The 144,179-nt window shown below is 41.6% G+C and overlaps 4 protein-coding genes across 9 annotated transcripts in view; 2 read left to right on the forward strand and 2 right to left on the reverse strand.

The window, feature by feature from the left end:
• LOC133138561 (E3 ubiquitin-protein ligase Itchy-like) overlaps positions 1-2,787 on the forward strand; it is a 26,648-nt gene extending 23,861 nt beyond the window's left edge. For both annotated transcript variants that reach the window (XM_061257427.1, XM_061257428.1), the window contains exon 24: positions 1-2,787. This exon is cut by the window's left edge and continues 308 nt beyond it. The gene's annotated coding sequence lies outside the window, so the exon portion shown is untranslated.
• Positions 2,788-4,300: 1,513 nt separating this feature from the next.
• On the reverse strand, positions 4,301-16,237 carry znf341 (zinc finger protein 341). 5 transcript variants are annotated; one of them, XM_061257798.1, is made up of 15 exons: positions 16,185-16,237; positions 14,444-14,554; positions 13,132-13,322; positions 12,633-12,782; positions 11,673-11,888; positions 11,344-11,521; positions 10,793-10,886; positions 10,121-10,326; positions 9,231-9,421; positions 8,840-9,048; positions 7,309-7,405; positions 7,082-7,214; positions 6,471-6,582; positions 5,880-5,950; positions 4,301-5,789 (listed from the first exon to the last, which is right to left on the reverse strand). In XM_061257798.1, the coding sequence occupies exons 1-15, from the start codon at positions 16,213-16,215 to the stop codon at positions 5,227-5,229; spliced, it is 2,553 nt and encodes an 850-aa protein (XP_061113782.1). In that variant the 5' UTR covers positions 16,216-16,237; the 3' UTR covers positions 4,301-5,226. The 5 variants fall into 5 exon arrangements, with proteins under 5 accessions (XP_061113782.1, XP_061113781.1, XP_061113779.1 ...); XM_061257797.1 differs by having other exon boundaries at positions 12,633-12,785; XM_061257795.1 differs by lacking the exon at positions 16,185-16,237 and adding an exon at positions 15,748-16,048 and having other exon boundaries at positions 12,633-12,785.
• Positions 16,238-43,762: 27,525 nt separating this feature from the next.
• Positions 43,763-109,434, forward strand: LOC133138709 (membrane-associated guanylate kinase, WW and PDZ domain-containing protein 1-like). The gene is made up of 21 exons (XM_061257679.1): positions 43,763-43,841; positions 52,450-52,593; positions 54,587-54,806; positions 56,375-56,457; positions 58,357-58,392; positions 63,448-63,505; positions 64,477-64,604; positions 66,123-66,239; positions 66,636-66,821; positions 68,013-68,639; positions 75,686-75,717; positions 77,869-78,130; positions 84,120-84,211; positions 87,670-87,862; positions 89,417-89,731; positions 92,250-92,453; positions 96,541-96,637; positions 98,886-98,973; positions 99,791-99,934; positions 100,563-100,701; positions 104,998-109,434. The coding sequence occupies exons 1-21, from the start codon at positions 43,763-43,765 to the stop codon at positions 105,981-105,983; spliced, it is 4,230 nt and encodes a 1,409-aa protein (XP_061113663.1). The 3' UTR covers positions 105,984-109,434.
• A 6,703-nt stretch (positions 109,435-116,137) lies between these two features.
• Positions 116,138-117,204, reverse strand: LOC133138285 (rhodopsin, freshwater form). Its single transcript, XM_061256910.1, has one exon. It carries the CDS (start codon positions 117,200-117,202, stop codon positions 116,138-116,140), a length of 1,065 nt encoding a protein of 354 aa, XP_061112894.1. The 5' UTR covers positions 117,203-117,204.
• Between the last annotated feature and the right edge of the window lie 26,975 nt (positions 117,205-144,179).

Raw genomic sequence — 144,179 nt, forward strand, 5'->3', positions numbered from 1 at the left:
GGGTGTCCTCAGCCCAGGTCAACACACACCGTGCAGTTTGCTCAACTTCGAGGCCCTGGCCATGATTTGAGCCAGCGCACACGACCGCGTCTCATCCGGGGCTTGTGTGTATTACATCATAAACCCCCATCCATAATCCGCCCCCGTTGTTCCTCTTCACACGGCCAGCGGGACATACTGTTCCGAATAACCAAAATTGTCCATGAGAAAGTTGTTAAAGCTCGTTCCAAAGCTGGCCTGGATTTCACTCTCACAGGGTGCGGCGTTGACGACGTCACTCTCTCCATCTGGAGCGGTGCCTGAAGCCTGCACATTTCTGCTCCTGGGGTGGGCTTTAGGGGGGGAAAAGCACTTTAAAAGGAAACCTTTCCGCTTGTGATTGTTGGGGTTTTTTTGGTTCTCACGCAAGCTTAAAAAAAAAAAAATAGAAAAAAAAGTACATTCTCATTCTGTCAGTTGGTCTCTTAACTACAACTCCGAACTGACCACAAAAACAAGTGTGTGTTTACAGTATGCGTTTTTCATACATTTTGGACTGCCCAGTTAGAGTGACTGGGATTTCCGATGCCTGTATACTTCCCCTGAAGTTTCGGCTTTCATCTGTTCGGGGTAGTGGGGGAATTTCATGGCTGCCTGTGACACATTCTGGAAATTTATGTAACTTTGTAAACAGGATTCAGGAATGGTTGGAAATCATGTATGGAGAGCTAGTGTGAGCTAGTGAGTTAATTTCATTCATCTCAGGTGACTAACACATTCACTGTCATAGCATTTGTAGTAAAGGGACAGGGCATCTTTGAATGGCCAATTTTAACGGCACAACCCTGGATAATTCCGCTGTTGATAAAGGAATGGAACCGATCTAGGTCTAGCTTTGTATCTATACGCGGCGTCGTTATAGTGCGCGTCCCGTTCCAGGTTGTTAATTAACGAGCCATTACAAACTAACACAGCATTAAAACCATGAAAGAGGCTTACGCCGCTGTATCTAATTAGCATTACCGTCAGAGTAAAAATGCCCAGCGGTCAGGGCCCTAGTTTTATAGGACCTTCCTGACTGATTATTTTAGTTGTCTGTGCTAATTTCCTGTGGAGGAAAAGGCGAGAGGGAGTGCGTGTTAGCTAAGTGAGAATAAGTTTTGTTTTGTTGTTGAAGTAACTAATGCCTGTCCCTGATAATGTGAGTGTGAACTGCTGTATTTAAACTGCCGATCCTGAGACCAGTCGAAGGTAAACGGAACTCTATATATACATTTTGAAATGTATTATTTTCCCCAAATTTGGAACTTTTTTTGGGTAGTACTGAAAATACATTGTCCTTCCTGTATTACAGTCCATATATGTTGCATTTAAGTACATTCAATGACTATAAGAAATGCATAAAAATAAAAAGGCCACAGATATATTCACTTTGCAGGCCTGGAGACATGACCGTGAAGGCTTGGCTGTCTGTCCAAGAAAAGCAGGAAAAAAATGTTGTTTAGTGTAATGGGGGATAGGCTGTTTAGGGGAATTTTCTGACCTCTAGTTTGTGATATTTCACATTGACATAAACATTACTGTATTTATTGAAAGCAGTGATATGTTAAATATATTTAAATTTAGCTCCTGGCCCAATAAAGGATGTTAAATCCCCTCTCTCACATTGGGGCTTTTGGGAACGTTTGGGAATGTTCAGTTAATTGAATTATTATTAATGCCAATTAATTGAATTATTAATGCCAATTAATTCAAACTCCAAACAGATTTAAGGAATATATTTATTTAAGAAACGACTGGCTTAGTGGCAATTGTGCTATTCAAGGCCCTATACGGATGTGAAATGCTTTGCTAAAGCAGTTTGAGTATCTAAAAACAGGCACATTCACACATTTCCCCTGTGACTTTGTTCAAACTCGGCAACTAAAACTTAATCTCAGACTATGTTAGTCTTGAACCTTTTAGTCCGTTTCCAGCCTTTCTGTCAACTGTTGCTACGGAGATTAGATGGGGTGCTAACGGCGCGGTCGTGTGAACATACTGGTATTTTCTACGCCTAATAAACTAATTTGCGTATGGTACTGTACACTCAGAGCGGTTTCGATTTACGACGTACAGCTAATTACAATGAACCTTTAGTCAGAACAAGATCGTACACAGGGCGAAGAGCAGGCTTTTATGGTGTTCATAATTCAGCCAGGTCGTTTAGACTGGTAGTCATGTTAAAACGACTGTTCTTTAGCTGCATTATTGTGCAGTTTTCAGAACATTGTATGGTACTACTGAATATGGATCCGACTACGTGTGTGCACATAGATGTTTTTGTAATATAATTCCGTGATTCTGATCTTGAAAACATGCAGTTTCCTGTGATTCCCACACACACACACCTGAAAATGGAACGGAATATAAATGCCATCCACGTGAGCAAAGCTGTGACATGGCCATTATCAGCTGTAGGGGGCGCCATTATGCCACTACTGATCAGAACGAAATGTTCTCATCTCTATGCGTACAAAAAGCATTCAACAGAATTGCGCATACATGGTGGACAATTGGACTTGGCATTTAGCTGATTTAAGACTCTAAACCTGTTTCAGTGGGATAAGAATGCAGGTGAAGTAGGCTATCATGTACATTTTAATTTATGCTCGCTGCAAATTGTGCTAACTTTCTGTTCCCACATTTATTTTTTAAGCCTACATACCAAACTACTCTGATCTTCCCTCCTGTAAATGAACTGCTGTAAATTATGTTAATACATTCATTTTAATCCTGTAAAAAAATAAAATAAAAAGGTAAAATGGGGCTAATGGTTTAAATACCGTTTAAGAAATGTTTGTTGAATTTTATTTGTAAAAGCAATTGTAAAAATGGTGAAACCTGATTTAGGAATACTAATCTAGTGCTGTAGAAAAGGTATTTGCCCCCTTCCTGATTTCTTCCATTATTGCAAATGTGACACACTGAATGGTTTTAGATCTTAATACAAAAATGTCATATTAAACAAAGGGAACCAGAGTAAACAATTTTTTAAATCACCTTTTCAGTAAATTGAATGACAATCACTCATCCCTGTGAAAAAGGAATTGACCCCTTGAACTTAACTGGTTGCTCCACATTAAGTAGAAATGTTCATGATTGCAGAGCTGATTCAGGTTGGTAGGTGTTTGAGCAAGAACTGCTCGTTTCAGGTCCTGCCACCGCAACTTGATTGGGTTTAAGTCGACTCCAAAACTTTCATTTTGTTTCTTTGCCTTTGTGTTTTGGATCATTGTCTCGCTGCATAATTCAATTACACTTCTGCTTTAACTCAGGCAGACGACCGGACATTCTCCTTAAGATTTTTATGGTAAACCGCAGAATTCGTGCTTCATGCAGCTATATTCTTACTGTGAAATGCTGCTTTTAGCCAGACATAATGGGACTCATGTTATCCAAAAAGTTCCACATCTGTCCATAGAACATTATCCCAAAAAGCTTGGGGACCATCCAAATGTTCTCCTGCAAATGTGAGTGGAGCAATGATGTTTATCTTTAACATTCATCAAATTACAGGAAGGTTATAGGTCTGGATGCAATTATTGCGGCTGAAGGTGGTGCAACCAGTAATTAAGTTGGACTTTTTCACAGGGGTGATTTGAGTGTTTAAACCATTCAGTCTGACCTAGGCAATAATGGAGGAAATCAGGAAGGTGGCAAACACTTTTCATGGCACTGTAATTGACTGACAATTTGTATACAGTGACACTATGTACACGACTAGCTAACCGCCACTACAATTTCCGTGGTCTACTCAAGCATACTGGATTTTAATTCATTACTATAAAGTTTAAGGGCAGACTTTGCTGAACCAGGACCTCCTATACTGTAGGTCCTCAGACCAGTCCCAGCTGGTTTCTGTCCTCCACTTACTGCAGTGCAGCACCCAGTTGCCCAGCACTCAACCCAGCAGCCGCCCAGCTTCACCACGGTCAACAAGGGCAGCTAGAACCACTACAGCACCGTGCTGCATTGGAAGAAGTGTGGCTCCATATGAAAAGAACATATTCCAAAGTCCCTTTGAGTTCATGGGTTTGCTAATCTGGGCACTTTTGATTTCACAAAGTTTTATAGACCAGAAAACATATAGGAAACTGACTACACAGTTGCCCAAAAATGACAAGTATACACACGCACACAGCTGTTCAGCTGTGAACAGATTCTGGTTAATCTCTGCACATCTGACTGGATTCTTGGGTTTGAAGAAACAAACGACTTCTCGCAGGACTTTCAGCGGAGCTTAGCAAACAAGTGTGAAAAAGCACTACTGAGACTAATCTTGGTCAATATCTTTATTGCAAACATTTTAAATGCATGCTGTTAATTTAGTTATATTGTACTATACAACATCATCTGGACAAAATGACATCTCAATGGCAGTTAAATCTGGAATGTTCTTCACAAAGGTTTTACATCAGTGGTGTAGCAGCGATGTAAATGGGAAGAAAATTGCAATTTCTATGTGAAGGAGGCTCGGGTAATTTCAGAAATAGTTTCCCAGAATAATCTCACTGGTGTCAACAGAAATTGTAACGTTTTAATATAAAACAGCTGAGGAGTTTAGTACCATTTGATCCCTTTGGCTCAAAATGCTTCTGATAACAGAAACCCACAGGAAACCATCATAGTCCAAGATGCCTCTCATTCCTTTGCCTATATGACTTGCCAGTACCGGCCTTCACGCCCAGCTAATGCCTAGAGCAGCAAATTTGGCCCCAAAGGAGTGCACGTAAGTAAACTTCAAGTACAATGGGCCCTCCCTACAAGACTTCAAGTGACTGCGAGTGCAGGAAGTGACGTCACAGCACTGCATTGGTTTTTGATGTCAAACCAGCTTCTTCCCTGTCATCGGTTCATTAACCAAATGATTTGCCAAGCTTTTGTTCCATCCACATTTCTTAACCTAAAAGGACAGTTGAAGCCTGTTGGGTGCCCTTACATAAAAGATTTTGCCTACTCAATGACAGGTCTGGCTTTGGTGTGCACAGCCAATTAGTCACCAGGGTGACTGGTGGAAAATAAAACCAGAAGCGGGTAGTAGCCCTCCAGGAACAGGACTGCCCCAGCCTTGGTGTAGCAGTTTGAGCCGGCTCAGGATATCCTGGGGTGGAAGCAGTCCAAGGGCAGCGCACCTTCACGGTAAGACCCTGGACCAGCGGGGAAACCCACCAAGCCTGAGCAGCACCAGCTTCCGATCAGCTGCGTTCAGTCTACGGTCTCTATGTACACCGGCACGGTCAGCAACTGCCCGCTCTGCCCCGGGTCCTCCGCACACTCCTGGTCTTCCTCATCACGTTCCTCCTCCTCATCCTCCTCCTCCTCTCCCCCCATGCCCTCCTTCTCCTCCCCGACGGCCGACAGCACCACCTGCGGGTCCCCGCTACTTTCTTCCACCTCATCTTCCTCCTCCTCCTCCTCCTCCTCCTCTTCCTCCTCCTCCTCCTCCTCTTCTTCTGCTTGCACCTCCTCCATCTCGGTCACCCTCCTGCCCTCTCCCGCCTCCTCCCGGATGGTCCCCACCCCCGCGACTGGCCCGCTCCTGCCCTGGCCCGGCCTCCTGCGGCCGGACCTCTTGTCGGCCGCGGTGGTATCGCCGCCCCGGGCCTGCGGGCACTTGTGGTCCCTGTAGTACTTCTGGCGGGTGAAGCCCTTGTTGCAGGCGGGGCAGCGGAAGCGGTAGTTGTCGGTGTGCGAGCGCTGGTGCTCCAGCATGTGGGCTCGACGGCTGAAGGCCTTCTGGCAGAACTGGCACTTATACGGCTTGATCCCTGCCGAGGAACACAACATCCTGTTTTTGCAAGCAGGGGTCTCTCTGCATAAACGAAGGTGAGCATTTCATAATTGGTTCCTTCACTTACCGGAATGGGACAGTATGTGGGCTTTGAGTTTATCTGGTCTGTTGAACTCTTTAGTGCATCCAACGTGAGTCCTGCAGAGGATGGTTTCGGTGAGAAAAACAGATCCCCAAGGCAAGATTCTGACCGTCAAGCATTCAGAAATCAGATACATTTGTTACTATTGTCAGTTCTATGAATGATTTCATACTTATTTTATTATTGAAAGCACATTTAGAGCTGCAGTCTATATATGAATGGTGCTTTACAATTGAAAAAGTATGTATATATTTTATTAAACAGTATAAGTTGGGTAAATTAATTACGGAAGAAATTGAGCCTTTCAACAAAGAGTAACTAACCCAAGGCATTAGTTGACTATAAAAATATTCTTATAAACTGATATTTTGTGATAAAACAGCATTAAACCAAAGTGCAGATTAACCAGTAATATCTTTATTGCCTTTTTAGCGATTTATTGCTCATTGGAGAAGGGCACATTCACATATAAAAGTGGCCCTGCAGTGTTATAAAGGGGATGTTCCTGCCTGGATGTCAACCCCGGTACATTCCCGCAGGAAGTGGGAGCTCACAGTGTGGGGTCAGGACACTGACCTGAAAGGGCACTTGTACTTCTTAAAGGGCTCGTGGATCAGCATGTGCCTCTTCACCTTGTCCTTGCGGTTGAAGGTGGCCTCGCACACGGTGCACTTGTAGGGTTTCTCGCCTGCGCGGCCAGAAACGGCAAGAAAGTGATTAAAGGCCACAGATCTGCCTTTAGTCAAGACGTCAAAACACCGTCCCGGCTCACTGTGGCTAGCACAGCACACATCCCGTGAGACATCGGGGAAGTGCAGGGATGTTGAACTGGGTGACGTGCTCAAATTCCCACAGAAAGCACCGCTGCTACCTAATGACCTCCAGTAACAGTGTTTAGACTTTAATAACAGTGTGGCACTGGACCCTTACTGATGTACATTAAGACTCTTAGTAACAGTGTGGCACAGGTCATTAAGACTGTACATTAAGTAGTAACTGAACACTTTCAGATGGTACTTCAGTTTGGACTGCAGCAGATAATTAATTATGTTAAAGATAAAACCTCATTTCACATGATCCTGTATTGTGGTTAAGAACATTTTCTGACAATTCTCTGGGATCTACCTCTGTGTGTGTGTGTGTGTGAGTGTGAGTATGAGTATGAGTGTCTGTTGTGGTTCTCTCACCTGAATGTATGCGAGTATGCAGTTTGAGGTAATGCTCTGTCTTGAAGAACTTCTTGCAGATCTGGCACTTAAACTTCCCGCCGATGCCATGGGTGGGGAGATGCCTTCTGAAGTACCTTTCACAGGGGAAGACCTGGAGGGAACAGGCAGGCAGCCAATCAGATCTGTCCACCAGCGGCGACCTGGCAAATGGCGTGCTTTTGTGTTTTGTGGTTTGCGAGGCCCACCTTTTGGCAGTGCGGACAGGGGAAGTTGTGTGAGGCAGTCTGGAGGTGTTGCTCCAGGGCTTCCTGTGTGGAGTACCTGCTCTGGCATTTAATGCACCTGTGTGAGATACAACATCCACTATCAGTTCAACACTATGATACACCAGTGTTACAACATCCGCTATCAGCCCAACACTGTGAAACACTGGTGTGTTACAACATCCACTATCAGCCCAACATTAATACACCTGTGTGAGATACAACATCCACTATCAGCCCAACACTGTAAAACACCAGTGTGTTACAACATCCACTATCAGCCCAAGACTAATACACCTGTGTAAGATACAACATCAACTATCGGTCCAACACTGTAAAACACCGGTGTGACAACATCCGCTATCAGCCCAACAATGTAATATGCCTGTATGAGATACATCATCCACTATCAGCCCAAGACTAATACACCTGTGTAAGATACAACATCAACTATCAGCCCAATACTGTAACACACCGGTGTGACAACATCCGCTATCAGCCCAACAATGTAATATGCCTGTATGAGATACATCATCCACTATCAGCCCAAGACTAATACACCTGTGTAAGATACAACATCAACTATCAGCCCAATACTGTAACACACCTGTGTGAGATACAACATCCACTATCAGCCCAACACTGTAAAATACCAATGTGTTACAACATCCACTATCAGCCCAAGACTAATACACCTGTGTGAGATACAACATCCACTATCAGCCCAACACTGTAAAACACCAGTGTGTTACAACATCCACTATCAGCCCAAGACTAATACACCTGTGTAAGATACAACATCAACTATCGGTCCAACACTGTAAAACACCGGTGTGACAACATCCGCTATCAGCCCAACAATGTAATATGCCTGTATGAGATACATCATCCACTATCAGCCCAAGACTAATACACCTGTGTAAGATACAACATCAACTATCAGCCCAATACTGTAACACACCGGTGTGACAACATCCGCTATCAGCCCAACAATGTAATATGCCTGTATGAGATACATCATCCACTATCAGCCCAAGACTAATACATCTGTGTAAGATACAACATCAACTATCAGCCCAATACTGTAACACACCTGTGTGAGATACAACATCCACTATCAGCCCAACACTGTAAAATACCAATGTGTTACAACATCCACTATCAGCCCAAGACTAATACACCTGTGTGAGATACAACATCCACTATCAGCCCAACACAGGCGAGATGAAAATAAACATGAGGGGTGGTAAGTTTAGGTGTGATGGTTAAGTTTTGTGGTGTTGTTCGTACTTGTGGAAGATGGACTCCTCGTGTGGACAGGGTTAGCATTAGGTTGGGGTTTGGATTTTGGGGAGTTGTGCCTGCCTGAGGAAAGTGGGCTCCTTGCGCAGGACAGGGTAAGGGGGTAGAAGTTAGGGGGTTAGATGACGAGTGTGGCACTGACCTAAACAGGTCCTTGTATGGGATAGGGTAAGGGTTAGGTTCTGGGTGAATTTTGGGGTGTGTTACTGACCTGTGGAAGGTGGGCTCCTTGCGGGGGCTCTGTTGGGGACAGAAGCTGTGGGAGTACTGGTGCACCCCCAGCTCAAAGAGAGAGGGGAACACCTTACTGCACAGGTGGCAGCGGTAGGTCAGCTGCTCCTGGTGCGTGCGGATGTGCTCCAGGAACAGGTCCAGCTTCTGGAAGGTGAGTGAGCAGGACTTCAGCACACACTTATACACCTGAGAGAGGAGAGAGGAGAGAACAGGACTTAAAGACATTAGAGAGGAGAGAGGAGAGGACACGACTTAAAAGACCTGAGAGAGGGGAGGGGAGAGGAGAGGACAGGACTTGTAGACCTGAGAGAGGAGCAGACAGGATAGAACAGGTGTACTGTAAGCCCCTCCCCAGCCCTCGGGGATACCTGCTCGTCCTTGTGCTGGGTCATGTGAGATTTTAGCTGGAAGTAGGTGCTGAACTTCCCGGCGCAGAACTGGCACTGGTATGAGCTGTCGATCAGGATGATCTGCTTGCTCTTTGCTTTCCCAGGTTGCTTTGCGTCGCCCTGCCCCTCCACCTCAGTGTGCGGCTCCCCCTCCCTCTCCACCAGCTCCCCTGAAACAACCGCCAGTCAAACAGGCCAATAAGAGAACAGCTATTCAAAATAATTTACAATTATATGTACAGCACATATTTGTACAATGAATTTGGGCCCCAAATACTTTAGAGTAAAATAAATACATGATAGAACATAAAAAGGCAATTTAAACAAAACATAATGGAGCAGTATTAAAATGAGCTATATACAAACACAAATGAGAACAAAGTCAAAAATAATAGTAAAAGAAGAGTACTGAACACTAAAAAACATAAAAACTAGATAAGAACAACCATAAAACCATGTGAGCAACAAAATGTTTTTTTAAAGGGCTCTTTGTTAAAGTATATTCAAAGTCACATTGGCTCCAAATCGAAGAATGTGCCACAGTAATACATCATAACCGACCAATAAAGCAGTGTGGAAATGGCCTTCATCATCCTTCTCCGCTATCGCAGGATCGGCTCTGTAAACTCCAATCTAAACTGCCTCCACATTTCGAGTAGAATGTGGATTCTGATTTCAAAGGTAAACGCTTGTCTGAACCTTTCTGTCAGAACCTCTGTTGTTTTCTAAAATGGAGGACCTGAGGTGCTTGGGAGACCACTGTGAAGTGTGTGTATGTGCGTGTCTCTGTCTCTGTCTCTGTCTCTGTCTCTGTCTCTGTCTCTGTCTCTGTCTCTGTCTCTGTCTCTGTGCACGCGTGTGTGGGTTACCTGGGTCATCCTCCTCCTCGCCGGGCTGCTCGGAGTCTTCCTCGGCACACAGCGGTACCACTTTGACGGTGATTGGCAGGCGGGACACGGTCCTGACGGTGCCCGACGGCCAAACCTTGTGCGTCTGCATGTGCTTTTTCACATTGGACTTCTGCGCAAACGCTCGGCCGCACACGATGCACTGGAAGGGCTTCTCCCCGGTGTGGCTGCAGGAAGAGCGCCCTCAGGTCATGTGACCACGCCGCAGGCTCTCAGGTCATGTGACTACGCCGAGGGCCCTTGGGTCATGCGACTATGTTAGAGGGCCCTCAGGTCATGCGACTATGTTAGAGGGCCCTCAGGTCATGCGACTATGTTAGAGGGCCCTCAGGTCATGCGACTATGTTAGAGGGCCCTCAGGTCATGCGACTATGTTAGAGGGCCCTCAGGTCGTGTGACTATGCAGAGGACCCTCACTACGCCAAGGGCTCTCGGGTCATGTGACTAGGCCGAGGGTTCTCAGGTTATGCTTCGGTGTGAAGCTTGGACTCAAAGCCCCTCCATTGAAGCTCTGGAACTGAAGCCTGTGGAGAAACCTCACGCTTTGGCAAACACTGGGAATGCAGCTAAAAGCTTCAGCACTGCCATAAATAAAGACTTTTGTAAGAGCACTTGGAAAAGTTGAGCCGTTACCTGCGGATGTGCTGCTGGAGATCAAAGTTCTTGGTGAAGGTTTTTTCGCAGAAGTTGCACTTTAGCTTTTGGGCTTTCCCCTTCACCTGTCCCACTGGAAGATAAGGACAGGAAGAGCCAAGATTTCCACATACCCTTATGAGATTTAAAATGCAAATCTAAAGGGTAATTAACTGGAAACACAACGCCACCAACTAGAAACTCATTAATATATTAAATATTCCTCACTGCACACAAAAACTGTATTACCCGTGTGTGAAAAAACACACTGAAATTAAAGTGAACTAAACCCAAAATTCTCACAGTTTAAACACTGTTTTTTAAGGAGATTAGCATCACAGAGGGCTAAAGGAAAACAATGTGCTAACAGAAAAGGTCTAAATAGGAGGAGAAAAAAAAAAAAAGACTTCTGGGGGAGAAAATGTGCCTGTTAAAATATAAAAGCGTGGCTAGTGAGCGAGTCTCCCACCAACCATGTTGACTTGAGCCGGAAAATAAATAAATAAATAAAAGGAAAGATAAGGGGAAAACTCCGTCCTCTCTGACCATACCCTCCTGTCCGTTTCCGCTGTCGTTTTTGGCGCGCCTCTGGGGGCCCGTCTTGTGGAAGTCCCCGAGTTCAGCCAGGTTGGCCGTGATGCTGCACGTCTTCGTTTTGGAGCCCTGCTTTCCCGGGCTGTACACGGGTGGGGTGGTGAAGGGCGGACTGTCCACACACTGACTTGGGATCTGTAACCAAGGGTAAACCACACAGGGGTTAACACCAAACTGTGAGTGAGCTCCCTCTACTAAAGATGCCATCCATCCATCGAGTCTCCCACACAACTGCAATGCTAGAGTCCTGAGTATTCTTAAAATGGCCTTGCTTGAGGAACCCTACCTGCACCTGCTGGAATGGCTGCAGCCCCAGAGTTTGAACCTCTGTACTTCCACCCCCGGCCATAGGGGGCAGTGTGCTGTAGACCTGAACGACGGAGTTGCTGTTGCTGGACTGCACCTGGGAGGACAGCGGCTGTGTCTGGCCGGGCGGGAGCGGGTGGGAAGGGTGCTGATGGTGCTGAAGGTACGAGGACCCTGTGTGCATGCTCAGGTTGCTCTGTTTGGCAAAGGACGGTCAAATACATTAATAAGCACCCAGATCCTCACCTCTGCTTCCTGATCTGGTTCTACCGCTGTTGACCAATTTGTTATGAATATTTGCGAAAGGGATGTGGTGGAGACAAAAACGTCCATAGTTACCATAGCAACAACACCTACAATCAGGGCTATAGTAATGCAGTTGAAACACGACTGCCAATTCCAACCAGGAACGAAGCAACTACATTGATTTACACGGAACCAATAAGTTCTCACAATAGTGTGTGTCATTATTACTAGAATTGTGTTTTCTAGGATTGCCTTTTATTTGGCTATGTAAGCTGCTTGTTTTTGACGTTACGTGTGTATCATTCTTCCGCACTGTGTTGTATAAAAATTGTTTTATAGATATAATCCATTATAAAATTAATCTACAAGGCCCAAGTCCTTATCTTAGTCGTGTTCTTAACACTTGAAACTGAACTTCCCTCTAGGGTCTTTCAGCGCAACCTGGTTATGGTTAGCACTTTGTTGTACGTCGCTCTGGATAAGAGTGTCTGCCAAATGCCTATAATGTACTGTAATGTAAAAAGTGGATACTTTGCTGATACTCAGTCTTAATCCTGATTTAATAACTATGAACATGGAAGAACAGAAGCATGGACAAAATGCAGGCGCCAAAAGTCCGGGTCATGAAAACAGACCACAAAAGGAGCTGACCGTAGTGGAGGACACCGTGGTTCTCCTCCTTGGTCACGCTCACCTGAATGGGGGGCTGCATGGCGGCCATAGGCTGGTCCATGGAGGTGAACGCCGAGATGGCGGACATCAGGACGTCATCGCTGACCAGAACGTTCCCCTGCACCAGGGTGTGGGTGAGTGGGGACTGCGGCACTGTGATGTAGGTAGACACCTGCTACGGGGAGGGCGGAGGATATGGGTACAGGCCATCAGAAGTGTCCCAGCTATAACAGCAGCATGTCACACTCGGTCCACAGTAACTTCAGCTACTTCAGAACTTCAACCTCCCTCCTGCCTTTCAGGACAGGCAAGGTACCAGCAACCATTAGCCTAAATGAAGCTAAAAAACCCACACTCCCTAGAACCCACACTTCCTTCATGAAAATGAATCCGATTATTTTTCTTGACTGGAAGGGCAACCCTGACAAGCAACCCTGATAGGCTTCAACACTCAGATCGTACCCTCACAGGGGCCAGTGACAGCAGGTCAGCACAGGGTGACGCTGGCCGGCTGGGCCTACCTGTCGGTTGGCGGGGGTCTGTGGCACGGAGCTGATGGAGGGCACGGGGGTGTAGGCGTTGCTGGAGGCCAGGGAAACGGTGGCGAGGGAGGGTCCGTTAGACTGGCACTGCTCCCTCTTGTGGGTCATGAAGGCGGGCAGGGAGTTAAACTGCTTCTTGCACTTTCCGCACAGGAACACATCCTCGTCGTCTGCACGAGTCAATCGAAGCGGTTTAGAGGAACGCTCTCAAAAACACACCGCCGATTATTCACACCACCCAGGCATTAAAAAAATTATGATTATTAATTTTGCATCTCCAATTCCACACAAATTTTAAATATCGAGGACGCCGTAGAGTAAGGCATTACTCTACCTTTAAAAGCTTTTTATAATTTAATCAATGGAAACATGAACATTACTTAATTTCATCAATGAAAAAGGCAAGAATATCATTATGAAACACTATCTCTGTCCAGGCACTAAGGAACTGTCAACAGCCAAAATCACTCCATCTAACCTCAACAAACATTTGGAGAAGGTACAAACTAACATTAAGCTAGAAGATAAAATCACTGTTGCTAGGTCCAAGAGACCTAGACATGCTAGTGAGCATGAACATGGAGCAGGCCAGTCAAAACAACAAAAGTTGAACTTGCATTTTGCCTTTATAATGATAACCTACTCAGACCAACGTGTATACCCAATAAGTCTATAATGAATTTGGCTACATTATTATGGTATTTTCCATTCTACTGTAGTCTATGTGAGATGAGGTTTAATGCATCGTTGGCTACAAAAAAAAAAAGGCTTACATCTTAGAATGCTGGATTAGCCAAAGCGTTATCAATCAACTCAGAAGCTACGGGGTCTGTGTTTCCGGTCCATTAGGACATTGAAATAATAGCCTGCGTGATCATAAAATAACATCACTCCAAGGCTGTGCATCTCCTGTGAATTATAACAGCAGTGCCATTGATGTGGCGCAGATTTGGCAGTGCACTGCTGCTGCACAAGCAGTACTGGCAGTACATGCACAACTATTTTCTCTTAGTGTCTGACAAAGTAAAAATCAAGCTTAAGGCAGATAAGTTCCCGTTACTGATGTGCAGTGCCTATGCTATGCAATTGTGACAATCTTCTCTAATCCATTTAGCCTAGCATGCCTAGTCCCTTTGCTATTCATCTGATGCGTTTCCATTTAAAGTAATGCAACACATTATTTGGCACATAAATAATTATTGTAGCACAACTCATTTTTAATTGAAGGTAATAAGTAATAGTTCTTGGATATGGTATTGTCAGGTATTATTAGTCATGTAAGCACACCCACCCATAGGTTGTATGGTGGCATTTCCTGTCCCGTTCTGGTTGCTGGGATCTGGAACTCCTCCCTGCCCGTCCAGCAGAGACTGTACAGCCAGAACAGTCTGATTGTCCATCCCTGCAAAGGAACCATGATTAATACCCAATAATACTGGGGGTGGGGGGGGCAGCTTACACTACATGGACACCGTTGAGCTGGATCAATACAATGTAAAGGTAGCTTGCTGTACATACGCTCACTGAGCACATCATTTGGAACACCTGTACAGTGCACCTACGTATTCATGCGATTATCTAATCAGCCAATCGTGTGGCAGTAGTGCAATGCATAAAATCATGCAGCTACAGGTCAGGAGCTTCAGTAAATGTCACATCAACCATCAGAATGGGGGAAAAAATTTTATCTGAGTGACTTTGACCATGGAATGATTGTTGGTGCCAGGCAGGGTGGTTTGAGTATCTCAGAAACTGCTGATTTCCAGGGATTTTCACACACAACAGTTTCTAGAGTTTGCAGAAAATGGAGTGAAAAACGAAAAAACATCCATTGAGTAGCAGTTCTGTGGCCAGAAATGCCTTGTTAATGAGAGGCCAGAGAAGGGCCAGACTGGTCAAAGCTGACAGGAAGGTGGTATGTAGTCGTGGTAAAAGAGTATCTCTGAACACACAACGTGTCAAAACTCTAAGTGGGTAGGCTACAGCAGCAGAAGACTTAAGTGTAAAAAATAAGTAATAAATACCTAATAAAGTGCTCACTGAGTGTATATGTGGCAATTGTACGGTGCAAAGGGTTGATGCCTCGCTCGCTCGTCAAATTAGGCACCCATCATTTTAGGGTTTCTGAAATAGCATCTACCCTTACAGTTAACTCACCTTAAATGTCCAACAAATAATGTTATAAAACTTGCAGTCGTGGATGCAAACTTGTGTAAAAGAATTTCCAAGGTTATCGTTAATGTGTTCTCTTAATATCACGGAACTGAAACATTACTTTCGATGCCAGTTAGCTAGCTAGCTATAAAGTTAGTGAATCGACACCGTATAACTTACACGAATAAATGTGTTGGTTGGTTGCTCCACAGATGCCCAGCTTGCCAAGCTGACTGGCTTGTAGTACTAACAGATGCAGTTCGCATTCTAGCAACTTCTGCGTAAGGCGATGAACTGAGCTTCTAGAACGTTAATACTGTCGAAATATTAACAGATTGCTACAGAATATCAGCAACTCAATTAGCCTAATTTATATTTGTCTTTTCGAATTCAGTGAGAAATGCAGAAAGAATGGTTGTTGCAGCGAGCAGTTATTCTAACCCTTGGGAATGGAGGACCCGATCGGCTGCAGCTTTTCCAACAACATGCCTGTCTCCTTCCTGCCATTTTTCCCGGTGCAGTTCCAGCGGCTGTTGTTTCAGTAGATCTTACCCCCTCTTCTCTTACAGAAGAGGCAAGGTACCAGCAGCCCTTGATAAACCGTTACAATGGAACCAAAGCACCCACACTTGCTAGAACTCAATCGCAGCTGATGAACTGTCGAGTATTTCTGAAGAAAACGCCCTTATTTTCCTTGTCATTGCACTGACAGCGCAAAACTGTACTTTATCCACTTTTTTATAAACATGCTAAATCTGCGCGCTTCTGCGCACCCTGGAAACGCTTGCATTGAATAAAAGGGGAATGGATGCAAACAACAATGCAACTGCACCACTGGAAAACAATTGAAAATACGAGAAAATGTGTTTTTAAATTACCTTCAAGCGCTTCGAATATAGCCTGCGCCATCTTGTAGTTCTCTGTGTACAGATCTAGCATGCTGGGAAATTCATAAAAGTAGTTTGTATCTCTGAACAGTAGGGGGCGTACAAACACAGCTCGACAAAGCTTTGCGCCCACCGTTAGTGTTGAACGCTCTCCAGCTTGACCATTGACACACTACAAATGTTATTAGGTGTTATGGCTTACTATGTTGTATTGATTATGTCGTGATACTTCCTAATTTATTTTTTGATATTTATTTTTCGAAAAGTAATTGTGGTTTGATGCACTTAGCATTTAGTTGTAATTGGCAGGGCAGGCTGTGTTACAACGTTCCACACTGGGTGCTAGTAGTATGCCTTCTCTTGCATGGCTCACTGTTTCTGCTTGCAAATGTCATGCGTCAAGACTATATCTTATAATCCACAATTGTATGTAATGTATGTTTGGAGCCTGTAGTGTTCACATATAGTTAATTAAAAAACAACGGTGAAAGAAAAGACTTGCATGGTGCAGAACTCGTATTTGTTAATAACCCTTGGTAATGTTTTGAAATTATCCTGCCTATAGACAGAGAGCCCATTGTTATAATACAATACATAAGTGAAAACAAACAAATTCCATGTGTTTGTTTGACACCACAAACCCATTGGAACAATTTAGGCTTTGCCCCAGAATACTGGTGTGTTTTGACAGAAACTTTGGCTTGCATGTACACTGTTAGTGAGTCCTGGTAATGAAAGAAAAAGTTCTGGCTTAAAGTCCGTTTTTTTATTATTTACATTTCTCCTGTGACGATGGTGGCCGCTTTTACTATGAAATTTATAGTTTAGGTTAATTGTCACCTTCGAAGTGGTCATGCCTTGCGGGTTCCCATTCTGTTAGTAGCCTTACGTAAATGTTTTTATTTGTGTTAAATAAGTGTTGTGCTCTGCCATGGTCAATTACATTTGTTATTTAAGGGGAGGTACCACTGATGAATAGGGAAAAAAATCCTTTCCTCCAATGAAAATTACATTTTATATTTTGAATGTGTGCACAAATACAAACATTATATTGAATTATCACCTTTATTAGTTTTTTTAGGGGCATATGCAAATTAACTTTTATTTCTCAGTGAATTAAGTTTCAGAGTCCATTTTTTTGATGTCATTGAGATTAATGTCTAAATAGCTGGGGAATTGTGGAGCAATTTGTAAAGTCTTTGTTTTATTGATGGATTAATTGTTATGTTTTTTTGTACAGGAAATATTGTAATTTAGAAAATGCCCATAATTGTTTTGTTTACATGACACAGTTGGTATAAAAACATGTCAATGAAAGTTTAGGCCTTGGTTGAAATGTTTCCCAAAATAGGCTATAAATGTGAAAATGTGGTGCTCCTTCATATAAAAAATTAAAATGGTTATTGAATGTCACATTTGGACTCGGAAATAATACATTTCAAATGACTGAAAAGCATTGACAAGCTATTCAAAATAAACTCCGCTCTTCTCCGTAGCCTATGTCTTTAAATAAGGGAGGGGTCAGCGGGTCGTGTTGGTGCTTCTGAACCCTAGAAAGTGTTCTGGGCAGAAAATTCATTGGGAGCCCCTGCACTTTAGGCTACTGAATAAAAGATAGCAGGCCTAATTTTGATTCCAATTAGAAAAGATGCAAAAGTGAGTTTCATTAGTCAAAACGGTTGAATTGTATAATTTTTTCACACACTTGTGACTTAGTGATCCAGAAGGTTTTTACCTGTTTGTGACTCTCATTGCAAGATCAACTTATTTTTTATTTTCTCCTACATTGATTTGTATTTGTAGGCTTTTACTTTCACAAATTAGTTATAAATAAACAAAATTAAGTTAGCATCATATATGGTACAAGTGTATTACTTCGTTTAAGCCATTTTCAAGTGTAGATGTCATGATCTTTGAACATGCCTGTAAGGTGTATTACGACCATAGCAGTGAATGAAATCATATAAAAAAGAACATTTTTAACATTACTTCTAAGTGTTCCAGCCTCTTAAGTCACCAGTAGAGGGTAGCACACACAACAATCTGAGAGAGCTGAGTTTCTAAGCTGCCAGTCCTGGGTTGCTATGGCAACAGGGCATGTGACACAGTCCTGTGCTAAAGAAGATGAAAACAGAGGGCAGTGCTGAGCTACGTAGGAGCAGTCTGGAACTGAGCGTCTGATGCTAATTTCTTATGTACAGCAATAGAGATGGTCTGATTATGCACGACAGTGACATTACTGTGCCTGAGAAACACACACAGAGACACACACACCCACACAATAGCCAAAGAGAGAGGGTCTTCTGCCTGATTCTACACTGCCATTACAATGCCATCTCTCAGACCCAAATGCACACACACAATAATATACAAAAAAATACTAATTTATACGACTAGTCTTTATTCTCATGTACAACAATCACAAGCCTGTTCAGCACTGATCAGTAAAGTGTGTAAATTTCTGATTTTTATATTTTATTTTATACAACAATATATCGGATTGGAATGTACTTTATCTGTGGATTTATTCTGATGTGACAGATTCTTGCTTTCAAGAAGTGCTTTCATATTTATAATACATTTGCTGTGATTAATTCTTCAAGAAAAATCAATGTGTCATGCCGTACAAAGAGAACCAAGGAAGTTGATTGGTTTTTAGTTCCTGTGAGTGCGCTTTTTAAAATTCAGTTACTATTTTAATCACTTCTCCTCTTCTGAATTACTTTGCATTCATTAATTCATTTTTGCTTTTGAGTGAACACCAGACCATGTGCAGGTTCTTCTAAACATAGTATGTGATGGTCTCATTGACAAATCAGTTGGTGTGCATGCTATTTCCTTTCATTTGCATTTTGCTCTTGCCATCACTTCTTTTGGCCTTTTTCCAGAACACCACAGGCTCATTTAGGGACTTCTTGGTAAACTGTAACCTGCCATTATGTTCTTGCAGTGGTTCGTACCTTGCAGTTTAGCCTCTGTATTTGTATTTGTAGAGTGCTCTGTGAATCTTAGTCACTGACTGACTAAATTACTAATATCTTAGCCTGCCTTTCAAAGAGTGTTTTTGATCCGTTGGAAAGGTGTTTGGGGGTTATTATATTGGTCATTATCCTTGTTCATCAACTGTAGTGGTCTTTCTTGGTCTACCAGGCCCTTTCTGATTACTGAACTGTTCTTTTTTATTTTAATCGAGCTATGTATAAAAGGTGCTGCAATTACTACATAGTAAGATCAGGTGACCAGATATTTCCCTGCATTTCAGCTCATTTTCACATGCCAGACTTCTTCTGTGGAAATGCAGATATACTGTATTTAGTTTTTTTTATGAATAGCATATTTTAATAGGTTTCTACTTCTACTTGCCAATATTGTAGAATTACATTGTATGCAAGGTCCTCAAGGTTAATCTGGTCATCCTATAGTGAAACTAAAGTATAGAAAATTACCCTTAAATGAAAGATGATGACTTTTTTTATTACAAATCGGAAATTGTGGAGTACAGACAAGAAAATGTCACAAACGTTATGGAGTTCACTGTATATTGTAATTAAGTTTTCCTTTGTGGTGAGCTAGAGGTAGCTATGCGATTCTTTTTAACCCCTCTGCTCTGAACAATCAAATGTCCTAGTTCCCCAAGCTGAGTCCTGCTTTCTTGATTGTTTAGTATTTATGATACAATATTATGTTTCCTTACTATGATTTGTGTCCTGTGTGTTTTGCATCTCTGTGTTCATTTGGTGATGTCGTTGTCCAATTTTTCTGCATTGGAAAAATACCGACTTACAAAATTTGTAGAGACAGTCTCTGACAGCCAGGCAGGCTGTGAGTCATCTACCCATTCTGTTTTCATGTTAAGCCACACATTTTAAACCACAGTAGGCAAAAGGGTTGTTATTGATAAACATGTTAGCTATAATGTTTGCATGTTGTATCTTCCAGTAAATGCATACAGCGTTCTGCAATTTATGTTTTTCATACATGAGCAAAGCTCAGGTAATTGTTACCTAGCAACCACCCAGTGCTGACAGCTGTCGTTAGAGTCTGTGCTGGGCAAGCAATCATATTTAAATACAATATTTTGGCTATCTTAAATAATATCTTGAGTTAAAGGCATGTCCCATATAAAACACAGGCACATTCAAAACAGTAATAATAATAATTATAATAATGATAATAATTGCCATCCTTATCATCATCCCCACCACCAAAACTTTTTGAACATAATCAATATAATACCCTAATTTTATTTTTCTAATTACTCACCATTCAAAACTAGTGTAAGTTTATTTCAATGGTGTACTCCAATAAGAGTAAAATGGTCTCTTGGGCATCGATGGAGGAACATTTGATACGATAGCTATACAGTTTAAAAGACCTCCAATCTTAAACACAAATTCTATTCCATATGCATGGGCTCTATTCAAAACGACCTAGACCGCCATTCTAAAGTTTATTTGATGAAATTCAGCATTCCACAGTAAGTTCCCTATATGGAGGAACCTCCAACTTCCTGGGCACAATATTCTCACAGTGGGCCATATTGGTAACATTTTACTTGAATCCCGTGCCATTAGGCAACAAAAACTATAAACTCCACAGTAAAATGGGGGAAAGGGTCTACATAGTCTTAGTAGTTCTCAAGATTGGGAAGCTACATATATGGGGTAATATCTTCACATCTTCAAGGAACTTGGCACACCAGCACTTTCAATCTAAACTGGCCCACTTAGTTTCTCCCTCTGTTCTGGATCAGTGGGACACAATTGTGGAGAGAATGTTGCATCAGTGTGAGAGACCATGTAATGTTTAAGTGTCATTAATTGGTAAGGAGGGTGCAATTATTCTTTTCTGATTGTTGGTTCTGGGAAAAAAAAATATTTCACAGGCACTAATGATGTCCTAGGTCTCCCTGTTCTGTATTTGAAATAAATAGCTCTGATGGAAACACATAGCACTCTATGCTGCACTTTCCCACTGATTCTGACCACCACTGGGCATGTCAGTCTCCTCCCTGAGATATGAAAAAAGCATGAGGCCAGGTGCCAATGTAAATCAATGAAGAAGTCATCAAATATTAAATATCTCTGAAGATTATTGCCTTGCTTGTGGCATGTTTAGCCTTTGTTGTGCTCCTAAAGAAACACACCATTCTGTTTCATACACACAAACATGGGCTCATGCAAACACATGCACACACACTTGCAAGAACAAACACACACCCATGTATGCACACTAGCAAGAACACATGCAAGGTCGGTGGTTCGATCCCCGGTGTAGCCTGACAGGCCCTTAACCCTGCATTGCTCCAGGGGAGGATTGTCTCCTGCTTAGTCTAATCAACTGTACATCACTCTGGATAAAAGCATCTGCCAAATGCCATTAATTTAATGTAATGTCTATATCTGTCAAGAGAGGAAAAAGTGTTTTTTCAAAGCAAAACAGACATATAGTAACATTTTCTTCAAGTTCATTGTTCATGTTATTTACTGTGATTTCACTCTAATGTGAAGTGGGGACCTTAATGTCATCTACCTAACAAACTGAGGACTTAACCAGCTTGGAAGACTGTATCAGTGAAGGAATTCAAGAAGGAATATTTCAATTTCTTGTTAAAAAGTTCAAGGTTTTCCCAGGATGAAAATCTTGAAAATGAATATGTAAAATGACAGTACTTTTTTTTGCACACTACTGTACATCTAGTTAAAGTCTTTTCCTCTTTGTCAGTTTATAAATGTATCCCAGGATACATAACCATTTGAAGAACACCTAAAGCAATATGATCTAACCTTTCAAATGTCTTTGCGAATGCACAACTTATAAAAATATTATCTAAATGTGCAACTAAGACTTACAGAATGATTAACATGTGGTTTAAAGAAGATGAAGCTATCTATTTAGGTAGTTCCAGTTTTATTGAGATTTTATGAAATAGTGCTTGTGATTCAAAATGCTCGACTAAAGTTAAACCGTTATACTGGAAATACCAAGTAAAGTCAGTGTTAATTCAACACTGAACAAAATTTGACTGTGTGTGAAGATAAAAACTGGGAACAGGCTCATAAGACCTGTGTTTAGCATTTCTTTCCCCCTCTCTCTTTCTCTTTTCTATATCCTTACGTTTCCTATCCTCATGAAACTCTTTCTTTGCTAGATTTCACCCTGGTTTGTCAGTATATGGGTTGTTAACCCTTTGTTTCTGGCAGATGCCACCCAAGCAAACAGGTGCCTGTTGCTTGTTCGGGAACGCATCACCCCCCCTCCTCCCCACCGCCACCCCCACCCCACGGCTGCTCAAAATGGCTGTCCTCACATACTGCAAATGTCACAGAAAAGGAGTTGGTTTCCTGCGTTCGCATCCGGCAGCTGCACCGACCAGCGTACCGTGAGCCTCCATCCAACGCTTACTCCAGCTTACTAAAGCCCATCTCCTCCCATCATCCTCAGCTTCCTCTCTTTCTCTCTCTCTCCCTCCCTCTACCTCTCCTCCCTTTTTGCTTTAGATCTCCTGGTGTGGAGAGACCCCTGTAGCGTGTCCCTCCCTCTCACACACATGCGCGCGCACACACACACACACACACACACACACACACACACGTCCAGCACCGCTGCCTCTGTGGCTGCTCCACTGCAGACCTCGGGATCGTTGTCAGAGACTAATTTCTGTTTGCCGCGCACACAAAGAGAGGATTACCGCTTCATTCAAGAGTCTCGCCGTCTCTGCATCCAGGCAAGTGGGAGCTCTTCTTTTCCTTTTTTTCCCCTACACCCGTCCCCCCCCATCCCTCTGCCCCCACCCAGACGTGACATCGGTTTTTTTTTGCAAGTGAGGAGTTCATGCAGGCGGGGGGTCGGGGGGGTGGGGGGGGGGCTGGGGGCAAGCTTGGCTGATAGTATGCTTTGTATACAGGCTAAAGGGATGGAAGTGGGGGAAGGGATGTGTGTGTGTGTGTGTGTGTGTGTGCATTTCAGAGAGAAAGAGGTACTGAGGGGTGGGAATCATGGGGAAGGAGGGAGACACATCCAGCTCTGAACGACAGATGGCTAGTAGCCGCCCTTTTTTTTTTTTTTCTTTCTCCAATTCATCCTGCAGGCTTTGTGCGTAGGGCCACTGATACACAGACCTCCTTTCACTGAGGAAGGAGACGGGTGCTCTCTGTAGCCTGGGGCAGGGTGTGTGTGTGTGTGTGTGTGTGTGTGTGTGTGCGTGTCGGTGAGATTCATCTGCCTCGAATGCAGCCAGATCACGTCCAGATGCCATCCGAACAAAAGGGCTTTCTTAAGGGAACTGCAGGGGGAAGCGTGGCACTGGCTATTGTGCTCCGCCCGGCATTCTGTGCAGCAGTCTGGACCCAGAGAGCCACGTTTTAATGAGCAGAGTTTCTCCCAAACCCAGCGGACAGCTGGACTCTGCGGTTTGCGGTTCGGAAAGGGGGGGGGTGGGGGGGTGGGTAAAAAACGGAGACTTTTGTCCTTCGCACGGAACTGGTCTTGCGCTCCGACGCCGTGCGCTGCGAGGAGAGGAGGAAAATGAAGCGCTATGCTAATGCGGGAGGCAGGAAGAAGAATGGGGAGAGAATGGGGTCTGTGGTGCATAGTAATTCTGGAAGGGCAGGTGCTGAGCGGAGTCTGTGTGTAAACGTGTGTGCGTTTGTTTGCCTGTGTGTGTTTGCCTGTGCGTGCATGTGTGTGTGTGTTTTCACACGTGCGTGCACAATTGGTTTGAGTGTGTGTACACTAGTGTTGGTGTATACTGTATGTGGTTGTGTGTTTCTTCGCTCATGTGTATGCGTATGTCTGCCCGTGTTTGTATGTGTGAGAGTATGTTTTCCCGTTTGTGTGAGTGATTGCGTGTTAAAGTGAACGCGTGCCATATTCAGCTCAAGCGCCAATCACAATCATAAATAACTACAAGCATGATCACATGAAATGAGTGTCTAATTCAGCCGTGATCCAGTATCGCTTGCCAGCACTGACCAGACCAAATGAAATACACGCCCTGTGATGTGACGTTACGATAGCGCTGTCCTTTAATGGCCTGTATACAGACGGAATCCACTTGGGTTATTATTAATGTGCTATCCAGTTGATTAGCACCAAAATCAAATGCGGGTGGTGTCAAAAAATGTAAGGGTTATTAACCTTGTCGTCAGTGAAACAAATATTTACACAACCACATATCCAAAAATATCTATTACACCCCTAGATATCACCAGACACACGTAGATAGCCCCCCTCAATCTCAGAACAAAGAATAATTACAATGATGTTCTTGTTTATATCATTTCATCATTCTTCATTTATAAATAACTGCTGTTTTTTACCAATTCTTTCCCACTAGCTATTTCCTTTCTATGTTTTATGTCACTATATTTTATGTCACTATACCACAAGTATTACATTTTCATATCGTATGTATTTTATAGCTACTTTTACTGTTACTATTATAATTGCACTGTATGTTAATAAGCATGAAACATTTTCACATTGTGCTTTCTTGGGTATATGGTCTTCTTATATTCAATATAATTTAGTGACAGATATCGCACAGTGAGAAATTTTAATCAACAGAATAGGCAGTGGAATATCAAAGTCATGCTCTACCTTTGTAGAGTCTGGACTTGTGGTTAGGGTATGTGACTTGAACGTTGTAGTTCTCATCTCAGGTGACACAGCTGTCATGAGATCAAAGTGTATTCCTTCCTGTTCTCAGAAACCAGGTGTGCTGAATGGGAGGACTGTGTGCTTGCTTTTAAGCAGAATAATTCATCCCTTAAGGTGTAACATCTTAAATACAGTATGTCATAATGCTGACATAACAAACGCTACTGGTGAATGAAAGCAATTTGGATTCGAGAACATGGACTTTTGTAAAAAATAATCCAAAAAACCTACTTGAAGTTGAAATGGTGCTGCCTAAACTGATGCAAGGCATGTAAGGTTATGTAAGGTTACTGTGTCATTGGCTCTGACTGTCTGCAATGATCTCATTCATTCTTCCTGGCAGTCTTTAGCTCAGTGGCTAACTCTGGACCAATGTCTCCAGACAAGAATCTGCACAGCATAACCAAATTAAGTAACCTGAAAAGAGATGTTACAGGGAATGCTAGCAGACTGTAGTGTGATTGTGATTACCATATTATGGAATTCTTCTTTTAGCTGTCAGCTATGGCAACATATGCCAAACCTGCATCAGCAAAGAAGCTGATGCTGATAATCAAAGAAGCAGTGGTTTCAAGTTAACCTCCTAAGACCTGGCGTACACATGCGTGGACAATAAGCCCAAATAGCAAAGAGAAATTAAAAATGCATAGCAAAAAAGAGTGCGGGTCTTAGGAGGTTAAAGCTTGCCAACAGGGACAGACAGGAACTTAACCGGATAGCTGCTAAACCCCACAGAATTATGGCCGAAAACATAACCACAGAATTTCATCAAACCTCTGTGTCTTAAGAATGTGAGCTTCACATTTGGCATTTGGAAAACATTTGCAAGGCTACTGCACAAAGATGCTTAACCTGTTGGTCACATTTTGGACCCATACACCAGCTTATGCATCTACGTGTATATAGAGACCTTGCCATAAATATTGTAAATACCTTTGTGATGCTCTAGAGGTGTTTTGTTGAGACTGAGTCACACAGGTGTCCATGTAATTGAAGCCATAGTTTTGGGGTGTTTAGCGACTATCTCGCTAAGTGTCCATCTGTCCCTGTTGGCGAGCAACAACCGTTCCTCTTTGCCAATGCAGTTTGTTTGTGTTTGGCACATGCTGTCATCATTCTCGACACTCTTCCCCTTGCCAAATTAAAGAATTTTGCGCTTTGTGCGACTGAGTCCATAAGAGCACTCATCCCTGAGTGGAGAGGTGGTCACACATCCACAGTTGGACGTTTTCATGCCATGAAAGCATGGTCAGCTTATGCTCCACCACTGCTATAGGGAACCTAAATCACATCGGGCCTCGTGCAAGAACCACTCATACGAACAGATTTGTTTTCAAGTTGCTAAAATGATTTAAGAGAACTTAAATCACATTCAACAATTTTTTCTTAGGTAAAAACAATATTTACGAGTGGTACCGACCTGTCATACCAGTCATGTAAGCAAGAGCCTTGCAGTGCGAGTCAGCTGATCAAACTTTCAAACTAGGCATTGCAGATCAAATATGAATCAACACTTGGCAACTGCATTGCTTATTTCTCGCCTTAAATGTTTTCAGAAACATATTTTAGTGGAGTGTTCAGGATAAAAAAAAAAGAGAAAATGTATCAATGGTCCGCCATTTTATTATGTTTTGCCAAAAACAATTGACCACAGTCTACCCAATCAGGTATCAGTTGTCCCTTGTTTTTGTTAATCCTATTGGCTATCTATCCGATGGAACCCACCTACAGTGCCATATATACTGTATTATAACAGACATATTCATTTAGGACAGCTGGCAGAAGTCTGTTGAAGCACACTCGTATAAGCTCTTCGTGCTATAATGGTCAAATAAATGTATGATAAGAATAAGAAGCCCATTGTGAGTTAAAAAAAAACAAAACAGTCAAGGCATTCTGGAATTTCACTTCAGTAGGCTAGCTAACATAAAGGATGAGATGTACAAATACACTTGAATACAAAGGTTGGGATTCAATCAACAGTATTCATCACTGACTAATTTAAAGCGAGTTTTATTTTCTCATTTAATGCAATCACTCAAACTAATTTGACAAGCTGACCAGCAGATGACAGCTGCAAAATTAATGCCAAAGTATACAGAAACATATTGTCTGTTCAGATCCAAGTAGATGCATTAAAACAACGCTTCATCTTGCAGCAGAACAATGATCCAAAACATACGGCCAAAGCAAACAACAAAGTTTTTAGGGCCAAAAACTTCAATGTTCTTGACTGGCCAAGTCAATCACCTGACCTCAATCCAATTGAGCATGCATTTCAGTTGCTGAAGACAATTGGTGATGTGTATGGGACATTCAGCCAGTCATTGATCGCAAAGGATTTGTAGCGAAATGTTGAATATAATGGCTTTATTTCAGTTTCTGTTAATTTGTCCAATTACTTTTGGTCCCCTGAACTTGAAGGGTGGGGGGGGGGGGTCTATGTGTATAAAAGGCTGTAATTCTTACATGGTTCGCCCAATAGTGATTTATGATGTTTTATTCCAACTGTTTGTTTGCTGGAGTACAGAATGAAAACAAGAAAAAAATTGTGCTCTGTGCCCATCTGTGTTGCGCTCACAGTAGCACTCAAAGCAACCGATAACAAGCCGTGTTATTGTTTTGTCTGGAGTCTATACCATTTGGTAGCCTAGCAGTAAAGTTCATGTGTGGGTCATGCTATCCACATACCATGTAGGCTAAAAATGGTGGAACCAAGAAAAAATATAAACCCTCCACACATCAGGAGTGCCATCTGGAAATATTATGGATTCTATGCCAGTGGAGTCCAAAATAACTTTGTTATTTTGTTTGTCTGAAAGGAATGCAAGCAGCAACTCCCCTATTAATTTGTTCATCTGAACTCCTTTGAACTTTGAATTGAACAATTTGGTCAAATACATATTATAGCTAGATGCCAACAATATCAGCATGATTACCTGTTTTTCTTATTTGAGTCTGGCCAATATTTTTGGCAGCAGAAACTGCCAGAAACGCTGTGTTCAGCTATTAGAGGGATGGGATGTTGGCAAAATGTGTTAGCCCAAACTATACTGTAATCTGTGACACATTTGGTCATTGGGCATACGCATGTCAATAAATCAATAAAATAAAATACAATCTATAGTACAATTATATAGTATCTACAATTGTGATTTCACAAAAAGGACCTGACACCATACTACTACACTATAACCTGCCCTTTTTCATTTATTATCTTCCAACCAAACATTTATTCTTTACATAACTTTAATCCCTAAAGTGCTTTTGTCAGCTTGTAGCTGTATAAAACTGGCTAATGTATTTTTTCAAGATGAAGAAAAAATAACATGTTACACAGAGACAGGGGTAATGGCATTTCAGCCCACTTGCCCAGGCACAACTATGAATTATTTGCACTCTATGTATACTGGATATGTTGTTCTGGACAAGAGTGTCTGACTTGAAAAAATATAAAACCAAATATTGTTAATAACTGTAAGTTAACAATAGACTGCATAGCAACTGGCTAACCATATCTGAAAAGATAATATAATCATAAGATAATAGCTCATAAAGTTATATTACCGCACCATAGATATCAATTAATGTAGGAGACTGATAATCACAGAGATGGGCTGAAGGCAGGGTTTATATTCGCAAATGAGTATACTGTATATGGCATTATCTTCTGGCTCTGATTGGGTAACTTAAACTCACCATGTTCAGTGCAACTTTCATGACGAATAACTAAAAACTTACTTCCAGATCACCTTTGGTTTTTGTGCGTGTGTGTAAAATATAATTCCTTCCGTTTTCATAAAAACTTGGTATGAGTCACATACGTGATCCATTTCAGCATTGTGGTGGGGAAGCTGTTGCTAACGATAAACTACAAACCAGGCAGGCTTATACAGCAGTGTTCAGACCATCGTGAGCTAACACGGTCTTCCGAACACAGGGATGTTGTGCTGTTATTTGTCATTTTCTCAATAGTTATTGGTACCAATTCCTATCAATCAAAGTGTTTTAGTGTCTGAGATAGTCAGTACGCAACCATAATCATGAACCACCTTGCTCAGGAGAAAAGCTACCTTTGAATGGATGTTAACTTCTTGTGGAAGTGAATGTTCAGAACACATTGAGTCTACGTTACAGAGGGAATACAATTTTGATTGATGAAGAAGGGCCAGCACTCACAAATGTGAGTGTTTTTTTCCTTTAATCTTTGACATTTTTGTCCTAGATGCTCTGGTCTGCCAATTGTCCAATATGGTTTCTGCAGTCAACTTATCTTGGGTGTCAGAGGTATTTTAGAACTGCAACTGATAACTCATTATCAGTGTACATCAATTAGCCTTGGAGCTAACTAGCAAAGTTCACATGAGGTGCTCAGCAGTTCACGGTTCAAGAAACTGTACTACGTGGTTCTGAAAACAAAGAAAACAACAAAAACAAACAAAGATGTTAATTCTCACACCTGGTCTTGCTTCCATGGAAACACTAATAATAGTATACTGAATGAAGCGGCCCATTCAATCATTGATAAATGATCTCATTTAGGGCTGGGCGATAATGACTGGCGGTTGTTAGCGGGGAGCTCTGGGGAAGGGCCAGTCGTGCCCCTAGTGTCGCTACGCGCGGTCGCTCTCAGGGTTGAGCGAACGCCATGTAAGCGCATGCGTGTGTGTAGGGCCAGACCTGAAGGCTTTATCTCTAAATCTCATTCAGCCCCTAATCCTGCCCCAGTCCCTCCTTTTAAGAGTGTTGATTGCCTTGGGTCACATGACCTGCGACGGGTGACTCGTCCTGGCTTGTTTATCACGGGAGAGAGAGAGAGAGTGTGCATGGATTTATGTAGGCATGAGAGAGAGAGAGGAGGGAGGGAGAAGGGGGCAGAGGGAGAGAAGAAGAGGGGGGTAGGGAGAGACAGAGGGAGAGAGAGGGAAAGAGAGCTAGCAAGCGAGCATCTGATTTGAGGTGGGCGGGTGCCTGTGGGAGGCTGTGTAGATGCTCGTTCAGACAGGAGATTGAGTGAGAATAGCTCACATTGGCTTAGCTTCTAAGCTGGGCAGGACCACTAATTTGCTGTGCTTGTGGGCTTTGTGTGGAAAAAAGAAGAAAAAAAAGAAGGATACTGCCTGGACAAACGATTGCTGAAATGCAAGCGGATGAACCAAAATACTACCTGCTTGGATCTCTCTGTCTCTGATTTGCCTGGTGGAATTACAGCTTGGATACGGTGGTACCAACAACAGCAAGGTATTCATATTCAATCTTAAATGTACCTGTCCGTTCACAAACAATGCCATGGCTTTGGAGGTGGGGGGTAAAGCAAAAAAATGAGAAGTTAGAGCATCAGTGTGTTGCGATGGTGATGAGATGCTTGATGTGTCTGTGCATGATGGCGCGCATGTGTACGAGTGTGCGTGTCCGTGTGTACGTGTGTGTGTGTGTTTGTGTGTGTGACTGCGCGCGCGTGAGTGTGTGTATGTGTGTGTGTGTGTGTGTGTGTGTGTGTGCGAGTGTGCGTGTGAAAGACAGAACAGCGGTGGAGATAGCGGTTGAAACGGGGGATCTGTTAACATGATCGCCTGCTGCTGCCCTCCTGCCATGGCTGCCGGAGGAAGGATCCACGAGATGCCGGCCGTCTCCTCCCCCCCCCCCCCCCCCCCCTTTCTCCTTCTGTGTCTGTCTGCTGCCTCCCTCTAGCTCTCCCTTTAAATGGATTTCAAGCTTTTTCCCTTCTCTCCCTCTCATCGCGCTTGCTGTTAGTAAATGGAGCTTTTACTAAAGAGAGAAAAAGGACAAACCTTTGCAATTTCAGGCCGTTTTTTGTCAGGTTTTCCGAGCAATTAAGCCTTCAGTATTTTTGTAGCCTATAGCTTTATCCTTTTCTTTTCTGTCTCCTTCCTCTGCACCCCCCATGCCCCCCCCCCCCCCACACACACCTCCACCACCCCCCAGCCTGGCCACCGCTCACACACCAGAACATTACTGTTTATGAACACAGAGGCTCAGCCGTAGAAAATGGAAAATGGGGGAGAATAGATTGGGAGAAAGGCCTGTTGTGCTGAGCCCGGCTTGTCTCAGACTGGGTTCTTTCAGGATAGGAAAGTAGCCTGAATAATTCCACCAAAGCCAGCCTGACTTCCCAAAATAATAACCTATTACAGCCGTCTCATGTGCAAAATAAGGGACTGTTCATACTGAATATGGAGGGGTGCTAACCGAAACAGAGCGTTTGATGATAACAAGGTTGAAAATTGAGTATTTATTCTAGGTTGTTTGTCGACAAGCCCTTTCTCAGAGCAGGTGTATTTTCACTGCAGATTACCCTGAAAGAACCCTCATAGAGGATTCATTTTTCTGTTTCTAGTTTGTTTCATGGAAATTTAAGTCCTGGAATTCTTCACCAAGCACGTTTGTTGACTAATAAATCAAATAGGACTATATTTTGTATGTTCAGTGTACAGTGTGCTGTGGCTATTTTCAAATATGGCTGATGCATTTAATGCATCAAACTGCAAATTATTAGAATGGCAAGGGTGTTTGAGATATTTAGCAACACGACAATGTTTTTTTTATCCAACTCTTCAATTTGTTTTACAATTTGTATGGTCATACTTGCAACAGACAATGCAGCTGCACCTGCAGGAAATATTAATTAAAATAAATTACTTTGAAACGGGTTGAAATGGCATATGTGCATGTGTGCAGGTACACAAATGTATTCCGATTGAGTAAAACGCTCAGATTTTTATTTTTAGATGATATCATTGGGTTTCTTGTATTTATTGTTTTGTTTAGTTTTTTGGTTAAAAGAGATGGTCGCGGTTTTAGATGAAAGGAGGAGAAAGGAGAGAGAAAGAGCCTGATCTGTCCCCTTCAGCAAAGAGATGGTTAAAAGTTGACAGGTAAAAAGAGCTTCCAGTGGATGTTTGCATGAGCTCTTTTATCAGACAATGTTTAGCAGGCGACAGCTGGAAGGCAAGACAGTGGGTTTCAGATGTCACGGCACTGAGTTCATGCTATTGTGCACCGCATGAAATGTGTGTGTGTGTGTGTGTGTGTATGTGACATAGTGAGATATGAGATAAAGATGATAGTGTGCATGCACTCATCTATAAAAAACAATTCACTGGGGCAGCTAGATGGGTGAGCAATCTGATGCTGTTAAGGCCTGGTTGGTCATGTGACCTGGAGTCTGCAGCCATGCTCCTGGAAAGGCGTAACATTTTTTATTTTGTTTTCAGCAACCAATTTACCAAGTTAGGATGAGTTATCTGTGAAGCCAGATGTTTAAATTGATCAATTCGACAATGCATAATAACAAAAACCTGTCCATCCTGGTCTCTCAGGAACAGGACTCTCTAGGACTTGTTTGAGATACAAACAAAGTGGTCAAATTCAGGAAAGATAAACAATTGTGCTTGGACTCATACATTCATAAATTAAAATGGAATGTATAAACTGTTCAACCCTTGTTTTTGTATTGGGTCAAATTGACCTGTTTTAAACTTTTTCTTGTGTCCTTTTAGCATTAGCTAGTTGATTAGTTCAGACCAGCTCCCAGCTTGACATGGTTTGACCAGCTCTAGCTATGTTTTGAAACAGCTCAGCTCAGACAAGCTACCAGCACTAGCTGGTTGACCAGCTCATTCCCAGCTAGACCAGCTTTATCACCAGCTTGGCCATGCTGGTTGACCAGCTCATACCCAGCTCAACCAGTTTATTACCAGCTTCACCAGCTCAATTTCAAGCTGGTCAAGCTGGCATAGCTGGATTTTACAGCTAGGATGAGAAAGAAGAAGTACGGCCAAAACTACCATAAAGAAGCCAAATGTACCATAAACAATATTAGGACTAATTTTCTTTGGGATAAATAATTAAATTATGTATTTCTTGAATACATTAGCATACAATTATCATTGTGTGGCAATACTTTGCTGCATTGTATGCCTGACAATAACTGCAATTCAGTGCAATGAACCACCAACATTTTGCGAATGCACCACTTCTCATATCTTTTCAGTGTCTATAGTTGGAAGTGGTGATACATACCAGAAAGTTAAGGAGGTCTACGTTACAGAATGAAATGCATGCCGTTCCATTTTAACATTTTATACTCAACACTGTAGCAGTGTTGGCTCATGAGGGGACATAAGCTGGAAGACACAGGGAAGTGGCTGAATAGCAAGAGGAGGCGTGTGTGAAAAATATCACACTTCTGCAAACTGCTCTCTGAGAATCTGTCTACTACCACATAGCACGATAATCCCTTCCTACAGAAGTGCTGTTCTGAGACCGTAAAATGAGAGACTCCTGAGATCTGCCCACTGGGGAAGGAGAGTAGTGTCAAATACCGAAATGTACTGATATCTCTCCTGATCATCAAGGTCTGATTTCATTGAAAATCAATGCTGCGTTTGTCATTCTAATGGATTTGCATTCCACAAAATCCTTTCAGCCGATATCTAGACAGCAAAAATAAAATGCCCACTAGAACCATGCCATGAACAGCTGGCCCACCAACACTGTAGTGCTGATTTGCCTTGTTTATAATTGGCACATCAAAGGTCCGCTAGCAGAAAGTTACATTACATTAGACCACACTACTCTGTAATCATGAGTGACTTGCAGTACACAAGCACACAGATAAGGGCTGGAGCAGTAATTCCCTTTAGGGGAGGGGTGGGGATGTGCGGTCCCAGAAGAGACAAGTTGAGGTGCAGCAGTTGAAATGAGGTCACCTAAGGTCAAATGGTGAGCTGTTATAAGAATACAAAAGAGTCAAACAATTGCAGATTGGGAGCTTGCCATCAATGGTGGTCAAGTGGATTCTCTTGGCTTATCAGTAAAGAATGTTTGTGATGCCGAGTTCTCACGTCTCACTAGCATGGTTATTCTGAAGTCCTTGTCCAAAGTGTGGCTACTGTTGCACATCCTCCCATCGGAGTAGCCAGAGCCCAAAGTGTGTGGACATAGCCTCACTCTCTTGAGATTTCCCATTCTATGGGTTTCTCAGATGACCACAGGACCTCAATGTACAATACCCCACCTCCACAATCCAGTCTTAGTCATTTTAAAGACCCTGTGCACTCCCTTCTATTCTTGCATTTGAAATTAAGAGAACTATGTGTAGTTACATTTTCTCAACAGTAAACAGCGTGAAGTGTGTTATTTCTCAACATTGGAGGCCTGACGTGGCATAGATGTGGCTGTCCTGTATGGATGTTCAGTTCTAGTTCACTTCTGATTGATAACCAACTCAATTATTGCATTGCATGGTTAACACTTGTCAGTTATGTGAGAAATCATACTGTTGTAAAGTCATGCTGTTGTACACAGTACAAGAACTTTGTTGCTGCCAGGATAAGAATGTGAGATGATACAATGTTGAGAACAGTCTACTCCTTGGTATCAGTTCCTGACCGATACAGCATTTAAATATTCGGTATCGCTATCATAATTACAGTTTTTCAAGTATGAGTACTGTACGTATGTACATAGGCCTTTTGTGTGTTGTCTGCATACAGTATCAACAAAGTGAACACAACAGCAGATGTGTATAGCGCCATCATGTTGGTAGTGTGGCAGTTTTCTACAATTGGCCAAGACGCCAAAACAGCGGATTGCAAAGTGTGCATCCTAAGCATATCAAGGGGTGGTACAAGTCCCAAAGACATGGGCACAAGTATCTTAATTTAGTATCTGAAGAGAATATAATACATTTTGTTATTCTAGTGCATTAGGTAAACAGAGCAAGCCAGTAGCTAAATAACTGAGTAGTCTACTTTTGCTATTCTACGCTACTCTTCTTGTAAAAACACTATTATAAGAATTTGTTTAGCAGACAGTTTTATCCAAAACCACTTAGTTGATTAGACTAAGCAGGGGCCAATCCTGCCTCTCTTTCATGCTCAGATATGGAATTGTACCAGTGCCAAACGTGACCAGCAGTTCCACAGGATGGCTCTAATGTAACCCAGAGATGGCAGGCTTCAGTCAATTAGGATGACAGCACTCGTTAATCTTGTTATGCTTCACTTGAAGTGTCTTCCTCCAACTTACGTCTGTGCGAGGCTGATTTGCGAATTGTTTTGTGATAAAAAGGGAGGGGTGATATCCTGTGCCTCTGAGAAGAGCAGAGGTTGTGTGCATTCTCTTGATTCAGCAATGAGGTTGTGATGATCACTGCTGTGAAAGTATGGTTGGACATTGAATGTGTCAATGTTTGAGAAATAGGCAAAAAAAAACTGTAATCATTATTCAAATGTAATATTTCCGACTTTCAGAATGAAACTGTACCTCAGCACTATTTTATAGTATGTTATTAATTCATTTATCGAGGGCATGAATAATTTTAGAGGGCTGTGTACTACCTCGTGTTTACTTGTGTAGGGGAGACACGGGCACAAACGAACATGGGGCATGTTGAAACATGGGGATTTTGCATAGTTGCATTTGCACAAGAATGATGTTTGTTTTCACTAATGTATTAAAGCAACGTGTGAGTGGCTCGATGATTTGAAAATTTTATCAAGAGTTATTAACTAATCTGTGTTTTGGCACCATGAAAGTAATGTTTTTTAACCAAAGTATTTTTGGAATAACTGATGATATCTGACTGCCACAGACTAGTAATTTTACTCACTGTCTTGTGGTTTCAAGACTGTATAGATTCAACACATGTCACAAGCAAGCAGAGCCTTGTTGGAGTACAACTGGCTCAGCAGGGGCACGTTGGAATGTCGTGTTCCAATGTGCCCCTGCCTGTTATAAATGCATCAGCCACAGTAACTTTTAATGTAATGTTGTATATTCCATGTAGACCATGCATTTATTCAGTCCAATTTAATGTTTACTCTTATCAATTTCTTCCAAGACATCAATTTCATATAAATGGTGTCATATGTAGTTAGTCGCGACAACATTATAGACAATTTCTGCAAGACAATTTTCAGATGAAAAATGTAAACGGAACAGAGGTTTGTTGATGTCAATGTCCCCTAAAGACACAGTCACTAAAACAGCTTGTTCTTTGTAAAGCTCATGAGAGGCGCTGGAGAATGGAAATTTAAAATGGGAAGAGATCGTTTTTTGACATCTAAAACCACCAAAAAAACACATTTATGGATATCAGGACCTAAATTCAAACACTGGAAAATATACAACATGGGACTTTTAATTGTAGTTGATAGTTATCTTCTTATCTTATAGTTGAAGGACAGCATCCTTAGCAAAATGGATGGGTCTACAAGCAGATCTGTTTTGGTCGCTTGGATGTATAAGGCATTTATATTTAATCTAAATTGAGTGGTATTTGAGTTTCACATTAAACCACGTTTATGTAAAAATCATTTTTGGTTGTTTTTAGGCTTTCATCTTCATTTTGGAGAACAATGTCTTTGCTTTCGTAATCTGCATGTCTTAATGCCAAATTTAAGCATCTAAACGCAAGACGTCAAAGTGAAAGTAACACCTGAGTTGTGCATTGTTTGGAGGCTATCCAGCTTTTCACCAGTCACACAAAACCACATCAGCTGCATTCTTGGCTACAGGTTAAAGTATTTGCTTGCCTGGTCTCTATGTCTTAATTTCAAGAGTAAATGTTCAGAGTAAAAATATAGTTTTAAAGGGTTTATACATAAGAGGACAAGTTATAGCCCCAGAGTTTCATTTTCTCAGTGTATCCTTCACATAACTCGCGCAGCAAAACAGTGAAGCTGTTTTTCTCAAAAACATGGTTTGGTGGCACTGAAGATGCAATGGTATATAACTCCCTTGATATCTAGAGTAGACAGATCACTTTGGTACCATTACAATGCTTACATTCTCCTCTTTCAGGTCATTCCTAGCATTCAAAATACATTTGGGGGTCAACTGATTTTGATAGAGCAGGTCTCATTTGTAGTCTGATATTACCATACTGTTAATTTAACTGCCCAACCACGCCAATAACCATATATCCCCTGGCTTGTGTCACAACAGTATGTACAGAACCAGACCTCATCACATCCTGCCTGATAATCGCATCTAGGGATGTTAAAAGTCATTGTTTGGGGATGCCGGTCTTCATTACCTAATGGTAGTAAAGTCCTAGCCTGAAAATACAGTAGGTAAACAGGGAACAGTTTTCACAAGTCGTGTATTACCTTGCTGTTTCCTCCCTTTCAGTATTCAGCCCCTTCCCTGCGCCTCATGCATTGTTTCAACTGTCGTTTTTGAATTTTCACCTTCACTGATGTGATGCAATTAGTAATGGTAATAATGAAAATATTGCTGAAATCTCACAAAGCGGGCTTGTCACTCCGAGCTGCATGTTTTTTTCTCGAGGCTGACAGCGGAGAAGTGCAAGCCTGGAGCATTCTTGTGAACAGCTGAGCTAGACCAGTCAAAACATGCCTGTTGTGTGCGGGGTTCATACTTAATGACAGATCATTTTTCAGGGAATTGTCCAAGAACAAAAAATCCACTGAAGTTTACTTAATTCCCTATTTTCTGTTAGAATATTCATATCAACAATAAGGCAGAAATTACTTGCGGAGTATCCAATTATCCAAGCGGAGTGGTGTAAGCAAATCCTCCACTATGAGGACACATGACTACACCTTGCTGGTCCAAGTCCAGCAGTGCACTTATTGTAAGCATGTTAATTTATGGCATTGTTAGTTATTATAACCAAGGCAACAATAATTCTTTGAAGGGTTTTCCTCATAGGTTAGGTCAGACATTAACATTTTTCAGTCCTTGGGCCATATTTTCCGGAATCAACATCGCACGTCACCCGGCGAGCACCGTGGCCCACTGGGCGTGGCATCAAATGTTGCCATTTTCATAGTCAAGCTACAGGCGCACAGATGAAGGTGTGTGGCACAGGTGGAAAATGGGCTGGATTATGTTCACAGAATTATCAGTGGGTGTGGTGCACCTTGATTCATTCATATCCAATCAAATGACCAATTTTCATTACCATTAATATCCATGCATGCAGGTTGTATTGGCAATTTTCGTAGTGTCTATATAGCTCTGTTATATAGCTTTATATGTAGCATTATAAAGCATTATTAGCCTTCTGGGTCTAAAAAGCTAGAAGCCTATCACTTGTGTGCATTGTATTTTTTCCTGTTTTTTCATTCTTCCTCATTGTGATGGTTTGGATTAAACTCGACATGGAGAATGAGAGGGCTGCCCAGCTGTTGAACGATTACCACTATATTACCACCCTCTGTTTTGTTCACTATTTCACATATGCAATTTATAGATGGGGTGACATTGGCTCTGTTGGTAAGAGCAGTCGGAGGGTTGCCGGTTCGATCCCGCCCTGGGTGTGTCAAAGTGTCTCTTGAGGAAGACACCTAACTCCTGAATGCTCCTGACGAGCTGGTCGGTGCCTTGCATGGCAGCCAATCACCATTTGTCTATGAGTGTGTGTATGTCTATGAGTATGAATGGGTGAATGAGCATCAATTGGACAGCACTTTGGATAAAGGCGCTATATAAATACAAACCAGTTGATTATTACCTTAAATGATTTTACTGCATTAGCATAGCTGATACTTCCTTGGTGCTTTTGTAACATTATGCAATGGAAGATTTATGTCTATATTAAATCTTTGTCAACTGAAAGTTTATTTTTTGTAGGATCTGTTAAATACGCAATTTGTGTTGGTAATTCTGCATCGCCACTGTTCAAAAGCAGTAGAAAGTTAGAAACACATTAGTTTCACTAACTCTCGATAAAAAAATGTACAGTTATGTCAAATGCGAATGCATTTATTTTTTGTGGGATACATAAAAAATGCGTAGGAATGTATTTATTAAAACAGATCAGTAAATGAAAAAGGTCAGTGACTTTCTATCTGCGATGTCATCTACTGTCCTGCTGCTACCTGCAGGATCCATTTGCTTAATAAGCCAGTATTTCTATCTGTCCCCTTCAGTCCCCCTCTCTCTGTTCCCCCCTTTTTTTGTCTCAACGTATTGTACTGGAGTATGACATTTTCCTGGGTATTACACATAAGGTGTGTGGACTATTTAACTAACCAGTGACTTAAATTATGGACTGAAATGCTGGAAATCACCAAAAACCAGCAGAAATGGTTGCACTCCAGGACTGGATATTGCAGTAGATGGGAATATAACCATGGTTTACATGTGACATTTCGTAGTCCAGGAGGGAGAGGCTGAACATTGAGAGCACAGAACAGTGATTTTGCTGAGGGTTTCCTCTTGATAATCTCACCACCCAGTATCACATGTAAGTCAACAGCTCCACAGAAAGGGGAGTTGTGACAGTTCGCGTCTCACTGTGCAGAGTGGAGGACAGCCGGCAGCATTTTCCAGGAACACACTGGATGTCTTGTGTTGTTGTCATCCAAAGAGAAAACCGCAGTCATCTTGTCTAAAGACACAGAGGCTGTGCACGTGCTTTCAAAGGCAGCGAGTTTAACCCTGCCCTCAATCCAAAACTGTGGCTTTGCCATTTGCCCTTAAGTCTCTCGGCTTCAAGCCAAGGGATATTTATTCCCTCGTATTCAAGCCTCCTTGATGTTTAGTTCAGTGGGACTACCTCCAGGACATGCATGCCAGCTTGCAAATTCAATTTCTGTGATTGTATTTTTCTAATAATTCTTTCAGAATTTCACAATTTTTCTGATGTATAGTTCTGAGTAAATCTTGCATTGTTGTCCATTGCAACAAGAATAGAATATCAAGCAATGATTTCTGCTCATGTCAGTACCATTATTCTGTGTGCTATACATGTTCACTCCGTCTACATGCATTGAGCAATATACAGCACACAGTTAAATTATTAGTGTTGAATCAACTCTTTTTGGACTGTTTGGACCTTTCACTGTGTATGTGCCTATGCATTTCTTATAGGCTGGTGGATATGAACAACATAACTGTATGATAAGTTGAACTTTTGCTGTGAGAACTAACATAATATGTACAGTATGGTGCATCATTGGATGCTATTTCCTTCTCTATTCCAAGAGATCCGTTGAGAAACACAAAATTATTAAGAAGAAGTGTTCTATTTTTGAGAATTATGGCTGAGGGTGACTAAGCTGACCATATATTTGGTTAGAATATGAGTCTTTTTTATGTGTTGAGAGATAGTTCTGTATTTGCTGAAAAACAGATGTATTTTTCTAATGTCGGGAAGAAACAACAGGGTTGCAACAATGAAAATATACGGTGTGAATACTGCCATACTCACCAGCTACTTTCACAAGCAAAGGTGTCAAATGTGGGATTTATTTTTGGAATATTCCAGAATGAATGTACAGCATTGTATACAAAGATCTATTAGCATGAGTCAGGACTGAGTTCTTGTGATCGAGTTGTGTTTTGGTGGTGTATTCCACCTGTAGAAGTGTATCCAGGGTGTGTCACCTTGTTTTTAAGTGCCGTTGTATTTACAGTCTACACTCAAAAATAAAGGTGTAGTGGAGGTACAAATTTCCCAAATGCACCCAGGAGGTACAGTAATGTTATACAGTATTTGGAAATTAAGTACATTTTACAATGCAAATGCAATATGTATTGCTGAACGATTGATGTATAATTTTTTGTGCCTGTTGTATAGGGTACCACCACCGTGACAAACGTTTGTACCTTTTTAGACACTTTTTTTGCTGAGAGTGTACACGTGTTTCCCACCAGTAAGGCACACATGAATACCTTAAGTCAGATCAGGGAAATCTGGATTCTAGTTCAGACATGAATTTGGCAAATACTTAAAAGTCAGGGAGTACATGTACTCTGTTATTATTAATTATTTTTCCACAGACCAAATCACTGCTATTTTGCACAGAAGGATTTAATTCAGGGAAAGAAACATAATCTGTTCACCATTTTACCTGGCATACTAAAGAAAGCTAATGACTAAAGCTCAAGCCAGACCAGCTGATGCTTGCAGTTGCCAAGTCAAGCAGACAGCTGACTGAATGCACACCCTATGATGGATGGCTGCACAGTATAGCTGCCTACAGTAATCAATCTCTTATAAAGGGTGAATTACGCTCGGTTTAATATTCCAAATACAGATCCATATTATTTTCTTACACAGCATGTATGTAAACACCTTGATTCAATTCCACCAGCATTTGAAATGGTATCACCTTGTTCCTTATGTCAAAGGGACAAAGGTGAGTGGAAAAAACAAATGATCTGCAACTTATACAGTAAATATACAGCAGGTCTATTAGTCCTCCCAAAATTCAGATGGCAATTTGTTTGTGGCCAGACAAAACAGACAGCAGACAGCCATTTTCCATAAAAGACTTGCGGTATAGCTGCCTGGTCAGAAGTAAGTGCTATGAGGGCTATCAAGATTTTGGGACAGTAAGTTTTATTTCAGTAGTGAGAGTAATGATTTGAAGTTACATTTTGATGGGGGAGTCATGACAAAATTATTAGGAAAGTGGAAGAATGAAAGGCAATAAGGTTTTAGAGCTAAATCAGAGGTTAAACATATTTCAGGAATTGCTATCAATAATATCATAATCACACCTATTCAAAATCATAACATATCTCCAAACTCCATTTCCCTCACTCTGTACCCCAGGCTTTTCCTGTTTCCATTTTTTCTATCTGGTATTCTTGTATGTTTTCTGTTGGATCCTGCTGTTTTTATCCTTTACTCTGTAAACTGTCCTTGGGCTTGAGAAAGGTGCTATATAAATAAAATGTATATTATTATTATAAGTCATGTCCCCTGGAATATTTACTTAATCTCATGAAATGACACCTAATTTGTAGTTCTGATTCACAAATGGTGAGAAATGTGAAAACCAAAGCTTGACTGTAGTCTAGTGAACTAGTTTGGGAAAATACAATAGGATTACACAATAACGATATGGACAGCTTAGCAAAATAACAAGACCACAATGAGGCGTATCAATAATAAATGTAACAATGAAATATATGAAATACAGTGTGGTGAAAAAATATTTGCCCCCTTCCTGATTTCCTCTATTATTGCATATTTGTCACACTGAATGGCTTCAGAACTTTTGGCAAAATGTAATATTAGATAAAGGGAACCTGAGTAAACACAAAACACATTTTTGAAATTATTGTTTTATTGATTTAATGGAAAAAGGTTATCAAGCATCCATGTCATCTCTGTGAAAAATTAATCACCCCCTTACATTTAATAACTGTTTTCACCATCTTTAGCAGCAATAATTGCAAACAAACACTTCCTCTAATTTGATATCACTCTTCATTCTTCATATCACATTGCTGCAAAGGAATTATGACCTATTATTCTGCTTTTTTTTTTTTTTTGAGCATGAACTGCTCTTTTCAGGTTCTTCCACAGCATCAATATTCTAGTCAAGTCACGACTTTGACAAGATCACTCCAAAACTTAAACAGTTATTATTTTCAGTCAATTAGAAGTGGACTGTTTTGGAGTATTGTCTTGTTACATAATCCAACTGTTCTTCTACTTCAGCTCATGGGCAGATGACCCAACTTTCCTTTAAAGAATTTTCTGGTACAGAGCAGAATTCAGGCTTCCTTTAATAATGGCCCCAAGGAAGCAAAGCATCCACATAGCATCATATTGACATCACCATGTTTGACTGTTGTTATGGTGTTCTTACTGTGAAATTCTGTATTGCTTTACCCTAGACATAATGGGACCTGTATAGTTCAAAAAGTTCTACTCATCTGTCCAGAGAACATCATTCCAAATGGCTTGGGGATCATCCAGGTGCCTTTTTGCAATTGTGAGATGAGCATTGATGCTTGTCTTGGTTTGAATCCCTTCTTTGCTCAGTCTCTTTCTTATTGTCATGAACACTGGTATACAGTAGCTGAGGCTACAGAGGCCTGCAGGTCTTTGGAAGTTCTATTGGGATTGTGTGTGACTTCCAGTATTAATTGTCATTGTGCCCTTGGAAGAATTTTGGTAGGCCAGCCACTCCTATGGATATTCACCACCGTTCAAATTGTTCCAATTTTGAGATAATGGCTCTCACTGTGGTTCAGTGGAGTCCCAGACAAATGACTTAGTTAACGTGACTGATATTCAAGAACTCTTATGGGGATTCCTTTGATCATGGCATAGCAAACCTGTGAATTTGCCTGATTTAAAGCAGTTCTGCAAAGAATATTCTAAAATACCTCCACAGCGATGTGAAAGACTAATATCAACTGATAGGAAATGTTCAATAGCAAGCAAACAAGTGTGCAACAAGTCTTTAAGATTAAGGAGGCAAATGCTTTTTCACAGAGGGGGTTTTGGGTATTTTTTCATTTAAGAAATCAGGAAAATGTGTTTTGTGTTTACTGTGGTTCCCCTCTTGTCTAAAGCTCGGAAACCATTCAGTGTGAAAAATAAAAAAAGATACTATAAAGGAAATCAGTATCAAATCAAATACTTGTTCAGGGCAGAGTACAAGTAATGAATCACAGTTGGAGTAGCCCGCTGTTGGCAGAAGAAGTACGAGAGAACATCAGGGGAAGGGGGAAGCGAGGCATGATTTAAAGGTACAATAGGTAAGATTTGTGTATTAAAACATTGTTACAAGGCCACTGTAAATCCCTTCCTATCATTGAAAAAGGCTCACTGACATGTTGACTCACCCTCCCTAAATTTGCATATTTCAAAATATGCAGTTGACTGACCGACACTGTACCAAAACATTGTATAGCCGTACAACAATTCAAGCTCATTGGTTGAAAATTGGTCCTAATTGCCACAGCCAATGACGTGGGGTGGGGGGGTTTCAACATTAGTGTGCTGAGGTTGCAAAACTAAGGGGTCTAACTGGTCTATAAGGTGTGATGATCTCCTGAAGCTAGGCCGCTTAGCAAACCGATAGGATAGGACCACGGTTTCAAATGTGATGTGGGCTGCAACAGAACAGAACAGTGGAGGGAGGTGAGAAGGAGGTGGCATGAGGATGCTTTGGGAGGTTGCGGATCAAGTGAGCGGTGGCATTCTGGATGAGCAGGAGGGGCCTACTGGTGGAAACAGGACAGGTGGGAACACCCTAACAAAAAAAAATCACATGTTCAAAAACACCCAACATGTGAAGAGTACACATGAGCTACAAAAATAATCCCACTTAGAAGATGAGAGCAAGTAATTTCAAGGCACATGCAAATTGTACCTCACTATTGAAAAAGTCAGTCGTGTGTGGAATTTCATCTCACATGTTTTGTTTTTGCATGTGGAAATTTTCATCCATATGTGAAAATGTCGAATTGAAAATCTAGAGCGTACATTACAATACTGCCACCACTTTTGGGATTTCAAAACGTTTTATTTTGTCTGTGAGCTGCCTGTAGTCTAGTGGTTAAGGTATGTGACTGGTACCAGCAGGGTTGACGGTTCAATCCTTGGTGTAGCCACGATAAGATTGACGCTGCTGTTGGGCCATTGACCAAGGCCCATAACACCACATTGCTCCAGGGGGGGTTGTCCCCTGCTTAGTCTAATCAATTGTACATAGCTTTGGATAAAAGTGTCAACTAAATAACAAAGTGTTTTTATTATCGACAGCAGTTGTTCAGCTCACCTCTTTCAAACATGATTTTTGAATATTTGCAGACGGGAGAGTGTCGCAGTTTGACAGGTAGCTGGCATTTATTTCATATGCTAATCTTCCCCTTGTGGCCAGGGGTTCAGTTGTGTTCACAGTGCCCAGTTCTGTTCTGGGATCTCATCTCTATCTGTAGCTCTCTCTGCTTTCCCCTGTCTGGGTAAAGTGGAAAAATCCACAAGGAGGGTGCACTGTCTGCTGACCTCACAGATCTCCTTTTGAGGTGTGTTAGAAATGAGTCACAGTTCTGATGTTCTTGGAAAGCAGACAAGAGTAATTATTTTGGGGAGCAGCTGCAATGACAAAATAATGCAGTTTGCAGGAAAGCACCACGCAAAAAACGGTATCTCCAGCTTGGTGGAGTAACTGAAATAGTATGTACAGACTCCATGGCTCAAAATATCCTTTCTGAGTCCTTTGTCCTTTGAAAACAAACGAGCAGAATATTCTGAATAATGCATATTCACCATTTTGTATGGACACCTTTGTGTCTGACTACTCTAATCAGTGCTTCCTACATTCGCTACCTGCTGTCTGTTAGTCAGGGAGAGATCTGAGCCTCAGCCATCTGCCAGAGCCCAAGCCAGGTAGCAGTCTATTGTAGTCTTTGTTCTGATACTGTTCAGTGTGTGTGTGTGTGTGTGTGTGTGCGTGTGAGAATGAGTTGAGCTGAAACAGGGTGGGACCGTGTGTGTGTCTGTCAGGTGTTCAAGGATCAGATACATGGCCACCTGCCCCTACCCCTCCCTCTTTAGCTGGTGTGGACAGTGCTGTTATTCCTGTCTGACACAAGGAAATAGGTTATCTTGTTGCAAATGAACTGCGCAAAAATCATTGAGCCTAGTCTTTTATTTTTATTCTATTGGATCCAGTTTAAGCAGTTTTAACCCTTGAAGAATAGGTTGGAATGATTTGTCCAGCTTCTGTGTTCTAGTCAGTGTTCTAGAACTTCATCTGCATTATAACATTCAGTTAAGAACATTGTAATGACATATTTATGATCTTACACCTTAAAGGGTTAATACACCAGTATGTGTGTATATGTTATGTATATTGTGCAATGCCATTGTGATATGTAAGGGTTATCAATTAAAGATGATCAATTAAATGTATTAGAAGTATTTTTAGCATGTACACACTCCCATATGTTCATTTTCTATCATTACTTAAAGGTACAATAGGTATGATTTTTTGTTACGAGATCATTGTAAATCCCTTCCTATCATTGAAAAAGGCTCACTAACATGTTGACTCACCCTCTGCCTGTGTTTATAGTCCTTAAATTGGGGTTTGAAAATATACAGCTGACAGCCCGACACTCTGTACCAAAATATTGTATAACTGTACAGTAATTCAAGGTCATTGGTTGCAAATTGGTTCTAATTGCCACAGCCAATGGGGTTTCAACATCAGCGTGTTTACAGAAAAGGGGGAGGGATAAACAGTATTGTGGTTTGAAAGTGTTTGTTGCTGCTATTCCTCTCTTGACCGTTAGAAGTACAAAATGACCTATTGTGCCTTTAAGTAATAATCTTTAAGGAAGGCCATGCACACTGAAGGAACACACACAGTGATTGTGAACACAGGTGTCTGCTTATGGACACATTGGTGAAGCCTGCTTGCGATGAGCCATTGCTTCGACAGGAAAATGATCTCCTCCATGTCCTGGTTTCCCCAGGCACTGCCTGTGCCCTTCCAGATGGTGAAGTTCTGGGAATAGACGACAACTTCCTGTCTGGAACGAACTTCCAGTTCATTGATGTAGGCTGCAGCTCTTCTTGAAACAGTAACGTATGAAGGTAAGCTATTTTACACACTGCTCTCTTTTCTTCACCACCTGTCTATTAACCATTGAGAAACATATTCAATCATATTCCCAGATCTGTTTCTAAACAGATGTTCAGAAAATAACCTTTTAAATTTTGTCGGTGATTTCAGCCGAAGTAGCTCACAACTCAAGAGTGAATTTACCAACGTTAGCAAACAGCAACATAAAACATGCATGCAGACAAGAGAAATTAGAAAATAATGTGGCACTGAAGTGCATTACTATGTGCTCAAGCTGCCAATAACCTTCCCGTTATCCAACATGACCATATCCTGAATTAAACAGCATTGGAAACCCCGGAAATGTAATTCTTTTCAGCATGAAATTTAATTACTTTTCCTGGAGTGACCCAACCATGAGAAAAAGTATTTTTACATAAACAGTATACCAACAGGGTATAAAGATGGTCTTTTTTTAACCATGCAGTTATGAAGTCGGAAGTCATAATTGAGGTTAAGCTCTGCACATCTATTCCAGCACAAAACCAATTTTGAGTGTTTTGTAGTAAAAACGAGCGGTGTAATACAGTCTCTCCGGAGTGTAGTCGGAAAACAGGTCAAATCTCCAATTTATTGATGAGTGAAAAATATTGATTCAATGTAACGTTTCATATAGACGCTTTATCACAGGAGGTCCAAAGAGGTTGGGATAATTTTTGACCCTGTGGGGATGGGACACATACTAACAATGCAGGCAATAAGAGGGTTAAACGAATAGCCAACTCTTCTGTCCTGATGCTACCTCTGACTTGCCCCTGTGTCTGTGTTTATTTACAGGCACGGCTTTAAGCTGCTTGCTACCTCACTCCACAGGCCATTGGCATCTTCCCCTCTCCCCTGCAGACCATGTTAAACACCCCAGTTAGACTATTATCCTCTCCACTAACAAGCTAACACAGCCCAGACAGCACGCATGCAGGTGGTGTGGCAGCCTGTAGCATTGTGGTTAAGATACAGGACTGGGACCCTCAGGGCTGGTGGTTCTGTCCCCGGTGTAGCCAAGAAAGGTCTGCTTAGCTGTTGGGCCCTTGGGTCTTTAACCCATTGCTCCAAGGGGACTGTTCTCTGTTTGTGTTAATCAACTGTAAGTTGCTTTGGATAATAGCATCAGCTAAATGACATGTCATGTTACACTGGGTCAAACTGATTTTCTTTGGATTCAAATACTTTTCTGTGCTCAAATGATCTTGCCTGGTGCAACTGAGTCAACCAAGAAGATCAGAAGGTCACACTTTTTGAGAATATTTCATGAGTTCCGATGCACCAGACAAGCTCAGTAAAACTTTGAAAAGTGTAATGAATCCAAAACAATTACAATGCGTATTTGACCCAGGTCTGGGACGCACGATAGCACTGCTGTCATTTGCGAAATGGGCAGGACACCCAAACAATAAATGCGCAAACGCAAACATTAACAATCAATCTTGAATATTATCCAATACTAATCTCTGCTGCTTAGAGGTCTCTGCACTCAAGTTTTAGCTTCGCTCCTCTTGTCTGCACGTTACCTCATACTGTATCGCAGTTGGATTGGTCATAAATTAACTCGGTCTTCTTTTGTCAAAAAATATCAGCAAGGTACATAGTGAAATGAGCCACAAATATCTCAAGATGGGTATTATAAAAGAACATGCCATTATGACCAAGAATGGAAAATGGCACATGCCTGCATGGGGCCAGTCCCAGGTGATGCTCAGAGAGCCTTGTGCATCTTTTGGTACATTTGTTTTCAGTTCTGCGTGGAGGAGAATAGGCTATGAACATGAGAGTCTCACCGGAAGGTTTCATTGCAAAAGCAAACGTCCAGGGGCCTGTATCTTGAAGCAGCATTACCGAGTTAGCTGAGTAACTGCATTGACTAAATCCCAGGACTGCTGGATTTGTTTTCAGTCTGTGTTCCAGATTTAGGAAGATTCTAAGATTTACTCAGTGCAGTTGTCCAGCTAACTCAGTAATCTTGCTTTGTGATACTGTCCCCTGGTCTATGGATGCATTTCTATTTAAACCCAAAGATAATAGCCAGACAGACAAAGTCACTGCAGCTGAGATAACAAGCGTGTATCACACTGTGCACCAATCCCATTCATGCACTTCAGCTGACTGTGACTCCGAGATTGCAAGGAAAATTTGTGGTTGTACTAAAGCAGATTTTACTTTTCAAACCTCCTAACCATCTAATTCATGTCCAGGTGAGAAGATATTTTATTTTATTTTATGCCTAATTATAAAGTCAGGTCAGGATTTGGATAGCTGTGATTGCTGACTGTTCCTTCATTATTATTTTTCATTATTATCTAAATTATGTATCAATAAAGACTGAACTTGGCCATGCCTATAACATTAACAATTTATTTTGAAGTCTGTCAGTTATTCAAGCTCTGTGTGTGTGCTGACTAGTTGACAAGAGTGTAACTGCAGGTGGGATATGCATTTTATCAAAGTTCATATTGCATTGGTAGCCTAAAAATAATGGACGTTATCTATCTCTCCTGCATTGTCCTGCAAAATCTTACTGTTTGTCCTGCATTTTGACTGTTTACTTCTGGTCACCCAACTGGTATGGGGGCATTTGGCTGCAAGTGTTCACTGCACTTCAAGTACTGTAACTATAAAGCTACTGATTCCTTGTATATAACAAAATATATGTATGAAGAAAGACTCAAGATACTTAAACTCAAGCTACTGATTCCTTGTATATAACAAAATATATGTATGAGAACGACTGCAGATACTCAAGCTTAGTGACTTAAGGGTGATTTGACTGAGGCTTGTAAATTAATTAAAGGGATTAACAAAGTCAACTACAGGGGTTTGTCTTCAGGGTGAGCTTGTTTAGCAGAACGAGGGGGCATATTTTGGCAAAATCAGCAGTAGGTACATCTTGCTGGTTGGAAAAGGCGAGCATTGCTGGGCTGAATGGCCTGTTCTGGTCCATATGTTATTAGTATTTGACCATTCAACTGTCCTGATACCAGCCATTGTAAAGACAGCAGGGCATCAGAAACTTCTGTAACCCTCAAAAAATATGTAATTGCACAAACAAACTGTACCAACTGTACTGGGCCAATCCAAAAACACACACTGAAACTGAAATAATATCAAAACTATCCCTTTAAACTTAATTGACTGGATCAAGCAGCAGGCTTTTCCAAAGTGGTCTGACAGTTGATAACCTCTCTTACAGGCCAAATGGCTTTGCCTACATTTGGTGACAACAGCACTCTCCGCTGAGATAATGTGAGCCAAATGCAGCCAAAAGCAAGAGGGGGTGAGATACACTAATATGGGTTAGCTTTGCTCCTGCCTGCATTTAGTAGAGCTCAGCTCAAACCTGTACTTATCTCAGTGAAGTACACACTTGCATGTTCCAGCAGGTCAGTTGGACAGAACGGTTTACTTTATTCCTGTTCCAATAACGTCCTGTCCCCACTGAGCGCTGAAACCAAAGTTCACCCGTAACATCTATTTTAAGGAAGCTTCAATTTATGCCAATATTTGAATCCAGGCAGACAAATATTTCTGGGGCAGATCGGTAGGGAAGGCTGCTGATGGTCTGATCCGTTCCAGAGGACATGCAGAGTAACAGCGAGCAGTCGAGCAGAGAGAGCACCATGTGGCGACAGGGTGGAAGACACAATTCACTCTAATAGAATGCAGCTTATTTTGAAATGCTACTACTGCTCAAAGGAATGAACTGCCCGTCTGCCTGAACAACCTCTGCAGAGGATAGTTTTAAGATTGCCCTGAAGAGATGGGTATCAAACGGTCTGTGTGTCTAGACAAGATAATGATGAAGTACTCCACTGTTTTGTTCATCTCTTCTTCTCCCCTATTTAATGAGGCTATCTGGATTTTTTTTATTATTGCTGTTATTGAGTGTTCAGCTGTCAGTCCTGTCTGTGCTCCATGCTCACTGAATGGGATCGGAGATCTGAGTTTTGTTTTGTGGAGACTAAAGAAAGGACAGAGGACACATCTAGGCCAGCATAGGTTCAGACTCATGCTATACCAGCATCATGGGGCCCCGGAGAATGTGTGCAGAAGTCTCTCTGTGGTTTCTTCTGAGCATTCAGTTTACATACATTACATTAATGGCATTTGGCAGATGCTGTCATCCAGAGCGACCTACAGTTGATTAGACTAAGCAGGACACAATCCTCTCCTAGAGCAATGCAGGGTTAAGGGCCTTGCTCAAGGGCCCAACGGCTGTGCAGATCTTATTGTGGCTACACCAGGGATCGAACCATCGACCTTGCAGGTCCCAGTTATGTACCTTAACCACTATGCAGCCCTAATGAATTTAATGAATGGTACAATGATTAAGTGAGCATGATACGTGTGTGTGTGGACCTTTGTCTTCTTGGCTTGGGTAATGGTGCAATCCTCCATTGTTGCTGTTCCCCTTTGGTCATCCATGATGGATTATTGGCATTCCTGGATCTTTCTGATGCGCTTTGGTTAGTGCATTTTGCTCTGTTGTGCAAAATCATCTGTGTTCCCACGGAAGCTATGGTGCAGTAATAAAAATAACATTAGCTAGCAGGTAGCTGTGACATGGGTCAGCAGCACATTTAACATAATGGGAAAGCTGACATCTAAGTCTCAGCAGAGGCAGTCTGATTTTTGCTCTGGAGTAGAAACAATGGACAAATCACTTAAATGATAATTAATAATAATAATTTAACCCCTTCTACATTGCCAGAAGTGTCAATTTCTCAAAAACTATTTACTGCACACACGGTTGAAGGCTTACATTGAAGAAGAGGCTTGTACCATTCAGAAATTTGTGACAGAACAAATTTATGTAAGAACATGTACATAGTGTAATACTAATACTAAGACATTACAAAACGTCTTTTTTTTATAGTTTTTATAGGTAAGCACTGAATCTCTCAATTTCAATCAAGGACCAACCCAGAACTACTTCATATTTGTGCACAAACTTGTGTACAAAATTTGGTAAAGATACTCTCCAAGTACAACACATCTGCATATCCTCTTGTCCAGACACATGAATGATCAGAATTTTTCTATGAAAACATATTTTTTGTTACAAAATGTAACATATATATTCACATATATGAGAGATTGTTTTTAGAAAGCATGTCCAAAGTGTCCAAAAAGCTCTCCAAAAAGATTACTTTACCTGCATCACATTTAAATGGAACTTAAATGAAACTATTTCTAAATTAGGTTAACCAGAGCCCCTTTAGCCCTGTTAGGCCAGTAGAATTACAGGCTTACCTGTATCCAAATCCTGTAATTACACACGACTGTATATTCATTCTGCTATGCGAACACAGCAATAGTTCTAAACTGTCCATCACCTGCATTTGACACATGATACCTTGTTGCTGAGTTCGGTACTGAAATGACCTAGCAATGCATTTACACAACAACAAGAAACAGTTCAAGACGACATTCGTTTAGGTATAATCTCAGCAAATAGAGTTTTCTCGAAAATGGTTGAACAGATTATGAAATAAAGTTCAACGTTAGTCAGAAAACAGTCGTAGCTTCATAACCAGGTGGGATATTTGGTTTCATAAATATGTCTTTTTCAAATAATTTGCTAAACAAACTTATATTTCTACCAAACTGGAAATATGTTGGCCGAATGTGCAATAAAAGTTAGCTGTGAAGTGTGTTTATTCATGCAACTACTGAATTGTATATGCTTGTTCTTATATTGGAACATGATTTTTTGATGTAGAGAAATGGTATTAAGGATTGTTAGAATATGCCTTTTATTGTCTGAGTCTGTTGCGAGGTCAGGGTTGTAAACTGTGAGTGTAGCCAGGGGTAGGCTGGAGTTTTATTGCCCTATTTTGGGAATCTAAAGCATGTAAACCACTGTTCTTGTTAGCGAAGAGTTTTGTTTAACAATCAGACATCACCATTTTAGCCGTTTTATTACGGTTTATATTGTTATAGAAATACGAATGCAACAATAATTTGGGACTTCGATGACTCACAAGGGGGCAGCATGCATAGGGTTCATTCTAATTTTGCATATACAAGTGAAATATTTTCATGACGCATATTGAAACGTGTGGTGTATTTCAGGAAATAATTAGCCTTTGTTTTCTTTGTTTGCCATATGGAAAATACGAAATGGCCACCTTTCTTTTGAGAATATGTCTTTGTCTTTCTGGTGCCTAGGTGTCTGTAATGGAGTGGAGCTTCCAAACCACCAAGCCTTGCCCCTCGTGGGGCAGTGATCTCCAGTGATGCTGCTGTGACAGACAGCCCCCCCAGGTTTCAAGCACACCAGCCCCGCAATGACTCACAAAATGCTGGGGTAGTGCCTGCAGACGATGACTACGCCGACAACGCTCCTGAAATGAACAATAGCTTTTCAGGTGAAACCGCACGCCACGTGTGTGTATGTGTCTATGTGTGTGTGCGTGTGCGTGTGCCTGCATGCGCACATAGGTGCTCGCTTGTCTGTTGTGTGTCGGTGTGTGCCTGTGTGTGTGCGTCTGCAAGTCTGTGTTAGTATGTCTCACGGTTACATCATTTTTCCCTTCTTACAATTTCTTTTTCTTTCTTTTTTTTACAATTTCTTGCAAATAACTTCTAGCTCTGTGGGGGCGTATATGCCTGTGCAGTTCTTATTCTGAGTGCATGTACCCGATTGTCAGTTGTCCCTCAACACATTGTACTGTAAATAATTTCATATATGTACACTCAGTGAGCACTTTATTAGGTATTTATTAGACTTATTTTTTAGACTTTATGCTGCTGTATCCTATCCATTTAGAAATGCTCTTCTGCATGCCACTGTTGTAAAGTGTGGTTATGTGCGTTACTGTCACCTTCCTGTAAGCTTTCATCAGTCTAGCCCTTCTCCACTAAGCTCTCTCATTAACAAGGTGTTTCTGTCTGCAGAACTGCTGCTCACTGGATGTTTTTTTTGTTTTTCGCACCATTCTCTGCAAACTCTAGAGACTCTTGTGCATTAAAATCCCAGGAGATCAGCAGTTTCTGAGATATTCAAACCACCCTGTCTGGCACCAACAATCAATCTGCAGTCAAAGTCATTTTAGATCACATTTCTGCCCCATTCTGACATTTGGTCTGAAAAACAGCCGAACCTCTTGACCATGTCTGCATGCTTGTTTGCGTTTAGTTGCTGCCACATAATTAGGTGATTAAATATTTGCATGAACAAGCTGGTATACAGGTCTGCCTAATAAAGTGCTCAGTGTATGTATGTACATGTGTACATCCAGTCCAATGTTGGCTGTTTATAATTATAGTGCACTGTAAGCTACTTGAATGAGAAATACTAGGAAGGTGGGTGACCTGCTCTATGCCTGTTAAATAGCGTATGACACAAATTTGTTAAAAGGTTACTCCAGAACTCTTACTCCATACCCTTGAGCCCAGAACACGGAATTTTCTTTTGTAATCGTGCATTTGACTCAGCTAGGCCAATGAGCAAATCTAAATATCTTTGCAACTGAAAATGTCTCTCAGATGTTTGGACGCATCGGGTGGTACATCACAATAAAGCCCTCAGAAATCAGCATGTTCTTTGTGGCGTGCTACGTAGCCATATACCTTCAATGTGACATAGACCTCACAGAGGACACATTACAGGATTTTCATCAGAGAGAGGCAGTTGTGATTGGAGATTGCAGAAGCACAGAGCGCATTAGAGAGCCTGGGCTGGTTGACTGTTCCCATAGAGAGTGTACATTCATCTTATCAAGTGCTTGTCTGAAATGGCAAAATGTTTCGGTTCATTTTAAATATGGCATTAAATGAAGTGACAGCACAGAAACAAAAAAGCCGATATCGTAAATCCACACCGCCTTCCATTTTGAGGTTCTGGAGTGGCAGCAGCACAATGGAGAGGCTGACCAGAGGGTATCTCTGCAAGTGCCTCCCGCTCCTGGGCATTCTGGGAAAACTCATCCTGTGGAGTTGTGCTTGCTTTTTGGCTACCACAACATTAGCGGTTGTCTGTGGCGCTAATAAACTGGGGTTTAGCTTTCAACGAAACCAAACCCCCATCACACCCATGTTAATTTATTCTTCTCAAACCAGCCTCTGTATTACAACCGCGTTGCAGTGGCAATGCCTGGGCTCAAATTACTGAAATTAAATTGGACATGCCCTAATTTGGTAGCACCTTGAGTTACTGCAAGAGTTTGACAATTGCACCTTTACTGTGAAAAAGGGCTCTTGGGGGGTATTCTGCTCATTCAGGACGTTACACAATATCATACTCTGGGTGATTTAATTAATGTCATAATGAGAATGTTTTTGGGATTAATTATTTAGTATTGATGTTTTTCACCAGTTGTAAGCTAACTCTGTCCCCCAAACCCCTGCCGTCTCGCTCAGGAGACCCCAGCGAACGGGACGAGCGGTCTGTCGCCAGGCCGTACCCGCCGCGACCGAGAGTTCCCTCCTACGGTCTGAGTGGCACCTCGGCCTCCACCACGGAAAGCTCCCAGCAGACACACGGACACCCCCAGCCTCCCCAGGAAGAGGACCCCCTGGGGCCTCTGCCTGACAACTGGGAGATGGCTTACACTGAGAACGGAGAGGTCTACTTCATAGAGTATGCACTCGCTTATCGCCTTACTTACCTTAGCACGGGGTTCAGCAACTTACGCTCCTCCACTGCTGGTTTTCTACCCTCCTTTTATCTGGTAGTCAGGTGTGAATAAAGTCTGGCCAAATTAGTAGCACTAGTTACCTGGGAGAAAAGAAAACCAGGGCTAGATTTGGATTTGAGGGTCGGCAACTAAACCAAAAATTAAGAATATTCCATTCCAAAAAACAACAGGTATTCAAATGTATTTTAATATGTATTGCAAAATGTACATGAAAATGTTGAAATTGCATCATTAGTGCTTACCAGGAAATACTCTTGGGTGTCCACAAGGGGGAGCAATAAGTCGCCACTTGAAGGCCCTCACTAGATAGCCACTCTTAAAAGGAGAAGTCCCGCCAAAGTTTTGCCAACAACATCCACAGTTTGCCTCCCGTCAGTACGTTGTGATTGGTAAAATCCTCTAAACCATGTGCCAGTCCTGCAGAGCCGCAGCGTCTGCTGGTTTTCGGGTTGTTCTCAGCACCCGTGGTTCATTCAAATCATTGATTGGCTAAAGAATCCACATACCTTGTTCTCAAGGACTAAATCGACAGCTGATTGAAGGGAAACCACAAAAACCTGCAGACACTGCGGCCCCCTGGGAATTCAGTTTGACACCCCTACTCTAAATGACCCGTGTTCTATGTTTTGCTAGACTGGGGACATCTAGTGGATGTGTGACTTGATTTCCTGGTTTAAACTGAAATTAAAGAAAACTGCACGAAAATTAAGATTTGAGACCTCAACCTCAAATGGTTTATTTTTACCTTTTGCTGTCTGTCTCAATGCTTGGCAGAACTTCCACCCTTTCTAGGGTAGCATTTTAGTATCTTCTGGTTGGCTGCATTTCTACCAGAAAGTGACTCTACAAGTTTGCATAGGATCATAGGACAGAGGAATATTGTTTATTTTTTTATTTTTTTATTAAGATTTGGCAAAAATAAATGATACCACTGATTGTTTCAGTACACAAGTCATTTTGATAAATGTAAACAATCGGCCTGTTACCGTTGGTCTGAGAGGACACCTCATATGCTGTGAATGAAAAATGATCAGGGCGATGTTTTGGTCTTTCTGGAAGTAGTGCATGAATGAACAAGTGAGGCAAAGAAACAAATCTTTTGAGTAGTTCCGCAAAAGGAATGAATGTTCTCACCAGTATTTTCACGTTTTTGGCTATGTTGTTACCATATGTATGAGCGTGAGCTTTCCTGTGTTTGGCTAGTTAACCAGCTATACACAAGTGAAAAAATTGTTCATTCAGAAGCAAGAGGTAACATTTTCAAACAGGGAGCAAGTGCACATGTGATTATACATACATTTTTACAATTCAAAGGTTTAATTTTCTTTCCTATTCCAAATATAGTAAATGTAACTATGGAATCTGAATTTGACGGCCCAAAATTAGTAGGCAATGTAGGACGGAGCCATTTTTAATAACTGATACTATGACAGCACTACTTTTATTCATTAGTAATTGTATTTTTCCAGCTGCTATGAACTAAAACATAATTGTTTTCTTCTTATTTTAGCCACAACACAAAGACGACATCCTGGATTGACCCTCGGACCGTGGAGAAGCCCCAGAAGCCCCTGGAAGAATGCGAAGATGATGGTGAGCCATTTTTGCTTTTATCAAGATGAATCTCGATGCCCAGCCCCAACTGTGGGCCGCAGAGTGGATTATGCAGTGCTGAAAAATTGGCCAAAGAGGAAATTGTGCTTGTCATTCCCATCTCATTGTACAGTACGGACTGTGCATCAAATTCACCATTGTTTTGGATTAAAATACTTTTCTAAGCTCAACTGTGCTTGTCTTGTGTATTGGAACCTATTAAATGCTCTCAAAAACTGCAAACCACGCCTTCTGGTCCTCTTAGTTGGCTTATTTGCACCAGGCAAGATCAACTGAGCACAGAAAAGTATTTAAATCCAAAATAAGTGCATATTTGACCCAGGTCTGCTGTACATGTGCTGCAGTGACCACACCCTCAAATATAATCAAATTGGAAATAAATAGGCTTCAAAAACATTGCTACAATTGAGCAGGCATAGTGGTTGATGGGTTGCAGAAATCTGTATACACCCATAGGTGGTGCAATTGACCTTCAGCAGCCAAACCAGGCCTCTGTGGTGTGCACTCTGATTTCTGATTGAGTGACTAACTCTCTTGAATACCTGTACATAGTAGATCATAATGCTTCCTTTTTCCATAGTTGCACATAATAAAATGTATTGTTTAAGCATGCATGTGTGTGTGTGTGTGTGTGTGTGTGTGTTTATGAGAGACCAGATGAACAGTCACTTCATGTTTTGATTGGTACACCAATGATTAGTTAAAATAATGTATATATCTGCAGACTGTTTACATAAGAATGTTTCCAACTTTGTGGGTTTCTTAAACAATAGTAATGATGAAGGAGCACATGGATATGACTGACGGATAGTTTCACAGTTAAATGGTTGCCCTAGAATATCATATAAAGTAAGCAATGCCTACCTGATATTTGATATTGTACAACAGTTAGTTATGGCGTTGCATTGTGATTGACTGAGAGATATTCCAAGGAGTGCCATTATCTCCCGAAAAAGCACCGCTAACTCCTAACATTGTAGCCAATTCACTGTGTTTACGCTTGGTTGATTCATTGCATCGGAGATATCGTAAACTCGTAACCTAGCAACACTTCAGAAGAGCTCCATTCTGTCATTAAAACCGCATAATACAAGTTTGAAGAGTTACTGTATCGTACTTTAAATGTTTTACATTTTATTTATAAACGTCTTGGTAAAACTGTTATATGATTGCAATAATACACTCGATATTGTGCCGTACCATGCAATATTGGCACTGCTGAACTGATCTCTGCCGTGATCTCACGGTAAGGTACCCCTTCTCACGTATTATTGCATAATTCAAAAAGCACTCTTCCTTTAAAATGACATGATCATGTGCAGGTGTAGTTTTCTGCGTAAATAAATCACGTCAGACAGTTCATAAGGGGGAGGTTTGTGTCTTCAAATTTCTAACTGTGAAAACACTTTTTTTTAAACTCAATGAAGTGAGAAAAGTGATTCACTAATGAATACTCATTAGGGCTGGTGTGGTAATAACTGTGACAAATCAATTACGTTTGCTAAGATGATTACCGTGTGCAAAACAGTCTTCAATGGCTGCCTTAGTACACAACATCCAAGGCTTGATATAGTGCCACACAGTGGCAGCCAGGGAAACATTATCTCTAAAAGTATATTTTTACTGCTCTGTCAATTTCACTCCTCTCTGAGCAGTATTTCTCAATTTTCTGTTGATGAAGTCAATTCTTTAGAAACCTGCAGCTGAATCCATCTATTCCCTGACCTCGCTTTAAAATCAATTTCACTCTCTTTTTCTGTTTTCTTGAATTCCCCTCTTCTTTTTAAATCTGCCTCCCTGTCTCTTTGTTCATTCTCTGTCACTTTTTTTTTCCCTCCCCGCCTTTCTCATTCGTGTGCTGTCTTCCTCTTGGAGAAGAAGGCGTACACACAGAAGAGCCAGACTCTGAGCTAGGTAAGCATCAGTCTTAAACTAACAGGATGGGGACCATTTTCCTGTTACACCATCTGCATGAAATCATTCTGTTTCTCTCTCCTGGGGCAAGTTCAATCTGAAAACGTTTTGCTATGGTTTCTGTGTTGAAAGATGTGTTTTCTCACAACGGTATGCCACGTTTTGCAACAGGCTTTGAGGTATGTTTGTTCCTGTTTGGTGGGTGTGTAGGCTTACAATCAGTAATAATGTAGGTCTATGTTTTAAAGCCTGCAGAACGCCTTCTCAGATGCCATAGGAGCAGGCCGTACTATGTCAGTCAGTCCGCCTACGGTTTGCAACAGGATGTTCAACCCGCCACCATTTCTGTTTAAAAAACGTTTTGCTACATTTTGTCGGAGTGGCTATGCCTTTCTCACCTTCCTGCAGTAGTAGTGTCTGGGAAGATGGTGGAAGAACTCAAACAAATGTTTTGGGTTTGAGAACCTGAAAAATACTTTTCTAGTCACTGGAGATCTGACACTATTGTGTATTTTTTCACTTCCAGTCCACTTTTGATTGGCAGCCCACTAAACGGATTCACTGCTGATCAGTTATAATGTTAATTGCCAAATTGCTTTTGTAAACAACGCCAGATCTTCCTATAGTGCACAGTAAAGAAACTTTTTCATGTACTGCAATTATGTTGTCGCAATATAAATTTTGAACTCAAAACGCATTGATTTCTTATTTTAAATGAGTATCCACCATTCACCTCTACATCAGAATAAACACAAGGTTTTGGTAACATCTGTTGACGATACACTGAACACTTTTACCTTGAATGGAAGAGGAACCTGGCAGCTTGATTCTTCCTCTGAGAGTCTCTGTAACATAATAACACCTCACTGCACTCTCTCTTAACAAGGGTCTCAGTCTTGTATTTTTTTGCCCTCAAGTAGAAAATATTAGCTCGTTTTAAGGTTGACAAGTGAAGTTCTCTTCGTCCGTTGGCAAATCTTGAAATGAGCCAAAACTGTCTGACCTCATTGGCAATAGTTTTATTAGTAAGAAAAAAAGTATTCAAATAAGAGTTTAAGCATAAACATGACAGTAAAACTTGTTGTGATATTGACTTATTATTTTTTTATTTTGCAGTGCCCAGATGCTTTTTAAGCCTCATCAGGCAAGCAGTTAGTGTCTCTGACAGATCGAATGTACACAGTTATTGTCAGTGGTTAGTGGGTATTGATTAATCCAATGCCTTTTAGAAATGCAGTTGTTTTGGTTTTCTCTGAGGTTAGCACATGTCTCCTAACACAGCATTCACACACATGCAGAGTACCAAATATGATAGAAGATAAAAATGGGTTTCAAACAGTTTAATAGGCTGTATAGTTTAAAATACTTATTTATCCAAGGCTTTCAGTGTCTGGTTGGGAAAGAACTCGGTATGGATATTTTCAGCACTGTCACTGAACTCTGAAGCCTGCTCACATCTCTTTTAGAAGGAGATAAGATGTGTTTGAATTTTTGACTGGGAGGACATACTGCAGGGATCCTGAACTCTGGTCTCCTGGGAGAGAGGTGGCTGCAGTAACCACTGCACTAAAGAAGAATTCACCTTTTCAATCTCTAAGTGAAAAGACAGACAGAATTTATGTTCTTTTGGCTCTGTACACCAGCACATTGGATTTGAAATGAAGCAATGAATGAGGTTAAAGTGCAGATTGTCACCATTAATTTGATAGTATTCGCATCCATATTGCATGATCCCTGTAGGAATTATAATTATATTAATTTTCATATGTAGCCCCCCCCCCCCATTTTAGGGGACCTTTTCAGTGTTGTTCCAAACAGTTTGTTTTGATAATCCTATTGTTTGGCCTACGTCTCTGACTGTTTTTGCCAGACCCGTAGGGACTGGGCAAGACTCGTTGTAACAAGCTGTAACAAGAAGGCATAGCAAACACCAATTTGCTTGCCTTAGCTAGCTAGCTTGCTTGCTTATTAGGTTTTATCTGAGAAATCGTTTAAGTAGCTATAGCTTTCTCAGGTAAACTGGGTAGCATTCGCTTAGTAGGTTAGGCAGTAGCCAATACCCAGGCTAGCTACCTATGCATGTGGAAAAAAACAAAAATGCTGTTGTACCGATAAATATGGGCATTTTATATTTCATGGTAGGCCATGACCATGATTGGTCAGGATTGTACAATGCAGTGCAGGTTCTGATTTGATCAAATCAATAGGTAACAGGAGACTGCAACAAGACATGTACATTTTTTTATCCATAGAGTTCAGTGAATTAGAATCAATACATTCAAAACCATATGTAGCGGTAACCTGTTCTCTGTCTTGCCAATCTCAAAGCTGCAAGTGCCCTAGTGCAACCATAACCACAATGCACTGCTTTTGAAGCCACAAAACATATTTTCTAATGTTCTGTAATAATACAAGTAACATTAGAGATGGAAATGTCACAGTGTAGCCTATAAATGGGAGTTGTATTTAACATCACTTCTGGTTTCGTTGGAGAGCTCTTTTATCACCGATATAATATATTTTGTTATATATACTTTAATTACTTCTGGTCCCCTAAAATGAACGGACTGTAAAATGGTGTGTACAGTAATTCCTGCATGAAATTCCTGCATGAATATGGATGTAAATGCCTTCAAATCAAGTCTGAATATTCATTGTTTCATTTCAAATCCAATGTGCTGGAGTACAGAGCCAAAATAACAGAAATTTTACAACAGTTTATTTCAGTTAAAGATTCAAGAGAACACGCAATTTTGCATAGCATTGTACACTCAGTGATCACTTTATTAGGTAGAACTGTACACCAGGTTGTTAAGGAAAAAAATGTATCAACCAATCATGTAGCAGCAAATAAATGCATAAAAGCAAGGAGACGTATTCAACAGGTTCAGCTGTTTTTAGACCAAATGTCAGAATGGGGAAGAAATATGATTAAGTGACTTTGACCAAGGAATGATTGTTGGTGCCAGACAGGGTGATTTGGGTATCTCGGAAACGGCTAATCTCATGCAACAGTATCTAGAGTTTGCAGAGAATGGTACGAGAGAAAAAAGGCAGCAGCGGGCAAAAATGCCTTGTTAATGAGAGAGGTCAGAGGAGAAGGGCCAGACTATTTGACGCTGACAGGAAGGTGACAGTAACGCAAATAAACACACATTACAGTAGTGGTATGCAGGAGAGCATTTCTAAACACACAACGCATCAAACCTCTAAGTAGCAGCAGAAGACCAAAAAGTCTTAAAATTAAGTCCAATAAACACCTAATAATGCCACATCTGAGTTTCCATTGTGTAGCTTATCTTAATATGGATACATTGTCCTAACACTATTGAGATTATGAACCCTGAGATGAGCTGGGTCGAAAGTATGACAATACTGTATGTATGTTTTGGGAGGACTATCTGACTTTTGGCATGTACTTAAGACTTTACTGGAGCTGAACAAACAGTCTGAATGTCAGATGTAGCTATAGAGCCATTGGTGTAAATGAGTAATCTTGATTCAAAACACCAGACACGAGTCTGGGTGAAAACGTGGAGATGTGGACAACTCTCCTACTAACCAGTAACTGTTTATCTGGGAGCTTTACACATTAGCTTTAAACACCCAAAAACTTTGAATGCTACATACCGTACATAATTTACTTACTTTGTTTAGTATGTGCTGTTTGTGTTTGTGTATGTGTGTACATGGATGCTTCTGGCTGAGAGGGTGAGGGTTGGGGTGGCTCTTCCAAGTTGGAGGCACTTCCTCTGGGGGCCAGCACTTCTTTCGGCTTTAGGACCAGTTCACTTGTTTGTTCGCAAGCTGGCAAACGAGCTGAAAACCTCACGCTACAAGTGAGATACCATACCCCCATGATATCAATTCCCCAAATAAACAGTTTAGTTCGGTCCTCTGTCTTAATTAATTCTAAGATTAATAGCCACAATTAGCAGCTAATGTTAGCAGTTCTTTTAATTCACTTGAACTGATTTGTTTTATGCTTAGAAAATTACACTTTCCAGCCAGATCCGATTAATTTTGTGCAGAGAAGAACGGGTAGATTGACGCTTTCTAAAATACTGCACATAATGTATCCCATGGAGGAAGGAAGTGTTTAAAGCACCTTAAACTGCTTATCATAGAACTAGTAATAGAGGGTCGTCTGAGCCTTCTCCCCTCCCCCGACCCCCGGCACTTGTTCGTCACAAACAGACGCACGTGCTTACACCCGACATAATGTTACGGCAGCTAGGTGAATAATTTAGCTGCACGATAAAACGATGCTCTTGCCCCAGGCGAGCGGGAATGCCGAGGTCTGGGTAATCTTTCTATGGGTTTTCCTTAGTGTGCCAGGTAAGGATTAATGTGTGCAGTAATAAATAACTGTATATTTAAATTATGCAAATTAAAAGTGGAGAGCTTGTTACTGGAATGCCTCATTGACGTGCTGCGTTTCCGTGCAGACATCTTGCTGATCCGGCTGTTTCGTTTGTTCGTCAGCTGATCTGAATGATCTCTCATGAAATTGAAATATCCTGTTGTGCTAAATCAAAGTGCGGAGCCAGAAATCTCATCCCCCTGTTTACAGACTTTTTTTTTTTCTTCCTTTGAATAAATGCATTTCAATCACAGTTGATGAAGGAAGGCAGGGTTCACATGATTGGCTTTGAATCCCCTGATAGCTGTATATGTGTCTTGAGTAGCAAGTGAGAGATGGGTGTATCATTTATTTATTAGACACAGAAACACCAGTGATATCCTGGCCCCTGCTCTCAAGAGTCAACATTAACACAAAGTAAATATTGTATGTTTGAAGTAAAGTGCACACAGAATACTAGGAAACATGTAAAGTACCATTAATCCAGATGTTATTTTTTGGTAAACAAAACAAAAAATCCATATTTGTTTTTCATATCAATTACTCACATTTGCCTATTTTTTTTTATTTGTGTACTACGGCATTTGACCTCACCGAAGTTGAAGTTGCAGAATGCTTATTGCTTGAAAATCTTTTTTATTTTTTTATTTTTATTTTTTTACAAAATGCCCTCTGTGTATTCTGTCTTTCAGAACTACCAACAGGATGGGAAAAGATCGATGACCCAGTATATGGGGTGTACTACGTCGAGTAAGTTCCTCTCTTTAGAGCTGCTGCCCAGCTAATTGATCCTTTTTAAAATGTATTGCAGATAAGGCTACCCCTGTTGTCTAAGTGAAATCATGGCATTATGCAAAGCTGGGCCGTTATCAGACCGAATGCAAAACAACACAGCCTTTCTCACAGATTCTTGACAAAGATTCATGGTCTAAAGGCTTGTTTTACTTTTTCATAACGCACACTTACTAATTGTTTTTATTTTCATAAAGTCAATTTAGTATTTACAAATTAATTGTTGATATAGCAGAATTGGCTTATTTGAATTTTAAATTCTGCGACAATCTGATGTATTTTATTTCATTGGAGTGTTTATGAATAGAGGAAAAGCCTGATTTATTTTCTTTCATTAGAGTGTGTATGAATAGAGGAACAAGCTGATTTATTTTATTTCATTAGAGTGTGTATGAGTAGATGCTGTAGTAAGGGATGTGCCGTGACCTGAACACATGTATGCATGTCCACAATCACTTATCCTCACACATGCGCACAAACCTCACCGCATCCGTACACGCATGCATGCACATGTATGTGCGCTCACCCACAAACACACACACACACACACACAGGCACCTGGCCTCACATATATACGTGTTTCTCTCACACAAATGTGCATGCATGCACACGCACACACACACACGCACCCGGCCTCACACAGAGACCCACACACGCACACACACCCACACCCGCACACGCACACACACAAACACACACACCCCCCCCCACACACACACACAGTAATAAACACACACACCCACACATATTAATAAACACATATACCCACACCCGCACTCACGCACACTCACAGTAATAGACACACAAACACCCACACCCACACAAACACACCCACACACACACACACAGTAATAAACACACACACCCACACACACACACAGTAATAAACACACACACACGCACACGCTCACTCCCCTCTCCTGTGTCAGTCACATAAACAGGAAGACGCAGTATGAAAACCCCATTCTGGAGGCAAAGCGGAAGAAGCAGGTCCAGCCACAGCCACAGCCACAGCCACAGCCACAGCAGCCGCCTGAAGGTGAGCGGTACATTCGAGGTTCGTTCCTGCCAGACATGGCGTCATTTCTTTCTTTCTTCATGTTTGTCCAGGTCCTGTCCGTCATTACGTGTTGCATTATTATTATTAAGCATTATTATGAATCATTAAGCATTTTATTTTATCCTTCCAGAGCATTGACATACATTGTTTTGCTGCTTTCTAAGTTTCCTGAGTACTATTTTATGCTGGAAATGTGTAAAGATCATAAAAGATTCTTAAATAATTCAGAAGCAAAATGTACCTTTTTCTCAGTGCTTATCTCAGCATTTAGTTCCCTGCTACCTTAATACATTAATCTGCATTACAATGCATTATGCATTGACTTTTATAGATTTTTATGTTATACTGTATGTTGAATTTACCGTAGATTTGTATTAATCTGCATGCATAGTCAAGTTTTGAGGGAAAGTGTATGTCTGCATGCATAAGTGTATTTGTGTTGCTCTGTGTGTGTGTGTGTGTGTGTGTGTGTGTGCGTGTGTGCGTGTGTGTGTGCGTGTGTGTGTGCAGGCACTCGTCTACCTACCCAGCTGCGGACCATGACATTGTTAGATGTACATCAAAGGCAGATCCTAAGCAGGGTCACAGTTGGAAAACATCCAGTCTCATGCCATGTTCTGGTACAGGCCATTTTAGCAACAGTAACATGACAGGACAAATACTCAATGAAAACAATGAAAACAGGTTTCACTTCACATAAAAGCAGTGTACATTTTAGCTGTCATCTACAAGTGAAGGATTGATTTACCATTGCTGGCAGGCTTAATGAAAAATAACAATTTTATTTTGTCACAGTTTGATATTTCAATAGTCGTGTTACATTTGAGCAGAAACATCAAAACATCACAGAAATAAACAATTGAGCAAATGTTTAATGTTTTTGCACATTTTAAAGCTTTTGATTTTGTGTACACAGAAACAACTGGATTGTGTGAAATATACAGTATACAATGGCCTCCATAAGTCTTGGGACAAAAGCATGTTTTTCCTTGATTTGGCTCTGTGCACAATTTTAGATATGTAATCAAACATTTCACATGCTGTTCAAGTGTAGATTGTGTAGAGCAGCCTTCCTACTACTGCTGAGGTCCCAGCTTTGGTAGGTTGTAGTCAAGTCCCCTGGCTAAATGATCAGTTAATACTAATATTAATAATAATGTGAGCGTGCATGTATGTGTGTGTGTGTGTGTGTGTGTGCGTGTATGTGAGTGTGTGTGTGTGTGTGTGCGTGTGTGTGTGTGCGTGTATGTTAGTGTGTTGCGTGTGTGTGTGTGTGTTGCGTGTGTGTGAGTGTGTTGCGTGTGTGTGTGTGCGTGTGTGTGTGTGCGTGTGTGTGTGTGTGCGTGTATGTGAGTGTGTTGCGTGTGTGTGTGTGTGAGTGTGTTGCGTGTGTGTGTGTGTGTGCGTGTGTGCGTGTGTGTGTGTGTGTGTGTGTGTGCGTGTGTGTGTGTGCGTGTATGTGAGTGTGTGTGCATGTAAAGTATCAGACACAGTATTTCCCCTTCCTCTTTGCAGAATGGATAGAGGAGCACTCTGCTGGAGCCCCTATCTCCAGCTACACAATCAACCACCTGGAAACGTACCGAGACCCCCAGTCAGTGCCCCCACTACCGCCCCTGCCAGGGGTCAAACGTGAGTCACAGTACTGCTAGACCTGGGCCAAAGCAGAACCCAAACCTGATTCACAGTACTAGTTATAGACCTCAGCCAACTTATGGAATAATCAGGAGTGAGAGATCAAATGCAAGCCAAATCCTTAATCGTGTAGACTACCTTCAGAAAGAAGATACTGAATACTCTTGTCTCAATAATATCTTTCATATGATTGTTTTCATAAGAGAAGGAGATAAGGAGAATTCAATATAATGACCACACAAACACACACACACACACACACACACAAATACATACACAAATACCAACCAACTGTACACACGCACACGCATGTATTTGAAACACCATCCATCCCTGCCCACGAGGCCGAGGGTCTGCCGTGAATGAACAGGCAGGTGCGTTTATCTGCTCCAGGGGGGAAGCCGTTTTTCACCAGGAACCCGGCTGAGCTGAAGGGAACCTTCATCCACACCAAGCTGAAGAAGAGCAGGCGAGGGTTCGGATTCACTGTGGTGGGAGGCGATGAGCCAGACGAGTTCCTGCAGATCAAAAGCCTGGTTCTGGACGGGCCTGCGGCTCTGGATGGGAAGATGGAGACCGGTGGGTTCCTCTCACAGTGAAACCAAGCCCCTTCCTTTTACACCTTAAACCCCTTATGTTCCACCCTCTCACAATGAAACCAAACCCCTTAATTTTACACCTTAAACCCCTTATGTTCCACCCTCTCACAATGAAACCAAACCCCTTAATTTTACACCTTAAACCCCTTATGTTCCATTCTCTCACAGTGAAACCAAACTTAAACCCCTTCATTTTAGACCTTAAACCTCTTATGTTCCACCCTCTCACAATGAAACCAAACCCCTAAATTTTACACTTTAAACCCCTTCATTTTACACCTTAAACCCCTTTGGTTTGGGTTTTTCCTTACTTTTCATAATTAAGGGTTCTCACCCAGGGATGAAATTAAGGTGACATTAAGGGATCTAGTTAAAAACATTAATGGCTCCTTATTTTTATTTAAGGGGTATTGCATTGCTTTAAACTTCAAGTTCAACTTTGTTCTTATGCAGTTTCAAATGGACTCCCCCAATTGATTTTCCTTGTGTGCCAGACCTATTCCTCTCCACTGCATACTGAGAGAAAGCAGTGCAGTTCAGAGCAATAAAGCTGCTAAGGCATGCAACCAACATTTTCTGACCAGGCACAGCATCTCAGTGAAAGCAGGTGTAAAGTGAAGGTGGTGATTCAAAGATTAATGAGATATGAGACACAGGGACGTAGTTGAATAGCAAGAAGAAGCATGTGTCAATTGCACACTTCCACAAACCATACACTGGGAATCTGATCAATGTTTAAATAGCCATAGCTTTAGGAACTGTTCTCAGATGGCACCAGACCTGGGTCAAATATGTAATTGTTTTGGATTCAAATACTTGTATACTCTTTACTCAGCTTCCCACCTTCTGCTCCTCTTGGTTGGCTCAATTACAGCAGGCACAGACAAGTATTTGAATTAAAAACAATTAAGTATTTAACCCAGGTCTGGATGGCACTTGTCCCAGAAGAAGTGAAATGACCTCGGTTGTTCAAGAGAAAAATGGTTTGACATTAACGTTTATGGAAGAGACATTTTGAATGTGAGCTGTACTTGTGCATTTTAGCTTGCTAGCCTTCACCACGGGATGACAAAGTCCATCAAGCCCCAATTCAAGGAGTGAAGTCCTCTAGCCAGTTACCACTCAATTAGACCATCTATGAACTGAAACTCGGCCTGGTGTTTCCCCACAGGCGACGTGATCGTGAGCGTCAATGAGACCTGCGTTCTGGGCTACACGCACGCTCAGGTGGTGAAGATCTTCCAGTCCATCCCCATCGGGTCCATGGTGGACCTGGAGCTGTGCCGGGGTTACCCCCTCCCCTTCGACCCCGACGACCCCAACACCAGCCTGGTCACCTCGGTGGCCATCATGGACAAGGAGCCCATCATCGTCAACGGGCAGGAGAGCTTTGACTCGCCGTCCGGCCACGGCATGAGCGGCATGGCCCCCAACGACAGCTCCAACGGGGCCCGGGAGCCCTGCCCGTACAGCCCGTCGTCCTCCGCAGCCAAGGCGGGGACGGAGCCCAGCGACGTGGTGACGCTGGCCTCCTCCATCGTCACGCAGCCCGAGCTCATCACCGTCCACATGGAGAAGGGCGACAAGGGCTTCGGCTTCACCATCGCCGACAGCCCCGCGGGGGGCGGCCAGAGGGTCAAGCAGATCGTGGACTACCCCCGCTGCCGGGGGCTGAAGGAGGGGGACATCCTGGTGGAGGTCAACAAGAGGAACGTGCAGAGCATGAGCCACAACCAGGTGGTGGACCTGCTGAGCAAGTGCACCAAAGGAAGCGAGGTCACCATGCTGGTGCAGAGAGGTGAGTTCTGGAGCGAAAGTAATCCTCCTTTGATTCCACCCCGTGTGAGTTTGGCGATGGTTGCGGCAGGTGGCAGTGTTTTCGAAGGAAAGCCGTGAGTTTTCGCTGACGCCTGATACCTGTGTGTCCTGTTCAGTGGGGGTTGCTCCATGAACGCAGTTGGGGTTGATTGGACATTGGGCTTGAGAATTGGATATACAGCACCACGTTGGGTGCCAAATGAAGTTCCGATATGCTAAACAGGATGGGTCACAGGAAGTGACTTCACAACACTGGCCCCGACATCCCAGTTACGAACTGAGGTCACAGTGTTAGTGCGTAGAGGTGAGCACTGAGACAAAAACACAGATGGAATAAGACTCCAGAATCTCCAATCACTAAAGGCAACTTCTTTCACGGCCCATATCAAGTCTCCATCAATCCCTATACCCTTTACAAGAATTTGATTACTCTCTACATGAACATGCATGTGTTAGTGTTAATATGTAACAGAAATGAAATTTGAAGTGGAAGGTGATGTTTGGTATCTACGCATCTGTGCCGAGCAATGAGCTGGCAGAGGAGATGGGAGGCGGAGGAAGAGGAGGAGGAGAGGATGAGTGTCTTGGGGAGGAGAGAGCGGGGAGCAGAGTGAGGTGGAGGAAACCGATGAGGCGGGAGTTGGACTGAGCCAGAGCGAAACAGACCAGCTGTTGGCTGTTGGATTATGGCCGGATAAACTCTCTGACACTGATTGGGTAAACATTGCGGAATGGCCAAGAGAGCTCCTTTAAGCAGAAGGGCAAAACTGATTACTTTGGTTCGGTTGTTTTACGCACAGCAGTAGAGGCGGGCTGTGGAGAAATTGATAATTGTATGATTGTCTGTTTGTGCAAAGATTAATTTTCAGATGATGGAAAACAGTAATTAGCTTAATGATTATCTGTTGATAATTTGCTTGCGTGTTTACTGTATTTGCCACTATAAAAAGACGGAAGCTTGAACCTACAGTAATGTTTATGGAGCAGTAATTTGATGTGTTCTGTACTGCATGTGGGTGGCCCTGCTCTGGTTTGCCTTTCTCCTGGTTAATTAGTACTACCGTTTGGCCAGACTGTCTTCACACCTGATTCCCAGGTAAAGGGAGGGTGGAAAACCAGCAGTTCTCAAGGACTGTGAGTTGCTGAACGCCACTGTCTGAGTCTGTTTTGCTATCCGTTCTCTTATCATTCCCGTTGATCTTATCTTGCAGTTCATCAATGCTACAAACTAGATGCTCATATCTTTCCTGTTGACTTCATCTTATTGTTATTTGTATTGTCTTCTTGCCTCATTTCTGCAAACAGTCACCTTGTATGGTCCTGGTTCAAAGTCAGGGCCCTGTTGTATTTACATAAAATAATATCATTGTCCCACGTTTTCTTTTGTGCATACAGTATGAATAATTACCTGTATTGTTTATTTTATACAGCCATTGGTCATCTTGATCAAGGGTGTGAATCATTTTGGAGGTCACTGCAGTCCGAAGTTAGTAGTTAAAAATGTAAAAATGTTTTTTTTTTTACATTTAAAAAAAAAAGCCTTACAGATAAACATACTTTCACCTATTTATTTAGAATTATACAGAAAAAGCTATGACATAATGCCTGGGTCATAATGGGAAATATATAATGTCAAAAAGTTTAAGTCTCGTCGAGCTCCTCGGGTTACTACAGGTTTAAGTAGCCCCTAGAAACCTAGAACCTCAGCAAGCCAGCTTTTTGTTTCAGTGGCTCTGAGCCATACACAGCCAGCTTTTCGTTTGACAGGCTCCGAGCCGTACACAGACCACTGTATCTGTTGTGCAGGGGCTCTTAGAGGAAGAAAGACAGCCGTCTATTTCATTCACAATTCATCATACATCATACATGCTTCATACAATTGTTATACACGGCTGGTCATGTCCGATTCCTGAGAGCTTCGGTTTATATTTGGTTAGGTTAGAAAATGACCAGAATTCATATTCGAGAATGAACATTTTGTGGATATTACCTTGCATTCATTTCATATTTCATATTTGAACCAAGCCACTTGAGTATGGCTCCTCCAAGGCTCAGTCCAGTGTTATATGAATCGGTGAATCATACAGCATCATGTCTGTGGTGTCTTAGAATATGCCATTGGAATTTAATGTAGTCCTCTTTCTGTCCCCTTTATGAGTAATTTTTCTGTTTGCTTCTGTGTGTGTGTGTGTGTGTGTGTGTGTGTGTGTGTGTGTGTGCATATACTGCATGTGTTTGTGAGTACATGCATGAATATGTGTATGTGTGTGTGAAAGTAAATGTATAGACTTGAGTATGAAGGCTGGCTATTGATTCGGAGGACTTCAGAAAGCAGAGAGAAGTGAAGGAGTGAATGCAAGGATGTGTTTCAGTTCAGCAGAATTGCAAAGAATGTCAGCTTTCATCTCAAGGCTAGCTGCCTAGACCCTCAGATATGTCAATATGAGTGTGGCTGACTGAGCTGGCCGAGCTTTTACATGCATTGGGTGGTGTTTAATGATTATTTCAAACTATTCTGTCTCTGGTCTTCTGTGTGTAGTCTTTGTTGTTGTAGAATAAAATAAATTCACACCCAAAAATATGCTCAGTCTCCAATCCCATATTTTATTTATCTTCCAGAGAATACTAATGGCCAAGGCATGGTTTAGCTAAATGGCTTATACTGTCGCTAAGGCAGTGCTTATGCCATTATTTACACTTCTCTGTGGACAAAATACAGTCCTTTATTCGTTTTTTTTTTATTGATAAAATACTGCTGGTGAAGATACCCATATATTTGTTTGGTTGCCATGTACTTGCCAGATCTAGAATTGGTTGAAACCGGACAACATGACAACATGCATAGCTGGAAGCTTACTCGCAAACAAGGATGTGTGCTGTTGGAATGAGGGAGGGGGGTGGGGTATGGTGATGTGTGTGTGTGTGTGTGTGTGTGTGTGTGTGTCTGAGGTGCTCACAGTATCACAGACCAGGGATGATTGACATGTGAATTCCAGCTATTGCAAACTCATTTCTTCCATCTATTACTCACACTAGACATATTGTCTGCGCCACATTCCGGTCAAAAACAGACCATTTGGCAACCGCAGTACTTCTTATATTTTGATCCACATAAGTTTATTGTTTCACTTCACTGCGATATTCCATTTTACATCACAGCATTATTCCAAATACAAGTGCCAATAAAATAGACTTGCTTTCCGCTTTAATAATAACCGAGCGCACAAAGCAAAGTGCATCCTCGGACTTCATTGATCATGCCTGCTGGGAGGTTAGGAGTGAGGTCAGTGGATGTCTTTGCGTAGCGTGTCCACGTGTAAAAATTTGAACACGATCTGGTTCGTCCAAAAAGGTTATCACCTGGCTAAGCTGCGATTGCAAAAGCAAATATTAATTGTGTCGTCTACACAAAATTGCAGCCAAATGGCAAGTCTGAGTTATAGGGGGGTGGATTGTTCACAGGGAGAGCGATAAAAGCTCTTATCTTTGGCTCTGCGTCATCAATCAATGGTCACTGAGTCACGCCAAACACACCTCCTTTATTAAGCAAAGGAAAGAGAAGTGAAGGTCAACGTAGAACATGAAAACGGATTGACAGCAGCGGTAAGATATTCGCGTAGCCAATAAACCGCTCCTAAAACCGTTGCCGGTCTGTCACCAAGCCCTTATGAATATTTTTGTTGTCAAACTAAAATTTGATTCTTAAACTGCTGATAAGATGTCCCTTCTTACCAAAGCCACATTTAAAATCGCACCCTAGTCTTTATCAGAGAGGGTAAAGTCATTCCCTGAGCCTGTGCCAAATGCTGTTTATAATGCTAGCGGTGCTTAGCGGTCCCTCTTATCTATAAGAGTATTTTTTTGTGGTGGTTTGGTAAATGGCTTTTTTCTCTTGGAGCGAAAACAGAGCAGGCTTGGCACAAATAGCAAATAAGCCCAGAGAAAGATAAATGGGCATAGGGGTGGCGAGGATTGATTCGTCGTAAAGGACATAGTTTTGCTTGCTTTGCATTAAAGCTGGAATGAATGCAATTTTGTCTTGTGCGAGAGAAACACCTTGTAAAGAAAAGGACTTGGTCAATACTGCCTGCAAAGATGAAAGACACACAAACATGATACTATTATACACAACGGGGCGTCCTTTCGTATTGCAGAGTAAATCAGAGTATTTGTCGGAAGAAAACGAGCAGAACTTATCTGTTGTCCACTGGAAAATCGGGCTGCTTGTTTAAAAATTGAACGGTGTGTAGGCTAATGTTTGAGGGAGACCGGCAGGGGGGTGATAACCTGGATGAGAGGTAATGATGGATTTTGTGCTGTACCCATGTGTGCAGTGGCAGAGGGGCAATCCCAATGCCACTCGGATCACTCAAACCACGCACTTGTGAACTCAATCTGATTAGCTTGGATTGCCTCAACCACTGATTAAGTCAACAGTGGTTTAAAATCCCCAACAGCCTTATTTTACGTACACATGTTCAATTGTGAAGTCCGACCAATGACTGAGAGCCATATTTGACCTGGGTACTCTCAGTCAATGTTTGTCCCAATCGATATCTCACTGTTCAGAATTATAATTAAAGGTGGATCAGTGGACTCAAAGTGGTTGCATTTACAGTAGAGGTATTGTTTTTGTATAGTTTGTCAATTAATGAGAAGCAAAATCAGCAGGAGAGCAGTATTGTCAATGAAAGAGGCTTTTAATATTGAGTGTTAGAAAAATGCTGAAATGGTAGCTACTCTGAAAGAACAAAGCTTTCTCATTTGGTTTATAACACTTATGCATCCAGTTAATTGAGATGAATTGTCATTGCTACTCGGTTAGATACAGAAATAAAATGCTTTTGGACTGCTGACTCCTGAAAACATAATGGAAAAAAAGCTTCAACAATCATGCACGTGTGTGTATGTGTGCGTGTGTGCCGTGAAGTGTCCAGTGTCAATTAAGCTGTAACAGAGTATATACTGTATGTAGTGAATCGAATTGGGACCATTTTACTGTGGGCACAGGCAATTTGATGGTTGTCTCTCTATGTTAAGGAAATGAAATAACAGCATGGTTGAAGATACCAGTGCACATAAGATGATTGCTTGGACGGTGTTATTTACTTTGCTGTCGGAGGGCTTCTCTGCGACAGATGGCCAGGTTGCTAAATACGCCTCTATCAAGGCCAAAGAGAGCCGTGCCCCCTCCCCCAACACTGTCCATGATAATCTGACTATTAATAGTGTTCATTTAATTTCTGCTGGGTCTCACAGAGTTAAAGCTGACCTAAACAAGCCCCTCTCCACGGTGGCTGGCAGGACTCTAATGCCCTAGTGCGTCGGCCTGCTAGCTCCATTTACTCCCTGTTTGGATGTGAATGACAAAGGCACGCCGTTCCTGCTATCTGTTTCGGCTCAGCGCTCCTAAGCGCTGGTGGGTGGAGTCGCCTTCCATGTCTTCCACCATCCGTCCAGGCCATTCATGCAACAAGGAAATAGGGAGGTGTTTGTCTCTGGAATAGCGAGCCCTGTTATATGCAGTTTCACACAGCTAATCCAGCTATGCCAGCTTGACCAGTTTGGAAATTGAGCTGGTCAAGCTGGCCATAAGCTGGTCTAGCTGGATATGTGCCGGTCAACCAGCTAGTGCTGGTAGCTTGTCAGTGCTGATAGCTTAGCTGGTTTGAACCGGTCAACCAGCTGTGTCGAAACCTAGTTTGAGCCCATTTTATTCAGCAGGGCTGCCACACTCCACATGTAAATGAGTCATCTTCCTTTATAGGTAGCATTTATTAAACATTCCGACTAAATAACCCTAATCGTTGAAGTGAGGGACATGTTTGCCATCTATGTGGTGAGTTTGCAAAACTTTGGAAACGTGTAACTCAGCCGGTGCTGAGCACTGCTGCTACTGTACGCCTGTACTGTACGTCTGTCAGCGGTGCGGGGAGTGTAATGTATTTTGTTGTGTTGCTGGCTTCGGTCCCCTGATTTGAAAGATGGGAAATGAATTATGAATCGCTGAGCGAGGGCAGCGCTACGACAACAGGAAGTTTTAACATTTAATGGCGTGTGGAGAGAGGCAGGAGGCCGGGGCCTGGGCGGAAGAAGGGTGAGTGCGGTTTGGTCTTAATGTACACGGTTTCCATGCCGCAGAGCTCCAGCTCGCCCAATCAGCTATAGCATTTAATAGCCACATGAGCGGGAAAGGCTCTTGACATGAAGATGCTGAATAATTACATTTAAAGGGTTTCGATGGGGAAAAATTCATTTATTTCTGTAATATGAATGCGGTAGTTCATATCCGATCCTGTTCAGGGCCATCACGAGCATGTATTAACATGCCGTTAATATTTATACCCGTATTAAGCAAGGGCAAATGTATGCTCAGAAGTACATGGATAAATCATAAGCACAACCTCAGTCAAATTGTGCGGGTTGTGTGTGTGTGAGAGAGCAAGAGAGAGAGAGAGAGGGAGAGAGAGGTGGTGCTTACAAAGCAACGAAGACAGGGAGGGTGAAAGAAAATAGATTGAGAGGGAGGGACTGAGAAAGAGCGAGAGTGTGTGTGTGAGAGAGAGAGAGAGAGAGAGAGAGAGGGAGGGAGACGGATGGGAAGTGTCTCTCAGCAGCCGAGCTGTTAGGTGAACGGATGTTCGGAGGATGGTCTCAGTGAGGGGAGAGCTGACGGTCGCCTTTAATCTGATGTTCCGGCTCCTGGACTCCTTCTCGGCGGGTAAAGCTCCGGACTCTCTCTCCATCTCTCGGGGGTGCACCGAGGTCGGCTCGGCTCGGCTCCGATTGGGCCAGCGCCGCGGAACCGGTCAGCGCTGCTAATGCGGAGAAATCCCCCCTCCCTACATCCCCCCCCACTCCCCCCGCCACCCCCTGTCCATCTCCATCCCATGTGAGATAACTCTCCCACTCTGCGAGACGGCTGTAGCTCCACGCCAGCCTGCGATCGGTAACGGCCGTTCCACCGTTCCTGTTGGGAAAGGTAACATTTTTTTAATTAACACTCTTTCTTTTCTTGATTTTCAGGTGTGGTGTCGGCAAAGAAGAGTCCGAAATTGGTGAGTCTCCTCTCCCAGTGACCCCTTCCTTCCCCTACCACCTCTGTGGACTGTTGACCGTTTTCCAAATAGAAGAGAGAAATACTTTTTTCTGCCCTCTCTCTGCCTCCTCTGTGTCTTCTAGCTTATAGCTCAGACCTGGGTCAAATTCTTTTGGATTTTGGATTCAAATACTTTCCTGTGCTCGATTGATCTTGTCTGGTGCAGTTGAGCCAACCAAGAGGACCAGAAAGTGGGGTTTGCACTTTTTGAGAGCGTTTCATAGGTTCCAATACACCAGACAAGTTCAAGAAAGTATTTGTATCTAAAACAATGACATATTTGACCCAAGTCTGCTCGAGCTGCCGTATTGAGGGATTTAATCATGACCAGCTGGCCACAACAGGGCAGAGGGCCACCAGCCAACGACAGTCTGCTCCACTCTCAATGACTTTGTAACCGAGCAGGAAAAAGAAACAAACTGCTACGGGATAGCAAAATGCTAAATACGGAGGGAGATGGACTGTACTCTGCGACCAAATTGAGTTTAACTCGCCTCTGCGTCTGTTGCCCGTGAAGTTGGAGAACTACCTGCTTGCATAGGGACTAGCATTAGGGAGGAAGTTGCTTATTGTGAATGAAATGTCCCAAAGTCCCATAGAGTGAAGCTATGAGTATGTCTGTGCAGGCCCACCTCTGCTTTGTGACTTTAGCAGGAATGAGAAAGGGCCTTGAGAGGATTTTGCTCAAGCTATGCGGTTGTCACTTCACTGGCGGTAGCAATGTCTTCAAATGTCTGTCTAAATATATACTGTATCATATACATTATTAATTTAACCTCCTTTTTCTCAGACATGCTTGGAGAGAAGTGTTTCTCAAATGGTTTCTTCGAACTAACACTTGATTATACCATCGGGACTGTGTTCAGATTGTGTTCAGACTGTCATATTCCCCCTGTGCAGCACAGCCCTTTTAATCTACGTGGGGAGTAGTTATCAGTGGCGAAGGTGTGCTCGCATTGCGTACTGAACGCGTCGTGTACTGAACGCGTTGTGTACTGAACGCGTTGTGTACTGAACCGTAGGTGGCTCTGTGTGCCTGTGTGGAGGGGAGTCTGAAAGAGACTCGCACACCAAGTCCGCTGGCCTTGTGCATCTTCGGCTTCATTCTTCTGCTCCGCTTTCACTCCCTGCTCTCTGCCTCCTCCACTCTCTACCTCCTTCCCCCTCATTACTTTCTTTTTTACTTTCCTCTTCTCTCTACCATCCTCCTCTCTTATCCCCCTCACCTCCTCCCTCCCCTTTCTCCTCCCCCTCCCTTCTCTCTCCTCTCTTTCTCCCCCCCTCTCTCCCATCTCCTCTCCCCCGTCGCTCTCTCCCTCTCCTCTCTCTGTCTCCTCCCCCCCTCCCCCCCGCCAGGTTTTGAAGGGTTATGTTTCTGCCCGACTTAGGCTTGATTATGAGTATTTTAAAATGATGCATGATGTGGCAAAATTCAAGAGAATCTGGTGTATTGGGACAGCTGTTTGTGGAGTAAATAAAGAGGAGATTAAGCTAGGTTTGGGTTGACATGTTTGCGCAAAGTTTTTCTTTTGGTTCCTTTTTTGTTATAGGTAATTTAGAAGTTTTGTGTTTCAATAAAGGAGCATCAATCTCTCTCTCTCTCTCTCTCTTGCTCTCGCTCTCATTCTCCCCCTCCCTCTCTCTCTGTCTCTCTCGTTCTCCCCCTCTCTCTGTCCCTCCCCCCTCCTCTCTCTCTCCCTCCCCCCTCCTCTCCCTCTCTCTCCCCCTCTCAATCTCTTTCTCTCTCTCTGTCTCTCTCTCTCTTTGTCTCTCTCTCTCTTTGTCTCTCTGTCTCTCTGTCTCTGTCTCTCTCTCTTTGTATCTCTCTCTGTCTCTCTGTCTCTCTCTCTGTCTCTCTCTGTCTCTCTCTGTCTCTCTCATTCTCCCCCTCTCTGTCCCTCCCCCCTCCTCTCTCTCTCTCCTGTCTCTCTCTCTGTCTCTCTCTCTCTCTGTCCCTCTCTCTCTCTCTCCCTCTCTCTCTCTCTGTCCCTCACTCTCTCTCTCTCTCTCTCTGTCCCTCTCTCTCTCTCCCTCTCTCTCTCTCTCTCTCTCTCTCTCTCTCTCTCTCTCTCTCTCTCTCTCTCTCTCTCTCTCTCTCTCTCTCTCTCAGCAGCAGCAGCTGGAGAGGAGGGACAGTCAGAGCAGCTCTCAGCACAGTGGCTGCAGTCACCGGAGCGTCCACACCGACTCTCCCGGCCGCGCGGCCGTCGCCCCGCCCGGCGAGCTCTGCGCTCCCCCTCCCCCGCCCCCCACCCAGCCCCTCCCCGGCCTGCCCACCGCCGCCCCCCAGGAGCCGCCCGACGGCCCCGCCCAGAAGAAGCCAGACCCCTTCAAAATCTGGGCCCAGTCCAGGAGCATGTATGAGAGCAGACGTAAGTGCGTTTAATATCGAGTGTGAGTTTATACACAAGTGCGCTTAATACCAAGTGTGAGTTAATACATAAGTGCGCTTAATACCAAGTGTGAGTTAATACATAAGTGCGTTTAATACCAAGTGTGAGTTAATACATAAGTGCGTTTAATACCAAGTGTGAGTTAATACATAAGTGCGTTTAATACCAAGTGTGAGTTTATACATAAGTGCGTTTAATACCAAGTGTGAGTTAATACATAAGTGCGTTTAATACCAAGTGTGAGTTTATACATAACTGCGTTTAATACCAAGTGTGAGTTAATACATAAGTGCGTTTAATACCAAGTGCGAGTTAATACATAAGTGCGTTTAATACCAAGTGTGAGTTTATACATAAGTGCGTTTAATACCAAGTGTGAGTTAATACCATAAACCAGGGATGGGCAACTCCAGTCCTGGAGGGCTGGTGTGTATGCAGGTTTAACTCCAGTCCTGGACGGCTGGAGGGCTGGTGTGTATGCAGGTCTAACTCCAGTCCTGGAGGGCCGGTGTGTATGCAGGTCTAACTCCAGTCCTGGAGGGCCGGTGTGTGTGTGCAGGTTTAACTCCAGTCCTGGAGGGCCGGTGTGTGTGTGCAGGTCTAACTCCAGTCCTGGAGGGCCGGTGTGTGTGCAGGATTTTGCTGCCATCAGCCGCCCAGGCTCAATCAGCTAATTGGCCATATGCACCATGAACGATTCACTTGTAAAATTACAAATGGTACAAGACACAAACATGACTGGCTATAAATGACAGATGATATAAATGATTGGGCTAATTACATAATTAAGAGCAGAAGTTGGTCTGAAATCCAGAAACAGCTACGGCCCACTTTCCCATCCCTGCCATAGACTGTAGAAACAATATTGACCAAGTGTCACCCATTGACTACCCACAGGCTTGTGAAAAGTGTTTTGAAACCACAGAAGTGAAGTCTAAAGTCCATGGTGTACAATTTGGAGACTGAGCAGTCGGCAAACAGGAAGCTCTTATGAGGGCATGAAATGAGAGAGTGACTTGTCATCCACAAAGTATTACTCTATTGTCCTCATAACACAATAACTTCAAGAACCTGCGTGGCAACGTTAGCGGGGTGTGTCGAAGTATCCTTGAACAAGACACCTAACCCCCAATTGTTCCAGAATAGTCAAGTGCTTTGGATAAAATGTGCTATATGAAAGTCGTCTATTTAACAAAGAAAATCAGCCCATGGGAAAACTTACCAATGAGTTACACTGAAAGCACCTATACTGGAGCTAGCCGCAGTGGCGCTAGTGAGCAGTGCATCTCAACAAGACCAGGAAATGAGCCTCAGAAACAAAACCCGGTATTGTCTAGCTGTTAATACTCAGGACTTAAGGGTTCCCCTGCAGGTCATATTTATAGTGCACCATGGTGATCTTCTATAACTTCTGTAATGCTCAAGACTCATAAAAGTTGCTGTGGATTTTGTGGGATTTGATAGAACGAACAGGCATTGTCCTGCTAGAGCGGTTTCCGCCTCATAAATATTAGTTATTGGGGGTTTTTTTGTGTGTGTGTGTTACCATGACAACCGGAATTATTGTCAGTGCCACTTCCCTTTTATAATTGTATGTCATTAAGATGATTCATAAAGTCAAAAGCTTGACAGTGAAAATACCACCTGCTCCTCTTGTTGTGGGATATTAGAAGTATCACATGAATCGGTGTGAAAACTTGGACCTCATTTACACTTGTCCTTTCATGTGACATCTGTATGATTTACCAAATCCGATCTGAGCTCAAGACATCGACAAGTATTCTATATAATTTAGATTCTGCCTTTTTCAGATTTGAAAGTTTGTGTTCCAGCACGATTTCTCCTGTTGGTAATATCCTACTGACGAATAACCACCTATGATAAGTGTGCAGGAGATGTTTAGAATCGGATAGGATGTGATGTCAATGTCTGAGAAACGTGACCTAAACGCACATTGTCATATATTCAGCATTTTATGAATTGGCTGTAAGAGGACAGCCACATATTCTGGATACACACAAATCCAACTGTTGTAATGGTGTTGGCTTTAAGAGTGAAGAAGGCCTTGTGCTTCAGTGAAACTGAATTGTGGCCTGCTGTAACTGAGCCAACCGAGAGGACCAGAAGGCGGGGTTTGCCTTTTTTGAGAGTATTCTAAATGTACCAATACACCAGACAAAGCCAGTAAAGCGTAGACAAGGATAATCCAAAACAATTACGTATTTGACCCTGGTTTGATACAAACAAAGACATGAAATGCATGCATTTGAAATGTTGCCTATCCCTGTGTGAACCCTGGCCGCAGTCCGCTTTGGCACCGTCCCTCCATTTTGTGCCAAATCCTTCTGGAGCTGAATGCACTACCGGGAAGCTGAGTGGTCATTTTTCATTGGCTGTCTGCTGTCCTCTTTGGTTTGGCTCATAAACACTAAGACCTAATGCATTGCTGCGTTAGCATTTTGACACCCTGACTCCCAGGGCATAACTCATTAATGTTAAACTCATTAATTGCTATCAAAGCAACATCAGCCTTCTCTGTCTTTTGTGAGAGCTCAAACACAGTAGGCATGCGATTAAATTAATGTTTCCTGTTACTTATTTCAGGTTGTTCGCTTTGGTGCATTTGTGAAATGGCTACTACTTCGCAGCTCTGCAGCTTGTAGAGTGAATACAGGAGATCTTTGTGAATTTGGCAGTTGGTGTTCTGCCACACCAGTATCAGTGTGCTTTGATTCACATTTCAGCAAGCCTGGGTAAAATACGTAATTGGTTTGGATTCAAATACTTTTCTTTGCTCGATTGATCTTACCTGGTGCAATTGCAGTTGAGCCAACCAATGTGGGGCTTGCACTTTTTGAGAGTATTTCATAGGTTCTGATACACCATACAAGCTCAGTAAAGCATATAAAAGTATTTGACAATTATGTATTTAACCCAAGTCTGATGGTCAGAGACAGAGAATCTCATATTTTGCCCATTTGACAATGTTAACCCAAAAGGGTCGAAGGCTGTCCTCTACCTACAGATTTGTGTAAGGACACAGAGGCCCGTCAGTGACGCACAGCCGTGATTGGTAGAAATTATGACAAAATGTTGCCATGGCGAGGATACTAGTGTACAAGGCTACCTTTTATGAATGAAGATGGTTTGTTTACATAGCTAGCTAGCAAAATTGATGGCTTTGTGGAGCTGGCATGTATACTAACAATGTGCACTGTCGCTGAACTATAAAGGCAATACGTCATCGGACACAGTTTTGTCTGTAGACACTTTTGATGTACGACACTTTACCGAATGAATCAGCATGAATGAGCCTTTAGAGTGCTTCTGTTGACTGTTTTTGTATCCCCGTTTCTACTAGTCACATACAGTCATGGTGGAGATAATTATATAATGTCCGTCCCTGAATTAATATCCAAGTTTGCTCTGTCAGGGCATCAGGTCATTTTAAAAACTAGTGTGAGGGCATTTTTTGAGAGGATAAGACGGGGACGACAGGAGTCCACAGCAAATGTGCAGTTTAGCACCTCCTGCACGATGAGTCCATGCCAAGAGTGAAATGGGCCTGACGATTGGTGCAGAGATTAGCCATGCTGGGCCCCCCTTGGCAGACATTTTGTACATGGCAGGAGAATCATTTGTTCTGCCAGCTGGTCGTGATTTTGCCAATTATCTGCCATGTCCTCGCTGCGTGGAGGACCTAGCTGCTCCTGGAGCCCATGCTGCAGCCTGGCCCCTGGTCTCGGGGGAACGCCCTCGCTCCTGTGGAGCTGCAGGGTCTGCTGGTGTTCACCTTAAAACATCTACAATTTTGACTAAAGAAAACAGGTCTGATAGCTGTAATACATTGCTTTAATTGGAACAATGAAAACCACTGGTAATATTGGAATTCCATTCCATTCCATTCTGTTAAAATGCTGGCCGTCATAGATGTACCTTTGACCCTTTGATCATTAAGAAAACAAACATAAGCTATTTGGACTGTTTCCACCATAACTATTACCTGAATAATAATAGCTACACTCAGTGAAAACTTTATTTGGGAGGGTTGTACACCAGCTTGTTAATGCAAATATTTCATCAGCCAATCATGTGGCAGCAACTAAATGCATAAAAGCATGTAGACATGGTCAAGAGGTTCAGCTGTTTTTCAGACCAAATGTCAGAATGGGGGAGAAATGTGATCTAAGTGACTTTGACCGTGGAATGATTGTTGGTGCCAGACAGGGTGGTTTGAGTATCTCTGAACTGCTGATCTCCTGGGATTTTCACGCAGATAATGGTGCGAAAAATAAAAAACATCCAGTGAGGAAAAGTTGTAGGCAAAAATGCATTGTTATTGAGACTGGTCAAAGCTGACAGGAAGGTGACAATAACACAAATTAACTCACATTACAACAGTGCTATGCAGAAGAGCATCTTTGAACACACAACGCGTCAAAACTCTAAGCCAGGGGTGTCAAACTGAATTCCCAGGGGGCCGCAGTGTCTGCGGGTTTTTGTGGTTGCCTTTCAATCAGCTGTCAATTAAGGCCTTGGCAACAAGGTGTGTGGATTATTTAGCCAATTAATGACCACAGGTGCCGGGAACAACCCGAAAACCAGCAGGCACTGTGGCTCTCCAGGACTGGAGTTTGACACCTGTGCTCTAAGCGAACAGGCTACAGCAGCTGAAGACCAGCTAGCACTTCTTATCACACTACTTTTGTCAAGTCTGGCTTGCATAGATGTTAGCCTGAATAATTAATTTCATAAATGTATGGAGCTCAACCAGCATACTTGCCTCTTGACCAGTTGGGGTCTCTATTACATAATGAGATGCAGTCATTCCAGTCCTACTCATTAGCCAGACTGACTCCCAGGTAAAGGGAGGGTGGGAAACCAGCAGTTCACAGCTCTCGGGCACCATGAGTTGCTGATCCCTGCTCTACAGGGCTGCTAGCCACAATCAGTACTGGCTCCATCGGGATTCAATACCAGACTGTGGGGCCCACCCGTGCACTTGAGCAGTGCTTTAACAAGATGGCTGCTCAGCAGCCCAATTATTGCGATTTTATCCAGCCGCTGATTTGACTCTGCCCGGACATGCAGCTTTTCACTGCTTACCCCAGAATACCTGGCGCCACCACAGACTGCACCCGTACCACCATTACTGTTTACATAACATAATTATGGTTTCGCTCTAAGTTTATAATGCTGTGGTTTCTAATGCTGTGGTCTGCAGAGAAGTGTTGCTAGCTAGCTATCTTACCAAAATGTAATAGATAAAAAGTGATTTTGGGGTCAATTTCTCATAAGTGATACAGTTTTCATGAAATATTTATGTGTGTATGGAGTCAATTATCATATTCCATCACATTGCATTTATTGTGCCAGAGAACAGATGTGTTGATTGAGGTGTTTTACCCGTTTATCGTGTCAGAGAGCAGATGTGTTGATTGAGGTGTTTTACCCGTTTATCGTGTCAGAGAGCAGATGTGTTGATTGAGGTGTTTTACTTGTTTATAGTGCCAGAGAACAGATGTGTTGATTGAGGTGTTTTCCCCGTTTATATTGTCAGAGAGCAGATGTGTTGATTGAGGTGTTTTACCCGTTTATCGTGTCAGAGAGCAGATGTGTTGATTGAGGTGTTTTACTTGTTTATAGTGCCAGAGAACAGATGTGTTGATTGAGGTGTTTTACTTGTTTATAGTGTCAGAGAACAGATGTGTTGATTGTGGTGTTTTACCTGTTTATCGTGTCAGAGAGCAGATGTGTTGATTGAGGTGTTTCACCCGTTTATAGTGCTAGAGAGCAGATGTGTTGATTGAGGTGTTTCACCCGTTTATAGTGTCAGAGAGCAGATGTGTTGATTAAGGTGTTTTACCCGTTTATAGTGCTAGAGAGCAGATGTGTTGATTGAGGTGTTTTACCCGTTTATAGTGTCAGAGAGCAGATGTGTTGATTGAGGTGTTTCCCTCTTTTATAGTGCCCGATTCCCAGGAGCAGGACATCTTCCTGTGGCGGAAGGATACAGGGTTTGGATTCCGAATTCTTGGAGGAAATGAGGCAGGAGAGCCGGTGAGTCACAGCTATGATCCCTCCACAAGCACACGTATGCTCTTACATATGTGCTGTATTTGTCACTTCCTGTGTATATTCTGTCATGTTGTATTTGACACCGGTGCACCCCTGTCATTTTGTATTTGACACTGGTGCACCCCTGTCATTTTGTATTTGACACTGGTACACCCCTGTCATTTTGTATTTGACACAACAACCCCTGGCGGAGATGACAACCCTGGGTATTGTCCTATAATTTGTGTCTTCATGCCACCCTACGCAAGAGTTTTCTGGTATGTAGGTGCCATTTTTTGGTGGACTTGGTGACCCCAAGACACAACAAATCTCTGTGATTCTTAAACTCTTGGGTTACTTCTGGTCTCCCTCACTATCTCCCTTGCTGTCCGTGGGGATAATATGCACTTGCATCCTCTTCCTGGCAAGTTTACAACCATTCCAACCATTCCACGCCTTTTTATTACTTCCCTTACAGTGCTAAATGGTATGTTTAAGCGTTTATGTATGTATTTTTTTGTACCCATAACCCAACTTCTGATGGTCAGTTACCATCTGTGTCTTCTGAATAGACAGTTCTTGGGCTGTTCCAATTCTGATGATTCAAAGCATTTTCTATAGGAAGTTTTTAATTCAAGTTATTTAATGAAGTGCAACCTAATGGGTAGGGAACTATAGCTTGCAGCTCTAAAGGGTTGTCGGCTCTCAAGTGGAGCACTGCTGTTCAGCACCCGAAAGCGAGATACTTAACCCCTGTGTTATCCTCAGGGTCAAAAATGACCGTATCCTGAGTTTAACAGCAGTGAAAACTCCAACATTTTCAGTATGACATTTTGTGTTTTTTATGGCCATAGTGACTACATTGCAAAAAGGTAAACCTTGCCCTTTTTTTTGTGCAAAGACTCTTGTGAGTCTTTTTTGACTCTGCAGTTATAAAATCGAAGTCAAAATCAAAGTTAAAAGCAAAAAATCAATTATAATGTGTATGATAGACGGGAGAAATACAGTCTCTCTGGACTGTGAGAGAGGAAAACGGTTATTCAACGATTTATTGATGAGTGACAGGCTGTTCCTACAAGAAAAATATTGATTTAGGGTTTAAAATTCAATGAAGATGCTTTATCCCAGGGGGTAAGGTGAGGGTGGCTCAATTTTGACCCTGTGGACACGATGAGCATGCGTTATATGAAGACAGCACAAGGCTTAGTAATTGCTTTAGTAAATATCCTGCTGTATTGCTGGATTGTATTTAATGTCTGCTGCTTAAATGTAATACCTAAAATGTAAATGTAAAAAGTAAGTAATTAATTTAAATGAATTTGCTGAATCGACTGAATTTAAATGGAATTGCATGCAGTCATGCCACTTCCTGTCTGTTGAAATTCTCTAGTAACGGTACAGAGCTTTGTGAGTCATGCAGGCTGCGTTGAAAGCTCTCCCATCATGACCGTAAATCAGTAGAGCCAGACTGCTTCCTGTTTTGTATCACACATACATTATCCCTCACATTTCTCACTCTACCCTAACCATCTCTGAACATTTTTCAGAGAACAGCAATTCACCCTGTTTCACCCGATACATGTCGCGCTGAACACCTTCCTACAGCCATGTGGAATGTGTTGCAGTAGGTATAAATGTGTAAGATAGGCTGTCTAATAATACCTTCTTTTGTTATGATTCAAATCGTTCTTTGCTAGGTTAATATTACACTTAGTGATTATAACCTAAAAGGGCCTCTGTGCCGCCATGGTGATTTCACATTTTTGTATTCCTGAGTAACACTGGTATTTGTCACTCTGGATACAGTCTAGCAAATTATCTTAATGTAATGCTGTACTGTAATGTGTAGAACATATTCTGTATTAATACCTCAGTGTGGTCAGGGGCTGTATGTATTAAACATCTTAAGAATTACACTTCATGAACCTCTTAAGAGCTTACTTAGGAGTGTAATCACTAAAGTGGTCTGTTAAACAGATTTATCAAGCAGCTCACACTTTCTCTTTGCATATATTATTATAAATGTTCTCAAGAGTAATTCTAATGTGTGTTTTTGCATCAGCCTCTGAAATCAATGTTCAGGGAGATCAGGCCTTTTTGAGATGAAACAGCTGTTTTCTTGACAGTCTCTTTGCACAGAATCAAGACTCTTACAAGCGAACAATGGCAAATCTATGAAGGTTATATCAATAATTTTGCTTTGTGGTGCAGTTAAGTTTTTCTATATTTTTGCAAATCAGACACAAAACAGTAGCAACTGACTGGCTTCAGGAAATATAACAAAGGCACAAAAAATTTAATTAGGCAGATACACTGTATCTCTAGTATCTGTCTCTAGTTTGATGCCTAAATATCAAGCACTGCTCCAACATTTTTGTTTTGTCCTGTTATTTTGAATATACTATATTAGATGAGTTTCTGTTCCAGGAATCTTGGCGAGAGTAGTGTGGTTGTAGCCAGTGCGGTTTGCAGAAAACAAAAACAGCATTTATCCCAATAATGGTCTTAATTTGGCCGATGAAGGCGGTACGATGAGGAAAATGCTTCTTGAAGAAAATCAAATGTGTTTTCCACATAAATCTGCCAGTGCGTTTTTAAGCAAATGAAGGTAGCTTTTTAGTATCACATCAGTAAGACCTAGGAGCGTGTTCCTAGTACTGGTTCTTGGACTGCTCCTATTCCTGATTCTAGTACTGTTCATAGTATTCAATCTAGTACTGCTGATCTTAGTGCTGACCATGCACATTCAGCTAAAATGCAGGCTGGCATTTTCTTCGACCTGCTTCAACTATTCTCCAAACTAAGACAAATGATGACCAGCACCCTGTGCCCCCACCAAAGCTGTCCTCTCTGGATCTAATTTAGACAGCTATTAAAAACAAGCTTTCACAAAAAACAAAACTATCTATCTTTTTAAAGAAGATTTTGACATACAGTAAGTCTAGGGACCATTTTTGGGGCATTTTTTATTAGGCTCTACAACTTTAGTTTCAGAAACCAAAATCAAACTAAAGTGCAGATTTTCAACTTTTAGTAAAGAGTATTTTTTTTGGTTTGATTTTTTATTTTAGTTTCACTGTGTGGAATTGACAGCATTTTTATACATAGTCCCCCCATTTCAGAGGACCATAATCTGTGTATGTTTTTGGGTTGTAATCACAATAACTCTCCTGAGGTTGGGTTGCAGATATATAAAAGCCATATTGTGTGTATGTTTGTTGTTGCAGCCACTGACTTCTCATGTGGTTTCAGATTTTCATGTACCATATCATGTCAATGTTTTTGTGTTGTTAGCACTGCCTGCTCCCTGTGTTGTATCAGATTTGACATTGACCATATTGTGTTTATGTTCTTGTGTTTTAATCATTGAATCTCCTGAAGTTTGGTTTCAGAGTTACATGGACCGTAATGTGTGTATGTCTCCGTGCTGTGACCGCTGACTCTCCTGCCGTTTGGTTCAGATTTACATCGGCCACATTGTGAAGTACGGAGCAGCCGATGAAGACGGGCGTCTTCGGTCGGGGGACGAGCTGATCTGCGTGGACGGCACGGCCGTGGTGGGGAAGTCACACCAGCTGGTGGTCCAGCTGATGCAGCAGGCTGCCAAACAGGGCCATGTCAACCTCACCGTGCGCCGCAAGACCGGATATGGAGGTGAGCTCAACTGCACAGTTAAAGCGCACAGCCTACACTAGAGAGGATATGGACGTAAGCTCAGCTGCACAGTTAAAGCGCACAGCCTACACTAGAGAGGATATGGACGTAAGCTCAGCTGCACAGTTAAAGCGCACAGTCTATACTAGAGAGGATAAGACAGCTGCACAGTTAAAGCACACAGCCTACACTAGAGAGGATATGACTGAGCTGCACAGTTAAAGCACACAGCCTACACTAGAGAGGATATGACTGAGCTGCACAGTTAAAGCACACAGTCTATACTAGAGAGGATATGGCAGTACGCTCAGCTGCACAGTTAAAGCACACAGCCTACACTAGAGAGGATATGACTCAGCTGCACAGTTAAAGCACACAGTCTACACTAGAGAGGATATGGCAGTAAGCTCAGCTGCACAGTTAAAACATTAGCATTTCACAACTGTCAAAAAAAGTTTAAAAAAGACACATTAAGTTGGTTGTATCTTCATACAGTTTTTAAATCTTTGACCGTAACCATCAACAGCATGTTCACATATTTTCAAACGCAAATACATAACCGCTAAAAATAATTTAATTAGCTGGATTAGCTTGGTCTGATATATGTATAAGCACCGACTGCACCCACAGGCTGCAAGGGTATCCTAAGTACCTATGTGTTCTCTGAATTGTAGTTTATAGAGCTGTCAGAAAGCTGAATCCAAGTTAGGTGGTTTGAACAAAAACCAGCACACAGATGGACTGGGGTTATGGTCCCCTGCCTTTGTGGATTGCACTAAATTCATCAACTGAAGATAAGGCTGACTGTTCTGTCTGACTGAAAAACACTACCTGACAATGCAATTGCCTTAAAAGCTCTTCTATCAGGAATAATACCACATAATCTTCCCCTTGGGATTGTGTAGAAAGTAGCATGTGTTTTGTAACAATAATGTTTAGAATGAATAAACCAGAACCCCATGGGGTTTTAGCTGTATTGCTTGTCAGAGGCCTTTCTTGTGATTTTTAATGTAGCAGAGAAGTATTACGTGTGTGGCAGTACTGTTCTCATCTGTTGTCATTGCTGTTTCACTATCGAACTGAAAGGTTGCCAAATTTTTTGTCACATTTGGCTGCTTGGGCACGTTTGACACATAATGCATAGTGCAATTTCAGATGCTAAAAATGTGTTTATTCAACTTATGGTATGACTGCTTTATAACTCTTACATGGCTGTAAGATAATCAATTTGCTAGTAGCTATAGTATTCTCTCATTGTCTGTTATCTATCAGTTATCTATTGGGTAGGCTATGTTGCAGCAACATAATGAGTGCATTTGTTACAATATATCATGTTACAATGTATTGATATTTGAACCAGACCAGTTTCCGATGAAGGATAATTAATTCTATTTTGTGTAATTTGAGTATTTACTGCATTTAGGGCCAAGGGTAACGGTTGGTTCTGTGCTCCCCCTCTTCCTCAGTGTCGAAGGGTAACGGTTGGTTCTGTGCTCCTCCTCTTCCTCAGTGTCGAAGGGTAACGGTTGGTTCTGTGCTCCTCCTCTTCCTCAGTGTCGAAGGGTAATGGGGACGTGCCTCCCTCCCCGGCCTCGTCGCACCACAGCAGCACCCAGGCGCCGTCTCTGACGGAGGAGAAGCGCACGCCGCAGGGCAGCCAGAACTCGCTCAACACCGTCAGCTCGGGCAGCGGCAGCACCAGCGGCATCGGCAGCGGGGGCGGGGGGGGCGGGGGGAGCGGGGGCGCCGTGGCGACCGCCGTCCCGCCCATCCAGCCCTACGACGTGGAGATCCGCCGCGGAGAAAACGAGGGCTTCGGCTTCGTCATCGTCTCCTCCGTCTCCCGGCCCGAAGCGGGGACCAACTTCGGTGAGCTCGGCCTTCCGGAACGCTCCGCACCGGTACTGGGTGCAGACCTGGGTCAGATACGCAATTGCTTTGTACTCAACTGCTTTTCTGCGCTCGGTTGATCTTGCCTGGTGTAATTGAGCCGACTAAGTTGAGCAGAATGTAGGGTTTGCACATTTTCGTGGGTTCCAATGCACGAGACTCGCTCAGTAAAGCGTAGAAAGGTATTTGAATCCAATTACGTGTTTGACCCGGGTCTAATTGGGAAGTGTTGTTCATCCACGCAGAATGTGGTCAGTCTTTTCTTGTCAGCAGGTTCTTGTCTTTTCCTTTCAGTCAGCAGTCCGAGTAGATCTTGGAAAATCGCCCTGAAGACTCTTTACCCAACCAGTGGCTTTAATAATTTATGTTTCGGTAGAGTGGACATTTACAAGCGCAAGATTGTATGTGAAATAATTATCATAGAAAATATGAGATAATGTTGTTCATAATCAGTATCATCTTTTTTTATTATCATCCTCTGATGTAAATTATCACATTTTCAGTCTTGGCTAATGGCTGCTAAGCTGTTGTCTGGGAGGGAATTAGGTTGCTACTGGAGATAGTGTTGGTGCACCAGTAGGGGGTACCCTTTCCTACGGACCAAGCTGAAAATCAGTTCCCCTGTGCAGTGCCTGGGACACTGCTGTAGGGGACGTGGGCTAAGTTTGAAATTGCATACTATCTCACTATTTAGGATGTCAAAATAGTATTAGTATGCCCAAAACCATAGCTGTATAAAAGAGTGTCCGGATGAGACACTACATTCGATGAAATATCAAAGTGTGCTAACACTGGATGCTATTCTGGCACAAGTATCCACAGTGCACTGCATTGGGTCATGACCCAAGCAAACAGTAGGGTGGTGTTCAAACCAAAGTGGTGAAAGAGTTGAATAATTTAAACACAAGTATTACCTTTAACTTTGCTTAGTGGAACTTAGTTAAAATCAATGGATATATTTACATTTAAAATCTTTTTTTCTGTTTTCATTACACAAAGTCACATCAACTAGCTTCCGTCATCAATGTGTTTAAAGTGTAGGCGTTCTATGACCAAAAAAATCCATCTTACTTTTTGCTCAGATACTAAAACCACCTTATGTGCACCACATGATAGCATAATGCTTGTATACATGTATAGTGTGTAGTGTTTAAGCCATGTACTTAAACCGAGGCCCTGACTCACGGTAGTCATTGTGAATATGTGATGCTTACAACAGTTACCCAGCTTTTTCAGTCTGAGCACATGGTCTTCCCCAGTTTAATTAGCTTAATAATCCGACCTCGTCTGATGTGTGTTGAGCTTTAATAGTGTAAAATGGCCGCCATGGATCACCCAGGGGATACTATCACCCACACACTGGCCTCTGCCGGAATCATTACAATATTTATGTAATATTTATTTGCCATGACAGTTTGCCATGGAGGAGAGTGTCTGCTAAAAGTTGTAAAAATTGAAAACTGTAAAAGCTGGAGAGGCCAGGAAGCAAAAAAAAAAGAATGGCAAGAACACCCTTGAGACATCTCTCTCTGCCTTCTCTCCGTTCTGTGGAAATGCATAAAAATACGGATAAATAAGAAACAGTCAGTAAGTAAATGAAAGCCCCATCCAGTGATGATGCAGGTGATGTCATAAATATGCATGAAGGGGGAGGTGGCCCCACGCAGGGATGCCGTAAATAACGGGGAACGCAGCGGAACGATGTCAAGCACACAGTCTGAGGATCCGCGCAGCCTGCACCCCTGCTGCCACGGCCAAAAACACTGCAACATGCACCCTGCCACAGAGACAGAATACACCTCCAAAATGAACTACAAACTATAAGCTATAAACTACAGTCAAGATGGTGGAAATGTAGATTGCTTTGTAGATGGAATGGATAAGATGGCAACCTATATGAAACACGATAGTCCAAATCCACTTTCGTTATGTGTTTGAAATACGGCCCGCGTCTGCGTTTTGTGGCGCAGGTGGCAGATGATTGTCAATAGGAAGAGGGTGAGCTTCAGGGGTAACTGTGGTAAAAAAAACAAAAATCCATCTCGCTTGTGTTGTCTCAGGGACTGAAATTCAATTATCTGAACACCCAACCGTGCTGTGCCAAAGAGTTATCGGCCCATTGATTCATGTGCTGAAGAGACGGGAGGAAATTGACGCAGGCCATGTCGAGGAATTGATAGTCTGCACAGCACAAGAAGCTTTGATGAAATGGGCCTCAGTTCTACATCGCGTGATGATTTGAATGTATTTCTAGAAGGATGCTAGATTTTAAAGTACATTTGGTGAAGTTATATTCCCAGTCAACAAAAGCTTCCAGCGGTCATCTTTGGCAGTGTTTTTCAATTAAAAGTAGTAAAGTTGATAGAGTGTAGTTCTGTTGTTCAGCAAGTAATCCTGAACAGCTTCTTTCCTCTCTCCCCCATTTCCTCCTCTTGTTTCTTTTTCTAAATAAATGGCCTCCCTCAATCTCGCGTACACAAACCCCTGGTTCCTGAAGCTGGAAACGCATGCGTAGCCATGCCCCACAAAATCGGTCGAATCATCGAAGGGAGTCCCGCAGACCGCTGTGGAAAACTGAAGGTCGGAGACCGCATTTTGGCCGTCAACAGCTGCTCCATCACCAACAAGTCCCACTCAGACATCGTCAACCTGATCAAGGAGGCCGGGAACACGGTGACGCTAAGGATAATTCCCGGAGACGGTGAGTTCGCCTTCTGCCCTGCTTCCTCAATTTCTCAAGTTATTCATGAGCGTATTTACAGGCCTGGCCTGAACCAGTTGGCTTATCTCAGCACTGGAACATCTCATTCACCTGCATTTGCTTTATTAGAGAATGGCTACAGAAGAAACTAGATACATTTGTATGGTGGACAGAATCAGCAAACTGTCTTAATGTAATAACTGCCAGGAATTCAGTGCAGTGGTTTATATGTGTTGCTTAAATCTGGGATCTTTGCAGTGTTGGGTCTCAGAAAATCTCAGCCTGTCAGAAGATGCTCAACTCACCCTACTGTCTCACCAAACATTCAGTTAAACATCCTTTTACTTCTTGGATTGATGACTAAGCTCATCAGTTCTTCATGTGTTCCTCATTAATATGGCTCAAACTGTCAACTGTATTTTTTTAGTTACAAGTTTACATGCTCTGGCCTTCGTATATATGTTACAGACTACAAGAACATCAACGGACTGCTGTAGCAAAACACATTCCAATCCACTATACTATACATACTATAAATTACTGCTAATACTATTATTATATGCTAATTGCTACTACTACCCATCAGCAGATGCTTCAGGAGTCTTGTTTACATAATGTCATTTTACCTGCTGCAAGCATTGCACATGAATATAGTTCTTAAATTTGGGTTTCAAAATATGCAGTTGACAGGCCGGCACTGTGCACCAAAACATTGTATAGCTGTACAATATTTCAAGCTCATTGGTTGAAAATTTGTTCTAATTACCTCAGCCAGTGGCATTTCAATGTCAGTGTGTTCACAGAGAAGGGGTGGGATAAACAGTGTTGTGGTTTGAGTGTGTTTGTTCCTGCAATTCCTCTCTTGATCATTAGAAGTGAAATTACCTATTGTACCATACCAAAGAAGGAACTACAGGCAATATTGCATGCCACATCTGACACTTTTCCAGTTTCTACTGCATTAGGCTGGGAAGTATCTCTAAAAATGAAATGACAATGTTGGCACTTGAAAATATTACATCAGGTGATTACCTCGTATAATACTAAGACTAGCACTTGAGAACCGGAGTTGAAAAATAGCAAAATGTGCGTTGATCAGTCGTAAAAATTGCCAAAAAGAATTGTGTTGTCAGACTTGTCTGAGAAAAAAATAGCTTCCACCATGAGCGCCAAGCACCACTTATGTCACCTAGGATGTAACAAAGATGAATTAGCTTCGCAGCAATAATTTCTAGGACGATTATTGCTTGTCAAGAAACAAGGTGGTGATGTCCGCCCGCAATCGCTGATGTTTGATTGCATCATCCTATCACCCCGGCCTATACTGCAAAACCATAAGCGGCTAAGACCAGTTTCTTTCGTTTAATTTTTCATTTAGCAATGTAAAATAACTGTCACGAGGGTGATACTCACAGTACTGCTGGAAGAGCCTTTGTTTCTGTGGATGGATTTGCCAGGTAGAGTCAGAAATGATAGAATCATAACAGTATGAGGAATTCCCAGATGGTTTCCAATTGTTTTTTCGCCTTCATTTTTATGGATAACAGTCTGCTGAGCCAGCTTAATCCAGGGCTTGTCATAGATTTCTCACAATGTGCTAAAGTAATGCTTTGCTGGCTTTAAGGACAGCAGTGCATTTAATCTGAAGTGAGGCTTCTAGTTGACAAAGACATTTGCCTCTTGCTTCTCTACTCTTGAAGGCCCAGAGATATTTGTAAATGCATAATTAGGAGAACAAAGAAAAACTTTGCCAACATTACTGTGTGTTAAACCATCTGCTTAATGAGTGCCTCCCAACCCAGTTCCTGGAGATCTACCATCCTGTTGGTTTTCATTTCAACCCTAATTTGGCACACCTTATTGTACTAATTAGTGGCTGAACAAGATTCTATTTCTAGCTGTTGAACAGAGATGCACTCTGTTAGGGTTGGAGTGAAAACCTACAGGATGGTAGATCTCCAGGAACAGGGTTGGGAACCACTGTGCAAACTGTGGCAGTTTGTTTTAAAAATTAGATGATGGCAATGTTTTCTTTCTTTGTCACAGAACAAGTTGACACGGAGAAAGTGCCCCGCTGTAGCCGCGTGCATGTTGTTTGTTATTGAAATAGAATTTCTGTTTTTCCACCGAGCAGCAAACAGCACCAGATCAAAAGGTACAGGCTTGTGAAGACGCTCAGTAAATGAGGAATTAATGAGCCAGGCTTGTGCAAGGATGTACTGGAGGATGAAAAGGGTTCACACAGAAGAACATACAGAATAATATCTAACCGTATCTACCTTATGAAGGAAAATTATTTAATCTACAAGGAGCATATAGAAAGTGTCAAAAACCGATATTGCCTGGTCTTCTCTGTTGATAGAAAACGTTTGAAATAAAGATTCAACTGAATTCACTCATGCGACAGCCATCAGTCGATCTTTATTTTTGATAGTGCCATTTAAAAATAGATTTCACATTACATTATTGGCATTTGGCAGACGCTCTTATCCAGAGTGACGTACAGTTGATTAGACTAAGCAGGAGATAGTACTCCCCTGGAGCAATGCAGGGTTAAGGGCCTTGCTCAAGGGCCCAACGGCTGTGTGGATCTTATTGTCGATACACCGGGATTAGAACCACCAACCTTGCGTGTCCCAGTTATTTACCTTAACCAATACGCTACAGGCCACCCACATGGTTTAGTTAGTGCAATAATACGTTTTAGAGAAAAGAAAGAAAAATAGAAAGAAAAAAAGAAAGAAAAATATCAAGATAAATGAGACATTGTAAAACACACTTTTTTGGCATCTCCAATCCCACCAATTCGCAATCTATGTACAAGCGAGCTCTTCTCCAGCCCTGCTGCTGACTCAGTAAATTGAAGACAATTCGCAGTCATCCTCTGAAACATGCAGCTGTCACCAACTGCTTCTTTTCAACAAAACCAATCTTCTTCCTTTGCATAGGCTTACATTTCTTTTTAGTCACCCCCTGGAGACATTCTGTGCATCAATTCTTATTTTCCTAAATTACATAGCAATTGTTTCGGAATACTGCTGATAAATACCCCTTTATCTAATTTCCATAATACTGTATGTAGTTATCTTACCAAAGGAAAGTCATTTATTTCGGTTTATTGTTCCCCTTTTTGCACCAGAGCCTCTTATTGAGGAGACATAATTACATATGCTGCTTCGTTTGGTTGCCTGGGAAGAACCCTTTGGCTTTGGCTGTGGACCATCACAGTACATCAATGAAACTTAATTAAATGGCAAAATACGCATCATCTTTGTGGGGAAGCTTTTGAGGTGCCGTACGTGTGCATGTGGTGACTCTCCGTCTCTGGACAGGTACATCAGATATCAGGACACTGGCCTTGATGCAGTGGTGTTAAAGAGAAGGAAAAATAAAAATCTCTCTACACCATCACACATTTTTCTCCTTAAATGTGCAATAGGTAATTTCGGTCTTCAAACGATGAAGAGAGGAATAGCAGCAACAAACCCCTTAAAACCACAACACTGTTTATCCCTCCCCCTTCTCTGTAAATACGCTGATGTTGAAATGCAATTGGCTGTGGCAATTACAACCAATTTTCAACCAATGAGCCTGATGTTGAAATGCAATTGAAATGCAAATGAAATTACTGTACAGTTATACAATGTTTTGCTACAGAGTGTCAGGCTGTCAACTGTATATTTTGAAACCCGAATTTAAGGCAGAGGGTGTGTCAACATGTCAGTGAGCCTTTTTCAATGATAGGAAGGGGTTTACAATGGTCTTGTAACAATGTTTTAACTCAGAAATCGTACTTATTGTACCTTTAAAGCAGCCTTTTATAATCCAGCTGTAGCTGAATGTTTCATTTTGAACATCCTTGACACATCTCCTCAAAGCCCTTCCCGAATACACAGTAACCATAATAGAATGTTGGCAGCTGGCAGTGACTGACAGAATTTATTTAGAAGAATAAATATGATCTATAGCTGTTTGAGGAATAATGTCATCATAACATGTCGTCACAACCTGTGCTTTGACCGTGAAATTAGGGCACTGTGTGTTGTTGGTCACACTTTCATCCCTCCAACCGGTGGTCTCTCCGCAGAGTCCTCTAACGCTTCGCTTTTGACCAACGCAGAGAAAATCGCTACCATCACCACCACACACACGGCCCAACAACAGCAGGCTGCTCCTGAACCCAGGTGAGGAGGCCTGGCGGGGTGTTTGTCTCACTCAACTTGGCAGGCAACATGTTGTTTTTATTATTTTGTAAATCAAGCTGTCCATCATTGTGCCTGCCTTCATTGTGGACTGTTGTGCCTGCCTTCCATTTTTTTTTTTTTTGTCTCAATGTTCTAGCTAGGCATGTTTAATCATTTTTCTCTGTTGTGGCTTTATAGAGCCCCCAGCTTGGGGGGGGGGGGGGGGGGGGGGGTTGCAGTTTCCGTTTCTTGAGTAATTGGCCGATGAAACAAAACAAACTGCTGTGTGCGACATGGGAGCCATTTTGTGTTGTAATGGCCGATGTGATCATGACGTAATGGAATCTTGTGAAAGGTTTTTTGATGAAACATTCAGAGCCAATGCACAGCAGTCCTTAGAGGCATGTGATGACATGTATTACACAAGAAAACATGTTTCGTATTGTCGTGATCGTAAGATACAACTTTTGACGTGATAACGATATAATTATTTCATGATCTTGACATAACAACAGTACCACAGCAATAATAATAAATAATCACAATGGCTCAAAAGAAGCATGATCCGTCTGGCTCGTCTTTCACTGAAATAGCTACAGCACACCAATTTCAGTAAACTAGGCAAGAACAAGAACAGCTAATGTCAAGAACAGCTAATGTTAAAGCATGTACAATAATTTCAGTGCATAACTGGCCCATGTCTGATCTGCAGTTCAGTAATGGATGCTGTTGTGTCACTGTGCTGTTGTGTTATTCAATTGTGTAACTGTTGACCCTTTCTGGGACTAATGGAAATAGATTGCAGTGGCTAGGTTGGATCAACTGCAGTTGATTCCCTGTCTATTAAACAAAGGAGCAGGCTTTAACTGCAACAGGTAATCACTTATGGATTTTTAATTTAAAACAAGCCTGTTTCTGCGGGATAAGCAGGTTTGAGCAAGAAACTGTTCGTTTTCATTACCAATTGTTTCATTACCAATCCTTGGCCAGCTTTTTCAATACATGTTAACTTGTTATGGTTGAAAGGTTGCCCATTTTTCATGTTCTTTGCATCTTTTAACCCCCTTTTCTTGACACAAGCTTGAAAATGACATACACAAAATAAAATGGTTACTATTCTTGAACCCTTTTGACTACAGGCATAACCTTGGTGTCTTCTGAAAGGTAACCCTTTGGGGTATAACAAAAACAAAGTTACAGAAGATCAAACACAGTGGAAGTGGAATATTTTTTTCTCACTGAAAGAAATTTCTGTTTTTGAGTTGATGTGGCGGTGCCTGGTGTGCTTAGAGATACAGTAGACCCACAGCCAAAATCCCCTGAGAATACTCAAGAGGCTAGACAGACTAGAGATTCCTTGGAAGTCCTCCAAAAGAAGTTCTCTATTTAGGCATCACAAAATATTTTTTTTGCTGTAAAATGTCAACCTTTTCGGCGATAAAATCTCAATAACAGTTTTTGCCGAAGCGTAACAGTCTCAGCGTTCATATTGAAAATGGTATGGTTTTGTTATGCAGGCAAAAAAATGCTGTGTTATTTCATGCAGCCCTAATAAAATATACATAATTGGAAACGCAATGTCATTAGCTAATATGCTTCTGAGTCGTTACTTCAATACCATACCACTAGCCAGTTCTAGGTGGAGCTGCAGTTATACTGTAGTTTTTGCTCACAGATGGGGATCACGCCTTTACTATGCAACTGGATTACCAATACTAGTCATAAGTTTGTACGTACACTCATGCTGTTTGAGAGAGCCAATACAAAACGTAGATAATCACATTCCTACTGTATCTACAAGTACTTTTGTTGAAGTATGCAACAGCGACACGGAGAACAATGATAATTCCTCCAGAGAAATTTTAAGTAAACAATGGACGTTCTATTGACGTTTCTCCAATTTAGCATGTGCTTTGTCCAGTGAAACAAGGTAGTTTTACAAAAAGCTTAAGGCTGTTTCGCAAAATATAGACTGTAGATTGCAGTCAGACTAATAACAGATAATAACTGAGGATAATAAGGCTTGTTATTTTAGAGTAGCGATTTTGAGATTGGTGGAATTAATTTTTTTGAGACCGGACCGCAATACTCCGTTAATGGAGAATTCATCTGAATGGAACTACATCACTGAAACCAAATGTATGCATTCTTAAATCCAGACAAGACTGTACTGTTGCAAATATTAATATATTTGGTAGCATTCTGTCTGATTGTAATGTTTGAATTACATGTTTGATTTTTCTTACAGGAACAATACAAAACAAAAACAGGATTCGTTTGAGTTTAAGTCTCCACAGCAAGCCCCTCCCCCTGCTCCATCCCAAGCACAGCCCCAGGTAAACAACCACCTGTCATTCCCCCACCTTATCCTCTACCTGTCTGTACACAAGTCTCTCTCATTCCCCCACCTTATCCTCTACCTGTCTGTACACAAGTCTCTCTCATTCCCCCACCTTATCCTCTACCTGTCTGTACATAACAGTCTCTCTCATTCCCCCACCTTATCCTCTACCTGTCTGTACATAACAGTCTCTCTCATTCCCCCACCTTATCCTCTACCTGTCTGTACATAAGCCTCTCTCATCCCCCACCTTATCCTCTACCTGTCTGTACACAAGTCTCTCTCATTCCCCCACCTTATGCTCTACCTGTCTGTACATAACAGTCTCTCTCATTCATATTCTCTTCCTCTCTGTTATTAGCAGTGTATCTCACTCCCCAACTTTATTCTGTGTCTGTAGCATGGGCTTTTCCTTGCTCTGGGATGTGAAGACACAGCCATTATCACTCTAGTCTAAAGCGTTTGTGTATGTATAGATCTGAATATAAAACAGTTTTTTCCAAGAACCAGAGTGCACAGGAAGATGCAACAGCGCCCATTTAAAACAGGAGAGTCTTTTTATTGCTTGGAGTGTCAATGCAGTGTACTTGGAGGATTCTGAATCCTGTTCTCAGCAGCACCCACCGCATAATTAATTATTGATTTGTTTCAGCCTATCGATAACCCGTGACTTTTCCTTGGCATGGCGTAATTTGTTCTGAAGCCCCACCGCTTTCTTGATCCCCTTGGCTGACCACACCTACGGTGGCCTTTCGGTTAATGTTTTCATGCCAATATACGTTTCTGTCTTTGTCTATTTGTTTCTCTGGTAGGATGCAGAGTTCTACTCTGTTGACCTGGAGCGGGACAATAAAGGATTTGGGTTTAGCCTGCGGGGGGGCCGGGAATACAACATGGATCTATACGTCCTGAGGCTGGCGGAGGAGGGGGCCGCTGTCCGAAATGGAAAGATGAGGGTGTGTATCTTTCAGAGGAACCCGCTCTTCTGCGAACACAAAGAGACGCGTGCTAGAGATGAAGGGGGAAAAGACAGGTCCGCTATGCAGACCCATGTCAATACACGACTTCACAACCAAATGGCAGACACAACCTGGATGTTTCCAAACTGAGGTCCAGGCTCAAGTCTTGAACAAAAGGACACAAACTGAGAAGGACACACTTTAAGTCACCACCGCTGTGACTGACGGCTAAGAGTTTGAGAGCGGTGGTCTCTCCGCAGAGTCCTCCAGCGCTTCGCAACACATGGCAACGTGGTAGCTAAAACTTTAGATGCACAATGTAGTTCAGGATTGAAATGTGTAGCCTTGCATATCTTGTCTGAATTATGATAGAACAACAGCACACAAACTATAATTTAGTCATAGTGTAAAACCATCAATAGCAGTTAAGTAATTTTTCACGACAGCACACGTACGTACACTCACCAAGCAATTTATTACGACTACTTATCTAATCAGCCAATTGTGTGGCAGCAGTGATCTAAGTGACTTTGATCGTTATTAGCTAACGTCCCATTTTGTGCGGGATGTACAGTAGGTGCTTTTGTATTGATAGTTGTTTTGTTCCGGCTGTTTTGTAACACAGGTCGGTGATGGAATCCTGGAAATCAACGGGGAAAGCACAAAGAACATGAAGCACGCTCGCGCCATCGAACTGATCAAAAATGGCGGTCGCCGGGTTCGCCTGGTTCTCAAGAGAGGGGACGGCTCAGTGCCTGAGTATGGTGGGTTATCCCCGTTTCTCCTCTTTTGACCCTCATTCAGGGACCCCATTCTCATCTGGAGGGTCTCCTGAAAGCTGAGATTTGGGTTTCCTTTTGTTTTTGTATTCAGTGTGTCTTTTCTTGGAGCAGGGAGAAAGCTCAAGGAGGCTCCTCCAGTTTGGGCATGTTCCTTAAACCAGATGCACGAGTGGAAAATGATTTGAGGTTTCCAAAATTGGAATTTTCTTCTTTTTTTTTCTTTTTTTTTACATTGATCCTCAAAAGGAAGGATATATATTTAATTGTATTTCATGACCTATTAAGTTCTGTTGTTATTACAGTAGTGACTTTGCTAGCTAAGACAGAGTTCCTTGCCTGCTGTAGAATTTATCACAAATCTCAAGAAAAAGATATTTGTGGATATTTGTGATTCTGACAGTATTACTCCAAACAACCAAACAAAACAAACAGCGATTTAATATTTTTGACACCATGGGGCAATGCAATATAGTATTGAGGATTATTTTGTTGATATCTCAGCATTCAGACACATACAGTAGAACCTCAGACATCCGTCTGCCAACCGAACAGGGTATGAAATCAGAAGTTACAAACAAGTAACACCTATTTATTTGAACATTATATGACAGTTATTGCTTGGGCATTATAGTGGTTTATGACTTGAAATGAACTGAACTGAAATAAATATTTAATTTCCTAAAATTGGTTTCATTCCCTATGTGTTCGGTTCTCTGAGGTTCTACTGTATTTGAAAGGAAAACCAAATTAAAAAATACTCATTTAGCCCATGCATCTCTTTCTTCATTTAATAGTAAGATTCCAAAATACCGTATAATTATGTTTATTTCCATTGTTATTAATAATAATAATAATAATAATAATAATAATAATAATGCATGTGCATACAGTACTATCCTGTGTGCTATGACTTGTCTGTGGTGTGTTGTGTGTGGCATGTGTACTGTGTTCTCTATTGACTGTGTAGATCTCTGTGCCTCTCTTATCTTTCATTGTTTTTAGGAGAAGCAGACACTGCAGGACTTTCTGTTACTGTCATTTTTTTCTCATAGATGGTATTTCGTGGAAAACCTGTGAAATCGTTCTCCCATTTTAAGACAAAGAGCAAAAAACAAAAACAAAACTAAGGGTATAATACAGTTTCTCAAGCCTATATTGGGAAAAGCCTGGTTTCTCAAGGATCTAAATCTTCTCTTGTTCTACTTTGTTTTGTTTTTCTCTTTTCCCCCTCTCCTCCTTCTCTGATTGGGCTCTTCGGCCTGCCCGTCAGCGATGATGGCTCCTCCTCTCGCTGCGTGTATGAGAAATGACAAGCTGGGGGAGCCCTGTTTCTACCTAATGGGCCAAAATCAGACCACGGTTTGTAGCCTGGAAAGTCCGTCCCCTCGGTATCTGTGTGGCGTGGCCTGACTCACCCATCACTCATGCTATGCTTCATGCGCACATGAATCCATTCACCCAGAATGCACTGCACCTCCCTTTCTTACTGGCTACTGTCAGAATGGATTCGTGCTGATAGTTCTTCGCATTTGACCCCTGGGGCGCATGCGTCCACTGTTGAAATGTGCAAGGTTTGGTCTGGTTTTGCTTTGGATTTTTCTTTTTTTTTTACCTGTCATTTTTTAATGGTGTTGATTTAGCTTTTTGTTTTTTGTTTTCTTAGACCTATATTGCCTCATTAATATAACCCTCACCCCTCTTCTTCCAGTGTTTTTCTCCTGCTGAGCAGTTGCTAGCATTAGCATTGGATAGATAGTAGCTTCTTAACCTAAAGGCCACTGGTCCTTGGAGCAGGAAGCCATGTCAGTAGTACAGCCTCCATTTTGAATTAGTTCTGGCTTTCATTTACAGGTAGTCATACAATATTACAGGTAAGAAGCCTCTTTTATATGCTAAGGTTTCTTGCCATAAGGTGCACTTTTTGGAAAATACTGTACTTAAGCACAGTAGCAAGTAACTGGTTATATTTGAACCACTTAAACTAGTCAGCAGGCTTTAACAGAAACATATTCCACAGTCTAGCAGCATTAATTGAGAAGGCATGACCACTTTATCATTTTCATCAGAGTACAGCTAATCACAATAAGGGGTGGATTCCTACATAATCTAAATTACCTACTTGAGGATGACAATGTCATCTCTATTTTGTGATCAGACCATGTATCCAGCAAACACAAAAGAACCCCGGGGAACAGTTGTATTTTAGTTCGGTTCTGAGACATTAAGCCTGCTCTCCAAACAGTCTTAGAATACTTTATAGTTCTGAAGCAAGTTATTAAAAATTAACAGAAACATTTTCCAGTCGTGTTTTACTGAGGGATTCATGAGGGATATAAATATAAAAAATGGTGAATGAAAATATTGAAATAGCAGATTTTTATTACATTGCAAACATTCCTCATAAATGTAACACACATGACAATCCACAATTTAAATCATTTTTTAACTTGAACAGTTAAATTGAATGGCTTTAATAATATTAAATAATCATTGTGATTCAAGGAACATCTAAGCAACTGAGAAAATGTACTATATACAACTGGACAAATTATGCAAACATTCTGAAAATCTTTTCCATTTTGTTTTGTTAAGCAAAATTGCAGTGTCCACCAAACACATGATGATAGTAAGACTAAGCAAATAAAAATATGAAATTTAAAATATTAACCTTTTCTGAATTTTAAAAACAAACTGCAGCATTGTTGTATTGGACAATGACTTATTTCACGTAACACATATTTCATACCAATTTGGAAGTTCTCAAGATTGTATTATAAGTGGAATGTATGTAAAATGGAATCTATATAACATATTTGTGATGCCTTCTCTGAACTGATGCCCTCAGGCAGAAAGCTAGGCTCCTGTTCAAGAAAAAACTTAAAAGTTGCTTGTATACGGTTATGATGGATGGAGGATTTATTTAATTGATTCTGCATGATGGAATCTGAATCTATTGTTTTCAATTTGAAAAACAATAGAGTAGAAAGGCACAATCCTTCAGACTGAGTTTACCTTATCTAAGTTTCTAAAGTGTATCTTATGGCATAAAAACCTTTTAGAATGCAGAGATAAGAAGTTGAAAAGAGCTTCAGATTGTGCTAAACATGCATTTCTTTCTCACTCAGTTTCAAATGATCAGTTCTATAACCATCTTGGATACATATGTCAATGCTTCATTGAGTAATTTATTTCTGAAATACTACAGAAACCATGGGCTTTAAATGCTGTATAATACTGTCATTTGATGTGAAATATTCATAACCAAGGAAATGTATGGTACAGTACTACTTGTATATGTACTATTCACCTGGCTCCTTGGTCTGCTATATCATACTTGTTATTCTGAAACATCCTACTGAAATAGAATTTCTCGTCGCATACTGAAGAATCAGTTTTAGTGTTGACTGTGTTGGAGAAATGCACCCATATCAATCAACCTTTTTGGTTTTCATTATATTGTGAACATTCCTCTTGCAAGTGCATGGCAGTGCATGAAGTTCACAGAAAATACCATGTCGGTGCCCCTGCTGAAAAAAACAGCTCAACCTGGGTTTCGAAACTGCTGGTTGCTGGTAATTTTGAGCTGGTCATAGCTGGATTTTACAGCAGGGGCTTAATCTGTAAATAACAAATAGGTTGCCTAATGGCTCAAGCCTTGGCCCTAAGTGCAGGCTAGGGCCAAGTGCCCTTGAGTTTCAGCCATGTCTTTGGCCAGCTATGAACACGGATGGACACCACAGGTCTCATCCCACAACGCCAGTTGTTGCTCTAGTCGGTGTTACTCCTGCAGTACTGTGTGACCTGCAGGGTTTAAAACAGTCTCTGTTTCTTGGGGCTGGTGCGTTGGAGGAGCGACGCACTTCAGCTGCAGTGTTCCTCGTATCCACATGTCTTTGTTGTGCAGTGTCGAACGGAGAGGCACAATTGATCATTCGAAATTTTGGCAAAAGAAATCGGGGTGAAAAAAAGCTTTCTTAAGAATTCCAGTCACCCCATAATTCAAAGAATGAACTGTTGTTCATACTGTATGTTCCTGCATTTTCTATTGAGGCTTATAGTAGACTATTTTTCTGTGAACAACATCATTACATTTGGCAATGCAGACAGTAGTTTTTAATAATGTTAACCTGCAATGGTATTAGATCATTATTAACCCTTTAAGTATTAACCCTTGTTACATTGCTAAATAACACTGTTGATGTCAAAAAAAAGTAGGAAAGTACTGTCCAATGTAAGAAACATTAAAATAAAATTTTTAAAAAAATGTGTATGTTTCAGACACCAGCAATGACCGGAACGGCCCCACTGCCGGTGCACAAACTGTTCCGGAAGTGAAACCGCTGCCACCCAACAGTCGACGACACGCATCATTGGAGTCAAGTTATCCACCAGATCTTCACAAACCATCATGGAAGGAGCAGCAGCAGATGAGGGAGGAGTCTGGGTCAGACTGGTCGGACTGTAGCCGGGAGCACGGCCAATACGCCACCCACCAACATCTTCACCACCACCACCACACCTGGAACGAGCGCGCGAGCCGGGCCGAACCGCGGCACGCCCACGGCTCTCCGGACCACGGGAAGGCAGCCGGCCGGCAACGGGCCAAGAAGTCCGAGGAGAGCAGCATCGCCAGGATTTTTAGGACCCTGAGGCGGGACGAGGGGCGCGGGAGGAAGGCGGGCAGGCAGAAGGTTCCGGAAAACTGCCGGCGCCGGGGCTCCCTGGACAGGTCGCCGGGGCGGGGGCGGGAACGTTCCCCTGACCGACGCAGAGCCAAGTCGGTGGACCGTCGGCCGGAGAAGGCGCGGCGAGGCGGGAGCTTCCTGTCAGAGGTGCTGGCCTCTCGCCGCTCCCGCCAGGAGGACAGCCCTCTGAAGGACGCCTCACTTCTCCCGCCGTTCCACAGGGACCCCGGCTTCCACAGGGACGCCAACCAGGAGGAGGAGGAAGACGCTCTTCCTCCGAACAAGGGCCAGCTGTTCCACAGAGCCTTTAAAAAGAAGGGTAGCCTGCTGAGGGATGGGTCGCCTGAAAGAGGCGACAGGGAGAACAAGTTTCTGAGAGACCGATCGCCCGAGAGGTATTACAAGTCGGAGGCAGGGCCCCAGCAGGCCTCACCCCACAGGAGCTATGCAGACGAGGTGACTGCACCCAGACTCGTGGAGTACTACAGCACGCTCAAGTCCAGTTCAGGCCGCTGCCCCAATAAACAGCCCCAGCCCAAGAAGAGACCCTACGAGAGCCACAAGGACCTGAGCGTCTGACCAACCGCCAGCTGAGAAGCTCCTCACGACACACCCCCTCATCCGCAGAAGAGGTGGAGATTATACCTTTGAACATCTTTAGTTTATTCATTTTCGACAAGAGATTCAGTCCATTACCCCCCCCCCAAAAAAAAGCAGAAACACTGATATTGTTTTCATGGTTCGTTTGTTATTCGTTTTGTTTTGTAATTTTTTTTAGCTCAGTAGAGTTTATCAGAATTTTACAAAATGACAAAAAGGAAATAATGTGCCTAACAGAACCACAAATGGAGGTTTTTAATCAGAAGATGGGCCATTTTTAACAGTTGTCGGATTGACTTGATTAATTTCTTCCGATAGGCCGCCAAGTGACGGGCGTTGTAAATGGTGGTGTGCTGATTTATGCTGTGTATCTCTCAAGGGTTTTGGTGTCATTCATCCCCTGTTGTATTTCCATTGGTTTCCACCAGAATATAGCACAAGCCTGTATCATTTTATCATTTTGAAAACGTGTTGTCTTGTACATTCATATTCAGAAGCATTCATTTCGGGACAAAAAAACCACATACGTACAATTTCAGATCAGTAATGAAACAGTTGACATGTGGTTAAAGTGCACATTCTCAGGTTTTATGGTAATTTTATAAAGTGTAAAAACATGTATAAATTACAGCACTTTTTAAACATTGCCCCGCCCTTTCAAGGCACTATTATGTTGGGGAGATATGTTACGTAAATGAAAGCAGTCATGTTTAGTACGGTGTCACAGATCCTTTGCATGCAATAACTGCTTGAAGTCTGTGAGCCACAGATATCACCCGGTGCTTTCTTAGAGATCATCTCTTGATGCCTGTCCTGCAGCCATCTTCAGCTCTTGCTGGTTTCAGTGGATACTTGCCTTAAGTTTTCTCATCAGCATATGAAACGCATGTTCAGTTGGATTCCAATCAAGTGAATGACTTGGCCAGTCAAGATGTTCGGATCATTGTCTTGCTGTGGGATGAAGAGTTGTCCAATGAGTTTGGAGGGATATGGTTCAACTTGAGCAGATAAGATGCTTCTGTACACTTCAGAATTCATTCTGCTGTTAGTGAGCGAGTAGATGTGACAGCCATACATGCCCAAAACATAACACCCTCACGACCATGTTTCTCAGATGGTGGTGCTTTGGATCTTGGGCAGTTCACCGTCACACTTTTCTCTTGCCATCACTCTGATACTTGGTAAATCTTGGTCTCGTCTGTCTAAAATACCCTTTTCCAGAACTCTACACACTATTTTAGGTATTTCTTGGCAAACTCTTCTGTATTAGTGGTTTGCATCTTGCAGAGTAAGCTCTGTAGTTCTGTTCCTGCAGTCTTCTGCAGACAGTAGTCACTGATACATCCACGGTTGCCTCCTGAAGAGTGTTACTGATCTGTCGGAGAGGTGTTCAGGTTTTTATGATCAGAATTATTTGGCCTTCAACGTCCTTGGCCTACCAAACCTAAGGCCAAAGGCACTTTTTTTTCTCTTAATTCACAGCCTCATAATGGCTTTCTTGACTTTCATTGGCACAATTCGGGACCTCATGTTTACAAAAGCCACTAACGGCCTGCAAAGGCATTTAATAGCCTAGAGTCAAGACTAGATACTGAAACGTTTCTTACGCGTGCACGAAGGAAGCAATTGAACACACCTGACTAATCAAACACCTGTCAACCCATTTGTCCCAAACATTATGGTGCGCTGAAATGGGGGGGACTGTGTATAATAAGTGCTGTAATTTCTACATGGTGAAACCAAAATGTATAAAAAATACCCTTTCATGAAAGCAGAGAATCTGCACTTGAATTGCATGTGAATTTGATTACAAATGTAAAATTGCGGAGTACAGAGCCAAAACAAGAAAAAAAACTATTGTAATTGTCCTATGGAGCTCACTGTATATGATCCTTGTAAGAATTTGCCTATTTATTTTTTAAGAATTCACACCGAATTAGCACATATTATTGATATGGAAAAAAAGAATGCTTTCCAATCTTATGGAAAAAAACATATTTCTCCTTGTTACTTATTGCATGTGTCCAATGTGAAGGAAGTTGACCAAAAGAATTAGCAGCCTGTTGATTTTTTGATCTGTCAAAGAGGTTTATGGGTTCGTTGAGAAATAACTACTCATTGGTTTCTTTTTTGACTTTCCAGTAAGATGCCTCTTATTCAAGTGCAAGAATGGAAAAAGAAATTACTATCTGTTGTTTGGTTGCATTGTACTCAATACACTGCCTTTACTGTCAACTTCTACAACTTCTACAGGTTTTTGAGTTTCTGTATTTTCTTTGTTTCATGAAAAGAGGAAACTCAATAAATTGACACTATCATCTAGCTATTTTCAATGAACCCTACTCCTTACCCTGACCCCACATACCATGTTTTGTCATGTTCATCACAGCTGAATTATGGGAAATGAGGGTAGCTAGATTAACCATAACATTTGCTTTTTTCCCAACAACCAAAAAAGAAACAACTGTACAGTGAGCCCAGGCAGGCCCTTCCTGAGAGCTTGTGGTTCCCTTGGTTTGACAACTGCATGCCTTTGGAGTCCAGAGACATTGAAGCGACATTGTGTGTTGTTGAGTCTGCTTTGGTAAGATTTCCAGAAAAGTAAACCTGCCACGCTGAGCCATGCTGTTAGCCACTTCTGTCAGACCACTGGATTATGAATGCTGCTTCTAATGTATTTCTGTGTTTATACTGTATGTATAACGTTTCACAAAAGGAAAAAAAAAAGATGCAAGGTCACAAAAAAAAAGAAACATCTCAAAAAGTTCTATCACTGTCGTCACCATGGTACTGTAACAAAGTTTTAGCGGCCAGCCATTATCTGTACAGAATTAAGTATGTAACTAATAGCCTGTTGGGGGGAGGGGGAGGGAAATGTTGCCTTTTTTTCTTGTATAAAAGAGAATTTATGAGAAACCTCATCTGTGAGGAATGTGATATGTGTTTATATTTCTGATATGGAACAGTTGATTCATGGGAAATATGTTAGAGTACTCTGAATCAGGTATGTAAAAATGTTTTAAAATGGAAGATGGTATTAGTCGATCAGAAGGTCTTTTTTCGTCTGTTTGAGTATTTCTCTCGATGGTGAGCCTGCCTTTGTATTATAAAGCACTTGTATGCAGTCTGTGTTCTTTAAGCATTATTTCTTGCAATGTGCTGTAGACATATTGCTATATTCTGTGTTGGTTAAAAGCAGTACATGTATATGGGCCAATCTTTTTTATAAAACACTATGCATATATAAATACTACATTGTTCATAGCTTTATTTGACCCATGGAGCTATACATAACATTAGTCTAAGTACAAGTAGTTGTGGACTTACCTAGTAAAGCTTCTTTCCTCCAGATGGATCACAATGTATATGTAGCTACAAAAGAAGTCTGTGAATGCTATTTTTATTATCAAATAAAAGTTTTCCATACAAATTTCCAAGTGTCACATTGTGGGTGCTAACATAGCACATGCTGTCACATTGGATTTGTTCAAATGAACCCATATTAAAATACATACAGTACATTTCTTTTTTTTTTTTTAACATACTCTGAATATGAATACACCACAAGAACCACGTGTACACATACAGTAGTTTACAATGGACATAATATCCATCTTTTACCGTCCAAAATACAACATGCAAACTGCAAACATGAAATATCGAAAATAATTTACAGTGCCGTGAAAAAGTATTTGCTGATTTCCACTATTATTGCATATTTTTTTTCAGATCTTTAGACAAAATGCAGTATTAGACAAAGATAACCCTGAGTAAACACAAAAAGTATTACTGTTTCATTTAATGAAAGTAAGTTCTCAAACATCTGTCACCCCTGTGAAAATTTAATAAATGGTTTCATTAACTTGCAACCAAACATTTCCAATAATTTGATATCAGTCTTTCACTTCACTGTGAAAGAATTCTAACCCACTCTTCTGCTTTAATAAAGACAAATGCTACTCGTGTTTTTGAGTATGACCTGCTCTTTTCAGGTTCAGCTTCACAGCATCTCCATTTGAGTCAAGAACTTTGACTTAGACCACTCAAAATCCTTTCACTTGATGAAAAGAATTTTTTCGAAGCCCATTTACCCAAATAGCAAGTGACTCTCAGCCAGTCAGCACAGAGATAACCTATGGCCTGCAGAGTCCCTTGATGTCTCTGTAGCCTACTTTCGGAAGTATCGTATAGCAGTGGTTAACCTTTGTTCATACAGCCGATATGAACAACGCAGTGGCAATTAGCCAAATGTTAAAGGGTCATTCTGTGAAAAGTCAACCAGCTCGCCAAGCACAATCCCCAAATTGACTGGACTCTGGGAATCATAAGTGGCTAGAGTCTGGGATGTCATCTCACCTGGCTCAGTTCTGCTGCCAGTACTCGGCCACCCTAGAAGGAAGAAGCGATTGATCTCAGTAAGGTGTCCAGTGAACATCACAGCCTCCAGCAGGCGTTCAGCTGGTCCCGAGCCTGCTCTCTTCCACCTCACCACGGCTACGACTGCCCCATTGATCTGGATCCGGGAACCTCACCTCCCCCAGGGGTCGCCTGTATTCCCTCTCCGCTCCTGAGACCGAGGCTATGGAGAAGTATATTGCAGATTCCCCGCTGCAGGAATCATTTGTCCCTCCTTGTCCCCAGCCGGAGCTGGATTCTTCTCCGTGGGCAAGAAGGACGGCTCACTTCTGCCATGCATTGACTACCATGGGTTGACATCGCCATGAAGGACCACTGCCCCTTACCATTCATCTGCTTTGATCTGCTTTCATCTGCAAGGCTGGATTTTAACCAGGTTAGACCTCCGCAATGCCTATCACTTGGTGCAGATCCGAGAGGGAGATGAATGGATGGCAGGTTCGGTCCATTTAGTTCATACGTGCTCTTTTGCATTAGTGTTGTGTTTTTCCTCTGATACTGGCACATGAGTAGCCTATAGGCCTAAGCTTTAGTCATGTTAACATCCAAAGTTCCCAACTATAGTTAGTTGATTTGTTGACTTGTTGATTTTATTGATGATATATGACCATCCTCATTGGTCCATGGTTCTGACTTGATTCATACAAATGTTCTAAAGTATCGCGAACGATGTTGCCTGTCCCAATAATCAAAGTAACTCATGAGCCAAATAAAATCCAAAGTATTGTCTGTAAAATATCTGTCTAATGGTGTGTGTGTGTGTGTGTGTGTTTGCGTGCCTGTGTGTGCCTGCGTCTTAGGGTGAGGAAGGGCCCATAAAGAAAACATACACTGTGGCCCATCCTAGCAATCCGGTGATTCACTCATGCTTAAGAATGATTGAAACACCGAAAGAAAATGTGACAAAATGTCATTTGAAAAATTAAATTGTTCACAAAAAAGCAGAAGAGCGGCCCTTGTGAAAGAGCAAGGACTTCAGCCACTGCAGAGAGAGCTGAAAATGTGTGTTGATGGCATAGAAATGCCTGAGCCAGTACGATTGTAAATTGTTTTCATTAAACCTGACTATTGTCTGAAATTAACATGCTGTGGTCTGATTTGTTGAAAATGTGTCGTTGCATCAATTACATTTGGCAAAGGCAAATAATTACAGGGGCTGGAAAAAAATAACAGAAACCACACCCAATGTAAAAGGATTTTACAATATTAAAGTAACTAGTTAGTCAGCTACACTGGTTAGTCATCAAATTGAATGGCAAAAGAAGTCAAACAGCACTTTGATATGAGTTTTCAAAGCAACAGGAGGCAAATAGTTCCATAGAGGCTAAACAGTTTGTGTCTAAATTGCAGTGCACTGACGACAAAAACATATTTAACAGTTAAAGGGGAACAGCATTGAGGATTCTGACAAAATATGGCAAACACAAACTTTACCAGCAAAGAGGAATAGTCAAAGTCAAAGTTCATGAACAGGGACAGATTTTTAATAGGATGGTTGCTAAACACCCAATAATTATCACCCACACTATTGCCCCATGTAGGGCAATAATTGAGCCAAATAACTGCTATAGGATTGCTGCCCGTTCCATTACAGATCCACAACCATGTTTAAGAGTTGGCGACATTGAGGGTTGAAGGCTTTCTTTGGCTTTCTTTGAACCCAGCCAGTTGTAGGAAAGAGACTAAAATGCGTCAGACCATATTCGTTTTGTTCCCATTGCTTAGGTGTCTAGGTATTGTGTTACCTACACCAGGTTATGAGTCTCTGTGCATTAGCATTGCATATGAATGGTATCTGAATGATAGCTCAGCCATAAATACCAGCATTATGAAGCTCACAAAATATGTTTTTTTTTGTTGTTGTTAAGACTAGGTGACAGAAGTGTTCATTCAGACATGTGGTAATTTTGAGACTGCAATCGGATTACAATATAAAACGTAGTCTAGGCTCTGAGGTGCAACTGGTGATATTAGTACCTTATTCCTCACCACTACACCATTTGGAAAGTTTTAAATGTTGGTGGATAAGCAATGGATAAGCAATTAGTGTTGCCAAATGCTACTCTGCTCTTTCCTTAAAGAAGCGTGTTTAATTACTTACAGAGGAATTTGTTACCAGTGTTACAGTAAGCTGAAGATACCTTTTTTCCACTTGAGCAACCGCTGTTCTATGCAATTACAATGTCATCATGAGAACCATCTGAAAGGCTAGCTGACCTTGAAAGGTTGTTGCCATGGAAACATGAGAGTGGATTCTGTGCGGTAGAGGAAGCCACAGGAGCACACTGAATGAGTCACAGCTGTAAATGAATGAACGCACATGTAAGACTGCATTTTCATCGAGGGGCATTGGTCTCGTACCTGCCCTCGTAACTTCAGGTAGGCTATGTGGGTGACGTTTCACAGCAATTCTTTCACGCGCATTCAAAATGAAATCTCAAACCAGAAATGTATGTAAGCTTGTGTATAGAATACAGCCTGCGTGTTTGATAGGATGTGACTAAATCACTTGAAATCTGTATTGGAGTTGCTATAGTTACCCTGAAGGCCATGGGGAAAATGCATTTTTTATTAATTTCTTGTGTGCGTAGTGCTGTCCAATATTTGGACACAAATTTACTCTGTTCATAAAGCACATTGTCAGCCTTTTCAGTCACACTGTGTTTCAAATGTATGTCTATTTTTGAAGGAAAAAAATACCAATATGAAAAAACAAATTATAGTCCATCATCAGACTAAAAAATTCACAGGTGCCAAAACCTTGGGCCATGACCAAGGTAGAAGCATATGTTGTATTTTTATATTTTGGATAGGTAGAGTGTATTCCAAATGTGCTATTTTCTGTTAATGTACCCATAAAGAACACTGATATTAAAAATGGATTATTGTACAACACTGTATGGATACTATCACCAAACATGGATGACAGATTTCTCTGTATTGGCATACCTAAATTAAGAGCTGATCATTCCATTCTGTAAATCTGAATTTTATGTTTGGAATGTCCTTTCAAGTAATTGAATGGGTATTACAATTGAATAATTAACCATTATTTGCTATACTATTACACATAGATAGGAATGAAGGGTTAAAATGCAATTGATCCTCTTAACATACCTTACCGTACGTACACTGTTCTTACCTATGTGGGTCACAGCTTAAAACGCACAACACTTTGCATAAAGTAATGGGATTAATAAAGTGCCATTTAAGTAACACAGAGTGACCTTGAAGCAAACTTGAGTGACTTACAAAGAAAGATTAGAAACATTCAGCGCCATAAAAATATTAAAATAAGCCCTATGTGGTGGTAAATTGTTGATGTTTTATGGGGTGAGAGATACCTTTGTGACAGGTTTGTTTGGATGTTTAAACTTATACGGTGTATCAGTCTTGGCAACGGGGAGGGTATAAATTCACGTTTATTTTCAAAACAATAATATTAAATGATGTAAAATATTGGTAAGCATTAGAGTTTACCAATTGGTGAAATTAGTGTGATATCAAATAATACATTTTATATTAATTTAATATTGATTATACTCTTATTCAATATCACAGAAAGGTGCATCTACCAATATTATATTATTTTATATTATTGTTTGGAAATATTTTGAAACAACCATTGACTAGATCACTAGACTAGATTGCCGACCCATTTCCATGACTATGACAAGTATGTGGCCTGGTAGGAGCTTCAGATGCATGTCTCGCACTCAACCATTTCACAGGGTGAAAGACCTTACAAAATCACCATCCAGTCAAAATTGAGTTAATACCAGAATCACATTCCTGAATATCAAATCTAGTCAAAATGTCTAAATTGAAATTGTTATATGTGTATATATAAATATGTTAAATTTCTTTAAATATAAAGAAACTTAAAGGACTATTCGGTCCTCCAAGCTCTGATAAACAACTAGACTCACCATGCATTTTGGAGTCCCAAACAAACTTTTGTGTGTTCATACAAGTTTGTCATCGATATAGTTTGAAAGATGGATATCACACTTCATCGGTCTCTGTAATGACAAGTCGCAGTAACATAATCCTGTTTTTATAGTTACAAACGTGTTTAATGAAGAGATATCGTTTGAATGATAGTTTGTAAGTTGCCTTGTTCAACAAGGGTGATCCCAATTATACATTTGCCACAGAAGAAGCTGACTTATGGGTGACTGTGCCTTTTATTTTAGAAAGCGAGTACAGTTGTATGACATGAAATAGTCGTCCTCCACCTTCCAAATGACGTTTCTCAGAACAATATTATTCTTACAGAACGATTCAGTGAAACATTGTGGAACAATATCATACAGTCGGTATGCTTGTGAAATTTTGTATCATGTATGAGTGATTTTTGTAGCTAGGATATGCTTCCTTGTGTGGGTGACCCATATACGCTTCGGTGTACATTTTACATTTACATTTTAGTCATTTGGCAGACGCTTTTAATCTAAAGCGACTTACAAGTGCATAGGTTCTACCATAAGTCAGAGCATCACATCCAGAAACTAGCAAAATACACAGGAAATGCTGTTCTAAACATAGTTTTTTTTTTTTTTTGGGGGGGGTTAGACAAGGATAGGGATATCAGAAAGGAGGGGCAGGGGAAGTCAGGGGGGAGGACTAAGGTAGAGTTTGAAAAGGTGGGTTTTGAGTCTGCGTCGAAATAGGGGGAGGGATTCTGCTGTTCTGACAGTGGTAGGCAGGTCATTCCACCACTGAGGAACCAGAACGGAAAACAGGCGTGAACGTGCAGCTCGACCGCCAGGTGCACGTAGAGAGGGAACCGTAAGGCGACCAGAGCTGGCAGACCGGAGTGGTCTAGCTGGGGAGTAGGGAGTGATCAGGGATTGTATGTAAGGTGGGGCAGTCCCCTTAGCAGCCTGAAATGCCAACACTAGGGCCTTGAAACGGATGCGTGCGGCAATGGGAAGCCAGTGGAGGCCAATGAGAAGCGGGGTGACATGAGCCAACCTGGGCTGGAGGGGCTTGATGGCACACGCTGGGAGACCGGCTAGGAGGGAGTTGCAGTAATCCAGGCGGGAAATGACGAGCGCCTGGACTAGGAGCTGGGTGGCTTTCTCAGTCAGGAGATGACGGATACGGCGTATATTATACAGAAAGAACCTGCAGGTTCTGGCAGTGGAGGATACTTGTGGAGCCAGGGTGTAATGACACATTGGATTTCTACATGTTGGTTAATTCATTGTTTATTTCTAAATTATTGCATTGTTGTTGCCATCATTATAACGTTAAACCAGACTAACGCCAGTTTGACCATAATCCATGTTTGTCGGTCCTAATGTCGAACCCAGAACAGCCATGCAGCTAATGTTTGTAGTTGTAGTTTCAGTATGATAAACTGAAAAGGTCACATTTTGAAATGTGTATCTAAATCATGGAGCATGGAGTTTTATATGTTTTCCTCTACCTGAAACTGAGTACAAGAACAAGTGATTGATTTTTCAAATTGCAATTTATTTAACATAGCATTGATTACATTGCCCATACAATCTGAAATAAGCCAACAACTTGCTATCAAGTTGACTATTTTGTACATACTGACATCACATTGATGACAACCTGTAAACAGGACTAAACCTCTGTTTGCAACCTATATGGTTGTGTAAAGTCTTTGGATTTCCCTGAAATGTTAGCATTTAGTCAGCATTCTTGGTCTTCGTGTTGATGTGTGGTGTTCGGTCAAACAAGGTTTATGCCGGGGAGACAGAGCTGGAGGACACGGATGAAGCCTCAGTTTTAGAGCCAGTGGCGGACGCTCCATCCTCCTCCTCGAAGGGGTTCTTCCCACAGCAGAGGGTGGTGATCATGCAATGGCGGAACTGCTTGTTCATGCAGATGTAGATCATGGGGTTGTAGAGGGCTGAACTCTTGGCAAAGAAGGCTGGAATCGTCATGAAGATGGGCCCAAAAGTGCTTCCCTGGTGGGTAAAGATGTACCAGGCCACACTGGCATAGGGCACCCAGCAGACCAGGAAGGAGATGACCATGATGACGACCATGCGGGTGACCTCCCGCTCAGCCCTCTGGGTGGTCTCGGACTCCTGTTGCTGGGCAGCGGCCTCTTTGACGGTGCACACCAGTCGGCCGTAGCAGAAAGAGATGACGGTGAGTGGGATGGAGAAGTGGCAGACAAACATGTAGATCACAAAGGACTCATTGTTGATCCCAGGTGCCCGGGTATAGTAGTCGATCCCGCACGAGCACTGCAGACCTTCTGGAATGTACCGAGACCAGCCGAAGAGAGGGGGGAGGGCACAGGCCAATGCCATGGTCCAGGTCACCATGACACCCATGATGGCATGGCTCTCACCAAAGCGGAAATTGGTCACTGGCTTGCAGACGACCATCCACCTTTCAACGGCCAGGACAACGAGGGACCAGAGGGCAATCTCGCCGCCGAGGGTGGCGAAGAACCCTTCGATGTTGCAGCCGGTGGGGCCGAAGACAAAGTAGCCGTGCATGGAGGTGTACATCGTGGTGGTGAATCCGCCAAACACCATGAAATGGTTGGCCACGGCCAGGTTCAGCAGAATGTAGTTCAGTGGGGTCCTCAGTTTCTTATGTTCGATGGTGACATACAGGGTGAGGAAGTTGATGGGGAATCCGGCGATAATCAGGAAGAACATGTAGGCAGCCAGAGCTGAGAAAGCCCATGGTTCTGCAAGGTAGTACTGCGGGTATTCAAATGGACTCCTCACCACACCAGTGGCGTTTGACATGGGGATGTAGAAGTTAGGTCCCTCAGTGCCGTTCATGGTTGCGGTTCTTCGGTCACGGTCAACCCTTCAGCAGTATTGTCTTGTCAGGCTGAGCAGGAGAAGAATGGATGGCACTTTACCACAAAATAGACAGGAGCCCGAGCCCAGCTGTTTATAAAGGTACACATTGGATTAACCAACGTTCTAATATGTCAGCAGACTATGAATTAGGCCACTGGTTTAGACGTAATCCAGCCACCAATGCAAGCATAACTGACCGCTCATCAACTTATTAAGTGTTCACCTTCTTACCTCTATCAGCGATTTCACACATGTCCGGACAATTGGACTCCTATCTATGTGAAACTTTTATGTTATGCTGTAGAAGTAAAATGTTGAAATCACCAAAGGAGTGGCAACTAAGCTGCCACCAATTCAGGGGTCTTGAAACACAAAAGGCTCAGTTGATATTTTAAATCCCCAACATATTTCCTCTCTGGGTTTTCAAACAATCAATGAGATTTTTCCCAGTCCCAATGGATGGGTGTCAGAGACCTGTACTGTAAACTAGTTTCATTATTTCCATATTCATATTTGCTATTTATTGAAAAAAGGATCATACTGTATGAAATGAGGGTTGTGACAAAAATCATGACCTGCTCACTGAGTCTATAATATCATATATCATGTTCGGTACAGGCATTGTAATCCAAATAAAAACAATAAAATTCTATCAAACAACAAACCCTGAATCAACAAAGACCTAAAACTAGTGCCTTATACAGAAAAGGTAAGCTTTTATACAAGGACACATTATGCTCCAAAAAGATGATGCTCAGAATTCAGAAAGCAGGCAAAGCTGGCATAATGTGGAGAATACATTTACGACAGGGCCTGAATACCGTGATGTGTAGAACCAGAGAGAGACTACTGTTTATGGTGCCCCGATCCCACCAGGCTGGTGAATGAGCTTAACACATTCTATAGCAGGTTTGGCCAAGCCTGCTATTATAATGATGGGCTCCTGAACATTCTCCCAGACCCACTCACTCCTATCAGTGTCTCTGAGAGAGATGTTGTAACTGACCTCCAAAAGGTCAACCCAAACAAAGCACCTGGCCCTGATGGCCCTATCAGCAGGATAATGAAAAAGTGTGCAGTGGAGCTCGGAGCCGTTTAGGCCAAACTGTTCCAGCTGCTCCTGGACACCACCTTTGCCCCATCCTCCTAGAAAGTATCAAGCATCATCCCTGTGCAGAAAAAAACAAGAATAGCAAAGGATAGATGGGACCTATTGCTCTGACATCTATCCTAAGTAAATGTATGGAGAAGATAGTGTGCAAACATCTTACTTCCTCACTGAGTAAAAGCCTGGATCCACTTCAGTTTTCGTATAAGGCTAACCTGGGGGTGGAGGATACGAGTCTCATGCTTTTAGACACAGCGAAGCGACATGTAGTCAGGTCTAAATGTTTTTAGATGTAGGTGCTTACATAAGGATTGTGGGGTATTCTTCTGCTTTAAACAACCAGAGCTGTTACAGTTTCTTTGTAATAGGCCATAATGTGTTAAAACCAATGGTTTTATGTCATATGAACTTATGTTAAGTACAGATGTACCACAGGGCTGTATTTTAGACCCTAGTTCGTTTCTCTGTATGTACATACAAATAATGTTTAAAACCAGTTACCTCACTCTCATCAAACATGCTGGTAATATAGCCTTAGTGGCATGCCTGCATCCCTCAGCAGGTATGTTGAACACCCTGTATGCCTGGTTCAAATACAGCCACCTCATATTAGATGTCAATAAAACAAAGGAGATGCATATGGGAGGTACCAAGAGAAACATCCTCCATCCCTGGTGTAACCCCTAGAGATAATGGGCCAGGAAGTAGAACAGGTCACACATTTTAAGTACCTGGGGAATGAGATTGATCAAAGCCTTTCCTTCTCAGTCCATGTAGATTATGTTTTTAAAAGAGCTCAACAACTCCTCTATCTCATGAGCTTCAATGTGAGCAGGGGCATTCTTACACAAGTCTACCAATCCCTTGGGGAGAGCGTTATAACCTTTAATCTGGTCTCTGGTTGAACCATTTAACAATAAAAAATAAATTGAAACTTCAGAGCATTGTCATGCAGGGACGTAAAATTGCTGGACAACAGCAAGCCTCACTATCTCATCATTATTTGAAGGCAGTCAACAGAATGGCAGAGAATTGGAGGGTTCACATCATCCTCTTCACTGTGCCTTTGAGATGCTTCCGTCAGGTCACAGATTTAAGGTCCCATTGAATACAAATAACTGCTTTAAGAACTCTTTCATACCCACTGCATTCACTCAGCTCAGTACCACTAAGAGACAGACATTAGAAAATATATAGGACTGGTACTGAACACGGAATGTGTACTGTGCAAAAGTTTTAGGCAGGTGTGATAAAATGCTGTATATATATATAGTGTGTGTTATTGTATGTATTTATTGTGTGCATTTCTTTGTATGTTATGTGATTTATTGTGTGTTGTTGTTTGGGGCCAAATGCAAATTTCTATTTTTAATTGAATGTAAAATAAAGTTGAAACTTGAATCTTCAAATACTCTTTTCTTGTAGAATGACATGTAACACTTACTGCATTGGCTTCACCAGTTAGAGAAAACATGCATCTGTGCATTGTGCAAGTGGAATCTGGGTTCATAATGTTTTGGAACCACTGCTTCACAGTACAGATTCAAATGTGGTCGGGGAATATAACTTTTAAAATGTGTCCCAGGTTTCGTTAGATGTAAATGTAAATCTGTCGTTCAAAATCCTATATGGTTATAATATCATGCAGCCAAAATACTGTATGTACACCAAGCATATGTCCAACTGTATGTTCCATCAGCAAAATCATTCTATATAAAAAATACATTTTTCATCAAATTATTATAGTAACAACCATAACACAGAAGAAAAAGAAAAAGAAAAAGAAGAAGGTGACCGTCTTAGCTGCCATAAGAGGGGGACTCAGCATTTCCATAAGATATCCTATATTAAAGAGATTTGAAGATTATAGCATTATGTACTGTACTGTACTGTACTGTTTATGGGGGTTGAAAGCCCCCCTCCTTGTGGTGACTTTAGGCAAAACAACTTTATTGGCATGGTTGGAAGGTTTATTATTATATTATTTTTACTAATTTTATTTGAGTATTTATTTTTACTAATTTTATTTTTCTTAAAGTGTGGTTGCATCAATTACAAAATAGGGTAAAATAAAATGTTCATTTTAATATGCTAAGATAATTTCTAAGTAATTCTGCAAGGACATGTGAAGGTAATTACTACATTTACTACCAACTATTTCTTTCTGGTTAACTTTTTTAAGGCTCATTTTTGAAGAAATATGAAGAAATACAATTTCTGTGCATTACAGCTTTTTACTGTAATCTAAATCTATTATAGTATTTTTAAAAGAGAATTTTTTAAAAATGAACTAATAGTGCCTTTTATAAAGGGGGCTTATTGCATTCACAAAGTGTGTTTTCATGATTCCTTAGGCACAAAAACAATACTGAAATGCATCCAAATTCGTTGGGAGGAACTTCATCATGCAGCAAGACAATGACTATCAACACAACAACCAATTGGGCATGCATTTCACAGGAAAGCATCACAGAAGAAGAATGCAACAGTTTGGTCATGTCAATGGTTCACAGGCTTGATGCAGCTATTGCAAGCAAGGGATATGCTACCAAATATTAAGTGTTACTTTCAGTGACCTAAATACTCTTGGTTCCAATACTTTTTCTCACCTAAGAATTGGGTGGTCTGATACCAAAGGTGCTATGTTCTGAGTTGTTTAACACAACTAGGTGCAAATACCAGGAAATAACTCGTCTCATGTTCATCTTTCAGTGTATTGCAAAAACAAAAGAATTGGCCTTGCTCTTCCAATATTTTTGGAAGGGACTGTACATTTACTTACAATAGTTGTTGAATATCAATAGCAACTTTTTATGTAGCTAATGCTGCCCAATTCTAGGCATATAATGTTGACAGGAACACATGCAGCTGTGAAACTCCTAACTGCTGTGGAAATACATTTAATCTACAGTGGCAGGAAGTACTGTTAATTAATCTGAAGTATCTGGAAGTATACTTAATTAATCTGCAGTGGCAGGAAGAACTGTTAATTAACCTGAAGTATCTGGAAGTATACTTAATTAATCTGCAGTTGCCCTTTATTGTACCAGGTGATTCCAATTGAGATTGCCATGTCTTTTCCAAGAGAAGCCTATATGTGTCTATCAGTTTGTACAGTCTCCAAAAACCTTTTTAAATCATCTAGATAGATGAAGTAGCCCAGGGTACAGTAACTCATTCCAGGATCATGGGGCAAGCGCAAGATAGAGAAAAAATGCAAGCTTTGTGAATGCAAATTGTAAGAATTTGTCTTCCAGTTAAAGAGTAATTGCACTCACTGTTTCAGCCTGGCTCCGCTTTCTGCACAATTTAGAAAAAAATGGCAGATGCTTTATACAGAGTAAAGCACAGTTGATTAGACTAAGCAGGGGACAATCCTCCCCTGGAGCAATGCAGAGTTAGGGGTCTTGCTCAATGGCCCAGCGGCTGTGCGGTTCTTATTGTGGCTACACCGGGGATCAAACCACCGACCTTGCGTATCCCAGGCATGTATCTTAACCACTACGCTACAGGCCGCCCAGAGGAGCTGTGTCCATCTCTTTTGCGAAACGTATTCTCTAGCCAATCAGCTGCCGGCAGGGTTCCGTTTCGTATTGATCAGTCACAGCTGGTTTACTGATTTTTAATACAAGCTGTTAAGGTAAACGGACAAATGTGTGAGTGCGAGTGAACGAACAATATCAAAATACAAAATCTAGCTGCAGAAGTGATTTTCAGACCAGTTACGGCTCATTGGGAGCTGCTTGAATGGAACAAGCCTGGGAGTATAGAATTGTGACATCTGCATAAAGGTGTTTTTGTCACAAATTAATTAATGTCATTAATGTAATAACAAACAGTGCTGGACCAAGAATAGACGTTTGTGGTATACCCTGGGAAATAAATGATTTTCGACCATCTGCATAAACACTTTTTGACCATCTGATTGCATTGGTGCTCAGAATGTCAAAGAGCCTACTGATTAAGAAAGTGTGACTGACAGTATCAAACACCTTAAATAAATCAATAAATAATGCAGCCCAGTGCTTTTTGATAGCAAGGGCTAGTACAGGTAGCCGTGAGGTAGCAGTTATAGTGCTGTGGGCTGATCTGAATCTGATTATGCTGGACTGATTGTAACTAATGACTCCAGGGTCAGATAAATTCTGATGTTGACTTCCATATACTGAATGTAGATTTTTTGTGGAGATGCTAGAATGCAGCCCAGAGAGAAGGATAATTTAATTCTCTGGCTTTAGCCCATGAATTCACAAATCAGTTACATTGTACATAGTTCTGAAAGCAAATGGGAAAACCAAGGGTTGTCTCTCCCTTTAATGAGTTAATCTGCACTGCAGTGTTTTATTAATCCTCAGTTTTTGGCTTTCAATCATTGTCGGTATCTCCTCTGTGCCAAGAGATAACAACATAATCTAGCTAACAGGTAGCTAATGAAAATGTATTTGCAATGAGTAATATTACTAGGGATATAGTTCATTGTCCAAATAAAGCCTCCAAATTGTTAATTGTGGCTAATGACTGCATCCCTTTCAGACCATCTTCAGACCATCAATGGATAAAACATAGAGTCCAAGGTTACTGGAGATTGAAGAGGCTTAGTGACTAACTTCGCTTATAGGTCACTGGGGGTGGGAGTCTCTGCCGTGCATTGAGATGGGGGTCATATGGAGGGCAGCCGTTTATAAGTAAAGCAGCAGGGATACAGAGCATATCCTTCTTAGCCAGGTTGAGCTTCAAGTGATTTCTAGTCATCCAGCTTGAGATGTCTATCCATTTTCACATGTCCATTCTCCAGCACCTCTCGTGAGCTTTACCAAGAACAGGCTGTTCTAGTGACTGCGTCTTTAAGGCTCATTGATATCACTGGACCTCTGTTCTGATTGACTGGTTCGCTCCAACGAACTGAACGCCTTCTGTGCAGAGCGTGTGGATTTGTTCTGGCTACAAGGGGGCCATGCTAAAGCAAATGAGTATATCGTTGTGATTTTCTTCATACGGATTGTGCAGATTTGTTTTGGTAGTGTATTTTGATACTTACACAGTGTTTCTATAGCAACTTCATGTCCTTTATAATCCACATAGCAAGGGAAATGTCATCTTTCATAATATATCATATCAGTTAGAAGGAATGTTCAGAGAAGTAGGATTTAATCCAATCTCTGCTTTTTAATTACAAACAATAGGCTACAACAACCGACACTACATGGCCATACTAATTATTGAGTGATGTCAATGGTTAAAATATCCTTCACTCCCCAGGAAAACTCCAGAATGAATTTCTTATGACCCCCAATGGCCATTTAAAATTAGTATAATAATAGTTATAAACAACTTAAAAAGACTGAGGAGGTTAAACTGAGCAAGATTGCATTTCCAATAATATGTACTACTAGTAGTATTTGCATAACTGTACAGATATTCTTGTGGAGTAACAATTACTACAATTACTGCTTTTTGTGTCATTTATAAATTATATTAAACAGTTGTGGTAACAAACTGTGTTTCAATAGTCTATGCCTTCTTCTATTATTAAATCAAATTATGATTCCAATTACTGAAATTCAATAAAAAAAACTATTATATTTTTTATAGACAGAACGTATTAAACTGTATTGATTCATGGCCATTCCCCAACCCATCTTTAATTTCAGCGAATTCAGTGTTTTTGTTTTCTATCTTTCTACCATAATTAAAGTATAGAATGAACATACCAACAATGAGGCAGCATTTAGGGATATGGCAGATATTCTTGTTGAACTGAAGGACAAGACTGAGACAACCTTAATCTATGAGTGCTTGGGGGGCATTGATGACGTACAGTCAGAAACCCATGCTACCGATGACAGACTTGTGCTAATGGTTTATTTTTCCCAGAGAAGGGCTCAGCACAGCGCCTACCAGATAACAAAACACAACAAAACCGAAAAAAAAAATTGACTGACTTTCTAGCTTTGCAGTTATGTGCCCCCTTTTATGCCCTGCTGCTGGTGGAAAAAGCCATTTCTCTCATTATCTGAAATGCACTCAAATGCAAATTTTTGCAAAATGACATGCACATTACCAGTTTCAATTATACCATGAACAAATTATTGATATCTAAATTGGTATCTTCTTGATTTACAAGAAAAGTGGCCGAAAAAGGCCATTAAACCATTAAATACTTGAGGGAGAAAGGGAGGAGGAGAAAGAGAGAGAGGGACAGAGCTAGAGAGTGAGAGGGAGAGAGAGAGAGAAATTGCAGTATTTTGAAATAAAAGTATCATGCACTGTTCCAAGGATCATAAAATATGAAACATGAAATAAATAATACAAAAATTCCCAGGGGCTGGACCAATCAGGTTGAAGCTGGGAGAAAATGAGGATATAGAACATGAGAGTTTTTGTTAGTGGTAGCAGCAATTTATTCTAGGACTCGGCCTATTCTATACCTGTAAAACTGGCCCAAAGCGTTCGTGTTGACGGGATACAGCCGACATTTACATTCTCTCCAGTGGATGGCGGCATAGTAATGGGGAGGAATGGGAGCTGCTGTCGGGAGAGTCCAGTTTCATTTCAGCGGATTCAACCTCACAGTCTTCTCCCAGAACAGAAGGCCGGCCACACAAGTGACCACCTATAGCAAGGGCAAGTATCCCATAAAGCACTGCAATATGAATATGAAGAAACATTTAAGAATTATTATTTAAGAGGACCAAGCCTTTAACCCTTAATTCCCGACTAAACACCTGACTACCAAGGTTACTTAAGTATTGACATACAGTGGGCTCCAGAATTAAAATGAAGAAAAAAGGCTGCATAATAATAAACAACACATAATTGGGGGGCAAGTAGCAAAGTTGCGTAGGCATACAATGTGCTACTTCATTTTTCTTCTGGCCAGGGTGTCTCTGGCAGCTACTAGAACCATATGGTAAAAAGTTTTGATTGGGGGACAGCCCCATGATTCATTTCACCAAGATTGATGTCTCCACCTTGAGCGTTCTAGCACCACTAACAGGTCAAAGTTGGAAGTACGTTTATGCATGTAGGTTTTTAGCCGTATGCCCGATTTTCAAAAATGATTCCTTGGATTAAGCCAAGTTCAATGCATCTATTGCTTTTAATTTCAGACCAAGCCTCATAAAAGCTATGAGATGTATTTTAGATTTTCAAAAGCGTTTGTCCATCACAACCAATCAAAATTAGCAGTAAAGTTGCCAAACAGGAAGTGAGCTCATAATTCAGCAACACTCTGATGCATTGACACTTAACCTCAGTACTGCTTCCTGAGGACGTGCAAAAAAATTGCGAGACCACTGCGGGGCGTCACAATAAGTCAAACTGCATTTTGCCCAATAACTGTCGATGTGTTTGTCCGTCAAATTTATTGGAGCCCTTAATAATAATTGTAAATAAAATCAAACAAAGTTAAATTGGGAATAACATTTTACTAAATTGAGTTAATCTCAGTCTAATGAAACTACATAATGTCACTTCCTGTTTCACTAGAGTAGAAAAATAGCAAAATCCCTTTGTCATCATCACCAAAAGCCAAAGAACGGTCCATTCAAAATTGACAGATACAAAGAAATACACAAACGGTTAAACATACCACGTATCACTGTAAGGGCAATAATAATAAAAAGTCACATTTATAGAATGGTTGCAAACTTGCCAGGACGAGGATGCAAGTGCAGATTGTCCAAACGTATGGTAAGGAAGATGGTAAGGGAGGCCAAAAAGAACTCAAGGATCCCAGTTCAATAATTGCAGGTATTGGTTGCATCTTGGTCATTAAGTCACAAAAAGAAACATAAATTGAAGAACATTGAAGAATAACTGCCATATTAACCCTATACCTCCCTCCTATACCTCCACCCTGATCTGTCGACCATGCCTTATGAGTCATGTTTTAAGCAAGCTATTTGACCTGTATTGTTGCTGTAAATACTGGATTTTGTCCTGGAGTGTATTAATGGATTGCATGTACAATATGATGATAAGAGCTTCTGCTAAATGCCTACATGTTGTTTACTGTATATATTTCATCCCATGCCTGTACTCTATTGAGTTCTTTCGATGATATAACAATAATAAATAAGTCTGTTATTTGTACACCAGATGGTGCTAAGAAGCAGGATAAAAGAAGCTGACTTGAACAGAAGATTTCTCAATTCTGCTCTAGCTGCTCAATGCAGTGTTGAAGTCATCAATAATAAACAGAGAGCAGAGCACATATACTGTAGCCTCACTGCCTCCCGTGCTTTTGTTATGGCACATTTATTTATGATGCTGTTAGGCTGATATTAGACGGCTGCTTCTTCCCGTTTTAGCTAATGTGAGTTTTCTGGTTTCCAAGGAAATGGCAGTCTGTGAGATATGTTGGAATCTTGGCAGCTGTGCAGAACAGTGGTCAGAAACCAACTGAAGCAGATGATCTGTTGGGAGAAGGAATGCAGTAATGAAACTGCACTTTTTGGTAAATAAGAACCTTTCCAATGCCTTTTCTACTTGCTATTGTTATGATATACATCATATGGGTACTATGTACATTATTTCTTATTATTTATTGTTTCAAGACTGCACTGACAGACATTTATGAACCATTTATTCCAAGTACCGACTATAATCATTCCGTTCAGAATCATTTGGTCATCCACATTTTTACTACAAATACTTAGAACCCATTTTATAGGAACCCATTTGCCTTGGAAAAGTAGTCAAAAACCTTTATTAAATCTGACCCTCTAGCTAGGTGCAAGTCACAAGAGACCTCTAAATTCTAGGTCTCACAGACCTCTGAGTACAAAGTTAGATAACACATCTCAAGAGACCTCTGAGTTGTAGAACTAGATTCTAGGTCTCACAGACCTCTGAGTACTAAGTTAGGTAACAAGTCTCAAGAGACCTCTAAGTTTCTAGCAACAGATTCTCTACAAGTTGCAAGACCTCTGAGTTCCTCATAAGCTAAAAACAAGTCCTCAGGCATCTGAAGCAAAGCCAGAGGAGGATGCCTATACCAGGCACAGATTCCGAGATGCTGCCCAGCACTAAAGTATACACATCAGTCAAATTCCAATAATCCCAAAATGTCCTAAATATTACGATTTGCAGGTTTTGAAAATTAAATCCTTACAATGTACACGTTAATGGACGATACATAGCTTTTTAAAAACAAATTCAATGAGTGTTTTTTCTTTAATATAATGGTAAACTTTGTATTGTGCACTGTAGGTATGTCATAATATTGCTGAGAGAAAACGGATTATATGAAAGACAGATGTATGGGAAGGAGGAGGGAGGTAGAGGTGATTGGAAAGAAGGGAGATGACAGAGATGAAGGGAGGGCAGTGGAGAGAGAGGTGAATGAATGCAGGGTGAGGGACAAATTGACACAGAATACAGGAGTGGTTGAGAGCAACAGAGAAAATTGGAATGAAAGCGAGCTGTGATGTTATTTTGTCACTCCGGGTAATGATATAATCATATTATGTCACCAACAACCATAGCCCTGATTCAGTTACAAAACAGAAGAGGAAAATAAGGAGAGAGAGAAAGAGGGAGGGTAACAGGAGCCGTTGAGAGAGATTGTATAGCTCTATTTACAAGGCTTTTGCCACAGCTAACCATTCAGGTTTCAGAGAGTCTTCCCCCACCACAACAGAAATATAATGTACAGCATACACATTATATTCCCCATAGTTTACACGCCTGCACTCTATGCCAGAATCAAAAACATTAATTTATGGTGTTTCCATAGGCTGACCCTTTTCTCATGTGACATGTCACCAATCACAGACTGTCTTCAGTCTTTTGGCAACAAAGAGCAGGTGCAAATTCATAGGGTCACATGGACAATAGGCATTAATACATAGCTTGACTGACTTGTGAGGCTTTACATTATACCAGTTGAAGATAATGCTAGAGTATAATAAATACTCTGACCTAACCTATCACTGTTGTACTTCAACATCTTATCAACTGCAGCTCAAATCTGGTACATGTTTGAGAATGTCCCACATCGGGAGTTCTCCTACGTTTTTTCTGTAAGGCGTAAAATTGATAACGACAAGAAGGCAATAGCATGTGGTTCATGTTTTCGTGCCTACTTAAGAGTTCACTGAACAACTGTGAAAAGTACTCTCAAAAAGAGTGAAAACATGACATTTTTCTGCTTCAAGTTAAAACTGTAACTCAAAGAGATTGCAAAAGAGGAGCAAGCTAGTTTGAGCTTGAGGCTACTTTTAATAACAGTTTTGTATACCTGGAAGGGCCCTGCTCTCCACACAATTCCACTGAGAGACGGAATACGGAAAGATGTAAAATGTCTTGCCCTGTGCACTTTCTCCCTCTGGAAAACATTTCAAGTTCTTCGCTTTAAAATATTATTTTTGGGTCTCAAAAACAGACCTTCTTATTGAGAACTTGATTGTATAAAATGGATGTATTTCTCAAAGAGGAAATTATAAAGGTTCATACCAAATGGTTACCTGGCACTACATCCATCCATCCATCCATCCATTATCTAACCTGCTTATTCCAGGTCAAGGTTGCTGCGGGTGCTGGAGTCTATCCCAGCAAGGATTGGCTGAGAGGCAGTAATACACCCTGGACAGGCCACCTATCCATTGCCAGGCACACCCCACTCACAGGGCAATTTAGACTCATTGATTAAGCTTACCATGTCTTTGGAATGTGGGAAACTGGAGTACCTGGAGGGAAAATGTCTACAGTCCTTACCATTGTTTCTGCAATACTTGGTGTACTAAACAAGATATGAGTTTTATTTGTAACTTTGACCTATTCTGGGAAAGACATGGGTTATGGGTAGCATGGCTCGTATTGTAACCAGGCCCCATCTCGACTTGTATATCCCAGAGGAGTAAAAGGTGCATCTGGAATTAACTATAATAATTTTACATTTTACTGGAGATAGCAGGCTTTTTTGGTACAAACTGCCATGACTGAAGCCAGTTACTATTTTATTCCAATGACCATTTACTCTGTTAATAATGTTTTGTATGTACAGTAAGCAAATGTGCTCACTGCTCAGGTATCACTCAACAAAGCAGCCATGTAGCATTATGGTTAGGAAACCGGGTTTAGAGGTTCCAAATTATTTTCGCAGTTAGAGCCCTGCTGTACTGTAGTAAACTTGAAGAATGCACTCAATCGGAATTGCTTTAATAAATGCCCAGCTGCATAAATGGGGTGCATTAAGTAAAAAATGCCTTTGTAATTTGTGCTGGTTAACAGAGCAAGTCTATGCAGTGAGAGAGTCCAAATTAGCCTTCTACATTCAGGGCACGTTACTTGTGTGTCAGGGGACTAAAAGTGACTAACACCAACTGCACAGTTCTTCTGTAAAGAAAAATACATGCAAGGGGGAAAAAACTAAGAAAATGTAAGTACAGATGCTTTTTAAAATGTTGTCATCCTCTACATCCATGGAAATAGTCAAGCTGCCATCTTTTCCCCATTCAGATTGATGAGGGAGGAGACAGGAGGCTGTGATAAACAAAGGAACATTTACATGATTTCAAATTAAGCGTCGCATTACTATAATGGGTTTAAAATGGTGGTGCAACTGACAAGTGTGCATTGTGTCTCTGCTGTTGATTAATGACCTATAGTCATTTTTCCAGTCAGTGAACAGTTTGTGGGCCGGCTCTCAGAACCTAGGGTGAACAGGTTCAGCTGGACTACAGAGCAGGCTTGGGGCCTCATCCAATTAGCTTCAGGATGTGAATGCTTTGATTGGTTGGGAGAAACTGAATGTCAGCCATGATTAATGAAGGTAGAAAACTGACCAGAGGGGCCAGAAGCATCTGGAGATGTCTTGCATTTCCATATGGTCACTTTATACAGACAAAAAAAGATTTGAGAACATCACACCTGCAATTGCATGGATTTGGAAAGCAAAAAACTATTTGCTTCCGAACCTGAATACCCCTTGCCTGTGAAATATATTTTAAAAAGATATGCTCTGCATGATAGTTTCCACTGAGTTTCAGTCTTGGAAAAAGATCAACATGCCAACATGATTTGCAACAATGCAGGCTTTATGGCAAGTGTGTTTATGCTGTATCAAGAGGAATTTCCGCTATATTAGTAGTATAAAAATAACATTAGGATACCTTAGGAACAGAGTATTCAGCCCATTGATTCTCATCATTTATGTTGTCTAAGCACTTGTGCCTAAGTCTAATGAGTGTTATCAACATGCATTGTATTTGGCCACAGCAGAATTTAATGACATGTTAACCCACATCAGATATGTGCAATAACTGCATCTTTTATGTGAACATGCACCATAATAGTGCACTTAATAGTGTACTTTTTCTAAAGATCTGTACATCACACTTCAAATATATTTGGCAGATACAACTCCAGCCCATGTCTTCAATATACAGCTATTAATTTGATAGCTAAAATGCTAAAGCTACTGTAAGCCTTACCTTAGTGAATGTCTGTTTTACATTTGATATTCAGGAATATGATTAACTCCATTTTGACCAAAACAGAGAGCCAAGCGAAACTGTCTAATGCATGAATTGTGGGACAGGGGTTGAAATGGATTACTACCACTTTCATATACGTATGTGTGAGACATAAATTGAAATGGTAATCAATACGGATGTGTTTTGTATACATGAGGAAATGGGATGTGTTATGTTGAAATAATGTTTAATTGAGATGGCAAAATACCATCAGCACGGTTACCCTAAACAAGTTATCAGCTTCCTGCTCAACATGTGGTCCTTATTTACACAGGGATGATATTCCAGAGACTTCTGCAGGCTTTGTAATCATTCACACACGTATGTGAAATGTTTACTCTGGCACGGGGAGCAGATCAAGGGACTTATCTGTAACATAGGAATAGGCCCATGGTGTAGGTAAACACTGTTCATCAAGGTAAAGCCTTTCTCCAGTGTTCAAATAGCTGGTCCATTAATATGCATTAAATTACTAACTTGGGACACAGCCAAAGGAGCACATCTTCTGTGCTGCACAAGCTCAATTTCAGGGAAATTTTTTATACTTTTACAAATGGCAAAAAAATGTTTACATTTCCCTTTCTGTTAGAAACTAATTGCAGTTAGAAATGCTACTAATGCCTGTGCTATATAGTAGAGTGCAACACAGGCATCTGGGAGCAAAATTCAAAAACTGCAATGCAATAACTGCCAATTGCAACAAAAATAAATGAGTCTCTTCAAAGGTCATAGATTTGGGAGTTCTTTAATGTTATTATAGAGATTTGAGATTGTTTGCTTTCTTCCATTTGTACAGAAGAATCAGAATAGGCTGCTGGAGGTCAATCAGCGTCTATTTTCAGCCGGGGTAAAAATTATAGGCCTGCAGATTATTTTGAAGCAAGTCAAGTTTTTTTTTCTCTTCTTTTTAGTTGAAAGCATAATTTCACAGACTTCAGTGCATCACTGCTGCTTCATTCTTCATTTTAACCTCTGGTATGCACTACGTAACCCACGCAGTGCTACAGAGAAAATTATGTCTGTCTATGTCAGGATTTGAAAGTCTCCACTTTCAGCCAAGCTGGAATAATATTTTGGATGTACTTGGCTTTCACTTATCCATTTTTGTTTACTACCTGTAGCTTGATAGATTATAACATATATAGTTACATATATAGTATTTCACATAAATACAATGCATGTTATGTTCCTGCGTTCTGTCTGTTAGTTTATTTTGTATTTTTGCAACTATTATTTTTCATGGTCTGGTTTTCTGTTTACATTCATTGTTCACTGCACTCGTCTTCCCCTGTGATGTCTGTGTCTTTATGTAGCTCTGAGCCCAAGTTACTACACTGTCTCCGTGATTCACTATTTGGGTGCTTTCAGAATTCCTTCTCAGGCTTTTCTTACTTCCTGCTTTCTCTCCCTTCTTGTTTGTAGATAGGACTAATCTACTAATCCTGACTAATAGATTTTGTACAGTATTAATTATATGAACACACTAATATGTTTATCTAACTAACTAACATTCACTAGTTTTGGGTATTTATATTTTTTAATCACGTGAACTAACATATTAACGTTATCCATATTTCTGCACTGCTCTGTAGCTCTGTTCCTGTAGATTTCCCTGTTCTGTCCTTACATTGTCTGCCTTAATTCCGCTAAGTGTTCACACCTGTTCTCCATTATCACTACATTCCTTAACTCTGTGCAATTGACTACTCCCTAATCTGGAGCCATTTGTATTACATGTGACTATGTGAATCCAGTTCCGTGTCTTTGTGCCTCCCTTGATATTGTATGATTGCCCTTTAATGTTTCTCACCTGATGTCTATTTGTTAGATCACCTTCACTCCCATGCCTCGCCTAGTTTGTCTTATCCCTCTGTGTATTTAAACCCCAGTCTGAGTATTCACCAGTGTCAGAACATTGATCAATATTCCAGTGCCAATTGCTAGTAAGCCTGTAATACTTGAGATTCCTGAGACACCCTTTGCCTGATTCCAAGTTTACTTTGCCCCTTCTGTGATTCTTTTGGTTTTTGATCTCCGCTTTGTTAACAACTCGCCTAACGCCTACTCCTTTCTACCTCTGCTTTCCTGATCTCTTGGATTTTTGACTTTTGGACTGTTTTGTGACTCCCCTCTTGCATCTCATTTTGGCACTGTGTTTTCTGGATTACCTGGCTTTTGATCTTGGACTGAAATAAACAACGTTTTTGGAATTCCATGGTCTGCATTCGGGTTTCTGGCTCTGAGTGTTACAATGCATATATTTGTAAATTAGCTGGCATACACTATGCGCTTTGTATGTTGCTATATCACAATAGTTTGATTTTATTTCATGTGGTGGTATTTTTATTTATTTATTTAATCAATTTAAGCAGGAGAGAGCAGGATTTCAGCTGGAGAAATAGGCTCCCGAGTGCTCTCTGGGTCCTGTTCACACTGAACCTCAATGAATAGGCTCTACGTTGACTACTGGAGTGGTAGAGTATGCCCATCATTGCAGATGAGCCCGAGGTCCCTCTATCAATGCTCTAATTTACATTCACAACCACTCGTTCTGCACCCATCGCTCAGATAACAGCTACTGAGCTACAGGGCCAAATTACACCCCCCTGCCTCTTTGGGTTCCCTTTCCCAAAACCTGTCCTTGTGGGCACTGCTCTATAAACTGTTGGAGTGCACATATAGAAGAGAAAAAAGGTGCACGCTCAGTCGGATGTCGCAGGCTGCAGATAGTGAGCTTGTACAAGCAGGTCGGGGACCGGCTTTTTACTCCCCCTTTCAGGCCACAGAAGGCATGCTGGGATGCCTGTACACAGCTGCATTCCCCGGGCAGATAGATAAAAAATAGAGAGATGACTACCTTTCTCTTGTTCTCTCTGCCTCTCTCTTTCTTGTCCAAATCAGTTTCGTGTGCCGTCCCCCTGGACCCTGGCTATTGCTAAAACAGGTGTTGTGGGGGCTGAGCTGGGCTTTCAGAATGAGAAAACAGGAAAAGCAATGAGTCTGAAGAACAAGCTGAGCAGCACTCCAGCCCACCAGCATATTCGTCATACTCTCTGGATCTTTGTCCTCATCCAGTTATTTATTTATTTATTTGGCCAATGTTTTTTTTTTTTTACTTAACAAAAACAATATTTTCCCCAATGAAAACCAGATTACCTTTCTGTTCTTGTTTGTGGGTTTTATGAAATTGGCCAGTCGAGACTTGGCCACTGATCTCTAAACCCTAGATAGATTACCAAAGGGTAGCCCGGGAATCAGTTTGTGTGAATTTGGCCAGGAAACCCCTATAGTGATATAATGACCGTAGTGACCATAATGACATAACTCAGGACCTCCTTGCTGTGAGGCGGCAGTGCTACCCACTGCACCATCCGTGCCGCCCATCATGATAACTCATTGGTACTAATATTTTTAGGATATAGGGAGTTGAGGGACAAATGGCATTACTGTCCTGAGACACAGGATGTCCTGCCTGATGCGGGGCTGTTGGCAATACCAGCAAGATTGCCATCCTGTGAAACACCTATCAGCATCTCCTCTCACACAGTGAATTACTCAAAAGGATGTCACCTTCCTTCCTTTGTTTTCATTTGGAGCAGCTTCATAAATGCGTCTCCCGGAATGGTGGCTTTGTCAGATTAAATTCATACCATCCACTGTGCTGTCTAAGAAGTCATAGACTTGTTTAAAGACCAAACAAACTCCTCCACGTTTTCACAGCTTTAAAAAAAAAAAAAACATGAATACCACCAGGCCTATATGGAAAGATCTCTGAATTCCTTTGCATTATGCATGCACATGCACAAGTATATTAGCATAAATGAAAGATACATTTTCATAATGATTTTTGTGAGAAAATCTGTCCCAGGGAGAGCGGGTTGACACTGGAGAGACTTGATGGGACCTATTTCTGGACCAATAGCATTTCATCTGGTAACCCATTAAGTACTGTATCACCCCTTTTCTTAACACAGGCTTAAAATGACACACCCAAAATCAAGTAGCTACTATTCCTGAACCCTTGACTCCATGTATAATACTGGTCTCTTCTGAAAGGTAACCCTTGGGGTATGTTTTCCAAGAGTCAGCATTACTCTGGATATTACTAAAAGTTACAGTTACAGAGTTACAGAAGCTCAAACACAGTGAAAGTCAGTGACGGACTGGCCATAGGGCAAGATGGGCAAAAAAGGACCGCGTTACATGGAGCTGCTTGAGCCACTGATTATTACTTTGATCGAAAATGGAAAATAGCAACACATTTTTTAAAATAAATAAAATACTAAATAAGTTTGAATTATTTGTATTAAAAATTCCATGAAAGTATGTGAACTAGGGAAGTAAAAAAATGTGGAAACATGGATCTTCCGAGAGAAGCAGCCGAAGGTCTACAGTATGCCTTTGAAGGGTAACATTACATACATAAGCAGCAAAATAATAGGCCTAAGCTGAAGCTTACACAGACTAGGCTAAATTATGTAGCAGCACAGTTGGTTCTGATGTAAATTGTCTCTTCAGGCTTTATTATTTTTCTGCCGAGTCAGAATTAGTAATAATCTTTGGTATTCCCTGTATCTTGCCCCATATCGCTGCTTGATTGGTCGTAGATTAATACACTCTTCTTCAGTCAAAAAAAAAAATAGGGCACAGAGTCAAAGCTAGTCAGCAATATGTCAAGATGGATACTAACAAAAAAAAAAAAAAATTCTGTCCATATTCCAGATTTAAGACAGTTCCAGGTCTAGCATTTCTATTAAAACCCAAAGAGGATAGATAGCCAGACAGACAACTTCATTGCAGCGTAGACACTGTGCACCACTCCCATTCATACAGGTCAGCCGACTGTGGGAACTAACGTTACTAATTTTTCCAAATTTGAGATTGTCAGGAAAATGTGCTAGGCTAAAGCTTATTTGTTTTTGTATTACATTTTTCCTAACCATCAAATTCCTATCCATTCTAGTAGATATTTTCCCATGCAAAATTTGCACTGAATTTATTTCATGGCTAATCATAAGGGGAAATCACTGGAGATCCCTGTATTGAACTTTTGATGGGCATGCTGAGTGAGCAGAATTAGTCTCATCAGCTTCTGAGACCAGATGATTTAAAATAGAATATAAGCTCTGCCATAGTTTCCTACTGCTCATTATGGCAGCTGTGAACACATATGGGGTGATCTAACTCAAATACATTTATCACCTTAAGACTCAGCAAACGGTGAGATGTTTAATTTTCACTCGACATGGGTGATCCCAGCATTCAATGTAAATGTGCAAATCACAATGGAAGCAAATGCACCAGTCACTTCTTCATAAGTATCCCATATGAATCAATCCCATCTAACACTAATGCACCTATTTCTATCAAGTGGGGCACAGAGAAATAAGCAACTCCGCTATCTAGACCTTTGGCTTCTCCATACCAATAATAATTACATTTTCTACATATGAACATTTATGTTCATAAATGTCAAAACATGCATGATGGTACACATATGCATGCCACATATAGTTTTAATAATATATTAGATATTTCAATGAAAGATGTAATATTTTATAAATATATCAAATTTAGTTTCTAAATATCTTTTTATCATTTGTAAAATTCAATTCCATTCCTGAACATATTTTAGGACAATATGTTCTATATTGACTATATTTGCATTATTAATATATGTAATCTATATACTGTATAATATATGTATATTATTGTATAATACATTTTAGTTTATTGCTTTAATAGAAGATTTGGTGTATTAGTGTACCACGCCGATTTCTTTGGTGAGGCTCAGGAGTCGGTTCAACTGCCCAGACACCTTCTTCGGAGTTTGTTCAACACATTGGAGCCAGAACTGAGAAGATCCACATGCCAATCCTGTCCAATTCCAGAACACGTTCAGGTGCTTTCCATCCTCAGCTTCTTGGGGACTGACACAGGACAGTGAAAACATATCACGTCTCCGTCTTTGGTAATTCCAAACAGCAATGTCTCAGCTATAATTTTATAACTTTGCTTCCAGTTTAATGCCAAATAATTTTTGTTTTAACTGTAACCAGACATCCCACCCTACATTATTTCCAGGAGGCCGACTCGGTGGGGGGGCGGGGGATATGGTAAATGGTTGGCATTTATATAGCGCCTTTATCCAAAGCTCTGTTCAATTGATGCTTCTCATTCACCCATTCATACACACACTCACACACCAACGGTGATTGGCTGCCATGCAAGGCGCCAACCAGCTCGTCAGGAGCATTTGGGGGTTAGGTGTCTTGCTCAGGGACACTTCGACACAGCCCGGGCGGGGGATCGAACCGGCAACCCTCCGACAGCCAGACAACTGCTCTTACTGCCTGAGCCATGTCGCCCCATGCCAGTATCAGTATCATGGATATGCAAGAGGGGGTGCTGAATTCCGGGAGATTCAATATCTTCCCAGGCTTTAGTCTTCCCCTGCCCTGACATTCCTCTGCTTATCCATATTTTACACCACGTACAGCACGTAGTTCTATGTGGCGCATACATAGTTTAGCCTATATAAACAAAAGTAATCTAATTAGCAATTAACTATGTTTAGATGTTAGTTTTGCACATCTCTTTATGTTTCTCCACAAGTTCAATTAGCTTTTCCACGTCCATTTTTTCAACAGAGTAAACAATGAACAATAACAACTGCTAACTCCTAAATAAGTTTTAATAAACATTTGCAAAGACAAGTAGCACACACAGTTATATGATGATAAAAAAATTAATCAGATCATGTGTAGGCTACATAGCATAAGGCAAAGTTTCTTCATCTCAGCTATCTCCTGTGGTCCTTATAAGGTATTTTAGGGGTGTCAACACATAAAGTTACACAAAATTGACAAAAGTATTGATAAATGAGGCTCAATATCTGTACCAGATCTGTACCGATTACCTGGCTCACCCTTAATAAAAATGCTGGACTGGCCTTGTTGCGTATCATGATGGCTTGCATGGCTGTGAGTGGAGACTTTAGTGACTTCAAAAGATCGATTGTTGGGGTGCATTTGGCTGTAGCTGAACTTGCTGAAATTTCACGAGTAACAGCTCTGCGATTGGAAAGGGAAGATAGTGTCAGTGCCTGTGTGTCATCATGCGTGCTTTGACAATAAAGTCATTCTGCTTGGCCGATGCTACGGCATACGTGAGAGCGCAGAGTTCCTACGCGGCGCAGAGAGCGAGAGGCTGTGATAGGCCAGTCGTGTCAGACCCCGTGTGAGAAGGGTGTGCACTCTGACGCTGCGGTGGCAGTGAAAGAGGCTGCTGCTGCAAAAGGCGTCTGCTCCATCCTGATCGCAGATCACTTCATCTGCACCACTGTGTCCGCTCTGGCTCTTCTAAAGTAAAGCCATCTGGAGAGTAGGAGGATGAAGAATCCTGGCCCTGGCAGTGACTCAATTGCAGGCCCAATCTTCTTTCTCGATGCTTTCTGTCTTCCAGTTTTCAAACCACAGGATCATGTACATGTTTTCTTTACATTTTAGGCAGACAAAGTTTGAGTATTGTGAAGGTGAGACAGAAACAGATCTACCCTGTAAAGTATATAATTAGAGACCTACTTAAAGTACGCTTATCTTAGGTGTAATAAGTGTAATATGTATGCATGAGTATATTGATCTCTTGGTAGAGTTAGTGGAGACTCAACAGGCCACCATGGAATGTCTCAAAGCCTCCAAAATGGAACAGGTTTCGCCAGGTTTCAGAAAACCCCTGGACAAATCACAGGTGGAAGAGATGATCAGGAGGGATGATAGGGAACCACCAATACTATGAATGTGGAGGGCAGGGTCACCTTGGCGTGGCCCAGCCAGGGTGAACCCATGCCTACCACTTCCTCAGGGGGTATAGACAAGCCCCGGGGTTGTCACCTGCTCACAACTAGCTAGACACAATAGGGTGCCCCAACACAGGTCATACCAGCGAAAATGGAGGGATGAGACACAAAAGCCCTCCTTGATACTGGCAGCACTCTGGTACAACCAGAATGGGACAAATTACATCCTCAGACAGCTTAATCCACAGTAGCAGTGTACTGCATTCATGGGGACACAAAATAATAGGTTGGGTATAATCAAGGTATCCCACAGTGAGTGGTCCAGTCCAATCGATTTGGTTGCAAAACCATATAGAACTGTGAGGATTTCACTTTCAAAACCTAATGAAATTACTGAATTTGATGCCTATCCCATGCCTCGGGTGGACAAACTAATAGAGTCACTTGGGCAGGCCTGGTTCATTAGTACTTTGGACCTAATCAAGCGGTATTGGCAAGTACCACTGGCACCAAAGGCCAGGGAGAAGACAGCCTTTGTTACACCCACTGGACTCAATCAGTATACAGTCCTTCCCTTTGGTTTACATGGAGCTCCACTCACAATCCAAAGGCTGACAGACCGAGTCATCCAGAAACATAGGTACGCCACCGGACACCTTGATGATGTGATAATACATAGTACTTCTCGGGAGGAACACTTAACAAGGCCCAAGGAGGAGCTGGCAAATTTAAGGGAGGTGGGACTTACGGCTAATTACGGTCAACCGAAGCTGACAGAAAGCCACAGGAAACATAAAGCCACAGGAAAGGAAGATTGAGGCCATAACAGGGCCTTGTGTACTGGCCCTGTCTTCATCACTCCAGACTTAATAATAAACAGATGCTTCTGAAGTAGGACTGGGTGCTGTACTCTCACAGGAGGTAAGAGGTAATATATGTATATCAGCCAAAAACTGTTGTCAAGGGAGCAACGCTACTCCAAGGTAGAAAAGGAGTGTCTACCGTTTAAATGGTCCCTGGACTCAAAATACTACCTCTTGGGATGAGGAATTACGTAGGTGAATTACGTAGGCTCAGAATAAGGAAACAAATGCGAGGGTCACCCGTTGGTTTCTCGACCACCAGGCTTCTACATTCTCTGTTGTTCACAGGTCTGGGAGCAGTAGGAATGCAGATGCCCTGTCACAGAGGGATACGCGCTAGGCAATGGCGCCCAGCCGGTCTGAGCTGAGGGGAGGCGTATGTGGCAGAACAAGGGAAACAGTGCTGTAAGGCTGATACAGCTGATGGAACACACCAGTCCGAAATAACGGCTCTTCAGCCATAAATAAAAGGAAGACCATGGGAGGTATGGGAGTTAGGAGTTGCCTCAGTCTAGCTGTGTGCTTTGTCAGAGTTGCTTTTGCGCCGTGCATTAAAGGAATGTATCAATCGTGTATGACTATGGTTTGACAGACTACCTGATTTTAAGCCTAGAGTTTGCCTGTGTGAGTATCCGATTTGTGGTTTGACTATCTGCCTGCTTCCAATTATTCTTTCTATTCTACTATTCTTTTGGCTTATCCTTGTGTATCTTGGCTGGTAAGCAGCTTAGCCGTCCGGTGCATCAGAAAGGGAGCTGTTGAGGTTTAGTTTACGCTCCAAATGAGGAGCTAGGTTTTTGTTTTCTTGTTTTCCTTCCGTGTTCCATTGCTAAACAGAGCTCTCATAATAAAAGGCCAGTGCAATGAACATGGGAACAGAACATTCTGTGTGACTTTTTATTGTACGTGTCACTCCCCTCCCAGTTGGTCAACCTCTTGTAGTGCTACACTACCTTATCCTTTTCAGTCATGATGCCATTGAGCTCAATAGTTCTACAGACAAAGATCCCCTTATATTTCCTTGAATGGTATTTGTACAATATAACCTGAGGAGCTGTAAGGTTGTAGCTGTTGATGTACGTAGGTATGTAGTTCAAAACTGCTGCACCAGTCATCCTGCAGGTTCTTTAGCTTTCATACCGTGCTCTTCTGGGTTGGGTAGCTCAGCAGGCCCTATGAAAAACAGAAGGCCACTGTACTTTGTTTCATTTTGGCATTGCACAGTCTCTCCACAGGCTTTTTTTCTGCTCGCTGGATGAGGAAGCCTCTGCCAGGAATGTCCCACAAGCTCCCACTCAGATTCGCTGTACTCATCAGAGTGCAACAGTCACTGGTTCAGCCACAGCAGTTATTGCCTTGAACTGGCAATCTGAAACAGAGTTACAGTAGGACATGGATACAGCCTCAGCCGGCCCCAGTGGATTCTTGGAATATTGGTGATCCAGTCATCGCCCCTATTGACTGCCTAGACTTACTTCTTCATCTGGATGCCATACCAGAAATGGGGAGCTGGCAGATATGATATTTGTTCTAAGGCACATGCATTTTGATGTAGGAGGGACATTCTGCCTGTAATTGTCATATTTATTTCAGAGATAATGGAAATCTGAGAAGAAAAGGAATTCTTAAAGTGAAGCATTCAGTTCTGTATTCATCAGAACTTTCTATTGTATGTCTTAGCTGTCAGGGCCTATTACCTGTGTGACACTGAATTCACAAAAAGAAAATGGCTTTAGCAGTGGTTCTTTGTTGTACTTCTTCCCCTCATATTCTCATGAGTCTGAAAGGTAGTCTTGGCAACTAGCCATTTCAATATTTTATATCAATACCAACTCTCCCATTTTGGCTTACATTTCGATTTGCAGATTTCTATTTTGTACTTTAATGGTTTGATCAGCTATTTTAATATGTGTAGTATATTGAAAGAAAGATGACGTTGTATTTAGAATGATGTTATTATTGAATTAATTGGTTTCTGGAATAATTTATTTTATTTTGGTTGGCCATGGAAAATATCAGTTGCATGGATGAATGTTGCACATTTAATGGCAGATAATTTCTTTCTTTTTTTTCACTTATGTAATCATTGAAAAGGTACCCAAGCTTTGACTAAAAATAAATACATCTTGGTTTGGTTGAATTCACCAAGTATTTCCGTATGATGTATTAAGTTCATATCAACTTATAATATAATATGCACTGCCCCTGTCAAACAATAATTATTCTGTGACTTCAATGCAGGAACAAGCTATTAATGTTCAAATTTAATTTAATGAATTTGAAAGCTGGGAAGTACAATGAAAATTAGAGTACCTGAGCAACAATAATCATATAACAGAGTGAATATCCAGATAAACATGGGCAGCAGGTGAGTTTTTCGCTAGGGAAGGCTACCATGCAGGGGTATTGACAGCGTGGGAATTTTTAAATATCAGCTGGGCTTTCTTTTAAAATATAAAGAGCGTAACTACACACAATTTCAGCATTTTTGTGAGCAGAGTCTAAAGCATTTTCAGTGCACGTCTCCAACAATGTCCTTAGAAAAAAAACTGTTTGGGGGGAAGTAGCAAATGCAGCATGGTCCGGCACGGCAAAACTACTTCACAAAGATACTGGATTATATCATACCAAAAAGCATTTTACGGTAATATTCATTCATTCCATCAGATGCTGCCAGCTGGGATTATTTTTTTGTACATAGCAACAGTCGCTAAGGATGGTGGGACTCCGGGCTATTTTGCTAAGATGTTTTCTTAATAATAAATTGATGATTGTTTATTAATATTTATGAGAATCTTGCATCCCTAATACAATCCATATGTCTATGTGTATATGTATATTGGGCTCAGACAAAATATTAAGATCATTGTTGAGACGGGTGCGTGGGGGTTGGACCCAAAATGCACGACTCAGAAACAATAATGGAATAAAGTCCCGTCAGGGCTTTATTTGGGACGAATCCCAGGAGCGTAGTCACAACAAGCAAAGTCCATACACGTAGATCCAGCCAAACAGACGATAAACAAACAAAAAGCACGGTGCCGAGGGAAGAGGCAAACTCGTAGTCGGTAAACGTGCAGGGAGGTCCGGTAGCAGGAGAGCTGTCAGCGGGGCTGAAGTACAGGCGGACGGCAGGCAGAGTCGTAGTCGAGGGCGATGCGGAAGTCGAAACCATAAAACACTCAGAAAGGCAAAAGTACAAAGACGGTAGGCGAGGACGTGGTCAAAAACAAGCGGTGGTCAACAAAACAGAAATCAATAAACTATGGTCGGTAAACAGGCTTGGATCGTAACGTGTAATCAATAATAGTAACGCTCAAGAGTTGCTTTGGAGTTCAAGAGGCAGACAATTTCGCGAAGAACAGTTGCGCGACTGGGCTATAAATGCGGGTGTAGACAGGTGTAGACAATTAGTTAGAGCGTAGCAAGGAAATGGAAAACAGGTGCGATGGATGACAAGTTTAACAAGGAGATTAGTAATCGTTAGTAATAAACCTATCCTGCCCTAGCATTAGTAATTTAGTAAATGACATGCACGAGAAACGTAAGGTAACATGAACACATGATTAGTTTGTTAGTCTCTACCCAATCCTGATCTAGCATTAGTAGTTTTAGTAAATAGACAAATGGAAACAATTAGGGAGTGAATGACAGAAGGAGAGAGAGAGAAAAAGCGGAACACAAGGTTTGCGGAAAGACATGTAAAAGTGTATTCATAAACAACGACCAGTTAACATAACAATAAACATAAATCAAAACATAACACAAAGCGAAACTAAGACGATAACCAATCAACATAACAAGGTAATATAATCGTACGAAACATAACTAGACATGACAAGAAAATAAATCGTAACGAAACATAACTAAACAACATGACGAACCTAGACTAACATAATACATGATAAGACACTACGTGACTAAGACAACATGAAATAAACATAAAACATGGCAAGACAGACCTGAAACGTGACAATTGTATAGCTTGCACTACCTGACATTCTGTTCTGTGCATTTTTGTGTCACAGACACAGTGAGAATAGCAGATTGCATTTACTTCCGATGATATTTTAAATAATTACCCTTTTAAAAGGCTGAAATAACTCAGAATGTCTTCCCTTTTGCCCAATTTCATAATGGAATGCAACCCCTTAAGAACACTGGAGTGTATTTTCTTCAGTTCATTCCACCCATCTAGACCTTTCATCTACCCCCAGTCTACGCAGCAGCGTCAGTCTTGAGTGAGATCTGCCACCAAAGCAAGAAGGAGTTAAGGCATTTGCATGCCCAGGTAATGGCTCGATATGGGCATATTTTTTGGCTTTGGTCAAGTTCCCTGAGATGTAAGTGATTTGGTTTCCACGTCTCATCTGTTTCTGCATGAGACAGCAACAAAGTCATATGAGGATGTATCTGACGTAGCCTGATAACTGACTTCTGCTGCTCAAAAACCTTGACTGGACTTTCCCTCCAACAGCAATCTTTTTTCACACAGAGCTGCTCTATTAGTGTGTGGTGAAAGTCCGTAGGTAAGGAGCACACTTTGGCAGGTAGTTATTGCTAGCAGCCTGCGCACATCTACTACACTGCCTTTGCATTATGCCATGGACTTTTCCAGGGTCTGGTGCAATCCCAGTTATCTTGTGCCCCAGGAAAAGCATGCTGTCTTTACACTGCTCATTGAGCATAAATAATTCCTTTCACA

This window comes from Conger conger, chromosome 10 (assembly GCF_963514075.1).
Source record: "Conger conger chromosome 10, fConCon1.1, whole genome shotgun sequence".
NCBI lineage: Eukaryota > Metazoa > Chordata > Actinopteri > Anguilliformes > Congridae > Conger > Conger conger.

Coding starts and splice junctions, on each gene's coding strand:
- znf341 (XM_061257795.1), bottom strand. CDS start 15,793: ATGTTGTTGGAAAAGCTGCAGCCGATCGGGTCCTCCATTCCCAAGG. Junction 14,555..15,747: donor CGGGTCCTCCATTCCCAAGG/GTTAGAATAACT, acceptor GTTCCTTTGCAG/GGATGGACAATCAGACTGTT. Junction 5,951..6,470: donor AAGTACAAGTGCCCTTTCAG/GTCAGTGTCCTG, acceptor CATCCTCTGCAG/GACTCACGTTGGATGCACTA.
- LOC133138709 (XM_061257679.1), top strand. CDS start 43,763: ATGCTTTGGGAGGTTGCGGATCAAGTGAGCGGTGGCATTCTGGATGAG. Junction 63,506..64,476: donor TATGGGGTGTACTACGTCGA/GTAAGTTCCTCT, acceptor CTCCTGTGTCAG/TCACATAAACAGGAAGACGC. Junction 84,212..87,669: donor GAAATGAGGCAGGAGAGCCG/GTGAGTCACAGC, acceptor CGTTTGGTTCAG/ATTTACATCGGCCACATTGT.
- LOC133138285 (XM_061256910.1), bottom strand. CDS start 117,202: ATGAACGGCACTGAGGGACCTAACTTCTACATCCCCATGTCAAACGCC.